At 42.6% G+C, this 113,498-nt stretch overlaps 2 protein-coding genes across 2 annotated transcripts; both read right to left on the bottom strand.

Annotated features, from left to right (window-relative positions):
- Window positions 1-33,083: 33,083 nt before the first annotated feature.
- LOC139473193 (serine-rich adhesin for platelets-like) lies at window positions 33,084-64,418 on the bottom strand. The gene is made up of 14 exons (XM_071255711.1): window positions 64,349-64,418; window positions 56,024-56,220; window positions 54,449-54,525; window positions 52,330-52,386; window positions 51,240-51,385; window positions 50,309-50,412; window positions 49,287-49,422; window positions 48,083-48,177; window positions 44,455-44,607; window positions 43,380-43,512; window positions 38,073-38,129; window positions 35,821-36,057; window positions 34,306-34,481; window positions 33,084-33,350 (listed from the first exon to the last, which is right to left on the bottom strand). The coding sequence occupies exons 1-14, from the start codon at window positions 64,416-64,418 to the stop codon at window positions 33,084-33,086; spliced, it is 1,905 nt and encodes a 634-aa protein (XP_071111812.1).
- A 6,170-nt stretch (window positions 64,419-70,588) lies between these two features.
- On the bottom strand, window positions 70,589-97,624 carry LOC139473233 (paramyosin-like). Its single transcript, XM_071255762.1, has 17 exons — window positions 97,532-97,624; window positions 94,938-95,163; window positions 94,159-94,306; window positions 89,842-89,940; window positions 89,315-89,490; window positions 86,758-86,922; window positions 85,332-85,413; window positions 84,193-84,270; window positions 82,073-82,206; window positions 80,828-80,897; window positions 79,750-79,843; window positions 78,895-78,981; window positions 78,577-78,654; window positions 76,851-77,037; window positions 76,007-76,140; window positions 73,179-73,287; window positions 70,589-71,468 (listed from the first exon to the last, which is right to left on the bottom strand). The coding sequence occupies exons 2-17, from the start codon at window positions 95,077-95,079 to the stop codon at window positions 71,209-71,211; spliced, it is 2,043 nt and encodes a 680-aa protein (XP_071111863.1). The 5' UTR covers window positions 95,080-95,163; window positions 97,532-97,624; the 3' UTR covers window positions 70,589-71,208.
- Between the last annotated feature and the right edge of the window lie 15,874 nt (window positions 97,625-113,498).

Below are 113,498 nucleotides of genomic sequence, written 5' to 3'. Positions count from 1 at the left end.
TAGATGTAGCGTGTATGTATAAGTGTGATATACTAGTGTAGATGTAGCGAGTATGTATAAGTGTGATATACAAGTGTAGATGTAGCGTGTATGTATAAGTGTGATATACAAGTGTAGATGTAGCGTGTATGTATAAGTGTGATATACTAGTGTAGATGTAGCTTGTATGTATAAGTGTGATATACAAGTGTAGATGTAGCTTGTATGTATGTGTGATATACAAGTGTAGATGTAGCGAGTATGTATAAGTGTGATATACTAGTGTAGATGTAGCGTGTATGTATAAGTGTGATATACTAGTGTAGATGTAGCGTGTATGTATAAGTGTGATATACTAGTGTAGATGTAGCGAGTATGTATAAGTGTGATATACTAGTGTAGATGTAGCGTGTATGTATAAGTGTGATATACAAGTGTAGATGTAGCGTGTATGTATAAGTGTGATATACAAGTGTAGATGGAGCGTGTATGTATAAGTGTGATATACTAGTGTAGATGTAGCGTGTATGTATAAGTGTGATATACAAGTGTAGATGGAGCGAGTATGTATAAGTGTGATATACTAGTGTAGATGTAGCGTGTATGTATAAGTGTGATATACAAGTGTAGATGTAGCGTTCATTTGTAAGTGTGATATACAAGTGTAGATGTAGCGTTCATTTGTAAGTGTGATATACAAGTGTAGATGTGGCATGCATGTATAAGTGTGATATACAAGTGTAGATGTAGCGAGTATGTATAAGTGTGATATACAAGTGTAGATGTAGCGAGTATGTATAAGTGTGACATACTAGTGTAGATGTGGCATGCATGTATAAGTCTGATATACAAGTGTAGATGGAGCGTGTATGTATAAGTGTGATATACAAGTGTAGATGTAGCGTGTATGTATAAGTGTGATATACAAGTGTAGATGGAGCGTGTATGTATAAGTGTGATATACAAGTGTAGATGTGGCATGCATGTATAAGTGTGATATACTAGTGTAGATGTAGCGAGTATGTATAAGTGTGATATACAAGTGTAGATGGAGCGAGTATGTATAAGTGTGACATACTAGTGTAGATGTGGCATGCATGTATAAGTGTGATATACAAGTGTAGATGGAGCGTGTATGTATAAGTGTGATATACAAGTGTAGATGTAGCGTGCATGTATAAGTGTGATATACAAGTGTAGATGGAGCGAGTATGTATAAGTGTGATATACAAGTGTAGATGTAGACTGTATGTATAAGTGTGATATACTAGTGTAGATGGAGCGTGTATGTATAAGTGTGATATACAAGTGTAGATGTAGCGTGTATGTATAAGTGTGATATACAAGTGTAGATGGAGCGTGTATGTATAAGTGTGATATACAAGTGTAGATGTAGAGTGTATGGTAAACGTGAGGTTTTGGGTTGAAAGGTGTTAGGGTGTCACATATAAGTGCATGTATGTGACTCACCCTGCTCTAATAAGCATTTGCCGGTAAACCCAAATACTAACTGTAGGAACATAACGATGACATGAAAATATGTGCTGTAGGTAAGCTGTACCCTGACTGACACCTGCTATACAAGCTGCCGTCATCTACTCATGACAGATTAGTGTTGCAGACTCACACCCACTGACGACACGGGGTCGGCGATGTCGCACGAGCCGTTCACGTCAGAACGAGCATATCATGTGTTACAATCAACTGCTTGTTAGATTTCCAGGCGTTCATTTTCGCAAATCAATAAATCGTTCACAGGCAGCAACTGTCGTTTTGTTCTATTCTTTTCGATATTTACTCCATTTATTATGCAATCTCTAGAACTACCCCAATGCAGTGTTTTGTCAGCCGGTTTTGTGTTTAAGATTTTCATTTCTGAATGTGCCCAAGCCCTGTTTGTACTAAAGTCAACATCGAGATCTAACCATGCATACCCAATTCCCAGGGCAGTGATTAAATATACGAGGACAAAACGTGCTGAAGAACGATATATATTGAATACACTCGATGCACCTTTTCAAACCCTTTACTACTTTAAAATGATTTGAAATATACATTTGATATTTTAACGATTTAAGGAATCACTCGACAGAAAATTACGATACGCATTTAAAAAGAGACAATATTCAGTGAGCAACACTTGATTGGTCGTCCAGGCTCGGTAGAGATCATCTCGGTACAAAGGTACTAAGGTGACCCAAAGACAATCAACTGAGTACTGAGTGAGTGAGTGAGTGAGTGAGTGAGTGAGTAAATGAGTGAGTGAGTGAGTGAGTGAGTGAGTGAGTGAGGTTTTACGCCGCATATCAACCACTAGATGCACTGTTTCATATTCGAGTAATCATTGGTCTCCGTGATATAAACTGACGTCCAAAAGAAAATTTACCAGAGTTTGAAATCATTCTTGCTCCAAAACAACAAAAACATACATGCATGAAGTAAAGTGTATTGAGAAGATCAATATATCAACATAATCAACACTGAAAATGACAATCATACCGCGACCGAGAATGATGTCAGAGCCCCCCAAAGTTGGGTGTGGTACAAAACTCGAGCTTTCAGAATCATGGACAATAGGCAGAGTACATAAACAATCTCACACGTTCAATAACAAGTCATCAGTAGCGTGTGTGACCACCAAATGCCTCAATACCCGCAAAAACTCTTCGACGCACAGAAAAAGTCAGTCGTCTGATGAGGTCACGTGGGATTTGACGCCATTCTTCTTGGAGGGCCAAGATCAGTTCTTGCCGGTTGGCTTGAGAGTGTGGTCGTTGTCGAACACGACGATCCATCAAGTTCCATAGGTGTTTTATGGGGGACATGTCGGGTGAGCGTGCAGGCCACGGCAGGACGTTGACGTTGTTGGCTGCGAGGAAGTGACCCTTCTGACTGTATGGGCTCTAGCGTGGTAAGGCTGATAAATGACACCACGTGGCTGCTCTTGGAGAAATGGTAGGACAACTGGACGAAGAATGTTATCCATGTAACGCTGAGCTGTCAAGTTTCCGTCAACGATGACCAGCGGTGTCCTCTCCTGCCCACAGATCGCTCAACACACCATGACACTCCCTCCACCATATGGTACGACCTCCTGCACGCAACACGCCGCCGTTCGTTTAGCCCTTCGGTGGTAAACACGTTGTCTTCCATCAGCCCTAAACATACAGAATCGACTTTCGTCAGTGAAGACAACCGTCTGCCAGTCACGTCGTTGCCAACGTCGTACAGTCCAGGCCCATCTCAATCGCAGACGACGATGTTGTGCTGTCAATAGCTGTCCTCTGAATGGTCTAAAAGCCCCGATTCCATGAGCCCTGAGTCTCCTGGCCACTGTCTGTCGACTAACCCTGTGACCTAAGGCATTTGTCGCCGATGACGTCACTGTCAGGAAGAGATTTCCGAGGTGCAAGGTACGCAAGTACCGGTCATCATGGTCATGGTCACCCTGGGTCTGCCTGTTCTTTGCCTGTCAGCGGTCCGCCCTGTCTGTCTGTAACATTGCATCAAGTTGGTTAACGGCAACACGGGAGCAACCGAAGGTTCGTGCAATATGGGCATGGGTAGCTCCCATCTGTACCATACCCAAGGCTCGTTCACGTTGTTCGACTGTGAGTCGTGGCATTTCTTTTGTGTTTTTGTTATCACTGTGGATGTCTGACTTGCCGTTGCAATCGTTATATACCCTTAGCCGCGCGTGCAGTTGCAGTTGTCCGTGGTGCACGTGTTTTTCACTTTTTCGCGTGTTTTCTCGCAAACATGTAACAGACGATTAACATTTTCTGCATACACTATTGTTCTATTTAGGTTATGTGTTTCAGATAGACTTCATCGAAAACAAATTTATGCTTTGTCTGAAATTTATATTTTCAGTTGGTAAAGTTTCTTTTGGACGTCAGTTTATTTGCAATATGCTGATTTCGGCTTAAAATTATATTCGCTCACTGGCAAAAGTAATTATTACAATATAATAAAAATATTAGCAGTTCTCAACACACAAGGTCCTCCTCCGAAAAAGGAAACACTTAGCTCATTACCAGTAGGGACGCGATAGGCATAACGACCACCTGGTATTCATGTCGCTGCCCTTCAGAGCAAGGGTATAAATGACTAGTGTGGATTAATTTTGCTATGAACTCAGTCACACATAGCCTAGAAACAGCCGTTCTCTGAAATACATCGGAAGTCTCATTGGCTTGCATCGGCACAGGTGGCCCATTCTTCTGAGGCGCCGCAATTCGCTGTGTAGAGTTGCGTCCCTTGGGCACTCCAAACACCTATAATTGTCGGTTCAAATCCCAGTTCGCCTCGATTATATGTCAAGGTGCGTCGGCACCATATCCGTAGCCATATAAGATGGTAAGCGTCTGAGGCCTGCGTCACTTCGGGCTTTCCTCCCACATTAAGCTGACACGCAACCGGATCCGGAAACTGGAACTGGTGTAACCGGAAAGCTGTTCAAAGCCGTTTTAAACCCAACTCACTCAGTAATTGACTTGTACGTACGTCTAAGACAACATAATGCGACCTGGGTTGGTAACTTACACACATAATGGGTGGTCCGTTACCATGCCGTCGGTGTATAGCACCATTCTTTTCTTGCCATAAAGTGCTGAAAGACATGTTAATATCAGAATTGTTACAGTTCGTAATGTAACTATAGCCGACAAATGATGGGATAGAATGGACGTCACCCGTGTGTTAATACTTCCCGCAATCAATAAGGTTTTAATCTAAAGATATTTTCTCGCATGCCTGCATGGTTAGTTGGTCGATACTATGAACAAGTGTTGTGCACTAGCAACAGTCTGTTCATGTTCGTGACTGTCCTTATAATTAATCCTACACAGTAAAAAATGACACTTATATGAGCGACATCAGTTGTTGGTGAGTCGCGTCTAGTAAAATGGCACATAAACTCATCTATATTACACTATCGTATATACAATACCCATAGTATAATGACATTGTTTTACTTCTCACCAATGGCTTTAAATAACGGTAAACATTTCCACAGTCGTTACATAATGCCAATCATATTTGCCCCATATAAAGTCCCTCACAGTAGGTTTAGAATTAGGATTGAAGGCCCAAATGGGCTTAAAGCGACACCTGTGAAATAATAACAGAGTAGTCTCCTTTCCTTTCAGAGTTACTTCCCTTTCAAAACCACTCACGAACTCTCTGGCTGAAGCTGCTGGACCAGTACTAGGAGAGCGCTCCATACTTTGGGATACAATAAACACACATTATACACAGTCGAGTAGCATAGGCACGGAGCAGACTTGATGCAGCTGTATTGATTAAATTAATAATTATTTTGAATCAACCGATCCGCATGTTGGTGGTTTGGAAGTGCAAACAGTCTCATTGCACGGGTAGCTATATAAGCAACACCAGGTAAACATTTTATTGTTGACAATAACAACCTTCGTCACTTATTCAAATATGGACCAAATATCGTGAGCAGCCTCCTACCAATTGGGATCACCACTTTGAAACCATAATGGATGCTGTTGAAGAATATGCCAATAAATAGGACAGTGGAGAGGAGGCACATGTAAATGTCTTTCAGAGTCAGTTAAGTCAGTGCGTGATGTTGTCATTGGTAAAATGCAAAAAAAACGGAAAAAGAGGAAACAAAATTGGAATAAACCCAATTCTGTCCCAGCCAGCTTTCATCCTGACTGCGCTACATAAACAGTTTGGAGCTGTTCCCACTAACAAGGCATCCAATAACATAACCTTATATATATAAGCAGAGGAAACAAGATTGGAATAAACCCATTCTGTCCCAGCCAGCTTTCATCCTGACTGCGCTACATAAACAGTTTGGAGCTGTTCCCACTAACAAGGCATCCAATAACATGACCTTATGTATGTAAGCATCACTATGTTGACTGTTTGATCAAAGAACTTGCAAAAAGTGACACATCAAATAATGGCATCTGTGAGGACAGTATGTTAACTGAGGAAGAAATCTTCCCAAACCATGCATCAGCATCAACTTTTGGCTTGGCCCTAAAACCTGAAGACTGGTCTATTGGGTCCAGCAAATGTACCACCAAAACCCTGTCTCAAAGACTGACCATAATCCTTAATACAATCAAGGAATGGCCTTATGTTCACAGAAGGTATTTTTGACAAGTGGAATTAATACGATGTGGATTCTCAAGAACTCCAAGGATTTGCTTGACTTTTTTTTTACAATTTCAGAAACAAATCAGTTTCAATTCTTTGAAAACATTTTATTTTTACAACTTTGTACACCACTATCGCACATGGCAGACTTAAGGGAAACATTCATTTCTTGATACAGTTGACTTAATTAAATATCTATGTTCAGAGGTTCGGGGCAATTTATCAAAAATGAAAGCAAATGGCATCTGAAGTTTACTGAACAAACACTATGTGAAATGCTGGATATCCGCATTGATAACATCGATGTAGACTTTGGGGTTAAACATTTTAGACAAGAAGAAGGATTTCCCATGGACACCAATTATATTCTCTCCCTGCTGATTTGTTTCTTTATGCATACGAATCGGTATTTCTCCTTTTGTTGAGCAAATCAAAACACGGAAATTTAGCCATATATAAGCTTTAGGTATATCGATGATTTGGTATCGTTCAATAATGAAGAAAAAGTCAAGTCCCTTCCACTCGTTTACTTATCTGAACTGTAATAAAAGAGACCAGTGAAACAACCTAATCTATTTCACATATACATTTATGTATACAAATTCAGATTGAAAACTTTCCGAATTTCCTTTGTGTCGAGCAATATTTCAGCAGCTCAACTTTCTGGTGCGTACAGTTTAATCATTTTGAAGTACAATCGAGCATGCTCTTGATCAAGTTTGAATATTAATAAGCCTTTGATAATGCTTTCAAAATATGTGAAGAATATTTCCAAATTGTGGGCTTCAGTGAAAAAAACGATGTCAGATGCAATTCCCTACTTTGACGTTTGGCTGATGTTTGTTCACGTGACTTTTTGCATGTGTGTGTGTGTGTGTGTGTGTGTATACCTTGTCCGGATAATTGAAATTTGATGATAAATAAACAAAACAGGTGAAAATAAAACCGATCGCCCAAACGCATCACGGCAACGGCCATGGTAACCCGATGCACGGGAGTTACGTGCAAATTTAAATGCACATGCGTTCCCCCATTTCTTGCCCTATAAAACCCACCCAGATCGGATAACATTCATTCGTTATTGAATTGCTACAGCATGATAACGCCCGTGCCCACACTACTAGAGCAACAAGAGACTTTATCCAGCAGAATGCCATCAGAACCATGCAATGGCCTGCCCTCAGTCCCGATTTAAATCCAATTGAGCATCTGCGGGACGAGATACAAAGACGGCTAAATGCGGTCCGACCAAGCCCAACAACTGCAGCTGAACTGCGTCAGACGTTCCTCAGAGTGTGGGCTCAAGTGCCTATGGACTTCACAAACCGCCTCATCCATTCCATGTATCGACGTTGCACGGCAGTCATCAATGCACATGGCGGACACACGGGATACTGACTTGTGATGACATTTCCTCAGAGACAAGTGTTGTGTTTCACTTTAAGAACATTTGACACTTTAATTTCAACCTTGATGATCAGTTCTGCCAAGTTTCATCTTTTTAATATGTCTCAAAGTATGTTTACAGTGTTTGGAAAAATAAGGTTTCTCATATATCTATCCACGGTGATGTTTCTTTTGCGGTTCAGTATATATACTTGCAATATGTAATTTTAAAGCGAAAGACAACCCTGAATACTTTCTAAATACTGAATATACAGCGATTTATGTTGGAAAATTTAATATGTATATGAATGGAAATCTGCGCGCTTGGTATGTAGTGATTACCTTGGCAAACCTTTGTAAGTTGATGTGATGTGATTTTTGTGCCTGCAAATATTCATGTCTATAGTTTGAGCTTTGTTGTCAGTTGTTTACAGAAAGAGAATATATGTTTATATTCAGGGAGACGACATTTGCGGCCCCACTTTGATGCATTCAACCACAAAACGGACGGTTCACTCACGTGTGTGTGTGTGTGTGTGTGTGTGTGTGTGTGTGTGTGTGTGTGTGTTTGTGTGTGTGTGTGTGTGTGTGTGTGTGTGTGTGTATGTGTGTGTGTGTGTGTGTGTGTGTGTGTGTGTGTGTGTGTGTGTGTGTGTGTGTGTGTGTGTGAGAGTGTGTGTCAGTGTGTGTGTCAGTGTGTGTGTCAGTGTGTATGTGTCTGTAAATGTTTTCCTTTCCAAGAACATGTTCAAATGGTGAATATTTCTTGAGAAAATGGAATGGTTTTCTGTTGTGTCCCTCTGGGTAAATATTATGCCGTCCATATTGATCTCTAAACCAGCATTGTTATGTCAGGTTTCGATTGGTTGGGTATCATGTAATGGGACTATGTCTGTCCGGTGTTTCTATCAGGGTTATGTTGTATTAGGTTTTGAACACACATCGGGGTTACTTGAATCAGGTTACTTGAGTCAGGTTACTTGAAAGTTAAATGTCAAGATTTTGAAATCGATATAGCGTTATTGAGCAATAGTTCACAATATTCTGTCCAGCATAACTTATCTCCCCTGCTTTGGCGCACAGCTTTGGTGTTGGTGAAGAAGAAGAAGAAGTCAGTGACTGCAGCGTTTTAAATTTATGCATATTTGGATTATGGCAAAACGTTGTTGGTATATACAGTTGTCTAAAATGGTTGTAATATTCCATTTCAATCACTTTCAGCCAATAGTACTAACCGTAAGCACAGATCAAAAGGACAGCAGTGAACCTCATGTTGCTTGTAGCCAGTTGTGAGGTGATCAACGCCATCTTCAAGTGGCTGAGAAAGGCAACTCCACTTACTTGTTACTTAACCAATGGCTAGGGATCAAGTTTACGCCTCTCCGGTTCATCTTATTGATTCCGTATGCTCTATCACAGAAAACATCATTGGTTAATTGTTCAGGAGCTCACCTTCCAGTAACGTACTTTGGCCTCTTCTTGTGTGTTCTGTTGTGTCGTCCTCAAATGATGGTATTTGAAGGTCGGCAGTTTAAGGACACTTACAGACTGATTTGCTTTTTCCAATATCATTTCAAATTTAGAGAGACTTCTTCAATGATTAAGTTCTCTTTCCCACAATCATTTGAATCAAATAAGAATTGTTAGATGTATTTTTTGAATACATGGTACTTCTTTATGACACTCTTATTCTTAGAGCTACTTCTTGCTCCTTCATCAGGTGAATGCTTAGTAAGTGCATAGAGTACTATATATATATATACCACGATGTTTCAAAAACACAAGATGGGATGAATATAGAAAGATAACAACATAACAACAAAGCCAATGACACAGACAAAGGATTACGAAGTACAAAGATAACAATATAATGACGAAGCCAATGAGATTAACAGGAGAGGATTACTTAAGTACACTGTCGAGTTGTGCAACGAGGAACGGTTATTGGTGGTGGGTTTCTGTCTCCATGGTGAACTTCATTCTGTGGTGTTGTAGGTTGCGGTGGTCAAGTAGGCCTTCGGGGTCCTGGTCGTTGTCTAGGATGGTGAACGTGTCATCTACTCTCCTGTACCAGCACAAAGCTTGTTTTTCTTATTGAATAATGTGACGAATCACGTGATATCAGCACTTCTAGTGCACGTGATGCCTATTTAATTGTCGTCCCTCTGGGCTCCCAGAAACACATAACTCTATTGAAGTGTTTGTGTCCTGTGAGGCCCAAGAGATGCTTAAAAAATAAACATTAAAGGCCGACGGCGGTCTAACTTTCAAACGTCCGTAGCTAGCTTCTGTTATCCGTTTAATCACGAGGCCTCCTGTTAAGATGTGTATCAGTTGGCCAACTCCTTAATGGTGTCAACTGAAGGTCTAAGTCTGAGTTCATGCTATCAGATGTGAGTTGATGTGAAATTGGGTTTAACATCGCGTCCAAGATTATTGCACTTATAAAGCGACGTGCATGTACGTGTGTGTGTTTGTGTGGCTGCTTGTACTAGTCCGGACTGATGCCGATTTATAGTGCTAGCTCACTGAGATACCATGTCGCAGTTTAACATGAATACCCCACTCAGACACAGTATAATGACAACGAGCCGACCAGTCCTTGTTTTAGCCCCTTATTGCCTAGCGCCAGACAGGGTAACAACAAGTACCATCTTTTAACGTCTTTTGGTATGACGCGGCCGGGGATCGAACCCCGAACCTTCCGCTTTCCGGGCGGCTGCTCTACTACTAGACCACGGAGGCGTTCTCATGCTATCAAAAGAAAGTTTGATGAAGATATAAAAGAACTACAACTTCAAAACAAAGCATATGGTATTTTTAACATCATATGTAATAGTCAATAAAATACATATCACATTGGCACTTCTTAAAACAAATACGTACTTCCCCCATGCATATTGATTACAGCTATACGTCGTGTTCGATACTTTTCAGGAACAAATAAGATGCAAGATGTAATTATATTAATCTTCAAGCCCTCGTCGACCCCACCTCTCCTACCGACCGCCTCCGTGGTCTAGTGGTAGAGTGTCCGCCCGGAGAGCGGAAGATTCGGGGTTCGATCCCCGGCCGCGTCATACCAAAAGACGTTAAAAGATGGTACATGTTATTGCCCTGTCTGTCCCTGTCCTACCACAAACCATTAGTGGCACTGACAGACACGCCCTGTAGGCCAGGGGACAGTGCACGAGGACAATGCTCGTGGGTCGGCTGTTGATTGGTATCAACGATTCCCGATTCTTATAATTAATGATATTAATATTTTCCCCGGACAGGTTGCAAAACACCTAACACCTACTCAACTAAGATGGAGACGTGTAAGATAGTACTTTCGCACAAGTATTCATATATTCACCCATTGATCTGGAAATCAATTATCAGCACTAAGCACATTAATTATTCAAGTGTATAATCAATGTTTTGAAATCAACAGGAGAATGTTATTTGTGTTTTAAATTCTATGCTGCTTACATGAGAACCTGTGTCCACTAAACATAGATTACTATGACAACCTATCCGTAAAACATACACACAAATACTAAAAAGAAATACGGTTATATAATACATCTGTGCGATCTGTTGGCATTTCAGATCACCAGATTATGTTTACCGTTAGAGTGTAAACATGTTTTGTTTTCTTTGTTTATTTATTCTTGCAATCGGCAATATTCCTGCCATATGACTGCGGCAGGTAAATAGTCGAGTCTGGACCAGACATTCCAGTGACTGTCGGGGGGAGATGATCATGAAACAAGTCACCGAGCCTGACCGTTCGATCCATTAAGTGGAGTCATAAGTACTGACTGGTAGGGACGGGTGTTGGGTGAGGGGTGGGTTGGTGGTGTAGGGGGGGGGGGGGGGGGGGGGGGGGGTGTGCAAGGGTTTGTTTCTCCAACCTTGAGATTGCTGTAATTTTTTACTCTTAATCTCTACTCAACGCGCCGTGCCTTCTTCAATCTCATTGAAATCAGATGTAAGTTCTCGCTGCCGCTAAACCAAGATCTGATGACATCCCGTTATGGGTCACGTCAGGACGACCTTTCGGGAACTTTGACCGACGACTGAAATGACAAACAAGAAGTCGACATCAGCCAATTAGAAAGCAGCTTTCTCGAGCTTTACGGCACTCGTTTCAACCTGGCGAATTCCATTTCTGTCTACGCTTGACAAAATATAATGACAGTTCTCGATTAATGTTTTGAAAACTGAAAAAAACGAAATTCCGGAATGTCTAATATCTGGTTGAGAATGTATGGCAGTGCTTCCTTCGGTCTGTGCAACGCCTCCGTTCAAACGTTTATCCCACGGAACCGAGAGATAGACGATCATTTTGTCGGAATCAGTCGTACGGGCCGTATCTGTCGTTCGGAAAACCCCGTGTTAACGTTTTCGAGGTTGCATGATTAGAAAATACATTCCGACTGTCACTTTCATGATCTGGTAATGCGACGCTTTGATTGGTCGGATGAAAGGTCGTTCTGACATGACCCGTAATGGGATGTCCTCAGATCTTTATTTTGCGATAGAGAGAACTAAGATCTGATTTTTATGAGATTGTGCCTCCTTTGGCAAAAGGTCTTTGGTCGAAATGTGCCCCTTTTCCCCTTGGCAAGAATGGGTACATAGTGCTATGAGAAAGTAATGAAAATGGATACATAGTGCTATGAGATACTAATGAGAATGGGTACATAGTGCTATGAGAAAGTAATGAGAATGGGTACATAGTGCTATGAGAAAGTAATGAGAATGCAAAACCTTCAGAGAGGTTTGAATAACAATTGGAATGCAAACTTATCATGTGGGTTAATAACGTCACTCGCTCTGATCATGTGTAGTACTGCTTTGATCATGTGTGGTACTGCTTTGATCATGTGTGGTACTGCTTTGATCATGTGTGGTACTGTTTTGACCATGTGTAGTACTGCTTTGACCATGTGTAGTTCTGATTTGATCATGTGTAGTACTGATTTGATCATGTGTGGTACTGTTTTGACCATGTGTAGTACTGATTTGATCATGTGTAGTACTGCTTTGATCATGTGTGGTACTGCTTTGACCATGTTCAGTATTGCTTTGATCATGTGTGGTACTGTTTTGACCATATGTAGTACTGATTTGATCATATGTAGTACTGATTTGATCATCTGTAGTAGTACTGATTTGATCATGTGTGGTACTGTTTTGACCATGTGTAGTACTGATTTGATCATGTGTAGCACTGCTTTGACCAAGTCTAGTACTGCTTTGATCATGCGTAGTACTTGTTTGATCATATGTAGTACTGATTTGACCAAGTGTAGTACTTGTTTGATCATGTGTAATACTGCTTTGACATGTGTAGTACTGCTTTTATCATGTGTAGTTCTGCTTCGCTCATGTGTAGCACTGCTTTGATCATGTGTAGTATTGCTTTGACCATGTGTAGCACTGTTTTGATCATGTGTAGTACTGCTTTGATCATGTGTGGTACTGATTTGATCATGGGTGGCACTGCTTTGATCATGTGTAATCCTGCTTTGACCATGTGTAGCACTGCTTTGATCATGTGTAGTCTTGCTTTGACCATATTTTCCACTGTTTTGAATATGTGTAGTACTTGTTTGATCATGTGTGGTACTGATTGGATTAAGTTTAGGAATGCTTTGATCATGTGTAGTGCTGCTGTACTCGCCTAACTCTGTAATACAAAGGTTTAACTGTACTTGAGAAACGGTCACATTATCTGTGTTTGTAGTGACGGATGAAAGCAGTTTAACTGAATTCCCACATGCTGATAACTGACTCCAGTTATCACGAAACTGTACTTGACATGGGTGTATCAACAAAAAGCACCTCCACGTGTAAAACTCTGCTACCGAGCTTGATGAACTTTTTTTCTGAAGCTGTTTGTTGTAGGGGAAGAGGGCAGAAGTGGCTGGACAGAAAACACCAGAATAGTAAACGTAGCAACTCAATATCAATTATGAAATAATTGTAGTTTAAAACTCCTGACTGTACATGGGTCAATAACGTCACAGTAGGAACACAACTATTGGAGGTTGCATAGACACAGCATTGATTCTAGCTGGCTGCACATGACGTCTCCCTGAGATACACACTACATAGATGTGTTTACCTCGCACATGTCTAACCCTTGTGCACATTCTGAGGGAAAGGTTTGTTTTAATTTCCTTATTACATTTTAAACTTAAGGCCGTACACTGACAGATAACACTAGTCAACCTGACCAGGTCGCAAGGTACAACAATCGCACGTCCTAGTCAACTTTTTGTTTGTTTCTTTGTTTTTTAACACCGCACTCAGCAATATTCAAGCTTTATGACGACGGTCTGTAAATAATCGAGTCTGGAACAGACAATCCAGTGATTGACATCATGAGCATCGATCCACGCAATTGCGATCGATGACAAGCAACCAAGTCAGCGAGCCTGACCTTATCTTTGCCGATCAACTGACATTGGAGGCGCATAAAACTTATAAACCCAAATTCTTCTGTGATGTCATCCCATTTTAGTACTAGGACTCAATTAAGTTAAAAGCCGAAAGCGACTTTGAATCTATACTGACGGAAACATGTAACTGCGCTTATTATTGAAAACATCAATATAATATTTTGTCATCCGTCGGATCAATGTTAATAAATAACTAATTCGTTGACAAAACCCATACATGGAAACAGATCGACACGCCCTAAAAGAGTCATGAATACTTAAGTTCACCTTTCTCAATGCTAAACAGTGGTGATCCTAAACTGGATTTGAATAGTCGACCGTCATGTAATTTCAGCCTGTCAAAGGTGCAGTGATGCGTGATGCTACATGACTATGTCGATCCCACGGTCAATTTGGAAATCTTCCGTTGACGAGTGGGTTTGTGAATTTGTTACATGCACATTGTGGAAATTTGTTTAGAATGTAAACCCATGCTAGACAAGGTTAGATCTAAACATGTTTAGGAACGGTTTCGAATAGAACACATATCTGGTGTGTTGTATCTAACCACGAATGAGCTATCGTCTCACAGCCTAAACGCCAACTAAACATCGCCTGGACTTACAACGAATTTGATACGATTACAATATTGACATAAAAATGTACAAATACCAAGCTCATGGTGACAAGGAAAATTGAATGTGTGGCCAAGAAATATGGTGGTCAGGATTTTGTCTATGCTCAAACCAAAATTACCAACATACTCCAATGACAACACTGACTTAAGTCTTCAGCAAATTGCTACATGAATCAAATTCTTCAACCTCACTTTCTTCCAATCCTTGACCGCCGGAGGGAGCTGTTTCATCAGGACAACCCCCCACCGCACACAGCTCGTGTCACGGTAGACTACCGTCATAATGCCAACATCAACGACTTGCCCTGGCCGTCGAGATCTCCTGATCTCAACCCAATCGAACACCTCTGAGATGAACTCGATCGACGTGTACGTCAACGTCAGAACACGCTGTAGACAACTGGCCAACGCGTTACAAGCAGAATGGCGCAGAATTCCTCAGGACAGAATTCGTACACTTATCCAGTCAATGCCAAAGAGATGCAGAGCCGTGATTGCTGCCAGGGGCGATCACACGAGATACTGAGCTGAGCGCAACCTTGTGGCCTCATGTGACTTGACAACGAACAGTTTTCAATGCCTTTGTACAACGACAACGTGTGGCTATCGAACTCCAAAATTTCATATTTGTATCTATGATATTAAATATATCGACTTTATTAGGTACAATAAATTCACTAAATATCTACCTGTGCGTTTCATTTTTTGAAGAGTGTATATAAAGCAGAATTCACTTGGCAACCAAGAAATGAAATGTGTTTTCTGTGACATTGGGAGAAGAGAATACTGACCGTTTCAGTGTGAAAACATTCCCTTTGTTTAATGTATGTGTATTCTGTAGGCTATTTAGGTTTGTGGTATCTTTAAACATTACAAGTATATTGATGTGGTTCCTTGTCAAACATCCGACTTTAATATTGTTTACGAAAGCCTTATCTATGATAGCTACGTCAATAGGGTCGCTCCTCATTGCGATGTGCCTAATCCCCCACTCGATATACCGAAATACCGTAAATCTTGAAATTAACGCGAGCGTCAATTAAATGCGAAAATGTGGTCTTTGCTCGCATTATTAAACGTCGCATTTATATCAACAACAAAACATTTTGGATAGAAGAAATACCAACTTAGACTTACGCTGAAAAGGAACAACTATGTTCACATCACTGTTTATTGAGCAGCGATTGTAACAAGTATATAAACAATGTAGGCATCCGTTAAATTAGCAGTTGTAATATTTTTGTCTGCGTGTTAATGGTGTGTAAACGGTAAGGTAGAAAGGGCCACCTTTATACAGAATGTGCCGCTCGGAGGTTGGTTGGTTGGTTGCTTTGTTGTTTTACGCCGCAATCAGCAATATTACAGCTATATGACGGCGGTCTGTAAATAATCGAGTCTGGACCAGACCAGTGATTGATATCATGATCATCGATCCACGCAACTTGGATCGATGACCTGCATCAACCAAGTCAGCAAGCCTGACCGCCCGATCCTGTTAGTCGCCTTTTACGGCAAGCATGGGTTGCTGAAGACCTACTCTACCACGGATCTTCACGGGTCCTGCTCGGAGGAAACGCTTGGGGAATGAGCTGGAGCTCCGCGCATCGTTGTGCTTGTGACGTCAGAGCAGTAACTCCGCTCATTGCGTATTTGTTATTTATCATTTATACCGTGTGTATTAAATATGTCGGAACAGTTATGCCGATATTGTCCCTCATTTCCCACAAGAGCTAATTCCCTCGAGATCGCATTTATTTGAATGTCTAGGAGATTTCAGGGATCAAATCCCATTCAACACGCACTCATGTTTATTTTGCAATGTGGTTGTCATGCCGATACTATATTACAGGCACTGTTGTATGTAGTCACTTGTACATTCACTCACTCACTCACCCACTCATTTACATTTGGTGTAGAGAAAGTCCTGTTATATGGAAGTGTTTTTATTGTTGAATACTGATTGTAACTGTGTTATATTATTTCTGTTGAGATTCGGTAGAAGTTCAATGCATTGTACTTGGGCAGTGATTAGTTGTCTAAACTTCCGGTCCGGTATACCGCGGACGGAAATAGCATGTTATGGAAATTTATGTAATGTTCTATGTTGTGAAGGCACTATGTGGAACCTTCCAGTATCTGGTAGGACTATATATGGGGACAATAGCGTGTTCACGTCTCTCTCACGCATTTTCATGTGAGGATCGCTCATCAACCCAGATTCCCTGCCTAGCCCATCTCGGTAGTTTGACAACTTTCGCCGCTGGGTGAAAATATATTATCATCACTTTTTCTATCACCACTGTTTTTATTTGATACTGACCACAGCGTAGTGGTTAAAGCGTCCCTCGTCGCTCCGAAGACCCGGGTTCGATTCCCGACATGGGTGCAATGTGTGGAGCCCATTTTTTCTGGTGTCCCCCGCCGGGATATTGCTGGAATATTGCTAAAAGCGGCCTAAAACCATATTCACTCACTCACTCACTCACTGATACGGACCACTGCTATCATGTTATATACTGTTATTGAATATTGTACCACCACGTTATTGTTTACAACCATTGTAATTGCTGTGCAGTAAGTTGTATTGATTTGTAAACACAGTGAAATTTGCAATACATTTTTGATTGCATAACAGCGGAGAGGCTGAGCGATCGAACTGACTGACAACAAGAACAATCGATCTGACATAGACAGAGCGAATAGTTGATCGATAGACATGCAAAATCACTAAAACAGTTATCCGGGAAACAATCATAGTAAATTACCTTATTAATATTGAATATATAGTTTTTGTTTTGCGCGAAATGAGTTACATGTTTTTGGTACGTTCGGACGTCGATGTCATATATCAAACATAATATACCACTTGAACTATGCTATAAGTACAAACAAATATCCATTATTTACAACCAACCCTATATAACAACTGCCGCGGGTCTGATATATGCACAAGTAAACTGGGAGGAAAAGAAAGTATAGGTCGAGTTAACAAGAAGTTTTGTTGTGAATTATATACTCTTCAAAAAAAGAAACTTGACATAGATGTAAAACCACATATTGCAAAAAAATATCTAAAATAATTACATTTAATGAGAACCAAATTCGTCAAACAGAAAGATAATGTGTCTATAATTCGCGAAAACACATGCAAAGCAAATAAACGTAGCTTTTGGGGATCAATATTACAGCTTCTTCCAAACGCAACCGCCTGTAAAAAACGTGCAGCACAGGATAATGCATTTAGGCATGCAGCCCCGGTTGGACCCCTCTCGTGCATGTGGCAGGTGCATTGTTAGGTGTGCGTTACAGAGACTTGGTCCTACAGCCTTACGTTCTTCCTCACGTCAACGTTCATGTCGGACATTTCCAACCGGACAACGCTCGACCGCATATTGCACGTGGTTGTCAGGACATCCAGACATTACCTTGGCCAGCCCGGTCACCAGATGTGTCCCCGATTGAGCATCTGTGGGACGAGTTGGATCAACGCGTTCGCAGAAGTAATCCACCGCCCCAAACACTTCCGGCGCTTCTTGATGCTCTTCAGCATTAATGGCAGCACATCCAACATGACGTCAGTCTTCTGATGACGTGGACTGGAATCCGTTGCCACTCGTCTCTCAATTCTTGTCTGTTGACGGGAGGTTGATGGCGTGCTCTAATCTGTCTGTCAAGATGGTCCCACAAATGTTCAATTGGATTCATATCGGGTGAGTGGGCAGGTCAGGGCAAAACGTCAACGTTCTGTTGGTTTAGAAAGTTCCGAGTCAGTCTTGCAGTATGGGGTCTGGCATTGTCGTGTTCAAACAATGTCCCCTGCTGTTGGTTTTGTAAGAACGGAAGCACAACTGGCTGCAACACTTGGTCTCTGTACTACACAGCGTTCAGGTTTCACTGTATAATCACCAAATCAGTCTTCTGATCTCCACAAATACCGCCCCACACCATGAGACCTCCCCCGCCGAATGGATGGACCTCTCGAATACACGCCGGAGCCAAACGTTCCCCTCTGCGTCGATAAACTCGTTCTCTGTCGTCATTTCGAAACAAGTTAAACTGACTTTCATCAGTAAACAGCGCTCGACGCCAATTTCTAACTTGCCAGCGTCGAACCTGCCTCGCCCATCGCAGCCTCAGGCTTCGATGTTGAGCAGTCAGTACCATTCCTCGGAAAGGACGATACGCTCAGACTGCAGCAGCACGAAGTCGTCGTAGTGCTGTACGTTGTCTAATGGGATGTCCCAACGCTGTTGCTGCCGTCGCCGTCGCCGTCGCCGATACGAATCTGTTTCGCAGGTGAATGAGCCGTATCTGACCGTCATCAAGTGGTGTTGTCACTCTGGGTCGTCCGGTTCTAGACCTGTCCTGTGTCCTCCCTGTCTGCCCGTACCGTTGAATCAGCCTGACTACTGTCATTAGTGTACAACCAAACCTTCTGGCAATTTGGACCTGTGTTGGCCCCATTTCGGCCATACCGATGGCTCTCTCTCTGCTCCTGTGACAGTCGTGGCAATTCTTTTGTGTGCTTTCATCACGTGTGGTAATACCCTGCAGATGAACGCATTTATACAGCTAACATGCACGTGCAGTTTATGCACTTGGCGGGAAACCTGTTTCACCATTTTTTTTGTCACCGCACGAGCCCCGTCAAAGGTGGCGCGTTCGGGTGAGGTGTTTTTTGGTACCTGTTCCTGGCAGTCATATTCCCAATACCAATTTTCCACTAGTTATCGCTGTTTGTAGGAAAATTACAAATTGCCAACCTATACTTTCTTTTGCCGCTTAGTTTATATCGAAAGAAGGTATGGGGTGTCCTTTGTTGGTATATATTCATCTGCGGTCATGACGTCTCGGTCTTATTTTATGTATATTTTTGACATCTTTGTACGTAATGACCCTTAAATTCAATATTCCTTTAACGAACAGTGGGTTCTAATGTTGATATTTATCAATTCGTAAATAACGATTACTTGTGTCGGTAATCAGTGAAGCAAAGAGTTCTCGTCATCTGATAATGATACATATATTAGGCAATTTTAGCGGAGCAGATCTTTATGAATAGGTACAACTTCTACAACACAACATATATCTTTCTGAACCTAAATGACCGCCTCCGTGGCCTGGTGGTAGAGCGTCCGCCTGGAGAGCGGATTGTCCGGGGTTTGATCCCCGGACGCGTCATACTAAAAGACGTTAAAATATGGTATTTGTTGTTACCCTGTCTGGTGCTCGGCATTAAGGGGCTAAAACAAGGAATGGTTGGATCGGAGTCAGTATACTGTGTCTGAGTGGGGTATTCATGTTAAACTGCGGCATGGTATCTCAGTGAGCTAGCATTATAAATCGGCATCAGTCCGGACTAGTACAAGCAGCCATACACACACACACACACACCTGCATGCACGTCGCTACATAAGTGCAACAATCTTGGAAGCGACGTTAAACCCAATTTCACCTCACCTCACCTGTAACTAAATCCTGAGAATCAGTTCGGATTGAGTTAATATCGAAATTATTTCGCCATTTTTGCGAGTTGTTAAGGAATAATCATGAAACTGTACATAACTATAGTCACTAAACTATACAAACTATACGTATCTAATATCTATGATAATATTGTAAGGCGATAATGATACGATGCGTATCACGATAATGCTGTTGCGATACGATACCTGACGATGAGTGAGTGAGTGAGTGAGTATGGTTTTACGCCGCTTTTAGCAATATTCCAGCAATATCACGGCGGGGGACACCATTGTACCTATGTGGGGAATCGAACCCGGATCTTCGGCGTGACGAGCGAACGCTTTAACCACTAGGCTACCCGTCCACCCCACCTGACGATGAAACAAGTGTCACGATAAGGGAGTTCTGTAACACTAGTTTTGGAGAATAATAAGAGATAAAATCAAAAGATATATATAATGGGCAATTCAATAAAACATACCATTCCGTAAAACATTTGTTTGTTTGTTTGTTGTTTAACGCTCAGCAATATCCTAGCTATAGATCGATAGCCCGTAAATAAAGGACTCTGGGCCAGAGAATCTAGTGATTGATAGTATGACCACCGAGCCTGACCACATAGCTCGTGACCAACTTATTCTAACCCGGGACCCAGCTGGGAAATCATATTCCGGAATGACCAAGGGGGGACAATCCTGGCTCCCGCGGGATTCATACTCAATGATGAATCTCGATGTACTATTATACTAGCCACATAAAGAAACTGTGCACGGAGAAAATATAGATATAAGGGTACACCGTCCATATATGAAATATAGGTTTAAACACAGCAATTATTGGAGACATTCAAACGCTCATGCACGTGCCATGCGATATGACGTCATTGATGGGGGCCTATGGACGTGCAATGTGTTACTTCACGTGTATCCTGTGCAGCTGTCACTTTGGAAAGCATGATCTGTGGTCATTCAAAAATTCAAAACTACTCAGGCGCAGACACAAACATATCACAAGCAAATCATGCCAAGATTGACAGCTGCACAGCGTCATGAAGCCATTGGAATGATCCGAGCGGGAATGAGGCAACAACAGGTGGCAACACATTTCCAATGCCATCGTAACACGATATCGTCATTGGTGAGGCGTTATCAGAGCACAAATGACGTTGCCGACCACCCACGTTCAGGACGTCCCCGAGTAACGACGCCAAGACAGGACAGATGGATTTGTGTTACACACCTCCGACACAGGTTCCAAACGGCAGTAACGACGTCCCAGACAATTCCTGGACTGCGCCGTATCCATCCCAACACTGTCAGGAATCGTTTACGTCAGTACGGGATTCGACCACGACGCCCTGCCATACGTCCCATCCTCACACACCCTCATCGAGTCAACCGTCTAAGATGGTATCGAAATCATGTTCGCCAACCTCGAATATGGTGGAGAAATGTTGTCTTTACAGGTTTGGGGTGGGATAACAGCACGGCACCGAACCCCTTTGGTGGTTGTTCAGGGCAATCTCACCGGTGTTGGCTACAGAGATCAGATTCTGAGGCCTGTGGTCATTCCTTTCCTGCAACGTCATGGCCCGGGATTGACACTTCAACAGGACAACGCTCGTCCTCACACGGCTAGGGTCGCAATGGATTTCCTTCACCATAACGATGTCATGTTACTGCCATGGCCTGCAAATTCTCCAGATGTCTCCCCAATAGAGCATGTGTGGGATGAAATGGAGCGCCGCCTGCGTCGTCTTCCACATCCTCCAGATAACGTCCGTGACTTGGCACAGTATTTGAGGAGGATATGGCAGGCCATTCCCCAGGCCTTCCATGCCCATTTGTCGGACGCCATGCGTCGCCGATGCACTGCTGTGATTCACGCACAGGGTGGTCATACCCGTTATTGACTTTGTGACTTTGTCGTTTGACCCCCTACTCCATTTTGATCTTCTGACGTCATCGTAACAGATGTTGTTCAGGTCCCGTTGACATTTTCTTATGGTCCGATCATTCAGCTGCTACAGCGTCTGCATCATTTTGTTCTTGCTGTGTTGTATTTCAATCCAGAATATATTTTCTCCGTGCACAGTTTCTTTATGTGGCTAGTATATTTTAGTGAATCTTTAGACCCCATAGTTAAGAATAGTGTTAAATAATGCACTTCGAAGTCAGTCATTTCTTTTTCAATAATACATTTCCACAATCCAAAAAATATATCTGCGAGACTATTGTACGATTACGACTATTTAAAAAAATATGTGTTTATGAGTCACTATCAAGAAGTGATGATATCAGAAAAAAGGGAGCGTATCCTGCCCCACCGGTGGCCTCCGTCACAAACACACGCAAAGGCAAGTCACTTGTTCTGAAAGAACACAGGAACATATGCTACAAATGAAAATAGCGAATTGCATCGTAAATTACAAATTACACAACCAGATCCTTTCAAGGAACACTTCAAGCACCACAAACTGTCTGATGGTAATACTCGCTCGGTTGTCTACACGAAGAAACTTACTGTTTCATTCGCTTTAGATATTTCATAATACAATGAGCTTCTGAAAAATCCCATCGTTTGAAGAAAAGTGTGTCGATGTTATAAATATTCTTTGCACTTACTGAATACATAACATAAATCGATAATCCATCTCCTGCTCTGTTATAATGCTTTTCTAGAGAGGTTTTTTAACGATGAAAGGGCTATTGTAGCATCAAAGAAAACTGCGGCTGCTGGATGAAATAACACGCTTTTAGAGACGGTTTGCGTGATAGGAGAAAGAACGTCATCATATCGGACAGGTTTTGTTTTCGTTACAATCCAGAGCTTTTTTCTCTTGTGATGTGGCATGATTGTGGGGAGACACGTGTCGGTTGCTGGGGACGTATTCTAACCTAGAACCCACTCGAGGAGACACACACAGGTTGTTGGGGACAGGTTATGTCTTCGTTACAATCTGGAGCTTTTTTCACTTGTGATCCTATTCTAACCCGAAATCCCAACGATGAGACAAGCATAGATTGCTGTGGACCTATTCAAGTCCACAATCCCCACGGGAAGACAAGCATAGGTTGCTGTGGACCTATTCAAGCCCACAATCCCCACGGGAAGACATAGGTTGCTGGGAACCAATTCTAACATCCAATCCCCACGAGAAGACAAGCATAGATTGCTGGGTACCAATTCTAACCCGCTATCCCCACGATGAGACAAACATAGGTTGCTGGATACCTATTCTAACTCGCTAACCCCACGGGGAGACAAACATAGATTGCCGGAGACCTATTCTAACCCGCAGTCCCCACGATGAGACAAGCATAGATTGCTTGAGACCTATTCTAAACCGCAGTTCCCACGGGGAAACAAGCATAGGTTGCTGGGGACATATTCTAAACCGCAATCCCCACGGGGAAACAAGCATAGGTTGCTGGAGACCTATTCTAACCCGCAATCCCCACGGGGAAACAAGCATAGGTTGCTGGAGACCTATTCTAACCCGCAATCCCCACGGGGAAACAAGCATAGGTTGCTGGGGACCTATTTTAAACCGCAATCCCCACGGGGAAACAAGCATAGGTTGGTGGGGACCTGTTCTAACCCGCAATCCCCACGGGGAAACAAGCATAGGTTGCTGGAGACCTATTCTAAACTGCAATCCCCACGGGGAAACAAGCATAGGTTGCTGGAGACCTATTCTAAACCGCAATCCCCACGGGGAAACAAGCATAGGTTGCTGGAGACCTATTCTAAACCGCAATCCCCACGGGGAAACAAGCATAGGTTGCTGGAGACAAACTTGGAATAAAAAGAAACATATCTACTTTTCATTTTTTTATTCAGTGTATCGTCCGCCTCTGTAGTTGTGGCTTCAAATGGCTTCAGGCACGGGTGGCCCAGTCGTCTAAGGCGCCGATATTCGCTGTGCAGAGTTGCGTCCCTTAGGCACGCCAAACACCTATGATTGTGGGTTCGAATCCCGGTTCACCCCGATTATGTTTCTAGGTTTGTCAGCACCAAACCCGTGCTCGTGGGTTTCACCGAAGAGGTATACGTCTAAGACCTGCATCACTTCGGGCTTTCCTCCCACATTAAGCTGACACGCAGTGATATGACTGGAATACTGTTAACAGCGGCGTTAAACCCAACTCACTCACTCACTCAAATGGCTTCAATAATCAGTAATATCTGTGTCAACGATTATGTGAAGATCTGCGGTAAAGCAGGTAGAGTTGTATCCATTGTGACTAATCTTGGAACATACAAAATGTAATGTATTCTTGTTGAGGTGAAATGCTGGACTTCCTCATTGATAACGTCTATGTAGAAGGAGTAAGCATCACCATGGGCATCAATTGTGCTCCCCTTCTGGATCTGTTTCTTTATGCATGTAAATCGGAATATCTGCTCGGATTGGCAATGTCACCACAAGGTAATTTGGCCAAGAAGTTAAACTTAAGCTTCAGGTGTATCGATGATCGGATATCGTTCAATAACCTGATTTAGTCACCTGAACTAGAAATAAAGGAGATCAGAGAGACCGTCTCATCTGTCTCATATAGATAAAGATTAAGAGTGGCAAAACACTCTCCACAAGACTGTATGACAAGAGGGAAGACTTCAACCTTCCCTTCGTGTCGTGCAATACTCAAACACCTCCAGCCTTTGGTGTTTACATTTCACAACCTTTGAGATACAGTCTTTTCAAAGATTTCAAAGAGCGTCATACGACTCTTGCTCAGAAATTGTTTGATCAAGGTTACAGCATTCAAGGCCTCAGTAAAGCTTTCAAACGTTTCTTGGTAGACATGTGGAGGACATTTCAGTGACAAAAATAATGTCCGATGCAATTCCCTATTAGGACATTTACCACGTTTCCGTGTTTTATCAGGTGAACAAATGAATTGCCTTTGCATGTGTTTGTGACGGGTGCTACCGGTAGGACAGTACACGCACACCATTTCGCGGACAACTGGTATCGCCACTATTTGATAGTGATCCATAAACACATGCTCATGATACAGTCGGAATCGTACAATCGAGATTTCTTGTGAATATGAAACGGGTTTTGATACTTCTATATATGAATTCTGACCAACGATAAATTTACTTTTTGTCACTTCTGACCCATAATTAAATTTCCTTTGTGAATTTTGGCCTATAATAAATCTTCCAAATTTCTTATGAATATGAAAAGGGTTTTGTCGCATTGATCCTAATACCGAGCAGATGCGGCAAAATGCTCAAGGTATCGTCTCGTCACAATACGTACGTGACACGGAAGAACGAGTGCCTATCGATGGCGGGATCAGCCGGCCAAGTGATTTGATTGATGGAGGGATGGAGTTACCTTTTCACGGACGAACATGAGTGAGTGAGTATGGTTTTACGCCGCTTCTAGCACTATTCCACCAATATCACGGCGTGGGACACCTGAAATGGCTTACACACAATACCCATGTCGGGAATCGAACCCGGGTCTTCGGCGTGACGAGCGAACGCTTTAACCAGTAGGCCACCCCACCGCTCTGTCAAGTTGAAAGATAAGTCCATCCCCAATCCTGAACAACTATATTTTCATGCCGATATTGACAAATTCATACACGACAATCAGAACCAAAACACATTACGTTAAACAACGCATAACATGAAACCTTTGCAGGATTCCAAGAGTGCAAATGTCGACACGCGTTCTATCGAATCCATCCGACCTGTATAACTTTTTTGTACATTATTTATTAATATCAAAACAGTTTATGGTAGATTGTACGAACTATCTACAGTTCGAGGCATGTTGTCAAGTTTGGACAGATATCTGAAGTCAAATATCGAAAAATCGACATGTAGTATAAACACTTACACAAGTACAGGCCCCCCAAGTGCAAAGTTTGTTTATTTGTTTGTTTGTTATGTAACGCCACACTCAGCAATATTCCAGAAGGCGGTAAATAATCGAGTCTGGACCAGACAATCCAGTGATTGACATCATGAGCATCGATCCACGCAATTGGGATGCGATGACATGCATCAACCAAGTCAGCAAGCCTGACCAACCGATCCCGTTAGTCGCCACTTACGACAAGCATAGCGTCTTTACGGCAAGCATGGGTTGCTGAGGACCTGTTCTACCCCGGATCTTTACGGGTCCCCAAGAGCAAGGAAATCGAAACAACCTTCCGCTGACGACGACTGTATTCAACCTGAAAGAGCGGTGATCCGTACTTGCACTAGTTAGAGAAACTAATAGTGACGTCACACTGGTAAGTATGTTTCACGAGCGATAAGCTGATTCGTCTGCATCTATGTTGAAACCTTATGGTTTTACAGTGTTTAATAGATGGTCTTTGAACTGTTTAAAGTGCCATCAGCACCTTGATAACCCACAATTAGGTGTCTGAACATTTTCCTGCGGTAAACATTTGAGACATCGCTTCGGGCTTTCATCACACATTAAGTGGATGAGTGGATGTGTGACTGTTTGTTTTCTTGTTGTTCAACGCTGCACTCAGCAATATTCCAGCTATATGACGGTGTTCTGTCAATAATCGAGTCTGGACCAGACAATCCAGTGTTTGGCATCATGAACATCGATCTACGCAATTGGGATACGATGACGTGCATCAAACAAGCCAGTGAGCCTGACAACCCGATCCCGTTAGTCGCCTCTTACGATAAGCATAGTTGCCAATTACGGCAAGCATGGGTTGCTGAAGACCTGTCCTCCACCCGGATCTTCACGGGTCTTTGAAACTGTAACCTGCAGGTGAGCTACAGAGCCAGGGTGTCTGATTGGTCGATGTCGTGTCGTTGTGATAAGCATACTGATATGGATGGCTGACAAATGACATTTATCCGGAGTATTTATTCAATACATGGACACCGTCCCAAAAGACATCTTAACACACACTATCTTATCTATAATAAATGCTTGGAATCTTGAAATGATGTTTGCTCGAACACTGAACTAACAAAGCACGCGAAAAAGCCATGGCTATTCCGATGGAAATAAAAACAACATTTTCTTGGCAAACAAGGATTGAGGAAGAAAACACTTAAGACGAAAGAATATACAGTAAAGTAGATTTAATATTTACGTTGTCTATTATTACTTTCATGCGTCCCTATTTTGTTTTTCGTCGTTTCTAGGCGTTTCATCAACACTCAACAGTGTGTACTGTCGAGGCGATATTTGTAGTGTGTATGTGTTTCTGTTTGCTAGATAGACATTCCCGAATCGATATGAATATATGAAACTGAACCGGGATTCGAACCCACATTTCGTCATTTCACCCCACCTCTGATTCATTGAAGGTTCAGCTTAACGTTCCCGGGTCGACGTCTCCAAATTAGAAACCTATTATGTGGGTATCGCCATTATGAAAAGATGTGTTTTCTGCCAATTGTAAAACCTGGGAAGAGGTTTTACATTTTTACCAAAACCCTGGGATGAGGTTTTTGTAAATTTATGTGTAAAGTGATGCAGGTCTCAGACGTTTACCACTTCGATGAAACCCACTAGCATGGGTATGGTGCTGACAAACCTAGAAACATTATCGTGGTGAACCGGGATTCGAACCCACAATCATAGGTTTCTGGCGTGTCCAGGGGACGCAACTCTTCACAGCGAATGGCGGCGCCTTAGACGACTGGGCCACCCGTGCCCCCTCTTCTGGGTGATGTCAGTGGCAGACGAGTACTTTAAAATCTGGAGTGATGGAGGCACTGCACTTGGTAATATTATCCACTGTCCCTGGTGCCACTGTCCTCATAGCCCTACAAAGCTAAATATGTTTAACTCTCACTCTCAAAGCAAAGTGAAGCCAGAGCAGAAGGTACCACTCGCCACCTGTCAGATAACATGATTGACCAATCAGAATGCGCGCCAATGTGTCCAACAATTACAATCCTATAAATATTTGCAGAAACAATTCTTGACCTTTTTTTCGTTTTCAAATATGCCAATATATATAGCAAAGTTACCAATCATATGTAGATTTAAAAAATAGGGGCACACCATGACATACATCCCCGCATTGACCTCTTCACTTGCGCACTCTGATGTTGGCATGGACTGTTTCATGTGTTCATACAGTCCTTTTACAAATATAAACCACCAGCAGAAAATAACCAGACCCGACCGTCCACCGAAATAGACGCTACCTGGAGCCAAAGGTAAAACAAGGGTGAAAACCACATGAATGGATCACTGAAAACAAGTGTTGTCACCAGGTGTTTAAGAAAAGGGCAAGCATTCTCATCCATGATGTCATGTGAGATTAAAATGTATTGCAAATATGCAACAGCAGGTTTTGTATGTAACTTCTGCATTGAGTATAACATTAATTTGGGAACGTCGACCCGTGAACGTTAAGCTAAACCTCCACTGCATCAGAGGTGAGGTGAGGTTTAACGTCGCGTCCAAGATTATTGCACTTATATAGTGACGTGCATGTACGTGTGTGTGTTTGTGTGGCTGCTTGTACTAGTCCGATTGACTGATGCCGATTTATAGTGCTAGCTCACTGAGATACCATGCCGCAGTTGAGGCGGTCTAAGCTGTTTAGAACGTGTTATTACAGTCACATATGACAGTCTTACGCTATATATGACATGTTCGTATGTCACTGTTAAGCTATACAGGTCATGTTGGTATGTCAGTGTAAACGATAGAGAAACTGATGTCATGTCAGTGTTAAGATAATATGGGACATGTTAGAATGGCAGTGGTAAGCTGTTTCGACGCCGGGTGTGTTGGTTTTCGACCCAAAGCAAAGAGACGTGATCGGGCCGAGACATTAAAACAATCCCCACTGGGCAAAACAAATATATTTCTTAAACGATTTCCTTTACTTTAGCAGCAGAAACTCTGCACTTTCAACAAATGCAAATAAGTGTTTATTAATATTTAAAAAGCTCTTTGTCACGTGACGATATTTGGGGCATGGGCCTACGGCGTGATGATCAGAAACCTGTTCTTCCCCGCGACCTATCCTTCCTGAACTAAAACTAAAAAAATCACAGGTTGACAATGTTGTAGAAATCAATGACGATCTCGTTGTTAGAGGTGAGGTGAAATGGGGTTTAACGTCGCGTCCAAGATTATTGCACTTATATAGCGACGTGCATGCACGTGCATGTGTGTGTGGCTGCTTGTACTAGTCCGGACTAATGCCGATTTATAGCTCATTCAGATACCATGCCGCAGTTTAACATGAATACCCCACTCCGAGCTGACCACTCCTTGTTTTAGCCCCTTAATGCCGAGCGCCAGAGAGGGTAACAACAAGTACCATCTTTTAACGTCTTTTGGAATGACGTCTTTTGGGATCGAACCCCGGACCGTCCGCTCTCCGGGTGGACGCTCTACCATTAGACCACGGAGGCTGTCCGTTGTTAGAGAGTATCCAGTCGGAATGTAGACGTTCCTCGCTCCACTGATGAGTCTTGCTACCGATAGATGACATGCTTACACCTTTCGAGAACACCTGTGTCATCACTTATTTTACACAACTATTCTGACTTCCTTTAGGTCCATAATGGAGACTGATTATTCCCCAGCGATGACGCGCCCGGCACGATCGATAACTATTCAGAGTGCGTGCGTCGATTATTTGATTTTCGTAAATTCCTCAGAGGTAGTGAGACCATTTATGTATTTCAGCAGTTGAGTTTTGAGGTCGGGTACTGACTATTGTTTGTAGTGCATGATCGTTTAATAAATATAGGGAGGAAACATACATAAATGGGACATCACACAAGAACGAGATGTGTATTTTATTTTGAGATTGTCGTTACAAGGTGGTGCTTGGGAGATGTCGCTGACAAAGAACAAACAAATCGTCAAACACAATCATTGAAATACGATAATAACACAAAGTCTTTAATAGGCATATAGAAGTTGGAATAACATGAGTGAGTGATTGAGTTTGTTTTCCAGCAACATCACGGCGGGGGACACCAGATTTGGGCTTCACACAATGTTCCCATGTGGGGATTGAACCGGGTCTTCAGCGTGACGTGCAAACGCTTTAACCACTAGGCTATCCCACCGCCCCGCATAGAACGTTTATGGACAACTTCTTTTAATCTTTGTAACGACGTTTCAGTGCAACTTGTAAATATATTCATCCAAATCAGAAACGATGCAAAATTTTCCGTCGTTGTCTCCATAAGTAATTAATGTCTTGTTTCCAATTTCTCCTCAAAACGAATCTACATAATGATAAGTGCTTCGGGTAGCACAACTCATTAGAAATCGATAATAAATATAATAATGAAAAGCAAAAAGCTAATATTTACACACTGAGACAAACATGAAACATGGGTCACACCCCCAAAGAATAAAATACAATAACATTATATACCATACCTATCTTGTAAAGTACATATTGTTTAATGTATGACCTAACTTGAACATAACTTTGCATACCCTCATGCAAAGATACTTAATAAATAAATGCGCCAAACCGTCTCCATAATCATAAAACAAAACAATCATAAAAAAGTGTCGATTTAACCATTCCGATAAAATCCTAAGCATGTGTTTACTTACGTGACACTACCCAAATTATTTCATAATCAACGAAAGTTTAGTTTGACATGGCTTTTAATTTTGATAGTGAGTGAGTGTGGATTTACGCCTCTTTTAGCAATATTCCAGCAATATCACGGCGGGGGACACCAGAAATGGTCTTCACACATTGTACCCATGTGGGGAATCGAACCCGGGTCTTCGGCGTGACGAGCGAACGCTTTGACCTCTAGCCTACCCGACCGCCCCTAATATTGATAGCTAGATAGCTAGAACTTCCTGTGACCCAATACCAACCTAACAATACCATGTATTACCCCATCACCTAGCGGCATTAGGAAAGTCAAAGTTACGATGCTAATATCTACTATCCACATCCTCAACTAACTATTGTTGAAAGAGATGTTGGTTTGGGTTCCATACTGTGTCTACCACTCGTAGTGACTCGGAAGCCATTGACCTTTTATGATAAGATCAGTTAGCTTAATCACAAATGTGCTACTGTTTACCCTAAATCTTACCTTCAGTGATCGTGTTGACCATATATAACGCTTCAGTGATTCTCTAAATAATCCATGTCAAGTACGCCCACTTTAGATTATGTCGCTATATAAGTGCAATAATCTTGGACGCGACGTTAAACCCAATTCCACCTCACCTCACTTAAGATTATGAAACCACGTGACAACGTTGCTTCTATACCCCAGAGTGTGTCTTTGGTAACTTGTGTCTTTAAGACACAGAAACACGCACAGGTGTCTTACACACTTCATTGATGCGACAATACACATGGAAATACGACTCATACCGGTGTGCACACAGTTTGGACACGAACTTTCAAAATACAACGATGCAATATATTCAAATCACAAACAAATATTTCTTCCATACAACACATTCAATGTGAAAACCTAGAAACGTTATTTTCGAAAAGAAATACTACCAGTCCAAATGCTGCTTCATATAATTGTCGCCACTATTTTATCTTTACACGTTGTGGAATCGGTTTCGGGGGATGATCGAGACCGATTCTTCCCTGGCGTTAACGTTGACGTTAATATTATACTTAAACGAGCAATATACACACATTACACCACAATATAAAATACGAAGAAATCAAAAGCACTCCATAAAAAAGTCAAGTGAAAATCGATAAAATCCAAAATAATCATGGATAAATCTTCAGAAGATCTGGAATCCATTCCGTGTTCTATACAGGCGTTCAAAGAGTTCTTATGTGAACTTAGTGTTTGTTGTTATTTTCATACGTTAATATTGATTTTCAGACACAATATTTGTTGCTGATTGTTTTCTATTTCTAAAGTAAATATGATCGACGTCATTTCCCCTACGCCTTCCAATCAACTCGCCATTATCACTCTACATTACATCTTCAATACTTCAAGGGTCGGGTTTGCAAACACTACGTTCCTACATTGTCCGTGAATACATACGTCCGCTTTGTCCGGGAGTAGAGAACCATGCCATGTTCATATATAAATAAGGCAGGCGCTTTATGACATGTACTTTCAAACCTGGAGATCTACTGTATTTTTAAAATGCAAATATGTGTAGAAAATTATTTAACTGATGTAAATATAAGAACATGCGGAATATCTTTAGCACAATTTAGATGCAGCTCACACAGGTTAATGGTTGAAGTTGGCAGGCAACAAAACATACCCAAATGTTTAAGATTATGTAGACAATGTTCAAATGACGTCAAAAATGAATTTCACTTTTATCTTGGATACATGAGTGGGTGAACGAGTATGGTTTAACGCCGCTTTTAGCAATATTCCAGAAATATCACGGTGAAGGACGCCAGAAATAGTCCTCATACATGTCGGGAATCGAACCCGGGTCTTCAGCGTGACGAGCGAACGCTTTAACCACTAGGCTACCCGACAGCCGTTGTAAATGTGACAATGTAAGGACTAAATATATTGAACAAAAATAATATGTCCATCCAAATAAATAAATTTTATCTCTTTAATATCACATGTAAGCAAAACGGCTATAAGAAATCTATCTCTATCTATTAATCAGGTTATTAAGAAATAAATCCTTGAAAGTTTTGTAACCGCTTCCACATTGTCATGTATTCTCTATATTGGTTGGATTTGTTGGTTGGTTGTTTTACGCCGCATTCAACAATATTCCTGCTATATGACGGCGGTCTGCAAATGATCGAGTTTGGACCAGACAATCCAGTGATTGATATCATGAGCATCGATCCACGCAATCGGGACCAATGAGTATTCTCTATTGTTGGCCCGTGGCCCAACAGTTATATATGAATAAACTGAATTGAATTACTCTCTATTTTTATATTACACGGCCCCAATACCTTACCTGATTAAAAATAGACACGCGACACGAGAACCATATCGGCCATAAGTATTTAGGGTGATGGAGAAACGTATCGCATGCCGCAAGCCCCCGAAATATTGTCATGTACGTCACAGTAGCCTCCATCTTAACACAACTCTGTCCTAATCGACATCTATTACTTTTTTATTTTCTTGACAGGCGGCGACGGGCCGCTGATGTTCCTCCGCAGTAGCTGTATATGTCTGGTGATGGAGGTGATGTCGGCGAGGATGAGGGAGCCAAGGGCGATGGTGAGGAGGCAGATGCCGAGGTAGCCCCCGACGGCTGCGGTCGTTCTGGAGTCAGGAGCGCTGACCTTCTTCCTCACAGATGAAGAGAGGTTCATGGTGTCGACTTTCAGCTCCTTCTGTATCTTGATCGCCTTCTCCTTAGCGGCCATCACCTGGAACAGGGAATGAGTTCTCTCCCTTTGTTAATGTTGACAGAAGCTCCTTCCGATCACGTGACACCTTGGTCAGCTTTTCCCAGTATCATTACTGCCACTAGTGACAAACGGCCACTACAAGATTCGTGAAAAGTTTCCGTTTAACCCCAAATGTAGTAATATTTATATCTGGGTAAGCCATTCTGGTCAATGTGGAGAAGGTTCAAGACTGACCGACTATTTGCCAGGTGAATGTACGTTGGCTTGTTTAAGCAGATTGGTTCGACCTTTGCGAACAAACGGAAAAGATTTCACCTTTTCTCTAACATTCCGACTGAACTAATCGTATGTTAGTTGAAATGAAATTCATAATTATCAACCAGACAAAATAAATAAGCTGGGTAAGAGTATTCGGCGCCATTGCAGTTGCATCGTGTTTGTTAACATGTTTGTTTGTTTATTTGTTTGTTGTTTAACGCCGCACACAGCAATATTACAGCTATATGACGACGGCCTGTAAATGTAGAGTCTGGTCCACACATTCCAGTGATTGACATCATGAACATCGATTAACAGCAATTGGGATATAATGACATGCATGAACCAAGTCGGCGAGACTGACCACCCGATCCCGTTAGTCGCCTCTTCCGACAAGCATGGATTGACGAAGACCAATTCTAACTCGGATCTTCACGAGTATGCAAACGTAAAACCGTGACAATAACCATGGCAAATTAGATCCTGACCACGTGATATACAGGGGTGCCTGGCACACACCCAAAACCAACAGCAGATATTCGATGAGAGTGAGTGAGTGAGTGAGTATGGTTTTACGCCGCTTTTAGCAATATTCCAGCAGTATCACGGCGGGGGACACAATGTCGGGAATCGAACCCTGGTCTTCGGCGTGACGAGCGAACGCTTTAACCACCAGGCTACCCGACCGCCCCTAGTCGATGAGAGTATAGAGTACCTTGGTCTGGTTCTTCTTGAGGGGTTTGGATTTACAGAGGCATGTGCAGGCTTTCTTCATGGCAGGAGCCGGGCTGGTCACGTTGGGGTTGAGATCAGTAGACGTTGCAGCAGAGGACGCCTGTGTAGTCGTCCGACTCGTGGAGGAGTATGCATCTGTTGATTTGGTAGGAGAATCTGCAGAATGTTCAAATTACCCTTCAAGAGTCTTATGGGTTCTAACGGTTGAGAGAAAGAGGGGAACAGAGAGAGAGAGAGGTAGAAAGAGAGAGAGACAGACAGACAGACGCAGAGAGAGGGACAGAGACAAAGACACTGAGAGGCTGGGAGAGAGACAGACAGAGAGAAACAGACAGAGAAAGACAGACAGAGAGAGGGGCAGAGACAGACACACAGAGAGGCTGAGAGAAAGACAGACAGAGAATTTAAGTTCTCAGCGCACGCGTTCCACAACTGCAAAGCTATGTCATATATGGGAATTAAGACAGTCGTAGAGCTGTACGTTCCTTCGAGAAACGAAACTGCATACAGCATTCGTGACCAACTCGTGTTATTCCGTAACAAGCCGAATAGCGACTCGTGCCCCTCGTATGGCCATTTTTGCGACCGGGTTCCGTCTTAGCGCAAACGGGCATACCCAAAACAATTGTCAACTCGTTGCGCAATGGTTCACATATATTTCCCCGATAAATTATATATATATATATCAGATGCAATTTAAAGCACATTCGAACATGCGGAATTATACAGTATGATTGAGCACATTTAACTGTGTCTTGGGTATATTTTTAGATGCAAGACATGTAAAATCAAAAAATATTTCTGAGGTATTCTTTGACGAAGAACTTGAAATCATGCGCGCATTCTGATTGGTTTGTCGTATTTTCGCACATAGCATTCATCGATGAGTCTTCTTGCAGGTTACGGAAAGGGGCGACTGGTGACGAATGCTGCATACAGGTCATGCTACAGTACCAAGCTCCTTCCCAGCGCTTGACACCTTCGTTACACTCTCGGTAACATCTCTGCCCCAGGGTGGGCGCGGTCATTACAAGAATCTTGAAATTTGCCCTCTAACCCCAAATGTAGTAACGTTGATACTTTTGTTTATGTCTTTGGGAATGCCATGATATTTTATTTTGAAAAGGTTTACGACTGACCATGTTTTCCAGATGAATTTACTTTGTTGTTTTGATAATCAGATTGGTTCGAGATTGCAGACTAACGGAAAATCAACCAACTTCTCCCTTACATTCTTACTATATCAATAACACGATAGTTTAAATGAAACAGAAATTCAAATTGACAAACGAAGAAATTAATTTAGCAGCGATATGTGTATTCGGCGTCACGAAAGTCGTCACTTGTTTGTAATCATTACGGTTATTCGGTTGCGAGTTCAACTCCCAGCATGGTTGTGGCAACCTATTCACAGTGGGGAGTTTTGACTGGTTGCAGCGATAGTATAGAGAGCTCCGGGAACGGGCTATCGCTGTGAGGAGCTTGGCTACAGTACCTTCCTGGGTTGTCTCCCCTTGATGGCTCGACGTGAGGCTGATGTGTTGTGTCGTTGTCAACATGCCTGTTAGAGATGTATTGGTGACATGTTGTGGCGAGCTAGTGCTTCTCGGAGCTGGAGTTTTATCATGTCCTCCTGTTGTTTGTGTGGTCGACGTCTCCGATGTTGTGGTGTCGATCGTAGTGACGCTTGTAGATGTTTCAGGAGTAGTTGAGGTGGTTGTCGTTGTTTGGGCTGAAACAGATTACCGTTTTACCTACGTTGCTCGCTCTTCGGCTCGCTGGACATGGTATGAGGTTCATGTTTTTTCTACCTTTCGCCCGGAGACATTTTAAGTTTTGCCTGTTTTGCCTTTCCCTATACAGTAAACTACGTTTATAACGAACACGTTTATAACGAACGCCGCTTTTAACAGTATTCCAGTTATATCACGGCGTGTCAGCTTAATGTTGGAGGAAAGCCCGAGGTGATGCAGGTCTCAGACGTTTACCACTTCGGTAAAACCCACGAGCACGGGTATGGTGCTGACAGACCTAGAAACCAATCTCATTAAAATCAGACCTCAGTTCTCGCTACCGCTTAACAAAGATCTGAGGACATCCCATTGGGTGTCACGTTAGAACGATCTTTCAACCGACTTATCAGAGCATCGCTTACTAGATTATGAAAGTGACAGTCGGAATGTGATTTCTAATCATGCAACCTCGAAAACTTTAACCAAGAACGATAGTTAAACGGGTTTAACGACTGAATCCATACAATCTAGACCATCTAATAGCCATTCCAGAATGTTCTTTTGTTTAGGTTTCAAATGTGTAATCGAGAATTTGCCAAAATATGTTTCGATGCGTAGTCGCCAATTTGAAATTAGTGCCATAAATCACGAGAAAGCTGCCTTCTGATTGGTCATTCCATTGGTCGGTCAAAGTTCGCGCAAGGTCGGTCTCACGTGACACGTAATGGGATGTCCTCAGATCTTTGTTTAGCGGTAGCGAGAACTCAGATCTGATTTTAATGAGACTGACCTAGAAACATAATCGGGGTGAGCCGTGATTCGAACCCACAAGCATAGGTTTCGGGCGTGCCCAAGGGACGCAACTCTGCACAGCGAATCGCAGCGCCCTAGACGACTGGGCTGGGCTCCGGTAGAGCAGGAAATGCTTACCCTTTTCGCGAACACCTGTTGTCATAAATGACTTTCAGTGATCCACTGATATATTTTTCATCACTATTCTGCCATTTACGCCTAATGGAATCTGTTTCCGTAGACTGATTAATTCTCTGGCGTTAACGTTTTGTTTGTTTGTGTGTTCTTAAACGCCGCACTCCGCAATATTCCAGCTATATGACGGCGATCTGTAAACAATCGAGTCTGGACCAGATAATCCAGTGATTGACTTCATGAGAATCGATCCACACAATTGGGATACGATGACACGCATCAACCAAGTCGATGCTGTTAGTCGTCTCTTACGACAAGCAAAGTCGCCTTTTACGGCACGCATGGGTTGCTGGGTTGACGTTCAGAATTAATATTGCAAGACTTCAGGGAGAAACCATTGCAGCGGTTTAAACTGCTGCGGTTATGTGATGCCTATCCTTGTTTTCTAGCCAATGTAGATCCACAGAAACTTCAGTGAACACAATTACTGTTACGACAATGTAACGCTGCGTAATACATTAAGCCTGCAAGAGGAATAACGTAACGCTGACTACAAGAACATGTCAGGACATCACACTTGATACACGGCATCCTTGGTGAATTACTGTCCACGTTTCAGGGCAAAAGAAATACCGTTTATCAAATTAAACATATCCATGTTAAAACACCTGCATGTCGCTTATATCAAGCGTCACTGTTTCACTGTGGACCCACCTCCCCTTTTTGTCATTAAACAATATATCACGTGACTAACCATGGATCCGGGTAGTCCTGTGGGTACCCTGGTCCTACTCAGAACCCACCCAACACGAGTACCCGAGTTACCCGTCCCAGCCCTACCGGTTAAGCTTTCTTCGCAAAACAAAATCGCGAAACATTCAGCAATAAGGAGGAAATGACTAAAAGTCTGCAATAGTGTGTAATTTAAAGGAATGTTAAATGTCCAACTAACCTTTGATTTGTCAGAAAAACTTGACAACAGTGCCGTAGGTATATGCTTGTTTCACTGCATAAGACACGGTCGTTTTGTAATCTTGGGACATTACCACTGAATGAAGAGATACTAGAAAACGGGAAACTAACTCACTTTCATTGGACCATCTCCCTCTGATTCCGATGTAGCCTCGACCGACGTCAAACACATCTGCGAAATACAATTTCAGGCGGTGAGGTGAGGTGAAATTGGGTTTAACGTCGCTTTCAAGATGATTGCACTTATACAGCTATGTACATACACCTCTGTGTGTATGTGTGCGTGTGTGGGTGCGTGCATTGGGCTGGTCCGAACTAATGCCGGTTTTAAAGTGCTAACCCACTGAGATACCACGCAGCAGTTAAACTTGAAATTCTCACTCTGACACGGTATACCAGTGTTTGTTTTGTCCCAGTAACGCTGAACGTGCAGGGGATAACAAATACCATCTTTTAATGTCTTTTGGTATGACACGGCAACAGTTTCGATCGACGGACTTCCGCTCTTCGGGCAAACATTCAACCCACTAGACCACGGAGGCGGTCACATAGTTACCATTGTAGTGTATATGTTGCCAGTGAAAATGCTTTATTTTCTACATTTATGGCCTTCATGCAAACAGAACAAAGTCGTTGCAACCAAAACAAATAGAGAATCTAGATCTCACGCTTGTGTCTTTTGATATCAAATATATCAATACTCGTTGCTAAACGTTTGAGATATCGAGGTTTGGCTCGGAGTTTTAAACCTTCATAAACGAGTGCCTATGTATTTTAAACTTTAGCAAGGAGTGTTCATGTGTTTGATATGAAAAGATACAAGGCTGAGATCCTATTTATCATCAAACCTCACTGTTCCAAACAGTAAAAAGCAGTGGCTTCAGTAGCTGAGAGAATTGTGATGTCATTTGATTTTGATGTCATGGTAACGGCTGATGTCGCAATGGTCTGCAAAGCATTGTGATGTAATTGTGTTGTAGCGCTATCTCATGTGAAGGCCAGTTTTGTATGATAACTAAACCTGTAATGTTGAGACACCGAACTCTTGACATCCGACTCTCGGGGTTTGATTTGGGATGCACAATTACTTTTATAAATTAATATCATATTTATATATTAATTTATTAAACCTGAATATGTGGCTGTAGAAGTAAGATACGTTCATATATTAATATATATATATTATAGTAGAGATACTATATATGTATAGTATCAGGCCAGGTGATATACTAAGCTATTCCTTACTTCAAAAGGATACGTGTTCCACTGCAGAATACTTCACGAGGTGAAACCTCTGGATAACTAAGTGCATGTCCAGTGGAATAGCTGGAATCAGTTCGATGATATCGACACGCGAGTTTCAGTATCACAAGCCGTCCCTGAAACATTCACACATTAATGGTACATTCTTCGGGTGCCTTCTTCTGGTACATTCTTCTGGTACGTTCTTCTAGTGCCTTCATCTGGTACATTCTTCTGGTACGTTCTTCTAGTGCTTTCTTCTGGTACATTCTCCTGGTACATTCTTCTGGTACATTCTTCTGATACATTCTTCTGGTACATTCTTCTGGTACATTCTGCTGGTACATTCTCCTGGTACATTCTTCTGGTACATTCTCCTGGTACATTCTTCTGATACATTCTTCTGGTTCCTTCTTCTACTACATTCTTCTGGTACATTCTTCTGGTACATTCTCCTGGTACATTCTTCTAGTGCCTTCTTCTGGTACATTCTCCTGGTACATTCTTCTGGTTCCTTCTTCTGGTACGTTTTTCTGGTACATTCTTCTGGTACATTCTCCTGGTACATTCTTCTGGTACATTCTTCTGGTACATTCTCCTGGTACATTCTTCTGGTGCCTTCTCCTGGTACATTCTTCTGGTACATTCTCCTGGTACATTCTCCTGGTAAATTCTTCTGGTACATTCTTCTGGTACATTCTTCTGGTACATTCTCCTGGTACATTCTCCTGGTGCATTCTTCTGGTACATTCTTCTGGTACATTCTTCTGGTACATTCTTCTGGTACATTCTCCTGGTACATTCTTCTACTACATTCTTCTGATACATTCTTCTGGTACATTCTTCTGGTACATTCTTCTGGTACATTCTTCTGACACATTCTCCTGGTACATTCTTCTGGTACATTCTTCTGGTACATTCTCCTGGTATATTCTTCTGATACATTCTTCTGACACATTCTCCTGGTACATTCTTCTGGTACATTCTTCTGGTACATTCTCCTAGTATATTCTTCTGATACATTCTTCTGACACATTCTCCTGGTACATTCTTCTGATACATTCTTCTGGTGCCTTCTCCTGGTATATTCTTCTGATACATTCTTCTGGTGCTTTCTCCTGGTATATTCTTCTGGTACATTCTTCTGGTGCCTTCTCCTGGTACATTCTTCTGATACATGCTTCTGGTGCATCCTTCCGACGTTGTGAGAAATGTTAAACTCACTTGACAGCACTGAAATGTCGAGATGCTAATGATGCCGGTGTGACATTGTAAAGGGACCCGCGTTGAAAAGTGACCCAGAAGTCAGTATTCAACGTTGAAAACATACCCGGTCTCACTTTTCAACAGAGCAGGGTCAAATTTCAACAGTTGAAAAGTGACCCTGTCAGCTTACCAAGTCGTTGAATAGTGACCCGGGCCTCGCGTTGAAAAGTGACTCCGTTGAATTATGACTTGTGGTTTATTCTGCCTACCAGAAGACTCTTTATAGCATGTCTAAATTGGTGCAAATATGTATCAGTGTGTTCGGGATGAGGGTTGGAGGTGACACGCATTTATAGGCATGTGTTAACGTATACATATACAAATTGCCATGGATCCTGGCTTTAGAAATGGTCGTCACTCACTCACTTTAGAAATGTCCAAAAATGTGTGTGCATGTACAGCTGTCCAGTGACTGCCTGTGCGTACGCTTGCACGTGTGTTATGTTTGTTTCATTGCGTTTTACGTGGCTTTGGGTAGTATTTCAACCCTAACGCCACGCTGGTTACAATGAGGCTCCAGTCTTCGGGCTGAACGAAAATGGCCCGTTGGGTGCATGTGTGTTAGAGCAAGTATGTAGGTGCTGGGTAGTATTATATATGTATGTATGTATGTGTGTGTGAGAGAGAGAGACACCTACAATCTGGAAGCCGTAAATAGAAAGAGGCACACCGAAAGCGTTCTCAACCTAAAACGTCCCCATGTTCATGGTGGTGTTAGTAATATCATTTAATGATTATATTTTCGAAGTGTTAACATGATGTCAAGTATATTTCAGTACAAGAATATATAAATGTTGTAATTTGAGGTCATTCTGATATAATTATATTGATGCAAATATATATTGCGTTGGCACGCAAGTTGGTATATTTATATACAATCTTCAACCCCGTTATATTTCAAAATATAAAATCCCACTTCACAAACGAATAAACAATTCTGTGAGAAGTTAGTATCAATGAGATTAGTTAAAAAACACTAACATCTAAAGCACCATTCGCATTCGATGCATGGGGACGTTTTCGGTCGAACTCAAAAGAAACCATTAAACTAATGCATGACAAAGGTCTGAAAGGACAGACTGCAAGTGTTACCAGCTACGAAAAGGACGTGCCCACAACGTTGTAAGAACATTACTTTGTTTAAGCAAAGTGGCATCCAACGTTACCCTCAACGTGACGTTGTCGTAATATTGCTACAGCGTATTAAAGCAGCCAATAAATCGAACGTCGCACAGACGTTGCATGGTTCCAGGGGAACGTTCTCGTGACATTACTGGGAGTCTACATAGTAACCAAATAGTAACCTACAAATGCAACGTTGCCTGGACCCCCTGTGTTAACTGGGTAATTAGCATCTCTGTTGGAAGGGTGGATCACATAATCATCAGGATTAGGAATAACAACGGTTTATGCAAGGCGGGTGAAGCAAATAAGAAATGCATAGTTTTCTATTATAAACCCTAGAAGTTTCTGATCACATATGTTACATTGACCACTACCATCATTTGCAACGTGAAACAAAAGTGCAGACCGAGCGATGGCGGCACCAGACTCGCCAACAGCAAAATACCAAGTTTGGTTTTAAAAGATTAAACTTTTTTACTATTTCTGAAAAGGTCAAACACTTGATAGATCAGACAAAGGTAAAGATCAAAGACACATCTACACATCTGCATACTATAAGCATTTCAAGATAAGAAAGCGGAAAACCTGACCAAAAGGGCAATGTTCTATTAGGTCAGTGAACTGTTTCCGTATGGGTGTGGCAATGAAGGCAACTCTTCGAAAAAACACAAAATCAAAGCGATTGAACTCGTTTAAAAAATTGACAATGATGTTACACTTTACACAATTCCTATAAAATACTGTTTTAATTGTGGAAAGTGGTGTGCGCAATTAAATGAAAAGAAACAAAACCAGCACTATTTCAAAAACTTCAGTAAATTGTAGTAACATCCGTGAATTTTGCCGAATTTCAAAAATGCACAATGAATTTTGGAAATGTGGACGTTATCAAATGCTTTGAGCCTAAAACACTTGTAATAAGTAAATAACGAAGAACATTCTCTACCACATTAAGCGACTCTATACAATACAATGGAGGATACCCAAATACTAGTACCTGTTCTAGATTGTCTAACAAGAAAACGCACCAGTACACGCCAGCTGGGTTGTGATGGATGCTTTTCGAGAACGTGGGTTCGACCTGTGACCTACAGATCTAACCCCCAGTGATTTCCACTTGTCCCCTCAATTGAAAAAGCACATGCGGGGTTGAAGATTTGAGGACGGCAACAATTGACTTCTTGACTTCTCTGTATCGGACATTAATGATTGGAAAACCATATGGAACATGTCTGTGAAACTGGAAGGGGACTATGTTGAAATATAATTGTAAGTTTAACTAGAATTTCAACATTAAGTGAGTGAGGCTCAAAACGTTTCGATATCCGCTCGTAAAAGTACTTTGTTTATTACTTAAATCTTAACAAAAATGAAGATTGAAATGTAGCTTGGTTTTTGGTTGTATAGTTTTGGCCAGTAAATCTTGAATCTGGATTTTTCCCGTTTTAATAAAACATTAAACGCCCCCACCCTTCCCTCTACCGCACTCAAAAAGACATACATGTACGTAAAAAAACTGATGCAAGCTGACATACGCATTCAGAAACACCCGGATAAAGACACTAAAAAGATTTCATCGATTGTAACATTAGATCTTTTTATTTACACTAGAAGTCACAATTCAACGGAGTCACTTTTCAATGCGAGGCCCGGGTCACTCTTCAACGACTTGGTAAGCTGACAGGGTCAATTTTCAACTGTTGAAAACCGGGTATGTTTTCAATGTTGAATACTGACTTCTAGGTCACTTTTCAACGCGGGTCCATTTTCAATGTTACACCGGCCTTACCTGAAGTGGCTGAAGTGCCGTAGAAGGTGAACGCAGACTTATGGAAAGTGCAGTTGTGAGGGATTGGCTCGATCATCACACGGCAAGCCAGGACGGGACCGGCCTGCCACATCTCCTCTCTTCCGTGTACGGTCTAAATAGAACATAGATCATAGTTGGTGTCGTGGTGGCATCTGGAAACACTAGTTGTTGGTTCTGTAGGCATAATACGAAGGATATAGTGTTTCAGTCCTGGTTTTGTTTCAAGAGTAGAATGGGTACAATGTCCATCTTGACATAATTGTGGACTTAACGTCAGTGAGTGAACGAGTATGGTTTAACGCCGCTTTTAGCAATATTCCAGCAACATCACGGCAGGGGACACCAGAAATAGGCTTCACCAATTGTACTCATGTGGGCCATTGAACCCGGGTCTTCGGCGTAACGAGCGAACGCTTTAACCACTAGGCTACCCCACCGCCGCTGGACTTAAAGACACCCATGTAGTTGCAATGAATGATCTGACCGGTGCGATCATAATGTAGGCCACCCATCATCAACCCACTCACTCATCCACTCTTACCGCCTTCATCTAGCTAGTATATTGATGGGTGCGGCGTAAACCAACACACAAATAAACACAGCATTCACTCAGCGATAGGTCCAATCAGAAAGCACCGATATATGCACTAGCTCACTCCTTAAGCCTCTCACTCGCTCCCTGTCCCTTGTATAGGGTCTGGTTCGATATCCTCATCCTCCTCATGGGCCGGCTCAGTGGGCATCGGGTGGGCATCGGGTGGTCAGGCCCAGTGTATTAGTTTTTGACGTTCCGTTGACCCCAAAGCCGTGGATCGCTGTTCATGCTCACAGTCGTCAGTCTGGTCTAGACACGATTATTTACAAGCCTCCGTTACATGGTTGGAAGATTGCGGTTTAAAACAACTTTCACTCCCTCACACTGCTGCTTCCGTCCTCAGGCGATTCGCTTCCAGCTGAAGCTTCCTGTGGCTACCCCCCCCCCCCCCTCGCGCAGCGCTCCATCTGATGATGTTTCCGTATCACCTACCTGCAACCCTGTTGCTGTATTACGTACCCGCGATGTGTTGCGCAAGCCTTTACAATCCTCATCGAAGATGACGTTGTACTTGGGGCCGGAGACGTTGAAGTAGATGTTGGTGAAACTGCATTCCGTGTCTTCCTCAACCTTGAAGCGTGTGACGTACGTTTTAGACGAAAATGGTGGAACCTTGAATAGAAAAAAAAATGGTTTAATTTTGTCAATGACAACTGCTGGTATGTTTACAATATTGAAAAGGATTACAGCAGTCGCTTTAAATCCTAAACGGTGGTTAGCTCCCTAGTATCTCCGGTCCCTTGAGAACACACACTCACACAGACACACACATACACACAGGCGCACACAAACATAGACAGACACACACAGAGACACACACACATACACACACACAGCCACCAATTGCAACACACTGACAAATGCACTAACGTGCGCGCGCGAACAGACACACATACACACGTACATACACAAACACTACATACTTACACAGACACACAAACATATACACATATACGCATACACAAACACACATACACACACACAGAGTGAGTGAGTGAGTATAGTTTTACGCGCTTTCAGCAATATTCCAGCAATATCATGGCGGGGGACACCAGACATGGGCTTCACACATTGTACCCACCACAGACACATAGAGTCACACACAGACACACACATACATACACGCAGAGATACACACAGATATACACAGACACACGTAGTCACAAACACAGACACAAACAAGCACACAAACAGATACATTCAGACACAGACATGCACCCATGCACACACACACGAGCACGTACACATACGCGAACACACACACCCCCCCACACACACTATTATTATCTATCTATCTGTTATACGGTATTTGCAGTCCGAGGAAACTTCAAGTTTAAAGCAAGTAACAGAAAAGAAAGTTGTCCAAATGTGATATGTGAATAAATAAAAATCAATAAGCTAACAAAAACATATTCTACAGTGGCATTTAACACAGAATGAGTGTATTACTCTTTCAGAGATGCAGTATAGTTCATGAACGCTGAATGTGTGCATTACTCAATACGATATCCATATAGTTCATGAACAGAATGTGTGTATTACTCATTATGATATACGTATAGTTCATGAACAGGAATGTGTGTATTACTCATTAAGATATACGACAAGTTCATGAACGCTGAGTGTGTGTATTACTCGTTAAGATATAGATATAGTTCATGAACAGGAATGTGTGTTTACTCATTAACATATACGTATAGTTCATGAACACTGAATGCGTGTATTACTCATTAAGATATAAGTATAGTTCATGAACACTGAATGTGTGTATTACCCAGTACGATATACATATAGTTCATGAACAGGAATGTGTGTATTACTCATTAAGATATACGTATCGTTCATTAACAGTTATGTGTGAATTACTCATTACGATATACTTATACATGTAGTTCATGAACACTGAATGTGTGTATTACTACGATATAAATATATTTCATGAAGAGGAATGTGTGTATTACTCGTTAAGATATACATATAGTTCATGAACAGTAATGTGTGTATTACTCGTTAAGATATACATATAGTTCATGAACAGTAATGTGTGTATTACTTATTAAAATATACGTATAGTTCATGAACAGGAATGTGTGTATTACTTCTTAAGATATAGATATAGTTCATGAACACTGAATGTATGTATTACTCAGTATGATATATAGATATATTTCATGAACAGGAATGTGTTTATTACTCATTAAGATATACATATAGTTCATGAACAGGAATGTGTGTTTACTCATTAACATATACGTATAGTTCATGAACACTGAATGCGTGTATTACTCATTAAGATATAAGTATAGTTCATGAATAGGAATGTGTGTATTACTCATTAAGATATACGTATAGTTCATGAACAGGAATGTGTGTATTACTCATTAAGATATACGTATAGTTCATGAACAGGAATGTGTGTATTACTCATTAAGATATACGTATAGTTCATGAACGCTGAGTGTGTGTATTACTCATTATGACATACATATAGTTCATGAACAGGAATATGTGTATTACTCGTTAAGATATACGACAAGTTCATGAACATGAATATGTGTATTACTCATTAAAATATACGTATATTTCATGAACTGGAATGTGTGTATTACTCATTAAGATATAGATATAGTTCATGAACACTGAATGTGTGTATTACTCAGTACGATATATACATATTGTTCATGAACAGGAATGTGTGGATTACTCATTAAGATATAGATATAGTTCATGAACAGGAATGTGTGTATTACTCATTAAGATACTAGTATACATAAAGTTCATGAAAATGAATATGTGTTACTCATGAAGGGATACAGATAGTTCGTGAACGCTGAGTGTGTGTATTACTCATTAAGATATAGATATAGTCCATGAACAGGAATGTGTGTATTACTCATTAAGATACTAGTATACATAAAGTTCATGAAAATGAATATATGTTACTCATGAAGGGATACAGATAGTTTATGAACAGGAATGTGTGTATTACTCATTAAGATATAGATATAGTTCATGAACAGGAATGTGTGTATTACTCATTAAGATACTAGTATACATAAAGTTCATGAAAATGAATATGTGTTACTCATGAAGGGATACAGATAGTCCATGAACGCTGAGTGTGTGTATTACTCATTAAGATATAGATATAGTCCATGAACAGGAATGTGTGTATTACTCATTAAGATACTAGTATACATAAAGTTCATGAAAATGAATATGTGTTACTCATGAAGGGATACAGATAGTTCATGAACAGGAATGTGTATATTACTCATTAAGATACTAGTATACATAAAGTTCATGAAAATGAATATATGTTACTCATGAAGGGATACAGATAGTTTATGAACAGGAATGTGTGTATTACTCATTAAGATATAGATATAGTTCATGAACAGGAATGTGTGTATTACTCATTAAGATACTAATATACATAAAGTTCATGAAAATGAATATGTGTTACTCATGAAGGGATACAGATAGTTCATGAACGCTGAGTGTGTGTATTACTCATTAAGATATAGATATAGTCCATGAACAGGAATGTGTGTATTACTCATTAAGATACTAGTATACATAAAGTTCATGAAAATGAATATATGTTACTCATGAAGGGATACAGATAGTCCATGAACAGGAATGTGTATATTACTCATTAAGATACTAGTATACATAAAGTTCATGAAAATGAATATATGTTACTCATGAAGGGATACAGATAGTTCATGAACATTAATGTGTGCATTACTCATTAAGATATAGATATAGTCCATGAACAGGAATGTGTATATTACTCATTAAGATACTAGTAAACATAAAGTTCATGAAAATGAATATATGTTACTCATGAAGGGATACAGATAGTTCATGAACATTAATGTGTGCATTACTCATTAAGATATAGATATAGTCCATGAACAGGAATGTGTATATTACTCATTAAGATACTATTATACATAAAGTTCATGAAAATGAATATGTGTTACTCATGAAGGGATACAGATAGTTCATGAACAATGACTGTGTGTATTACTCATAACGGGATACATATAGGTGAGGACCACGATACACACAACTCACTCACCACGATGGTGCTGTTGCTGTCTGTGACTTGTGCCGAGGCTAGTTTCGTCTCCCCGGTATCCACATTCTCCGTGAATTTCTTGAACTTCATGTAACCTTGACACGGATTCAGAAGGTCATAAGAAAGGTAGCATACACACCTGGACCAGATAAATCATATCATTGTGCAATGCTACGGATATCTCATATTAATGCGGATCCGATAAATATGCAAATGAGGTAATCGTTCAGGAACTACTTTGAACAAGCTTCCACGCCTCGTTGCATGTCAACGTACTCAATAAACTAAGTTCAGATAGATGTTTTTTCGTATCCTCAACTATCCAGAGTATTATTATACATTCCATTATGATATACACACCCTTGACCCATGCGCTATCAAACCTTTGTTGTGGAAGTGACGTCACGACCTCCATCTTGAACTCAGCAACCAATCAAACTTACCCTTCTTCACAAGCTATCGGCATTGATCTACATTCAAAATAGCGGTATCGTTCGAGCGAGCCCAGACGATCCCATTTGTATTTGAGACGGTATGTAATAACAACAGTCGGGTACGAGTGACAGCGTTTAATACCCTAACCGATACCGTATCGTTTCGATAGCTCTTTAATTTAGTGCTGTGTCGAACTCGACTCAAAACCAAGCGTTGGTGGCGGATGAGTGAGTGAGTTGGGTTTAACGCCGCTTTTAACATTATTCCAGTCATATCACGGCGTGTCAGCTTAATGTGGGAGGAAAGCCCGAAGTGATGCAGGTCTCAGACGTTTACCACTTCGGTGAAACCCACGAGCACGGGTATGGTGCTGACAAACCTAGAAACATAATCCAAGCGAACCGCGATTCGAACCCACAATCATAGGTTTCTGGCGTGCCCAAGGGACGCAATTCTGCACAGCGAATTGCGGCGCCTTAGACGACTGGGCCACCCCTGCCCCCTTGGTGGCGGGTGGGTCCCGGGCTTTGATTATAGTGGAAGGGAGATATGATACGTTGGATAATCAAGCATCTCATGTATTGTATTCCTGTCGGATTTCTAAGGTTAAATCAATGAGAACATTTACGTCTCAAAACTGATTTTTTAATGACATTATATATAGAGAGATCATTACTCATGTATGTTTCCGCGTCGTAAACGACCAGCATCATATAATATCTATTCCATATATATGATATTTACATCACGGAAACATGACGTCACTTACTTGTGACGTCATACACGCTTGTGGCATTGTCCCCGCCACACGTCTGGTTGTTGTTGCCTAAGCATAGAAAACTGCACTTCCGGTCATCGAGTTGATGCTTCCCTTCAAATGTCTCCAGACACCCGCAAAATGGGTTCTGAATGTAATACAAATGCCAAAGGGATTAAATATTGTCTTTGATAGGCATTTAGAAGTTGGGAGAACATGAATACATGACACTTTATATGGATAGCATCTTGCTTTATTCTTTGTCACGACGTTTCAGAGCTACTTCATGCTCCTTCATCAGGGGAATGCTTAATAACTGTATAGAGTTAATAAATATAAATAAACAAAATCGGCCTGAAATACTTTAGTCATAGGTTAATTCTAGATAATGGTATTTATAAATATTTCTTGGAAAATATTACAGGCGGCAGGCGTTTCGTGCTGTTTCCCTACTATTCTATGTGCCACCATGTGTACCAACCTGTACCATCTTGTACCAACTTGTACCAACCTAGCACTACGGCCATTTTAGATCTAAGAAGAGGCCACATACGGTACATGGGCTTCAGTCCTAGAAATTCTTTGGAGTCATACTGCCGAACACAGCCACCCATTCACCTACTCTCCGCCTTCGCCTGATATGTGACCTGCACGCTGTGCCTAGGACCACATGCCACCGCAATAACCGCCCCTGTGATACCACGTTATCAAACCTGTACCAACCGAAGGCCCGGGTTCTATTAAGCCCATTTCTGGTGTACCCTGCCTTGATATTGCTACAATATTGTCTAAAGCGGCGTAAAATCATACTCGCTCACTCGCTTTCAATGATACAGTGACTGAGTGAGTGAGTATTGTTTTACGCCGCTTTTAGCAATATTCCAGCAATATCACGGCGGGTGACACCAGAATGGGCTTTACACTTTGTACCCATGTCGGGAATCGAACCCGGGTCTTCGGCGTGGCGAGCGAATGCTTTATCCACTAGGCTACCCGACCGCCCCCAATGATACAGAAGATTAGTGTCATATTACCTTAATTGTGGCAAATTTGGTGCAATTCTTCAAACATGTCTCCAGTGACATATGATCCATACGGAACACTTTGTCCTGTACCACGTCATGACAACCCTCGTAACCTGTGTAAAACAGTACCACTGTCAGCATTGCAACTATCAACAATCGTTGTCGTAAACGTCGCCTCCTTTGTCGCTACCATCGCCTCCACCTTTCTAGAATTTATCAAGTATAAGTTTCACATGGCTGGACAATAAGGTTTGCATCTCTCTAAAAATGAAGCGTTTCAACTATTTAAATACGACAAAAAAAACCTACGCAACAATATTTCCACCAGAAATGTGTCAGAAATCGGGTGTGGTCATTAAACACAAAGTAAAATGAATTGTTGCTATGTTTTTATAAAGAGAATTGAGAATTAATTACATGTCAAAAGAAATAATGTTGCTAGTTTAATCTATTACATTGTAGATCCATACGCGTTTCACCTGTCAAATTCTCTCTAAGCAAAGACCTTTTAGTTTGGGAATTTACAATTTGGTGGTCTCTATCATAATAATGTGACCGCCTCCGTGGTCTAGTGGTAGAGCGTCTGCCTGAAGAGCATATGGGATTCGATCCCCGGTCGCGTCATACCAAAAGACGTTAAAAGATCGTACTTGTTACCCTTAAGGGACAAAAACAAGGACTGGTCGGCTCGAAGTCAGTATACTGTGTCTGAGTGGGGTATTCATGTTAAACTGCGGCATGGTATCCCAGTGGGCTAGCACTATAAAATCAGCTTGTACAAGCAGTCACACACTCATGCTTGAGGGCAACAATCTTGAACGCGACGTTAAACCCCATTTCACCCCACACCCTACATGTGAATATTTAACCTATCGGCTATGTCAGTGGACCAGTGGGTGAGCTGGAGATCAATGATGCCTCATGTTTGTTCAAAATGTACCTGTGTTTGGTGGTTTAGTTATGCGATTTGAGGAAGATAGCAGTAGACACTCTCTGGTGGTGGCGTTGTTGAAGTAGTATGTGCTGTCGTACATCATCGTCAACATCTTGTCCCCAGTCTCTGTCTTCAATACAAACCCCCCCATTCTGATGAAAAAAATGCAGAATTTATTTCTTCAAAAGTTATGAACAAAGTGCATTACCAATCGTACAACCCTGTGTCAATCATCGATTGGAAACACATTTACATATCCAGAGGCTGTGAACTAGTGCATTATCAATCATACAACCATTGGTCAATCATCGATAAAAAATACATTTACATATCCAGAGGCTGTGGACTAGTGCATTATTAATCATACAACCATGGGTCAATCATCGATAACAAATACATTTACATATCCAGAGGCTGTGGACTAGTGCATTATCAATCATACAACCATGGGTCAATCATCGGTAACAGATACATTTACATATCCAGAGGCTGTGGACTAGTGCATAATCAATCATACAACCATGGGTCAATCATCGATAACAAATACATTTACATATCCAGAGGCTGTGGACTAGTGCATTACAATCATACAACCCTGGGTCAATCATCGTTAAAATATACAAATTTTACATATCCAGAGGCTGTGGACATAGGGCATTACCAATCATATGCAACCCGGCGTCAATCATCGATAGCAAATACATTTACATATCCAGAGGCTGTGGACATAGTGCATTACCAATCATACAACCATGGGCCAATCATCGTTAACAAATACAAATTTTACATATCCAGAGGCTGTGGACATAGGGCATTAACAATCATATGCAACCCTGCGTCAATCATCGATAGCAAATACATGTACATATCCAGAAGCTGTGGACATAGTGCATTACCAATCATACAACCATGGGCCAATCATCGATAACAAAATTAATACATTTACATATCCAGAGGCTGTGGACATAGGGCATTACCAATAATACAACCATGGGCCAATCATCGATTACGAATTCATGACCTCCTCAATGAGTGTTCAGACAAAGTGCTGATTTTGGCTAATCCAGTCTAATTCAGCACCTACAGAGTAGCGCACCTGTCTAATTCGGCACCAATCACCTTGCCAAATATTTTGTCATCACATTGCAGTGTCCTGTAAACAAAGTAATGTCCAAGGTAAATTTGCGATTATTTACACACAAAAATAATGACAGAAATAAAACTAAATTCCAAGTACTGCCACTACCACTACAAACTACAAACAATATCAATAATGTTAATTTGACCTTATAGAAATATGTGTATATATAATTTAACTTCAAAGGCTATAGCCTCATCACTGTTTTACTGTTTTTCAATTGCCTTCAATTGTTCATTGCCCCTGTGAACAGCCACGTGTGGTTGCGGATGTTTGACAGGCTGATTGATGACACTTGAGTGAGTGAGTGAGTATGGTTTTACGCCGCTTTTAGCAATATTCCAGCAATATCACGGTGGAGACACCATAAATGGGCTTCACACATTGTACCCATGTCGGGAATCGAACCCGGGTCTTCTGCGTGACGAGCGAACGCTTTAACCACTAGGCTACCCGACCGTCCCGATGACACTTAAGCAGCTCAGAGATTAACGATTCGTCATAAATATAAACATTGTCGTAAGCAGAGTGCACATGGGACCACAAAGTTCGCTCTATCGGTTACTTCGTGAAGAGCGTGTTCGTTATTAACGTACTGTAAACTACGGTTATAACGAACACGCTTATAACGAACTGACAGATATAACGAACTTACTTTTTGGTCCCGACTATTTTCTTTAGTTATGATGTATATATGCTTAAAACGAACTACGGTTATAACGAACTAAAATTAGTAGTCCCTTTGAGTTCGTTATAACCGTACTTTACTTTAGTTTACTGTATATCTTATTCTTCCAGTCGCCATGAACTTTCCTGACTATCACGTCCCTTTATCGCGTTCCTTCACATTTTCACACAGTATATATACACATGAGCATTGATTAAGCACCTCCCATGTTTTCTGATATGTGTTACATGAAGAAATGACTTGTGATTCATTGTTGAAACAGGACGAAAGAGTAGTAAATTGACAAACAGAACGCCTGGCTCTATCAACACACAAATACTTAACACTAGCCATTGTCACCGATTTAGCAGAACTCTAAAAATGTTCATTTTAGCAACGCTGAAAAGTATTAACACCCAGCCCACACCACGAAACAGACTGTCACATTATGCAGTGAAAAACTATTACTGTCAACCCAGGAATGAGTGTGTGAGTGAGTATGGTTTTCCGCCGCTTTTAGCAATATTCAAGCAATATCACGGTGGGGGACACCAGAAATGAGCTTCACACATTGTACCCATGTCGGGAATCGAACCCGGGTCTTCTGCGTGACGAGCGAACGCTTTATCCACTAGGCTACCCGACCGCCCCTCATCCAGGATTAAGATGAGGCCAAAGTTATTTGAACTGATTGGTGAAGGGGATATAGAAGTGGGTGCTGTCCGTCCGTCACGTTTCGTTTCCAGAGAGATATCTTAACCAAACTTGGCACATAGATAGGTCTAGTGGTGAACTGTTGCCTTTTGATAGTTTTGGATTTTGTTTAAAAAAAATCGTTCGGGTTTCCATAGCAACGCCTTTGACTTTGACTGAAAATGCTCGTTTTCGGAGCAGATCTTGAAAACCGTACAATATTTCTTGCCTTCCACACAAACCGGACACATCGTATTGGAGGAGGATATGAGCATCTCATGCTTGTTCAAAATAGCGTTTATTCCATCTTCACACTCACTCCGACCGCCTCCGTGGTCTAGTGGTAGAGCGTCCGCCCGGAGAGCGGAAGGTCCGGGGTTCGATCCCGGACCGCGACATACCAAAAGACGTTAAAAGATGGTACTTGTTGTTACCCTGTCTGGCGCTCGGCATTAAGGGGCTAAAACAAGGACTGGTCGGCTCGGAATTAGTATACTGTGTCTGAGTGGGGTATTCATGTTAAACTGCGGCATTGTATCTCAGTGAGCTAGCACTATAAATCGGCATGAGTCCGCCCAAGTACAAGCAGCCACACAAACACACACACGTACATGCACGTCGCTATCTATATAAGTGCAATAATCTTGGTCGCGACGTTAAACCCGATTTCACCTCACCTCACTCCATCACCTGAGAAATGAGCTGCATCACACCTACCTATTCTCGTCCATCATCTCACATCCCTTGACGTTCAGCAGCTCATCTCCGAATCCACTGTACACAACCAGTTCCAGCTAGGCATGGGCACGTCAGGGAGGCAGGGACAAGACAAGATTATTTCAACCTAACTCGGCTGTTTATTGTCTTACTTGTATTTTGTAACTTTAAAGTCTATTAACGCCAATAGATTTATTACGCTAGCTCCAAGGATGTATATCTCGTAGGGCAAGGGCGGACACATTTGACCTCAGAGCTGTCACTCTGAAAATCTCCGATAAAGATATTTGTAATTTGATTCACAAATTACTTATATACTTTCATAAGAAAAGCAGACAGGCAAAACAGGGCAACGTTTGTTTTCATTTGCTGTTTAACGCCGCAACCAGCAATATTCCAGCTACATGACGGCGGTCTGTAAAAATATCGAGTCTGGACCAGAAAATCCAATGATTGACATCACCAGCATCCATCCACGCAATTGAGATCGATGACATGCATCAACCAAGTCAGCGAGTCTGACCCACCGATCCCGTTAGTCGCCTCTTACGACAAGCATTGCCATCTTTTACGGCAAGCATGGGTTGCTGTAGACCTATCCTACCCAGGATCTTCCCACGTCTTGGGCACTACGGACAGAAGAGGTCATGATTTAGATAATAACATATAAGCTACGTGCCCTTGGAATTGTGAATACAGTTCCGATTCTTGTCAGGGAACTTTTAACATAGATTCACGAGGAACAAATTGCATCAAACATCTTATCAATACATCAATGTATTCGTAACACAAAGTTTTGATATTCTTAAAGTAATATTCGGAATACTTACACTGTTTTAGATCTTTTATATATTTCTGGCTTAAAAACGAAACGGTCGTGACACCCGCGTTTGTACGCTCCGATCACACGCACTTATGGACTACATTTGAAAACTGGTGCCATTTTGGTTATACTTTCCATATACAGAGCCTACTCGATTGATCAAAAAGATACTTTTTAAAAACAAATCTTGAATAAAGTAGACACAATTTTTGGATAGCAACTTCTTCATTTTACTGTAATTCCGATGTTCCGGTATAGATCCTTTTAAGTTTTAAAGTATCAATTCGGTATAGTGAGTGAGTGAGTGAGTGAGTATGGTTTTACGCCGCTTTTAGCAATAGTACAGTGACTGTCATATTACGGCGGGGGACACCAGAAATGGGCTTCACCCATTGTACCCATGTGGAGAATCGAACCCGGGTCTTCAGCGTGACGAGCGAACGCTTTAACCACTAGGCTACCCCACCGCCCCAGTTCGGTATAGTTTTAAGGATCTATACTGAAACGTCGCAATTACAGTAACATAAAGAAGCTGTTTATGTATAATAATTGTATCTACTTTAAATCTTAAGTAGAACATTTTGCATCCTTGGGATTAAGCTCCCCGTGGCCAAGATTCGGGTTCTCGGGATGAGTTGACTGCATGTCATTGTACCCCAAGGGCGCTGGGCGCTGCTCATGACATCAACCACTGGTTTGTCCGGACTATTTCTGACTGCGGCCTAAAACAACATGCACACACGTGTCCTCACCTCCACTGTGTTGTACGATGTCAGGTTGTCTATGGTAGGACTGCGGAAGTTGCCTTTGATGCTGTGGTTCCTGAAACTGTCTGTCTCGTCTTTGGCGCACTGGTTGACCGCCCACAGGCTCCGGGGGGAGCTGAACCACAGCTGGAGCGGGTCGTAGCGTCCCCCTGCCCTCGCCAGCATCAGCAGCCCCTCGTCAGCTGAAACTAAACACATTTAGTCCTCAACACGGGCTAGTGTTCAATATGACCGCCTCCGTGGCCTAATGGTAGAGCGTCCGCCCGGAGAGAGGAAGGTCCTTTGTTCAATCCCCAGCCGCGCCATACCAAAAGACGTTAAAAGATGGTACTTGTCATTACCCTGTCTGGCGCTCGGCATTAAGGGGCTAAAACAAGGACTGGTCGGCTCGGAGTCAGTATACTGTGTCTGAGTGGGGTATTCAAGTTAAACTGCGGTATGGTATCTCAGTGTGCTAGCACTATAAATCGGCATCAGTCCGGACTAGTACAAGCAGCCACACACACATACATATAAGTGCAATAATCTTGGACGCGACGTTAAACCCCATTTCACCTCACCTCACCTAGTGTTCAATATACAGAGTTTTTGTTATTATAGATAGGATTAGTGTTCAATAAAATAGCTCATGATATGACGGGTAGGAATTGTATTCAATACAACAGCTGTCGAGATGACATATCTGAATTGTGCTCAGGGCAACAGCTATCGATATGGGAGATTGAAATAGTAATCAGTTCAATAGCTGCCTGTACGACAAATCGGAATTGAGTTCAATACAATATCTGTAGATATGGCAGATTGGAATTTTATCCATTACAAAGAATCGACAAAATCGATTTCTTCCTATTTTTTCTGTGTTTTCTGTTCTTAGTGATTTCCGATCAAAATAAGTTACCGCCTTCGACGGAAGTTTGTTTGTTTCTTTGTTTGTTGTTTACCGCCGCAACAAGGAATATTCCACCTGTATGGCAGCAGTCTGTAAATAATCGAGTCTGGACAAGACAATCCTGTGACACCATGAACATCGATCCACGCATTTGGGATAAGATGACATGCATCAACTAAGTCAGCAAGCCTGACCACCATTAGTCGCCTCTTACGACAAGCATGGGTTGCTGAAGACCAATTCTAACCCGGATCTTCACGGGTACCCTGGCCTGACACTGGCTGACAAAACCGCATTGACTCAGAACACGTGCACGGCACAAATTATTGTAAACACAAGACGTCAACGCCAAAGAATCACCAGTCTCGATTATCTGCTGGAACAGATTCAATTGGGCGTAATGGTCAAAACATAAGGGGCGGTCGGGTAGCCTAGTGGTTCGATTCCCGACATGGGTACAATGTGTGAAGCCCATTTCTGGTGTCCCCGCCGTGATATTGCTGCAATATTGCTAAAAGCGGCGTAAAACCATACTCACCCACTCACTCACTCACTCAAAACATGGATGAAAACACATACATCTTATTGATAGTATGCAACCATTATTGGAGAAGAATGTGGACCAGATAACGCATGCAAGAACAACTTTTTGTCTCTTTCATTCTTCAACCCCATACAAAATTATATTAAAGTTGTCTTTATCATTTCGTTCCCTTCACGCTTGGCATGACATATTATACAAAATAGCCCAACTAACCCATTTCAATATACAGTATAGTGATGAACAGGCATCACGATCAATTGCCCACATATATATTAGGACAGACAGACAGATTTATTTCACATATGTAGCCATAAGGCCAATAAATACAATGCCATTTTGTCACAAAACAAATCGTCGTGGAGCACGGGTCTGAATAGATGTGACCCGTGACCCGTAATAGGTGACTATGCTTGTCGTAAAAGGCGACTAACGGGATCGGGTGGTCAGGCTCGCTGACTCGGTTGATGCATGTCATCGTATCCCAATTGTGTGGATCGATGCTCATGATATTAATCACTTGATTGTCTGGTCCAGACTCGATTATTTACAGACCGCCGTCATATAGCTGAAATATTGCTGAGTGCGGCGTTAAACAACAAACCACCCAACCAACCAACTGAATAGATTTACACATCTGAGTTGTATTAATATTCAGTGTTTCGTCTACTTTCAAAAAATGCAAATTAGAAAGGAATGTGGCTATTTCACTGTTCATTAACTGTACCGATTTTCTTGGGATTCGATACGTATAATTAGGAGATTAACGTACAGTGTTTGGAAATTAGATTAATGCTAACGTTCGGGTTAAAATGAAAGTTAGAGACTATCAATTCGGTCTAACATCAATCTAATCTTCAAACATTGTATGCTTATCTCCCTTATACCATGACCGATTTTAAATCGAACTCCGTTCCGCGGAAGACAGTGCGTAATCTGGCATGGCAGGAGAGGCGAATTGAACTCGCCAGTGAGATGGGTGGTAGATGTCTTTTGCTGTGTTTTTTAACAATGTAAAGTAAACTAAATATTCGTCAAAAGAAAAACAACAACATTTTGTTCAAGGAGTAAAACTAGCAATAGTCTGGTATTTACAGAATAACAATATAAAACATTGTGCTAAAGTTTGCCAAAGACCTGTACTGCCATAAAATGTATAAAAAAATAAACAATAAAAAGGGAAGCAAGGTATTTTATGAAGCCCTATTAAACCCTAAATTTATAAAACATGAGTGTTTCAGCAAATGGGAAGATTTTCTTGAAAAACAGTATACAGATACAGAGTGGACAAACTTTAACCTTATGGCAAAAAGATGTACACAAAGTTCTGAATTAAGATGGTTCCAGATTAAAGTTATGCATACTATTTTAAGTACCAACTGTTATTTATTTAAAATTGGATATGTTGAATCGCCAGTTTGTCCATTATGTAATGAACCATCTGAAACAATAACTCATGTATTATTTAATTGTCACTATGCTGCTGATATATGGACGAAATTTTCAGATTGGCTTGAAAACTATACAGAAGACAGAGTCAATTTTTGTAATGAACACATACTGTTTCGGTTTAAAGAGAAGAAAAACAATTCGCTTAATGCAGTCATTATGGTAAGAAAATCTATGCTGTACACATTTCATGGAAAACAAGTAAAACCAATCTTTTTATTAATTTAAAAAGAAATACTTCGATATCATGATATTACAAAATGTATTGCATATTCAAATTGTAATTATGCAAGTTTCCATGCCTTCTGGTCTTAATATTTAGAGACTCTGTATAGCTATGATATATGATCTGTCCATGCTACAAACATGCCAATATTGTCACAATAATTCCATGCACACTCTATGTATGATATTGAAATGGAAAATATGAACAGATGGAAAATGGAATAAATAAATTTAAAAAAAAATAAAAAATGCTCAATGCAAGAATTGACGCTAGAAGCCAGCTTACTGTTTGGTGTGCCGTAGTACTATATACTATACCCCCTGCCAACACTACATGGAGTGGCATGGCCTACTTATTTTCTTGGAATTAGTTGTTGACAGTTACGCAACAATTTGAAATTTGGAAATAGGAGAAGCTGCCTGTTTTTACATTTTGTGCAAGATTGAAATTTGAAATGACAGTGGGGAGGATTATTGACTGACTGTCGAATCTGAACCCTGCAGAATCGACGAATAGTTCTGTTTCTGATCGGCCCACGAGTCAGTGTTGTAACTTATCAAGGACTCTTGATTTTTATGTCTAGTGAGTTTGATGATTCCACGTGCCTCTACCCCGGGTTGCGACAAAAGAGTGACAGAAGTGGCCCTAACACAATGATTTGTGTAAATGTCACAAACTTGGGATTCCTTGGACATTGTTTTCATCATCTGGGACAACATCTTCCCGAGGCAAGAGAGTTAACTGACTTAAAAAGTCCAGTTTCCACCCTTGCCGAACTAGGCTGGAATTACTAGGCTCGATCGTAGCGCCACCAGTGGCTATTACCGGTTATGTCCCATTTAAGCCTCTCCTATTGACCAATAAGATTCCATCACTTGCGTTTGCTTCACAAAAAATGGTGGCGCCCAGTCAGGATGATCTGATCGATAATCAAGATCTATATTGTGATAAAACACATCTTACATCACAAAATGCATCAAATCACGTAAGCACCTTGATTAAAAACATGAAAATATCTGCTGACAACGAGTTGGCGGTGCACATGCTTTGTAAATCATGCAATCGATCGAAATCTGCACGACAGTTTACGAACTGGATTTCGATTTCGGTGCGCGATTTTTATTAGACTATGCATAGACTCGTTAGTCCAGCCGAAATGTAACTCCATAATACCAGCCTAGTTTGGCAAGGGTGGAAACTGGACTTTTACAGTCAGTTAACTCTCATGCCACGGGAAGATGCTGGGACAGAGGATTGTGGCCAAACAGTTTTAAAGTGGATCACCAGTTGACAGTTTGGCGGGGAAGTCGGTAGAAAGCGGGTGGTTCAATTTTGACATGTAGGCACGAGGGAGCATTCGGGGTTTTGCTTGACCCTTATCTCCCCAGCCCCCTGTGTGACCTTTGGTGGATTCCGAATGGGTCCTGGTGATCTATCCCAACATCGTCTGATTCCATTCGTGACCCACTCGTGTTATTCCGGGGCAAGCCGAATAGCGACTCGTGCCCATCTCATGGCCATTTTTGTGACCGGGTTCTGTCTTAGCGCAAACGGGCATACCTAAAACAATTGTCAGCTCGTTGCGTAATGGTTCACATATTATTTCCCCATTTATTATATATACTGCAAATACAATTTGAAGCACATTGGGACGTGCGGAATTATACAGTATGATCGAACACATTTAACTGTTTCTTGGGTATATTTTTAGATGCAAGACATATGTAGAATCAAACATTATTTCTGAGGGATTCTTTGACGATGAGCTTGAAATAATACTCGCATTCTGATTGGTTTGTCGTATTTTCTCACATAACATTCATCGATAGGGGGACGAGTCTTCTTGCAGGTTACGGAAAGGGGCGAGTGGTGACGAATGTGCTTGCAGGTTACGGAAAGGGGCGAGTGGTGACGAATGTGCTTGCAGGTTACGGAAAGGGGCGAGTGGTGACGAATGTTCTTGCAGGTTACGGAAAGGGGCGAGTCGAGATGAAACGAAACAAATGTGTTTTGAAACAACGATTTTTATAAATGGTCTATGACAGACACGTATGCAGTGATTTGTTTCTTACACACCTTAAAATCGCCCAAATGTAGCTTCGAATCGATACATATTGTGTCTATGCTCGTGTTTGCAGAGGCGCATTGATACATGACAGGACAGTCATGACAGACCTCATCATTCGTGACCAACTCGTGTTATTCCGGGACAAGCCGAATAGCGACTCGTGCCCCTCTCATGGCCATTTTTGCGACCGGGTTCTGTCTTAGCGCAAACGGGCATACCTAAAACAATTGTCAATTGTTGCGTAATGGTTCACATATTATTTCCCCATTTATTATATATACTGCAAATACAATTTGAAGCACATTGGGACGTGCGGAATTATACAGTATGATCGAACACATTTAACTGTTTCTTGGGTATATTTTTAGATGCAAGACATATGTAGAATCAAACATTATTTCTGAGGGATTCTTTGACGAAGAACTTGAAATCATACGCGCATTCTGATTGGTTTGTCGTATTTTCTCACATAACATTAATCGATAGGGGGACGGGTCATCTTGCAGGTTGCGGAAAGGGGCGAGTGGTGACGAATGTGACCTCATCCGTCTTAATGCTTACTACTCATACCTAGTGTGACTCTCCATGGCAATCGTTTGTGCCATATCTGTGGACTGTCAAGGGAATATCAACTCGATAAGATCAAATTTCATCGAGGCTGAATTCGACTGATTGACGAGAAGCGTATCAATGAACTACGATCAGGAAGTAGTCCGTCATAATCTGACCTTTGGTCGTTACCATGGAGTAGCCAATGACAGACCTGGATTTGAATCTCACACATGTTTGTTACCACATGTTCTCTCCAACAGGTGTGTAAGATGATACGATTCAACCTCTTTCATGAAGTCGTCGTGTTTGTTGATGACTGTTTCCTATTTATATTACAACTCTGTTTAAAACATTTATTTCAGAACATATATCATTTTTATATAATTACAATATTTTATATTAATATTTGTAATCGTTGAATTCTATTTCTTCCACGATACACTGTTGTTTTTATGTAAATATCGCTCACATTAAAACACACACACACACACACACACACACACACACACACACACACACAGCGCTCACACCGACTGCATTGCAGAAAATCACGGAATTCATCAAAGCATTCCAAGACCGAGCTTACAACAGGAGAGAAAAAATGCCAAGAATTGTAGCGCGGCTAAGACGCGAGCAGTAGCACGGGTAGGATGTACACCTGTACACCACGCCAGTAGACTATTGATTCTTCTTTCTAGAGTTGCTTATGAAAGAATTATCAACAGACCAGGATATAAATTCTCCGTTTCCATAGCAACACATCAATAATTTAAATACAGTGAGTTTTAACGTCTGGGTGCGATATCAGTTTCCATACATACGTTCGCCGTTAGAATGCCTGGGTCGACGCGTGAGCTGAAGATGGGCATCGGGTATGTTAGCATTGAAGTAAAAACAATTATTACAAAATAGGCACTTTGTTGTCATGGTTACACACAGAATAAGCATAAGCATGTAAGACAACGCGGGGGGTGGGGTGGGGGGGTCTCAGTCACTCCGTGAAAACGCATATAGTGGTCTCTCTGAACTGCTTCTTCTATTTAGAGATTGAAATTGTACTAGTGTTTTATGGGCTGAAGCTAAAACTTTCAAGTTTCAGTATTGTTATCCATTGCAAAAGAAGCGCAACATTTTGACCGCAATACGCATAAAAATGGCATGAAGCTATCCTGCTCTGTCCTGGCGAGTGATTGTTGTGAAGGCAGACGCCATACGGGATGAAATTGAATTCATGTGGGAAATCCAACCCGGGATTTCGGTATAACCCACTAGGCTACACCACCGCCCCTGATTGGTTGGTTTGTTGTTTAACGCCGCACTCAGCAATATTCCAGCTATACGACGGCGGTCTGTAAATAATCGAGTCTGGACCAGACAATCCAGTGATTAATATCATGAGCATCGAGCCACGCAATTGGGACCGATGACATGCATCAACAAAGTCAGCAAGCCTGACCACCAGATCCCGTTAGCCGCCTCTTACGACAAGCATAGTCACCTTTAACGGCAAGCATGGGTTGCTGAAGACCTATTCTATATTCTACCCCGGATGGTAAAGCGCGTGCTCGCAGATCATGCAAACGAGACACATTTAACATATGGGCTACCTCTTGCTGAGTTCTACCAGTTTGAATCATGAAAATAGCCCTGAGGCGTTCATCACGTTGTAGACGGCCAATCTGATCACATATAATGCATTAAAGCATGGGTAGAGAGCTTACGTGTTGCTATGAAAAATGAAAATCAACAATACTTATGGTTCAGAGCTATTGTGACCACATTTCACTGGTGTCAAAATCAAGACTAAACCCCTACCCACGTGCACGGGGGAATTGCATGGCCCACGTACAACGTTTCGGATGGGTTGTGGCTTCACCTTTTGGTTCCGAATCCGGTTTATATGTGGCGGTTATTTTTCAAAGGTGATCATAATTGTGCCGAGCGATCATATCCTTTTTATTTCATTACCTCTATTTGGGGGAGAGTATATAAGACAGTTAGACCATAGACGTGGGCAGTCTTACTTATGCAGACCGCTTCCGTGGCCTAGTAGTAGAGCATCCGCCCGGAGAGCGGAAGGTCCGGGGTCATACCAAACGACGTTAAAAGATGGTACTTGTTGTTACTCTGTCTTCCGCTCGGCATTAAGGGGATAAAACAAGGACTGGTCGGCTCGGAGTCAGTATGCTGTGTCTGAGTGGGGTATTCATGTAAAACTGCAGCATGGTATCTCAGTGTGCTAGCACTATAAACCGGCATCAGTCCGAACTAGTACAGGCAGCCACACACACACACACACACACACACACACACACACACACACACGTGCATGCACGTCGCTTTGTAAGTGCAATAATCCTGGACGCAACGTTAAACCCCATTTCACCTCACCTCTAAAATATGGAACATATATTGTTCTTTTATTGTGATCTGATCTATCAAGATAAATTTGTTGCAGCAGTAAACGTACATCATAACAAGGAGAAGCATATTATTGAAAATTAATGTTCTATTGTTGTGAATCATATTTGACGTGAGAAAAATAATTAAATAACCGGTTCTCAAGGACAATGAAACACACTTACCATTAGAGGTCGTCCATACAAGGAGAATACAGATGCAACTGACCAAGTCCACCTTTGAGTGGATCTCCATGGTGATGAGGAAACAGCGAACTAGCTCTCACAGCTACCCAGATTAAGCCATGGTAACTTGAGCAGACATGGCCGATTGCAAAATGGCGGCCCCAAACCAGAAAGATTGTAGGATGAAGACAAAGATGAATATTTAATTTCAAAGGATAGTGTTTCATTCGAAAGGTTAATATATTGTGAGGGTGGGGAGCTAATGTGAATCTTAATGTTGTCCTGCGTTCATGGTTTACAAAACATTCATTATAGAAACATCCGCTTATCATTGTACTGGTGTTTTTTTGTGCAGATAACAGATTACAGGGTGTGACACTCCATCGTCACCAAATATCAATCAGTCAATCTTTATTCATGGTACCGATGAGGCCGAAGGCCTATGGTATATTGTCTTGGGCGTGTTAAAATTTTATACATTTTCTTAGTTTCACGGCATGAGAAATGAACATAGATTAATTTCACATAGTTTCTGTACAATCGCATGTCATTAAGTTACAAAATTTTAACCATTTTGGTTGTGGTAGAAATAGTTATTTAGATATTTTGCTCTTTGGGCATAATACACTGGACATACACATAAAAAGTTATATTCATCTTCAATACAATCAGTTTTACAAATCCTACAAAGCCTCTGTTCTCTTGCAATACCTACATATCTACCTGTTTCAATAAATTAAACGTAAGCATTATTATGGAGATAAAATTGGTATTGCAGAAATATTTTTTTTTACAGCGAAAGGATTATTGCCAACGGGCTATCAGCTTTGACCAACCCAGTCGACAAGTATGCTCTCGCAACGAACACACACGGTGTAATTTTAAACTCCACACTTTTTCGTTAAAAATGTGTTGTGGTGTTCAATTGGGTTGAAAATAGACCTCCACCCCAAATACCACGCTGCAATTCAACATGAATACCCCAGACACAGGGTGTACTGACTTTGTGCCGACCAGTCCTATTTTAGCCCCTTAATGGGGACCAATAGGCAGGGTAACAACAAGTACCATCTTTTGACGTCACTTTGTGTGACGTGGCCTGTGATAGAAACACCAGCCTTCCACAAACCGGGCAGACACTCCATCCAATATTATGTTTGTGAAGAGAGGCGACTTGTTGGATGGAGAGCTCACGTTCTGGAAGCTGATTAAATGCATTTGATATCGGTGTTGCTCTTGATACAGTCACTGGTTTGCATTGGCCAATATTGCTTATTTTCATGTCGTTGTGATACAGCTCGAATGTCCATCTGTTGCATTAAACAACTTATCTATCAGGCAGGTTTTTGTTTGTCATCTGTTTAACGCCACCCACCAATATTCCAGCTACATGATGGCGGTCTGCGAATAATCCAATCTGGACCAGGCTATCCAGTGATTGACATCATGAGCATCTATCTTCACTATTGGGATACAATGACATGCATCAACCAAGTCAGCGAGCCTGACCACCCAATCCCGTTAGTCGCCTCTGACGACAAGTATGGGTTGCTGAAGGCCCATTCTAAGCCGGGTCTTCACGAGGGGAGACAAGCATGGGTTGCTGAAGGCCCATTCTAACCCTGATCTTCACGAGGGGAGACAAGCATGGGTTGCTGAAGGCCCATTCTAACCCGGGTCTTCACGGGGGGAGACAAGCATGGGTTGCTGAAGGCCCATTCTAACCCGGGTCTTCACGAGGGGAGACAAGCATGGGTTGCTGAAGGCCCATTCTAACCCGGGTCTTCACAAGGGGAGACAAGCATGGGTTGCTGAAGGCCCATTCTAACCCGGGTCTTCACGGGGGGAGACAAGCATTGGTTGATGAAGGCCCATTCTAACCCGGGTCTTCACGGGGGGAGACAAGCATGGGTTGCTGAAGGCCCATTCTAACCCGGGTCTTCACGAGGGGAGACAAGCATGGGTTGCTGAAGGCCCATTCTAACCCGGGTCTTCACGAGGGGAGACAAGCATGGGTTGCTGAAGGCCCATTCTAACCCGGGTCTTCACGAGGGGAGACAAGCATGGGTTGCTGAAGGCCCATTCTAACCCGAGTCTTCACGAGGGGAGACATGCATGGGTTGCTGGAGGCACATTCTAACCCGGGTCTTCACGAGGGGAGACATGCATGGGTTGCTGAAGGCCCATTCTAACCCGGGTCTTCACGTGGGGAGACATGCATGGGTTGCTGAAGGCCCATTCTAACCCGGGTCTTCATGAGGGGAGACATGCATGGGTTGCTGAAGGCCCATTCTAACCCGGGTCTTCACGAGGGGAGACAAGCATGGGTTGCTGAAGGCCCATTCTAACCCGGGTCTTCACGAGGGGAGACATGCATGGGTTGCTGAAGGCCCATTCTAACCCGGGTCTTCACGAGGGGAGACATGCATGGGTTGCTGAAGGCCCATTCTAACCCTGATCTTCACGAGGGGAGACAAGCATGGGTTGCTGAAGGCCCATTCTAACCCGGGTCTTCACGGGGGAGACAAGCATGGGTTGCTGAAGGCCCAATATAACCCGGGTCTTCACAGGGGGAGACAAGCATGGGTTGCTGAAGGCCCATTCTAACCCGGGTCTTCACGGGGGGAGACAAGCATGGGTTGCTGAAGGCCCATTATAAACCGGGTCTTCACAAGGGGAGACAAGCATGGGTTGCTGAAGGCCCATTCTAACCCGGGTCTTCACGGGGGGAGACAAGCATGGGTTGCTGAAGGCCCATTCTAACCCGGGTCTTCATGAGCCATCAGGCATGTAGGTATAACTCTATAGTACCTGGGCCCACTTGCACAAAGTGATGTTAGCACTGAGATGATCGTAACTCCCAAACTTTAACATAGGTTTACAGTAGTGGTCGCGCTAAGATCGCTTTGTGCAAGTGGGCCCTGGTCGGCTTTGCTGAGAAAGAAAATAAGGAATATGGGTAAACATAAGATGAAATACTAGTCAACAAGCTTGCCATGTCACTGAGATGCTGACTACTTTGGTTTTGGTGCAGCCCGTGAGAAGCCTCCCAAACAAGCCACCCCTAAGTGATGCTACCCTTCCAAAGTGGCGGATCACAACTCTGTGCCTGGTTCATGGTTAAGGACGGGTTCTTGAATATTGGTGTGGGTGGGCGGCAACAACGAGAGATTGGTCTTAGGTGTATTACAGTATTATATTTGGCCAACATGAAACATTTTTTCATTCTTCTCCCCCCACCCCTTCCTCTGAAATACATTTTTCTTACCCTCACGGGCCTTTCACATATTTTTGCCCCCTTGGTTGAAGGTGCCCGATTCTATTCACTCCACACTTAGCTGTCAATATATAATAGTGAGTGAATATGAGTGAGTTGGGTTTAACGTCACTTTTAACAGTATTCCAGCCATATCACGGTGTGTCAGCTCAATGTGGGAGAAAAGCCCAAATTGATGCAGGTCTCAGACGTTTACCACTTCGGTGAAACCCACGAGCAAGGGTATGGAGCTGACAAACCTAGAAACACAATCGGACCGAACCAGGATTCGAACCCACTATCATAGGTTTCTGACATGCCCAAGGGATGCAACTCTGTACAGGGAATCGCGGCGCCACCCGTGCCCCCTATATATAATAAAGTAGGGAACCAACCTTGAATTTTCAAAATAATCACAAAACCATTCTGTATTTAATAACTTTTATAGGTTTTATTTTTGTACCATTTTTTTTCATATTTATGAGTAAACAGTGATACGACAACAGGAAGTAGATTAACAATCTGAACATTTTCGGTTTGCCGGGTAACATGTCAAAGATATAAAATCTGTATCCAACAAAATAAATATTCATGATTTATAGTAAGGGAATGCTGGAAGGAAATGAATTCTGTAAAAGAACATCATGTAGGGAAGATCTTAACATCACACTTGCAACCCCTAGTTTAGGGTAAGATACATTTTGGCAATAACAGAAATGCTCATGGTGTTTTTATTCTTGCCACTTTGATGCTGGTACCTCACTCATTGAACTGGCAATAAACTTGGAGCTGAAGGGAAAGTCAATGTGATGATAGGCGTTTGACTTGTGGGATATGTGAATAGTTTGACTTCTTTAACAAACACTTGGAATTAACGCAATGCAGATGCTTAATTCCTAGTGATGTCATGATTCAACAATACATCGGTAACATTCACAGACTATACGATACCTGAAACAGAACTAACAGTATTGATCCTGAAATGATTCATCTTTTATTTAATTCTGTATCACACATCATTTGACTCATATTTCATGTGTTTATTTTCGGGGGCATTTTCAAAACAGGAACTTTCCCATTTTGTTTAATAATAGAAAATATTTATGATGCTCCAGTATTATCTGAAATAATGTATTGATTGAATGCGATATTTCAATTTTCAAATATGACACCAGATATTCAGGGAGTTTCAAGCCTTTTTAAAATAGTGTTTATGCCCCATGAAATATTCAAATTCATGCAAAATTGCAGTGAATTAAGTAACGCGATATGTATCACATCGTGAACAAAGTATGGTATTGGGAGATAGTCGAATCATGACAATTCCCTAACAAATAATTCATAATAAATATATAATATCACAAGCTCTATGATATTTAACAAATGCCAAACATTTGGGTGTAAAATGCTGGTCTTTATCGGAAAAAGACAAATACTGGAAAATATCCTTGTCACTATCAATACAACAACATGGGCGTGAACAATTAACACAGCATTTACTGTGAACCCCTTTAATACACAAACCTGCCTTCTGGGCAACTAATATCTATATATCGTACATACACACAAAAGACATTACTCCATAATCATGATTTGCTAATCCACTACTGTAGTGAGTCAGTGAGCGAGAGAGTGAGTGAATGAGTGAAAGGGTGAGTGAGGGAGTGTAGAGTGAGTGAGAGGTTGACTGAGTGAGTGAGTGAGAGGGTGGGTGAGAGGGTGAGTTAGTGAGTGAGAGGGTGAGTGAGTGAGTGAGAGGGTGAGTGAGAGGGTGAGTGAGTGAGTGAGTGCGTATGGTTTTACGCCGCTTTTAGCAAGATTCCAGCAATATCACTGCGGGGGACACCAGAAATGGGCTTCACACATTGTACCCATGTCGGGAATTTAACCCGGGTCTTCGGTGTGACGAGCGAACGCTTTAACCACTAGGCTACCCGACCGCCCCGAGTGAGAGGGTGAGTTAGTGAGTGAGAGGGTGAGTGAGTGTAGAGTGAGTGAGAGGGTGAGTGAGTGAGTGGGAGGGTGAGTGAGTGAGTGAGTGAGTGTAGAGTGAGTGAGTGAGAGGGTGAGTGAGTGAGTGAGTGTAGAGTGAGTGAGAGGGTGAGTGAGTGAGTGAGTGAGTGAGTGAGAGGGTGAGTGAGTGAGTGAGAGGGTGGGTGAGTGAGTGAGAGGGTTGGTTGGTTGGTTAGTGAGTGAGTGAGTGAGTGAGTGAGTGAGTGAGTGAGTGAGTGAGTGAGTGAGTGAGGAACATCTACACCAGGAGGGGTTGTAGATGTAAGAATGTAAGACGCTAACAGGTATAAAAATATAACAATGAAACATTTGTCATTGGTTTGATACATCACCAAGTGATCCATCTATTGGACGGTGTATGACATGTGTGGGTATACATTGATTAAACATATGTGATGAAAATTACACATTTGTCTAATAAAGACAAGATGAATATGAGATAAGGGCAATGAAATATAAAATGCAAAATATTCAAGTTTGACGTCTCACCTGTTGGTTTCGATTGAGGTGATACTGAATTCCCTCAACCAGAAAGTGGACAGCTAAATACTTCTCTTATAGTGCTACACCTTTATCTGTCTTGGTATCAAACATGTCTTGCAAAAGAAATATTATGTGTTTAGTTTAGGCTGAAAGTCCAGTTCAGTGTGGACTAAAACAAAGTCCAGCTTAGTGTGGACTCAGACAAAGTCCTGTTCAGTGTGGACTAAAACAAAGTCCAGCTTAGTGTGGACTAAAACAAAGTCCAGTTCAGTGTGGACTCAAACAAAGTCCAGCTTAGTGTGGACTAAAACAAAGTCCAGTTCAGTGTGGACTAAAACAAAGTCCAGCTTAGTGTGGACTCAGACAAAGTCCAGTTCAGTGTGGACTAAAACAAAGTCCAGTTCAGTGTGGACTCAAACAAAGTCCAGTTCAGTGTGGACTCAAACAAAGTCCAGTTCAGTGTGGACTAAAACAAAGTCCGCCTTAGTGTTGACTGAGACAAAGTCCTGTTCAGTGTGGACTAAAACAAAGTCCGCCTTAGTGTGGACTCAGTCAAAGTCAAGTTCAGTGTGGTCTCAAAGTCCAGCTTAGTGTGGAATGACAATCAGAGTGTGGGTTAGTGAGAAACGTTACATCAAACATTATCTGCTTAGACACAGATATATGACAGATACTGTTTGAAGCAACATTGCATTTTCTCTCTTTGTCCGTCTGAATGGTAAATCTGTGATGTCCCAACTTGTGAACCACCACAATTCTGTGGGCAAATATATGATGCCATGTCACTGACTTCTCTAAAGCAGGAACATCCGAAGTCTCCAAGACAAATTTGAATTGCAAACCACTTCTATTAATGTTATTTCAACAAGGGGACATTATCACAGTCATATCATCACTCCCAAATATGGATACCAACTTTGCAGATCTTCAAATTGAGCAAAATATCTGAACCGATAATTCAGAATACTGGAAAATGGGATCCATCTCAAAGAGCTAGGAGATTCATTCCTGGAGTATGCCAGCCTACATAACACATGGCAGACCATGGCAGTTCAAATAAACCTGCCTCCGCAACCACAGTGCTGTCTTCCTCCCTCTCTGGCTGGCATCATCTCTTCCCAAGAATATTAGCAATTCTCCTCCTGTTCTCAGCAACACTCCCGCCCCGTATCTTACCGGGGGGCTTAGCAGACTCGCCATGGTAACCAATGTTGTTTGCAGCTGGTGGGTCACTAGGTGGCGTTGTGTTGGTGCGGGCAGACACCGGCTGACTGGGGACGGATGAGAGACTGATGACACTGCCAGTCTTTCGAGGGATGCTGCCATGGTAACCACTGCGTTGCGATCCTGCTGATGAGTGGTATCCACCTTGAGAACAGAAAGGTTTGTCTGATATCGCAACCCTAGAACGACAATTACTGCAAATGTACAGTAATTCTGGATGTATATCAACTGATCAGCCCCAAACAGCCACTTTTCAGGATAAACAGTTACTTTTCCACAATATTCAAACAGACATTCTGTTTGTTACATTACACAAAGTCAATACTTTCAAGCATCTATGTTGGTTGGTTTGTTGTTAAACGCCACACTAAGCAATATTCCACCTATATGATGGCGGTCTGTCAATAATCGAGTCTGGACCAGACAACCCAGTGATTGACATCATGAGCATCAATCCACACAATTGGGACCAATGACATGCATAAACCAAGTCAGCGAGCCTGACCACCAGATCCCGTTAGTAGCCTCTTACGATAAGCATAGTCGCCATTTACGGCAAGCATGGGTTGCTGAAGACCTGTTCTAACCCGGATCTTCACGGGCCTAAAGCATCTATGTAATGGGCTCTGGGGAAAAGAAATTAAAAGTTACGTTTGCAAACCACGATGACATGAAAAAGCAGAACTTCCTTTCCCCAAGATCTGTGCATTCTGAATAGGCATGGAGCATCCTCTATAGCATTACTTGACTTTTCAAGAAGTATTCTGTAAGATTGTCCACTAGTAGATCAATAATCAGCCTACATCAAATTAAGGTGTTTATATATAGTTTCCAATGATACATAACATATCGAGGTCGGCGAATAACACATCAGATGACAAGCCAAATCCTGAGCATACATCAAAGCATTGTTCCGATGTAGCTAGGCCGAAAAAGCAATATTGGGCATCATACTCTGATATTATAAGAGTAAATCTGTTCCAAATTTTGCAAATGATTTGCACCTGGTAACATCACATGTTAAGAAGTACTTCAAGAGATGTACAGGAACATGTGTTAGAAGATTATAGAGGAAAGAGGAATCAGGTGCCTAGAACATATACCGGCTTTAAGGTTTCCACGTGAACAATTTGGTTTTATCGGGAAATATGATGTTAGATTTGCCATAGGTTGCCCCATTTCAATTATTGATACCTCATTGGAGAGGTACTTATATATGGCTTCCAGTGGTATATCACACTTGAAGATAAGTGGATCACTAGCCAGATGACAACCCAAAACGTCATCATACCCCCAAGTGATATACGGCAAAACCGTGATATAGGGTACCATACTTTGAAAGGCTGTAGCAATGTTTTTCTTGTTAACATTCAAAATCATGTTAAGTATGTTTATGGGCTTTAAAAAAAATTGGTGGGGTTTGGATGTGGGGGCGGCCTATAGTAATGATATGTACGTAAGCTGACTACAACTGCAATGAACAAGATGATCTTATCCAGTGGCAAATGTTCCCCCCAAAATGTGTTTCTTTTCGGTCTATACTACTCAACATTCGTTAAGGACCAAAATAGTCATCTTTCATCCAATGTGTGCTCCTTGGCTAATGTTGAGTGGTATATGATTATGACAAATGTTATGGCATAAATGTATCTTAAACTGGTTCTGTCTTATGAAATTAGGTGCATTTATTAATTATGCATATACATCAGTAAAGGTGAATATTTTCCATAGACTATACCAACAATAGGTCTATGTACATAAGGAACCAAAATGATGTGGATGTTTATTCTAATTTCTTGTTCATGCATCAATGACAGACTGTTTGAGTTTTAGAGAATTATGACCTCATGTTACCTGCCGGCCTTTTCAGTTCAAGCAGCTCGCGCTTGGCGTCACTGAGAGCCTCCGTCAGCTCGAACCTCTCCTCACACTCCTTCCTCACTGTCTCCTGTAGGAACAGGTTCTGAAGCAGGCAACACAAGGTACAGGTTTAGTCACAGACACATCATGGAGGTCACAGAGACCGGTGTAGGTCACAGAGGCTACTGTAGGTCACAGAGACTGCGGTAGGTCACAGAGACTGCTGTAGGTCACAGAGACTGCTGTAGGTCACAGAGACTGCGGTAGGTCAAAGAGACTGTGGTAGGTCACAGAGACTATGTAGGTCACAGTGACTACTGTAGGTCACAGAGACTGCGGTAGGTCACAGAGACTATGTAGGTCACAGGGACTGCTGTAGGTCACAGAGACTGCTGTAGGTCACAGTGGCTACTGTAGGTCGCAGAGGCTACTGTAGGTCAAAGTGACTATGTAGGTCACAGAGACTACTGTAGGTCACAGAGACTGCTGTAGGTCACAGAGACTGCTGTAGGTCACAGTGGCTACTGTAGGTCACACAGACTGCTGTAGGTCAAAGAGACTGCTGTAGGTCACAGTGGCTACTGTAGGTCACAGAGACTGCTGTAGGTCACAGAGACTGCGGTAGGTCACAGAGACTATGTAGGTCACAGGGACTGCTGTAGGTCACAGAGACTGCTGTAGGTCACAGAGACTGCCGTAGGTCACAGAGACTATGTAGGTCACAGAGACTGCTGTAGGTCACAGAGACTGCTGTAGGTCACAGAGACTGCGGTAGGTCACAGAGACTATGTAGGGTCACAGACACTGCTGTAGGTCACAGAGACTGCGGTAGGTCACAGAGACTATGTAGGTCACAGAGACTGCTGTAGGTCACAGAGACTGCGGAAGGTCACAGAGACTATGTAGGTCACAGAGACTGCTGTAGGTCACAGAGACTGCTGTAGGTCACAGAGACTGCGGTAGGTCACAGAGACTATGTAGGGTCACAGAGACTGCTGTAGGTCACAGAGACTGTGGTAGGTCACAGAGACTATGTAGGTCACAGAGACTATGTAGGTCACAGAGACTGCTGTAGGCCACAGTGGCTACTGTAGGTCACAGAGACTGCTGTAGGTCACAGAGACTGCTGTAGGTCACAGAGACTGCTGTAGGTCACAGTGGCTACTGTAGGTCACAGAGACTGCTGTAGGTCACAGAGACAGCTGTAGGTCACAGAGACTGCTGTAGGTCACAGAGACTACGTAGGTCACAGAGACTGCTGTAGGTCACAGAGACAGCTGTAGGTCACAGGGACTGCTGTAGGTCACAGAGACTGCTGTAGGTCACAGGGACTGCTGTAGGTCACAGAGACTGCTGTAGGTCACAGGGACTGCTGTAGGTCACAGAGACTGCTGTAGGTCACAGAGACTACGTAGGTCACAGAGACTACGTAGGTCACAGAGACTGCTGTAGGTCACAGGGTCTACTGTAGGTCACAGAGACTGCTGTATGTCAGAGTCTACTGTAGGTCACAGTCATCCACCAACACTCACACCCCTAGTGTTCTACCTCCTCCTTCCATGCCCCACTCACACCCGACCCTAGTGTGCTACCTCCTCTGTTCAGTCCCCCACCCCCCGACACTCATATCCCATCCCTAGTGTTCTACCCTCTCCCTTCCATCCCACACCACTCACACACCTAGTGTTCTACCACCTCCCTCCGATCACCCACACCCCTTCCACTCACACCCCACCCGGAGTGTTCTACCTCCTCCCTCACACCCCAACCCGAGTGTTCTACCTCCTCCCTCACACCCCACCCGGAGTGTTCTACCTCCTCCCTCACACCCCAACCCGAGTGTTCTACCTCCTCCCTCACACCCCACCCGGAGTGTTCTACCTCCTCCCTCACACCCCACCCGGAGTGTTCTACCTCCTCCCTCACACCCCAACCCGAGTGTTCTACCTCCTCCCTCACACCCCACCCCGAGTGTTCTACCTCCTCCCTCACACCCCAACCCGAGTGTTCTACCTCCTCCCTCACACCCCACCCGGAGTGTTCTACCTCCTCCCTCACACCCCAACCCGAGTGTTCTACCTCCTCCCTCACACCCCAACCCGAGTGTTCTACCTCCTCCCTCACACCCCACCCGGAGTGTTCTACCTCCTCCCTCACACCCCAACCCGAGTGTTCTACCTCCTCCCTCACACCCCACCCCGAGTGTTCTACCTCCTCCCTCACACCCCATCCCCCAGAGTGTTCTACCTCCTCCCTCACACCCCATCCCCCAGAGTGTTCTACCTCCTCCCTCACACCCCACCCCGAGTGCTCTACCTCATCCCTCACACCCCAACCTGAGTGTTCTACCTCATCCCTCACACCCCCCCCCACCCCCAGAGTGTTCTACCTCCTCCCTCACACCCCATCCCCCAGAGTGTTCTACCTCCTCCCTCACACCCCACCCCCGAGTGTTCTACCTCCTCCCTCACACCCCACCCCGAGTGTTCTACCTCCTCCCTCACACCCCACCCGGAGTGTTCTACCTCCTCCCTCACACCCCACCCCGAGTGTTCTACCTCCTCCCTCACACCCCACCCTGAGTGTTCTACCTCCTCCCTCACACCCCACCCTGAGTGTTCTACCTCCTCCCTCACACCCCACCCTGAGTGTTCTACCTCCTCCCTCACACCCCACCCCGAGTGTTCTACCTCCTCCCTCACACCCCACCCTGAGTGTTCTACCTCCTCCCTCACACCCCACCCTGAGTGTTCTACCTCCTCCCTCACACCCCACCCTGAGTGTTCTACCTCCTCCCTCACACCCCACCCCGAGTGTTCTACCTCCTCCATGGCCTCGGCCAGTCTGGCTTCTGTGCCCCGGACTTGGTCCTTCTGTTGGTCCAGGTCCAGACGCATCTGTGACAGCGTCTCCTTCAGCGTCTGCATCTCCTCCACACTGCCCTCACTCAGCAAGCCTGGCACAACATCCACAACCTCCATCAGTCAATGTTCAGTTACATGAACAGATAACGCTTGGCCTTCAAAATCTTGTGGTAATTTCTGTCACTTCTTTCATAAAGTTTAAACAATCAACTGTGCGACTTAAAATTCAAAATCGTATCAACAATGTTACAGCCATACAGTGACAAGAGTTAACACTGAACATAATATAACATGAGACCTAATATTAAGCTGCTTTTCCATGAACGAAATTTGGCTGCAATCTTTGTGTCAGTAAATAATGTAGTCTGGACAAGAAATCCAGTGATTGACATCATGAGCATAGATCCTTGTAATTAACCAAGTCACCGAGCATCAAAACCTGACACATTTAGTCATAGCCTGGAATCCCTAAGGGGGTCATTTGCAAAAGAAAAAGAACTAATAATGCATTTTCGCATCCATATCTGGATTAGATCACAGGAACGTAAAGTTCTGATTAAAACATAAGTAAGATGTTGTTGATAATAGTTGCCTGCACAGATGTTTGTTAAAAAAAGGCATACAATATCATTGTTTTTGTCTGAACTTCAGTTCCTGTGATTAGGTCTGATAGGCAGCAAAGTGATTAGAATGTCTGTCTGTTAGACCTGAAGCTGGTTCAAATACCATATGTGTCAAGGCAATATTTGGTGTATCCAATCACGACATAGCTGTAATATTGCTGAAATCCTATGTCCCTCACCGAGTCTGTTCTCAAGGTTTGCTATGATGGCCTTGAGACTGGCCACCTCCTTCCTCAGATCCTGCTCCGTCTCCACGGCACGGGCCAGTTCCTCCCGGAGAACTTTCAGCTCCGAGTCCATCTTGATCCTCATGTTGGTCATGTCTCGCTCATGCTGGTTCTGCTGCTCCACCAGACGCTGCTCAACCTGGCAGACGATTCATCACCATTTATCACATTGCACCAACCTCACAGACCATTCATCAACCTCACAGACCATTCATCAACCTCACAGACCATTCACCAACATTGTACCAACCTCACAGACCATTCATCAACCTCACAGACCATTCATCAACCTCACAGACCATTCACCAACATTGTACCAACCTCACAGACCATTCAGCAACCTCACAGACCATTCAGCAACCTCACAGACCATTTATCACATTGCACCAACCTCACACACCATTCATCAACACTGCATCAACGTCACAGACCATTTATCACATTGCACCAACCTCACAGACCATTCATCAACCTCACAGACCATTTATCACATTGCACCAACCTCACACACCATTCATCAACACTGCATCAACGTCACAGACCATTTATCACATTGCACCAACCTCACAGACCATTCATCAACCTCACAGACCATTTATTACATTGCACCAACCTCACAGACCATTCATCAACGTCACAGACCATTTATCACATTGCACCAACCTCACACACCATTCATCAACACTGCATCAACGTCACAGACCATTTATCACATTGCACCAAACTCAGACCATTTATCACATTGCACCAACCTCACACACCATTCATCAACATTGCAACAACCTGACAGATCATTCATCAACATTGCACCAACCTCACAGACCATTCATTAACACTGCATAAACCTTACAGACCATTCATCAACACTCCATCAACCTCACAGACCATTCATCAACATTGCATAAACCTCACAGACCATTCATCAACATTGCATAAACCTCACAGACCATTCATCAACACTCCATCAACCTCATAGACCATTCATCAATACTGCATGAACCTCACAGACCAATCATCAACATTGCATAAAAATCACGGACCATTCATCAACACTGCACCAACCTGACAGACCATTCATGAATTTCCGATTTCAATAGAACGTAGCCAAATACAATCTGGTAGATAGCGAGGGACAAAGTTCCATCAAGGTTAGAACAACTCTCTCAGTCTGTGGCAAAAACTGTTTAATCAACCAACTTGACTCTTGGCATCATTGTCAGTAGGTTTCAGTGTCATAATGTGGAGTGTGATTAGCTGAGCTGATTAGATGGAACAGAATTTTACTAGACTTGGGCTCCGAACTAGAGGCTAAAGTTGCAGACTGCAATCAGAGTCAATATCATACAGGTTTCTCGTACTTGCTCTGGAGACAAGACACCAGGCGCTGTGAGTGTTCAAACCTGGGGCCCTAACGACTTACACCATCAATCTTCCATCATTCTCTAGGGGGCGGTCAGGGTTGCCTAGTGGTTAAAGCATTCGCCCATCACACTGAAGACCCAGGTTTGATTCCCGATATGGGTACAATGTGTGAAGCCCATTTCTGGTGTCCCCCGCCCTGATGTTGCTGAAATATTGCTAAAAGCGGAGTTAAAGAATACTCACTCACTCACTTCATCAGTCTATTATTTACTTAACAATCAAACCCAATGCCTGTCTGTATGGCGCATCAGCTCACCTCTGAGTTCTTGCCTCGATGCTCAGATTGATATTTCTCCACCAGCTTATCATACTTGTCTTTCTCTACTTGAAGTTCCTGAAAATAAATAAGATATTAAAAACCAAAATCAAACTGAAGGTAAGATGATTCAGGGTTTAACTTTAACGTTCATGATTATTTCACAAAACAATCTTTGGGCTTAGACAGTTGTAAGTCTATGCTTGAAGCACGAGTTATGACAGTGGCAGCTCCACGGGGCACTGGATGCTGGGAGAGGTATGTCTCTGTATTTACTCATCAGTCAGTCACACTGAGTTACATCTGTAGTGGTCTTACCGACACGAAGTCATCCTTGAGGTTCTGTGAGAAGACGGTCATCTCCACCTGGTGCTTCTCACGCTCCGACTTCAGGGCTTCTTCCAGCTGTCAACACACGCAGCAAGCATCAGACACCCACGACAAGGGTCCGAACACACAACCACGACAAATCTCAAACACACACAAGCACATTGACCCCACAATGGTCAGAACAAACAACCACGACAAATCTCAGACACACACAAGCACACTGACCCCTCGACAAGGGTCAGAACACACAACCACGACAAGGGTCAGAACACACAACCACGACAGATCTCAAACACACACAAGCACATTGACCCCACAAGGGTCAGAACACACAACCACGACAAATCTCAGACACACACAAGCACATTGACCCCACGACAAGGGTCAGAACACACAACCACGACAAATCTCAAACACACACAAGCACATTGACCCCACAAGGGTCAGAACACAGAACCACGATAAATCTCAGACACACACAAGCACACTGACCCCTCGACAAGGGTCAAAACACACAACCACAATAAATCCATATCCATACATGACATTACGAATGGAATGAATGGATGAGGATATACTTTTCATACTTAACAAAACATGTTCAGCATCGGGAATCTTTTTAGGGCTATTAGTATGAAAGAGTGTGTTGTGTGTCATGTCTTCACTGCAAACATATATCCAAAAAAAAGATTCATAATCCCTAACTTGTTTTGCTCTGCATAGTTGATACAAGCCTTATTTTCTGATCATTCAGCATTTGAACTTTTAATAACCCAGGATCACTTCAGTAAAATTACACCCAAGTGTGTCACCCATATTTCGCAAAATGATGAAAAGTCTCACTCTCTCTGGCCAGTGTTCTGCTTCTGCCAGCTTGTTCTTGAAGCTCTCCCTCAGTTGTTCAATACGGTTGTGGTGGGCTGTGATCATCAACTCCCTGTACAGCAAAAACAACAACAACATTAACAACAACATCAGCTTCTTACCACAAAATGTTGCATTTTACGCCAGTGTCAAATGTAAGGCAACAGCCCTCAACATGTTCAGTTTCATATGCTGTGTACATATAGAGAATGAAAAATGATGTATTTACACAGCTTTTATCAATATTCCACGGCGGGTGACACCAGACATGGGCTTCACACTTTGTACCCATGTGGGGAATCGAACCCGGGTCTTAGGCGTGACGAATGAACGCTTTAACCGCTGGGCTACCCCACTGTCCTTTCAGCTTGATGTGTTACACATGTCAGTAGTGGGGTTTGTGGGATTATACCAGCTGAAAGTCTTTCACACAGTGAGTCTACATCCTGCAAGTGACATCCCACTAAACATGATGCTGTCTGTACACAGTACACACCGGCCATCAGACCTGTTTCGGTCTTCCAACACACTGAGGGGCATGGGTGGACTAGTAATCTAAGGCGCCGCGATTCGCTGTGCAGAGTTGTGTCCCTTGGGCACGCCAGAAACCTATGAGTGTGGGTTCGAATCTTGGTTCGCCTGATTATGTTTTTAGGTTTGTCAGCACCATACCCCTGCTTGTAGGTTTCACCGAAGTGGTAAACCTCTGATACCGGCATCACTTTAGGCTTTCCTCCCATATAAAGCTGACACGCCGCGATATAACTGTAATACTGTTAAAAGTGGCATTAAACCCAACTCACAAGACTTGTATTTTTTTAGCCTTATAGGTCTCTATAGTTTATATTCACTACTATACGAACAAACAAAATTCTGATGTGCCCCATGGTGGGGGATAATGATAACGCTGTTTTCTTGTTTAACGGAGTGTACAGGTTTTAAAGCAGCACCTCATTTTCAAAATTGTAAATACATTCATAAATAAAATAGGTCACAAGACTATTTTTTACTTCAATATCATAACAAATGAGCCTGTTTAGTGTGTGATGTTACTGACCTCTCATCTTTAAGCGCCTCCATATCCCCGCGTAGTCGAGTCAATGCCTCCTTCAGTTCCTTACTCTCATCTGACACAGATAAACACATGAGATGTATTTCTTGACTCAGTGTATTAGGGCTCGGACAGGTAAAAAGGGAACATAGGTCGGATGTGTACTAAGAAGGACCTGGGTACCCACAGGACAACCCGGACCTGTGGTTATTCACATAATTTTTAATGACAAGACGTATAAAAAAATCTATGGCCACACAACAAGTCACTAATGTTCGCATTCCTTCGGACGTTTACATGTTTGAAAAAAAGATAAAACTTCATGCAGTAAACATCAGTGCATATGCATGACCAGATCGTTTTATACGTGTATCTAAATACATTTTGCCAGGGCTGCAGTTAAACTTCTCCTAATCTCCTAATCGGGCAGTTAGTACTATCTCTTGAGACCTACAGCAAGTACCAAGGTAGGTTCAGGTAATAGGGGGTTGTGTACCCGGAAAGTAAATTTGGACTCGTCCCAGCCCTACAATGTATATTATGTATATATTCATTGTCGAACACGTGGCAAGTGGGGGACTGGACTTGTTACGTGTTACGTATTTGGTACTAGCTATTTCATTTGGAAACAATGGCGCTAAAACTTCCATCTATCAAATACTCAACTACCGCAGATCTGAAAATACATAATGTTTATCTCTTAATGAATACAGTGCAGACAAGTCATGGAAACAGATAAATTGATGCATCTTCCCGAGGCAAGGGAGTTAACTGACTCCAAAAGTCCAGTTTCCACTCTTGCCAAACTCGGCTGGAATTCCGGTGTCAAATTGCAGCTAGTCCAATCAAAATTACATAAACAAAACAAATTAGACATCAGTTTCGTTAACAACATGGATTTCAATGTGCAGATTTCGGTAGACTGAAGGATTTGCATAGCATGCGTACTGGGCATTGACATATTTTGTAAATATTTTCATGTTTTTAATCATAGTGATTCGATGCACTTCGCAAGATAAGGCCCATTTTAATAAAATATAGATTTTGATTATCGGATTATGACCGACATCTTGTGAGCATCAAGGCAATTGGAATATGATGACATGCATCAACACAGTCAGTGAGCCTGATCAACCGATTGCGTTAGTTGACTCTTACGACAAGCATAGTCGCCTCTTACAACAAGCATGGGTTGTATTCTAGCCCGGATCTTCAGTGTGGGGAGAGTGACACACAATGAACAGGACATACTGATGGTTGCAGCGGTCCGGGAGTTGAACTCTTCCTCCTTGCGATGATGCTCCACAAATCTGTTCTCCATGTCCTTCAGCTTCTTCTTGCAGGCCGCCAGGTCCGCGATCTTCTCCTGCAGCTCCTGGGTCGCTCTGGAACATGGGGGACTGGGTAAAGAAACATGGGGGACTAGGTAGTGAAACATGGGGGACTGGGTAGTGAAACATGGGGGACTAGGTAGTGAAACATGGGGGACTGGGTAGTGAAACATGGGGACTCGGTAGTGAAACATGGGGGACTGGGTAGTGAAACATGGGGGACTAGGTAGTGAAACATGGGGGACTGGGTAGTGAAACATGGGGGACTAGGTAGTGACACATGGGGTACTGGGTAGTGAAACATGAGGGACTGGGTAGTGAAACATGGGAGACTGGGTATTGAAACATGGGGGACCAGGAAGTGAAACATGGGGGACTGGGTAGTAAAACATGGGGGACTGGGTAGTGAAACATGGGAGACTGGGTAGTGAAACATGGGACACTGGGTAGTGAAACATGAGGGACTGGGTAGTGAAACATGAGGGACTAGGTAGTGAAACATGGGGGACTGGGTAGTGAAACATGGGAGACTGGGTAGTGAAACATGGGACACTGGGTAGTGAAACATGAGGCACTGGGTAGTGAAACATGGGGGACTGGGTAGTGAAACATGAGGGACTGGGTAGTGAAACATGGGGGACTGGGTAGTGAAACATGAGGGACTGGGTAGTGAAACATGGGGGACTGGGTAGTGAAACATGGGACACTGGGTAGTGAAACATGAGGGACTGGGTAGTGAAACATGGGGGACTGGGTAGTGAAACATGAGGGACTGGGTAGTTAAACATGGGGGACTGGGTAGTGAAACATGGCGGATTGGGTAGTGAAACATGGGGGATTGGGTAGTGAAACATGGGGGACTGGGTAGTGAAACATGGGGGACTGGGTAGTGAAACATGGGGGACTGGGTAGTGAAACATGGGGGACTGGGTAGTGAAACATGGGGGCCTGGGTAGTGAAACATGAGGGACTGGGTAGTGAAACATGGGGTACTGGGTAGTGAAACATGGGGGACTGGGTACTGAAACATGGGGGACTGGGTAGTGAAACATGGGGGACTGGGTAGTGAAACATGGGGGACTGGGTAGTGAAACATGGGGTACTGGGTACTGAAACATGGGGCACTGGGTAGTGAAACATGGGGGACTGGGCAGTTAAACATGGGGGACCGGGCAGTGAAACATGGGGGACTGGGTAGTGAAACATGGGGGCCTGGGTAGTGAAACATGGGGTACTGGGTAGTGAAACATGGGGCACTGGGTAGTGAAACATGGGGGACCGGGCAGTGAAACATGGGGGACCGGGCAGTGAAACATGGGGGACCGGGCAGTGAAACATGGGGACTGGGTAGTGAAACATGGGGGACTGGGTAGTGAAACATGGGGGCTGGATGTGAAACAAGATCCATGTGAATCATGGGGAACACGATGTGAAACATGGGAGAACAAGATGTGATGAGTACGGTTTTACGCCGCTTTTAGCAATATTCCAGCAGTATCATGACGTGGGACACCAGAAATGGGCTTCACACATTGAACCCCTGTTGGAGATCGAACCCAGGTCTTACCCGTGACGGGCAAACGATTTAACCACTAGGCTACCCGACCCCCCCTGTGATACATGAAGGCTGGGTCATGAAACAAGGGGGATAAAGATATGATACACATGGGTTTTGGATTTGAAACATCTGTGAGTAGGACCGAAAACTTAAACTGTGTGTGTGTGTGAGACAGACATGTGACAGGCAGAACTCAGTGTGTGACAGATGGGAAATCATGACATATGTCTGACAGATAAGTAAATCTCAATAGTGAAAGTACAAAATAAACATGCATATGTGACAGAAAGTCTAAAACATGTGACAGTTATGTGACAATCTGAAAAATATGTGTCTGGACGGAATGAGTCAATCTTTCTGAATGATTCATTAAAATACTAGATATGTGATAGACGTGTGACGTGTGACAGCTGTCTCATGGGAAACACTGTATAAATAAGTGATATGGGTGACCGGTGCCATGCTTGGCGTGTTGGACTCACTGACTGAGAGCTGTCTCCAGATGCTGGTCGCGCCTCCGACTCTGAGTCAGATGGTCTTCTGACTCCTTCGTCTTCAGTCTGGAACATGGCAACACAGACTCAAATACTGTTTCTTGTCTTGTTTGTTGTTTTAACGCCGCACTCAGCAATATTCCAGCTATATGACGGCGGTCTGTAAATAATCGAGTCTGGATCAGACAATCCAGTGATTGACATCATGAGCAACGACCCACTCAATTGGGATCGATGTCATGCATGACTCAAATAGTGAGATCATTAAGTCATTTCACCATGTTCAATTGGCTTGTATAAGTTCATGGTATATGTTGTTTGTTTGTTTTTTTGTTTGTTGTTTAACGCCGCACTCAGCAATATAACAGCTATATGACAGCGGTCTGTAAATAATCGAGTCTGGATCAGACAATCCAGTGATTGACATCATGAGCATCGAACCACTCAATTGGGATCGATGACATGCATGACTCAAATACTGAGATCATTAAGTGAAATAACCATGTTAAATTAGCTTGTATAAGTTCATGGTATTATGCTGTTTGTTTGTTTTTTTGCTTGCTTTTTAACACCACACTCAGCAATATTCCAGCTATATGATGGCAGTCTGTAAATAATCAAGTCTGGACCAGACAATCCTGTGATTGTTATCATGAGCATCGATCCACCCAATAAAAGGTAAGTCATTCAAATTTAGATTAGTTTTCACTTAAGTTAAACCACACTCAAAAATATTTAGTTCCACTGCGCAACAATGCCAGAGTTACCTCCCTTATACAGGCAGATGTTGAAACATTGACAGACAGGACAGAACAGTTTCTCAACGAATATCCATACTGGTATAAAATCAAATAAGCAATGTGTACAATCGACCTGGGAAAGGGCCTCTTTACATAAATGTATTCCTTGATGAGTAAAATTCTAGAATACAGTATTTGACTACTGTTGGACTTGGAATATTAAAGGATTTTTAAATATTTTTTATCAAAATGGAAATAAAAACAAAACGTGGGGTGAACTTTATGATGATGTGGCCTGTGCCTGAGAACCGAGACTATTATTTTGTTTTAGCCTAAGTGATGCATGCCTTGATTTGAGTGTAAGTTCTGGGGTTCTGAGCGACTCACCTGAGCTGCTCCTGGAACTGATGAGCCTCCATACTGAGCTGCCTGTTGGTGGACGTCAGACTGGACACCTCACTGGTCAACTCTGCAGGACACAGTGACTACATGACACACAGGCCAGAGTGAGTGAGTGAGTGTGTGAGTGAGTGAGTGAGTGAGTGCGTGCGTGCGTGCGTGCGTGCGTGCGTGAGTGTGTGAGTGAGTGAGTGAGTGAGTGTGTGAGTGTGTGAGTGAGTGAGTGTGTGAGTGAGTGAGTGAGTGTGTGAGTGTGTGAGTGAGTGTGTGAGTGTGTGAGTGAGTGAGTGAGTGTTTGAGTGTGTGAGTGTGTGAGTGTGTGAGTGAGTGAGTGAGTGTGTGAGTGAGTGAGTGAGTGTGTGAGTGAGTGAGTGAGTGAGTGAGTGCGTGCGTGCGTGCGTGCGTGCGTGAGTGAATGAGTGAGTGAGTGCGTGACTGAGTGAGTGAGTGAGTGAGTGAGTTGGGTTTAACGCCGCTTTTAACAGTATTCCAGTTATATCGCGGCGTGTCAGCTTAATGTGGGAGGAAAGCCTCAAGTGATGCAAGTCTCAGACGTTTACCACTTCGGTGAAACCCACAAGCACGGGTATGGTGCTGACAAACCTAGAAACATAATTGGGGCAAACCGCACAGACCTGAGACACATTCCACAAATCGATCATACAGCTACGATTATTGTAAGTCCATGTTAAAGTATGGGAGTTACGATCGTCTCAGCGCTAATATGGCTTTGTGGAACGGGGCCCTGATGAGTACATCAGCTTTTTGCCCTGTGAAAAAAACATTCGAGTCAAGAAAAGGAGAAACAGTAGTGACTTGGGCCCAGCGCCGCTTTTAACAGTTTTCCAGTTATATCACGGAGTGTCAGCTTAATGTGGGTGGAAAGTCCGAAGTGATGCAGGTCTCAGACGTTTACCACTTCGGTGAAACCCACGAGCACGGGTTTGGTGCTGACAAACCTAGAAACATAATCCGGGTGAACCGGGATTCGAACCCACGATCACAGGTTTCTGGTGCACCCAAGGGACGCAACTCTGCATAGCAAATTACGGCGCCTTAGATGACAGGGCCACCCGTGCGGGATGTTACGAATACTACAGATTAATAATGTTTGTTTGTCATTTAAAGAGGCACTTAGCAATATTCCAGCTATATGACGGCGGTCTGTAAATAATCGGATCTGGACCAGACAATCCAGTGATTCATATCATGAGCATCGATCCACGCAGTTGGGATACAATGACATGCATCAACCAAATCAGTCAGCCTGACCCCCCGATCCCATTAGTCACGACTTACGACAAGCATAGTTGCCTTTTAAGGCAAGCATGGGTTGCTGAAGACCTGTTCTACCCCGGACAGATTGATAATGAATCAGACAAGCTGTCCTAGTGATTCCATGAGGACTACGTACTTGACACCGAATCTGTCAGCTGGTCACACTGAGCCTGGACTGTGTTCAGTCTGTCGACCTTGACCTTGTGTTCGGCCAGCTCTGTCTTCAGTGTCTTGGAGGACTGGGTGAGCATATTGTTCTCCATCTGCAGGACCCCCAGCCGAGACTCCATCTCCTCCCCACCTGCTCACACACATTCAACACTATACATGCTCAACACATTAGGATTTAAAGTCAACAAAATATTCACAGATTCCACAAATATCAAGCTACAACAAAGAACCTACAAGCCATCAGAGCAAGTTGAAGCTGTGGAATACAAATCAGAAGTCAGATGTTTAATATCTATGACATGCTGGTAGTGTGTAAATCAGAGATCCGGAAATATTGTTTGGCCAATCGGACATTTGCATTATGGTCACGCCCACTTCATATCTGAGGTGCTGTCTGTACGAACAAAAAGAATAAACTCAAGTGTTACTTTCATAACATATATAGTATTACCTCGCTATTCCGCCCTTCAATCACTTGGTTATAGTGCCCGGTAACAATTGGCTCCCAAAATTTACTTACATTTTTAATAAACTGTAAATACACTGTAAATAATCTTCAACAATATGAGACAACCTGGCTAGCTAGATTATCTTTTACTAGCCTGTTTAATATTTTGTGTAGCCAGGTTTTTTGCACACTACAAGTACAAGGAGAAACCTGGTAGCAGAAAGAGGAAATATACTGTAAATCTGGAATTAATGCGTCTCCAAATTAATACGACTGCTGACCCCTAGCCAAAAATGCGACTCGCCTACCCCATCCCAAGTGGAATATCATATCCATACATATCCTACCTTAATCCAATGAAACAGCAAATAGTGTCGCTTATTAGCGCTGAGTAGGGCACTTCCGTAAAAAATAATCAGTGTATTCCAAAAAACAACACACAGTTTATATGTTTACTCAGTTGACAGGCATTAAGGAAGTTCAAAGGTAACAAAATAATTGAACCAACAACAGTTCACTGATTGGTATGCAGAGAAGGTGTCAACAAGCTTGACACAAGTGGGCAGAACTCTTGACCCCAGCATTGATAACTCACCGGATGCCTATTGTGTAATTCCTATTCTTTGAATGACATTGTTATATACTTGTTACAACTGCTGCTAAATAAACAGTGTTTGTGGTTACGTAGAAGTTGGTATTTCCGCTATCCTTATTGTGCAGTGAGGCCGTCTTATTGTTGATAGTCATTTGGAGACATAAATGTGAAGTTAAATAATGCGACCAAAGACCACTCGCATTTTTCGCATTTAATTCACACTCGTGTTAATTTCAAGATTTACGGTATTTCAAGATTCAACAAGGTAACAACTTCCCACTAATTCATGTCAATGTCAAACAAGCTAATGAATCTGTCATCTGAAGAACTATAACAAGCATGACCTACATTACGAGCACTGGGCTATCCTTGACAAGTCCATATCTGTGTAGCGTATGTTCCAATAGTGTGACTACTCCATCTCAAGGGTCTGTGATGTAGCGATCATTCTCTTGACACATGTTTATTTACCTACTAAAAGGGACAGGGCTCTCTCTACACCTGTGATGCAATCCCTGGGCAATATAACGCTTAAAAGAATAAAAGAATTAGTTCTCAGGCAATGATTTTGGAAAATATAGTGTGGGCGGTGTCTTTTTTTTTTTTGCTTGTTCCATCAATCTGGGAAAGGGCCAAACAAGCTCCTGTTCCTGCCATGACCATAACATGAGATGCTCAGTAAAGTCGTCCATTGTATTGGGATGTTTTAATTTTTTTGAAAATGGAAATAAAAACGAAATGTGCGGCACACTTTATGATGATGCGGGCGGTGCCTGAGAACCAAGACTATTATTTTTTTTTAGCCTAAAGTTGTTCGTTCACTTGTCTTGCTTAGGCCACAATAAATTTAAATGATGTCTTAGATTTCCAGCCAATTTTTTCAAAGACATGAGGTGGACTACCCCTGGAAAGCATGAATGCAAGTGTTGGTCCAGCATTGTTAAAAAGGACTGGTCCAAAATATCAAAACCCTCTCTCAGTGGGAGTGGGTGGGGTGGTGGTTGTTGTTGGGGAGTGAGTGAGTTGGGTTTAACGCCACTTTTAACAGTATTCCAGTTATATCGCAGAGTGTCAGCTTAATGTGGGAGGAAAGCCCGAAGTCATGCAGGTCTCAGACGTTTACCACTTCGGTGAAACCCACAAGCATGGGTATGGTGCTGACAAAACTTGAAACATAATCGGGGCGAACCGGGATTCGAACCCACAATCATAGGTTTCTGGCGTGCCCAAGGGACGCAAGTCTGCACAGCGAATCATGGCGCCTTAGATGACTGGGCCACCTGTGCCCCCATGTTGTTGGAGAAATCTACAACATACTACATTAGGTTTTCAAAAGGGGGGGTCCAGACCCCTTGGACGTGAAGTGGGAGGAATCAATAATCAACTTATAATGGCCTCAGAACAAATATATTTGAAACAAAATGTGGCAGCTATATAGACAATGACAGGACTGGCCGACGCCTGGCTTGCGGGACCTACTTTTAGCATAGGCTTGCCATGCCTGCAGGATCTGCGTGGATATTGTCTTGATGAGTTCGCTGCTGTCAGTCTTCTGTTTGTTCATCTGTTCCTTGAGAGATGTTATCTCTGTTCGATGCTGTTTTAGGGATGAGGATGTTTTCCGCAGCTGATCACACAGATCTATGTTATGCTTCCTGAGGATAATTATCAAAGGTGACATTCAATAGTGAAGTCATGTGGTTTGTTCTATGACGTTTCTATTTGTAAAAGTGAGTGAGTGAAATTTGTGTTGATTGCAGTAAATGTTTCAAAACCGATATTGTTGTTTATTTTAATTGAAAAAAAAATCTATCCATTTTAGCTATAATAACACTAACGCTATTTTTCAGGGCATTATCATTTGCAGAAGCCCAAGGTCTTTTCAACTGCCCTCTTTCGTCGGGCAGTTAATGGAAGACCTCAGGCGCCTGCAAATGATCGATGATAATGCCCTGAAAAGGAGCGTTACCCGTATAGTAGCGTACATACAGAGTGACACAACATACCTGAGTTTCTCCGCAGTCTGACTAATGTCATTCTGACCCTGCTGGATGGCATTGAGCTTCTCCTCACTCGACTGAATCACATTCTGTAGACCTGAGATGCTACAAGACAGAAACTGAGTGTGATTAACACCATTATATCACATGGTGAGTGAGTGAGTGAGTGAGTGAGTGAGTGAGTGAGAGGTTGGTTGGTTTGTTGTTTAGCACGGCACTCAGCAATATTCCAGCTATATGACGGCAGTCTGTATATAATCGAGTCTGGACCAGACAATCCAGTGATTGACATCATGAGCATCGATCCATGCAAATTCGATGACATGCATCAACCAAGTCAGCGAGCCTGACCACCCGATCCCGTTAGTCGCCTTTTACGACAAGCATAGTCGCCTTTTACTGCAAGCATGGGTTGCTGAAGACCTATTCTACCCTAGATCGAGTGAGTGAGTGTGTGAGTGAGTGAGTGTGAGAGTGAGTGAGTGAGCATGGTTTTATGCTGCTGTTAGCAATATTCCAGCAATATTACGGTGGGTGACACCAGAAATGGGCTTAACACATTGTACCCATGTGGGGAATTGAACCCGGGCCTTCAGTGTGATGAGCGAACGCTTTAACCAATAGGCTACCCCATTACCCCGCCAGCTTGTTGTGGTAGGAGGTGACACCCACAAGAATACAGGACAAACCTAGATACATATCAGGGCAAATTTGGGATTCGAACTTATGATCATAGGTTTCTGGCACATCTAAGGGACACAACTCTGCACGGACACAATGCTACCTGAACCCGCAAGACAGGATCACAATGTGCGGTGAAAGTCCTAATTTGTCAACAGTGCCCCATGGCAAATAAACATTTTCTGTAAATGAAGGTCATTCAGCTACTACGGCCGTGTGGTTCTGACATTTAAAACCTAAAAACCTTCTAACTGACGTGCTGGATTTTCTGAGGAATTAGTCTGCAAAGAGCCAAAGTTACAAGAAACTAATTACAATTGTATTCACAAGAACAGAATGAACAGTATCTTAAATATAGCTGAGGGTGCCACAGAGAGTCAGTACAACCCTCTGGGCTGTGGGTGAGAGCCATCCTTGTTTAGTGAGTCAAACCCCGACTGTCTCACATCTTCATTCTCTGTCTATTCATCTAAAGTGTTTGTTTGTTTGTTGTTTAACGAGGCACTCAGCAATATTCCAGCTATATGACGGCGGTCTGTAAATAATCGAGTCTGGACCAGAAAATCCAGTGATTGACATCATGAGCATCGATCCACACAATTGGGATCGATGACATGCATCAACCATGTCAGCGAGCCTGACCACCCGATCCCGATAGTCGCCTCTTATGACAAGCATAGTCGCCCAGAGCTCAAGATAAGCTGCATATCTGCGTGAAATACGCATCAGAAATGCAGAAATACGCAGTAAAATATAATCAAAGTGTATCAAATACGCAACGTACATTACAGATCAGTACAAAATAAAACTTGTGCTTATCATCAAAATATTGTGAAGTACCCCTGCGTATTTGATTAGCAAATCAGCAACTTATTTTGAAATTATAAACAGGCATTCCGTCAACCTTGCCAATCTCCACGATGACAGTTACATCATGATCATTTGCCATCACACTTTCTTGTGGAAGTATCGTGGTATTTTGAGTCCTATAAAGCTCTCGAACCCAGACGAAACCAGTTTGCAGGGACTAGATGAATAGCGTTTTTAATTATTTAACTTAAATACCCACATGTGTAAAAACTAGTGCGTAACAGAAATTTGAATACCCAGATAGAATTACTGATACCCAATGATTTTTAAATGCATGGGTAAAATAATCACAACACCAAAATCTTATCTGGATCTTCACAGCTCACAAAGAATATGACTCGCTATTGATATATAATGTGGTGTGCCCTACAGTTAACAAATGGCTAGACTGAGGGGAATATAAATCTTGTTATTTGGACTGGCGCAAATCTGGTTGACATATTTAATGGATGCTTGGACAAAGAATACAACATCACATTAGATGAAGGCATAGACATAGGGCTAAACCTTAACAAGTCTAAATGGAAGTATTGCCAGACTGTTATTCAAATATAGGTGATGACAGGTTTACTTATATAAAATAGTTCAAGTCCAAAATCAACATATTAAACAATGGGGACGCAACGCTTGTCTGATTGAATAGTTTGTCGGGGAGATGGGTTCAAGTTATCTCAAGCTTATGTTAACTTTGGGCAAGTATTTGTCTTTAAGCTGTTCCTGAAACTAGTATTTTATATCTGCATTTTCCCTGAATCCCAATATATCACTTGCTTTGGATCTATAATTGTTTGAAAATTTGTACAAATGTTACACCATGATAACTTTTATGATCACTTGCTGTGTATCTAATTAAATATTATATGTAAACTTAGTCTTGTATATTATATATAAAATTGTATATTTAAATATATTTATCCTATCTCACACTATGCATTTGTTCTTTCTTCTTTCGATCCTTATGTGGAAACATGCTTGAACAAAGTTTCCAGCTTCTAAAAACATTTTGCCCGAACACATCCCAGCATCAGGATGGTTGCTACCCAATCAATTGGATTGAGACATGCAAAAACGAGAAGAGTAACGATAGACAACATCTACAAGAGGATCATCGAACTAATACCAAGACATCACGTGCCTAAAGCAGAGGTGAGGAGGGAAGGGATCGAGACAACGCCAAAACAGCCGCACCTTGCAGCGACTTTGATATCGAAGACCGGAGTCTCTACAGACAAGGTAGCTCACCCTCCACTGGGAACCCGAATTATAAAGATAATAACCACAGGAGTGACAATTCAAATATTTATTCTGAATATAGAGGATAAGGAGCACCTTAGAGCAGTCGCTGGTGCGGAGATGTCAATTGTTGTGCCAGGACCAAGGGGCCAAACTGGTGAAGACCCTGAACATCGGTGATGGAGATGTCACCAAGATAGTGGAAAGTGAAGACAGTATCAGACTTCCCCAAACAGCCCGCATCATACCAAAAGACGTTAAAAGATGGTACTTGTTGTTACCCTGTCTGGCGCTCAGCATTAAGGGGCTAAAACAAGGACTGGTCGGCTCGGAGTCAGTATACTGTGTCTGAGTGGGGTATTCATGTGAAACTGCGGCATGGTATCTCAGTGAGCTAGCAGTATAAATCGACATCAGTCCGGACTAGTACAAGCAGCCACACACACACACACACACACACACACACACACACACACACACACACACACACACACACACACACACACACACACACACACACACACACACATGTGCATGCACGTCGCTATATAAGTGCAATAATCTTGGACGCGACGTTAAACCCATTTCACCTCACCTCTCCATGGTAGAGGCAATGGCTCTAGTCTCATGTGAATTGGATGGCAAAGGCAGAGACAATCCAGCAAAGGTGTAGGTCTGGGGGATAGTCGTACAAAGCCAAAAGGAGACTGTAGTACAGGAGACTTCTTGGTGGCCCGTGAAATGGGGAGGAAGAGTCTCTTGCAGACGCATCTGGCTGTCCTGGAAGCTGAGTCTTAGCGATGAAGTCCCAGCAAAGGCCAAGAAAGACCTTCCCATTCTGTAATCTCTCAAACTAAACCCTGTGGACATCAAGAGCATGGATCTCACTCTAGCAGCAGTGGCATGGGCCAGGAGAAAGACCGTTTTAAGGGTGATAAGTTCAGTTCTTCTCAGCAAGTGGTTCATACTCTGCAGAGGACAGAGATCAGATGGCAGAGGATGACGTTAAAACCCAAGTGGGAATCAAGACGACTAGTCAGCCAGCTTGGAGGATCGAAGGAGGGATCCGGACTGCAGCTCAGCGATCGTAGTGGCAATGACGGAGTTGAGATAGGTGGCAAAAGTAGGACCTTTAAGATTCCAAGTAGATACTCAACAACCTGTTGAGGAGAAGCAGTGGTCGACCTGGTGATGTCACAAGTGCGACAGAAGGCTTCGAAAATCGTACTAATAGATACTAAGATGAAATTTCAAGATACTATCTTGAAATTTCAAGAAAAAAAGAAATGGCCCTAAAAGGCTTCCGTAAAACACACTGAATATCTAAAAGTAGCCTATATTTTCATACTTTGAAAAAAAAGAGACACAGTAACAATTTTGATGACTGAAAAAGGCTACAAAACCTGTCACCTCCATGCAGTAGGCAGATCTAGAAAGGTTCAACTTCCTAAAATGAAGATGATGATTCCCCACATCAGGTCACATGGACCTTCTGACCAGATAAAATGTAAAGAAACCCTGTGTATGCAGTAGACGTACCATTCATCCTTATGAGCTGCCTCAGCCTTGAGCAGCGTGATGATGTCGCGTTGTTGATTCAGCTGACTCGTCAATTCCTCCTCCCGCTTTGGCCCCCCACGGAGATGCTGTAGCTCTTCCTCTGCAGCTGCCAACTTTTCTTCCAGGGCTGGATCAGAGGAAGAACCAATTTAACACCATTCAGTAGTGAGTGAGTGAGTGAGTTGGGTTTAATGCTGTTTTGAACAGAAATCCAGTTTTTAAAAGGTGAGGTGAGGTGCAATTGGGTTTAACATCGCGTCCGAGATTATTGCACTTATATAGCGACGTGCATGTACGTGTGTGTGTTTGCCTGGCTGCTTGTACTAGTCTGGACCGATGCCGATTTATAGTACTAGCTCACTGAGATACCATGCCGCAGTTAAACATGAATACCTTACTCAGACACAGTATACTGACTGCGAGCCAACCAGTCCTTGTTTTAGCCCCTTTTATGCCGAGCGCCAGACAGGGTAACAACAAGTACCATCTTTTAACGTCTTTTGGTATGACGCGGCCAGGGATCAAACCCCGGACCTTCTGCTCTCCGGGCAGACGCTCTACCACAAGACCACGGAGGCGGCCCAGTTTATAAAATACCACATGTGTCCACATAATGTGGGAGGAACGTTCCCCACTTTGGTGAAACCCAAGAGCACGGGTATGGTGCTGACAAACCTTGGAACATAATCGGGGCGAACCCAGGATCATATTGTTCAACATGTTCAAAGTGGCATCTCTCTGTTAATTTCTCCGATTACCTTTGATTTCATTGTGTATGAGATAGCTGACCCCACAGTACTGGCACACCGTCTCCCCCCGGGGCATCTCCTGTATGGGTCCAGGAAGGGGATGTTGTGGGGTGTAGTGGTGGAAATCTTTCGGCATTCCATTCTGTGACATCTTAATTATCCTCAGGATTTAACTTGATTACCTATCACACTGATGTGCCTCTATGGCTGGGTACTGCCTCCACGTAACCACACCCTGAAACAATAACAGCCACGTTTTCATTTTTAAGAAAAATATTAGAAAATGTTTCAGTATCAGAAAAAATTGTTCAACGTCAAAAATATGAAAACTCTTTGCGTACCAATTTACACACTGAAAATGAATGATTTTGGATGATAAACAGAATATCACCCTCATGTCTTTTGATATCAAATTTATCAACACTCAATGACATATGATGTTTCTGTTAGGGCTGGGACGAGTCCAAATTGACTACCCGGTTACCCCCCTCCCTATTACCCGACCCTACCCGGGTACCCACTGTAGGTCTCAGACGTCTCAAAATGCCTTATTGGGAACATTTTTAGCATAGCCCTGGCAAAACGTATTTAGATACATATATTAAACAATCTGATCATTCATACGCTGAAGTTGACTTAAGTTGTATCTTTATTCAACCAAATGAAAAATCAGAAGGAACGGGAGCACAGTCAGAAAGAAATGCGAACATTATTGACGTGTAGTGTTACCATAGTGTTCTAGATATTTTTGTGATTAAACAATATATCACGTGGCTAACCACGGGTCCGAGTAGTCCTGTGTGTACCCGGGTCCTACTCAGTACCAACCCGACCCTGGTACCCGAGTTACCCGTCCCAGCCCTAGTTGCTGTGTTTCATTAGCACAGAGTAATGCCAGTTTTATAGTGCTAGCACCTCGAGATACTATTTTGCAGTTTTAACACGGATACCCCACTCAGCACAGCATCCCGATGGAGCTGATCAGTCCTTGTGTTACCTCCGTAATGCTGAGCAGGGGTAACAACAAGTAGGTACCATCTTTTAATGTCTTTCATGACGATTGAACCTCCAACCTTCCGCTCGTTGGGAAGACACCTGATCCACTAGACCATACTGGCTGCCTATTAAGCCGGCATCACCACAGGAACACAGGAATATATAATCAGTCAATCATCACTTATCAGTCAATCATCACTTATCAGCCAATCATCACTTATCAGTCAATCAACACTTATCAATCACTATCAGTCAATCATCACTTATCAGTCAATAATCACTTGTCAGTCAATCATCACTTATCAGTCAATCATCACTTATCAGCCAATCATCACTTATCAGCCACTGCCACACATCCTAGAACGGGTACTTCTGCTATTTCATGTAGAAGTACTATTAACAAACATAATTTATAATGAATACATGATTATGAAGTAAACTGTCTATCATTCACAGCAGTTTTTCTATATGCTTTCCTTATTTCTACGGATCATCCTGTAAAAATAAGTTACAAATGAGGGCATATAGTAAACCAATCTCATTAAAATCAGATCTTAGTTCTCCCTATCGCTAAACAAAGATCTGAGGACATCCCATTACGGGTCACGTCAGAACGACCTTTCATCCGACCAATCAGAGAGTCGCTTACCAGATCATGAAAATGACAGTCGGAATGTGTTTTCTAACCATTCAACCACGATATATTTAACAAGGGGTATTCCGAACGACAGTTACAGGTTTTATGATTATATCCATACAAAATAGGCCATCTATAAGCCATTCCAGAATGTTCTTTTTATCAGTTTTAAAAAATTTAATCGAGAATACGTCAAAATATGTTTCGAAGCGTAGTTGCCAGGTTGTCGTAAAGCTCGAAAAAGCTGCCTTCTGATTGGCTAATGTCGATTTCTTGTCAGTCATTTCATTGATTGGTCAAAGTTCACGAAAGGTCGTTCTAACGTGAACCCTATTGGGATGTTCTCAGGTCTTTGTTTAGCGGTAGCAAAAACTAAGATCTGATTTTAATGAGATTGTACAGTAAACACACCTACAAGCAGTGTTCAAAACAGCTTCCTGCCTGCTAACCAGTACGACTTCCACCCATATTCTCCCCTCAAAAAATATATTATTAAAAGGAGTGAGCAGCAACAATTGGACACTGTGTGAAACATTATATTCACCAAATTTGGTGAGAAAATCAAAATATATAAATATTCCACCAATGCAGTTAAAGGGGGGATACAGGTGGAAGTCTTTTTGAAGGTATCAATTGCCAAAGTTTACTGGCAAGGAAAAATGAGTTTCAAATTCATTTTTCCTTGCCAGTGGATTTGGCAATCATTTCCTACACTGCCTACAAGTGCTAATACCTACTTCAAAAAGTTATTAATCGCAAATGGTAATAAATCCACTGTACTCACCGCCATTTAGATGCCAAATATAGGGTACGAACACTCATGTATAATGAGCATGATGAGGTAGAGGACGATATTGGGTGATCGAAAACGGAACAGTTTTATCAATCATATTTTTCGTGAGTTTTCAGTTCATCTCTGATGTTAGCCAAAACACAAGAGAAGACAATTACATAATAAACAGATACCTACCTTTCCACATGACACTGACTTCGAATACATTCATCCCGGTAAATACAGATCCATTCAATCGTATTTCAACTTGTGTTCCTTGGCGTCCATCTTGGAAACTAACCAAAACAATTTAGTGACTGGTTTCCTCTCAATGAACATTTTTGTTTATGGAAATACTATATTTACATTCAATCTTCTGAGAAGTATTGTATTTCAATGATAGAAAGGTTCTAAGTGGCCTGGTCTGAAAAATGTATCTATATTCGAAAAAATACCACGGAGCAATACTTTGCGACATAATACAAAACGTCAATATCCGTGGCAAGGATTCGGTAGAACTGGTTCCCTGTTTTATAAGCGCGTCATAAATTCCCGCTTACTATTTCATGAGATACAGAGACGGATCCCAGCCTAGACTTATAAGTTCGAAAATGTTCAGATGAGACACATGCATACACTTCACGTCTGTAGCAATGTGAACTGTGAAGTGTGTTAATTTGCGCTCAGAGACTTATTACGGTAGTGGAAAAGGTATTGTTCTGACCGCGTTGCGCTCTGGGGCTGTGTGGCGGTTAGGGTGTTTGTGTGTTGGCGGGGGGGATTTGTAACATCTGATGACATTTGCGCTCAGACCATCACTGTAAGATACTTACTTACTTTCTGTCTGGTAAACGAATCAAAATCTATTATGTATTTCGATGTGTCAGTAATGATTAAACGCCGCATTATACAAAGAAATCATGCCTTGTTTTACACACACTGCACAAATTACAAACCTTGTTTTGTTTGTTGTTTAACGCAGAGCTCAGCAATGTTCCAACGCTCTGTAAATATTGAGTCTGGACATTATAAAATATGAACACGTACAACTATAACAAACGACTATTAAAAAAATAACCAAGATCTAAATATTCTTTGATTTCCTAGGGAAGCTTATAATTCTTTAAGTGATTTCAGCACAGACGCTATTGGTCACGTGGCACTGTAGTTATTTACCAAGCTACAATAACAAAAAGGCTATCATTATGGTGTTAATACCATCAAACTGGCTGTTTAAACTGTTACAATCGAAACACTTTGTGGCCAAAGGCGTGGCAAGTTGTTGTCCCAGTCAGCAGTTGCTTGCGGGTACAAAGACCAGAATGTGCGACCATTGGTTTCTGAGACCCTATTATACTACATCATGGGTCTCACCAAAGTGGAAATATCTTCGGGTTAAAAAGCAGCTTTGAACTGTTCCACCAACACAAACGGATTAAACAAGATCGATACAAAATACGAAATCGCAATCCAGATATTCCTTATCATTAATTATATTGCGTCAAGTAAGGGACTAGTCATTTATTAGGGGAGGGTGGGGCGGTGAGATTGCTCTTAGGAATGTAGCATATTTTGTAAACCCCCCCCCCCCCCCCTTGTCACTTGGCCTTCCTAAAATAACTTACCAGTCCGCGAAATAATGTTTAAATTTAGAAGAAAAAAATATTTGGCAAAATAGAACTGTCATTTGTTTGTGATACCCGCCATGTAGACTGTAGTTGTGATAGAACAACACTCCACACACCCCTTCCGTTATGGCGAACATTAAACTCGTAAGCAAGCCGACGCAAAGCCGGAAATGATACTTCAACATGTCAGCATGCGACGTACACACAGATTCAAGGTAAATCGGGCCCATTCCCGTTTAGCGGTAAAGTAAAAATCGAGTCCTGCTGGTTATTGGAAGTCTATTCAGGAGAACAATTATTTCATACGCGTCAGCCGCTGTGTGCCCGTAATTTCGGATCCACCCATCCGATCCGAAAAATCAACGGCACATTCACGGATAGCCGCAGTAGACGCTGCAAGCCTCGGATTTTGTTCCCCACGTGTGTTGAGGAGTTAATTTATATGTAGCGGGTTATATACATCAGTTACGGGATATCGTAATACGTTCCGGCGCTCGTTAGCTTCCCGCGAGAGCAACAAACAATGATTGAATCCGAAAATTTCAATAGATCCGAAGATAAATGTCTTCGCGGCTAGAAATCCGTAGGATCCGAAGCTATCCGAAATCCGAAAAGTTAGATTTCACTGGTATCCTAAAATCCGAAAAGTATGAAGCAGGTCCCCGTTATGCAGTTGTACTGAACTCAAGCTGCACAAAACAACCCATATTAGTTTATACGCTCGTCCGCGTTAGTTTAAGGTCGGCGAGGTAGCGTGACTTGAAACTCCGTGCCTAGGACGAGACCTCAAGCAACCACAGCGCTGGCTCGTCGTATGCAGTAAACAGTTTCAGATTTTGTGCTGCAGCCATGAACGGAGAGGAGCAGTGCATTCGTTTATCTGTCAACAGACACGACATTCCAGATCGGAGTTTCTTAATTAATAATTTGACTTAGACTTCTTCTTTTTTAAACACGCAAGTTATAATAACTGTTGTTACAAACTAAGTATTTATCATCTTGTCACGTAGCATCCAAAGTCTGGCGAAACTAATACTTTATTTTTTTAACCATATCAAGGAGATACACACACACACGTTTCATTGATTTTTTTAAAGGTGGTACTTTTGCAAAATATTTACACCGAATGCAGATTTGGGGATACACGTGAAAGAAATACAAAGAAGCCTACAAATCCACCTGCTATTGCGACTTCACTTCTTTATCGACCACCCCGATCATGTTTCCAGGTTCGTTAGCACAAAACCCGTGCTCGTGGGTTTCGCCGAAGTGGTAAACGTCTGAGACCTGCATCACTTCGGGCTTTCCTCCCACATTAAGCAGACACGCCGCGATATAACTGGACTACTGTTAACAGCTCACTCACTCACTCACTATCGACCAGTGTTTGAAAAGTGGGTTCCTTTTCAGGGGCTTGTAACGAATACGTAAGGAAGCTTACAAGCTATGGTCACTGACAGCGTCAAAATTTGTAGCATACCTATTGATGCAAGTACCTGCTCTGTCTTAAAGCGCACATTTGTAATCCAGAAGGTAAAAACAATTTGTAATTTGCATGTGGTACCGTCGGAATCAGGAATGAGAATACGACACATTTCAGTATTTATTTATTATAGAAGTAAAAAACAAACCTATTTTAAAACAAAACCAGTAATATATTTTCACAACAATGACTTCTTGAAACATTTGTTATTGTTTTTCAAGGAACAATAGGGTATTATATTGACACAATCATAGTGCTATATATACTGCTGACATCGATATATCTATAGTGGTAACGTTATTAATATCTTTTCCATAATTCATCTTTTCAAAGTACGAGTTACATTCTTGTAATATAATTTTAAAATGAACGAGATCAGTGGAGACATGCATAAATAGGTTAAATTGAAACCCACAACGTTGTGATTGCGTATTTTTTGTTTATCATGAACCATACATCTTAATGGGTGTTACCTCCCTAATGTTTACTCCTGTAGACTGACACGGCAATTATTCACACTGTCCAAAAGTGCTAATACCTCGTCGTTTCTCAGCAGCAAAATGCAGTATGGGGAAATAGGTCTCATTGTCTCTTGATTGCAGGGCTTCAACCCTCTCGTAACCTTTCATGTGGCCAGAAAAATTCAAATAAATCTTTGATGTAATTTCCTTAATAGCCTCTGAATAAAATAAAATTATCTCTTGCTAATTTCCGCGACAAAGTGTCTCCATATCTCGATCTTCTATCCATTCTTCTCTTTAAGGAGCCTGTGGGGTGAGGTTAAGGAGCATGTGGGGTGAGGTTAAGGAGCATGTGGGGTGAGGTTAAGGAGCCTGTGGGGCGAGGTTAAGGAGCATGTGGGGAGGGGTTAAGGAGCCTGTGGGACGAGGTTAAGGAGCATGTGGGGAGGGGTTAAGGAGCCTGTGGGACGAGGTTAAGGAGCATGTGGGGAGAGGTTAAGGAGCATGTGGGGAGGGGTTAAGGAGCCTGTGGGACGAGGTTAAGGAGCATGTGGGGAGGGGTTAAGGAGCCTGTGGGGAGGGGTTAAGGAGCCTGTGGGGAGGGGTTAAGGAGCCTGTGGGGAGGGGTTAAGGAGCCTGTGGGGAGAGGTTAAGGAGCATGTTGGGCGAGGGAAATCTTCACGCTATTAACACATTCTGTAAGACATGGCGTAGAACATCTAACTCAATTGTGCTATTGTTTACCCTTTCTACCAGTTTTAACACAAAATCTTCTCATGGAACAGGAGAAGTCTGAAGAAGTTCTGTTAATCCTCTGGTTGTACATGTGTAACTCCGGTGTGACAACATATTCACTCAACATAAATGACTGCCCCGTCAACCGAGGGAGGAAACCCAGTATTGTTAATTTCTTCATAAACGCGTGTCAAAAGTTTGCGACGTATTCTCAAACACTTCCCCGTCATGTAACAGACCTTTTGAAAATTTTGTGAACTTTCTTCACGTAAATCGCCTTTCAACACACGATTTGAATCAAAGAGCAGCGAGCGTAGGTCTACATCCGACGCCATCTTGTATTGGCCACATCGTGGCTCCCTCTCTGCCCGACTAACGCAAACGTGTTTGGTGTTATAATTTACAGATAGGAATGTTTAGAATATTTTCATAATTGATGTATTTCGTATACATATATGATACAGATAAACAGTTTCTTTCAAATGTTTGTGTTCATCTTTCCAACTAATACTCATCGATATTTCCTTGTAACTCTCTCATAAGAAAAGTAAATAAAGCAAGTCGCCGTGCAATAAATCAGACTGCAAAAGCGTTCCTTGTGAATGCCTAACCGCATTTTAATGAAACTAAGTACATATAAAAACAGCTTACATCTTTTTCACCACACGTGTAATTTATTGCTATTTATCCGTTTTACAAGAAACTATTAAGATAAAGTAGGCAATGAATTTATGGATAACACCTTTATTTGATTTATCCATATATTACGTATGTCAACTTCTTAGAAATGCCTTTCAAACAATTCAATTAAGATATGTTGCAGTACCTAGGATACCTAATGTTGACTTGATCAACTTGAAAATTTCCATCAGGATACTTTGTTTGCACTTGGTATAGTGATTTTACGTGCGCAGCATTGAACTGAAGAAACCTGAGCATTCCCTTTTCAAGATGCAACATTCGGTTTGTGTCCGCATCAAAGTGAGTGAGTGAGTATGGTTTTACGCCGCTTTAAGCAATATTCCAGCAATATCACGACGGGGAACACCAAAAATGGACTTCACACATTGTACCCATGTCGGGAATCGAACCCGGGTCTTAGGCGTTACGAGCTAACGCTTTAACCACTAGGCTACCCGACCGCCCCGTCCGCATTAAAGAATTGAATTCATAAGAGTATTGATTACGCATAAACGTAATTTTATGGATAAAAAATAAAATAAATTGTCCCAGAATATTCTTGAAAATAATAATTATGCTTCAGACTGTTGGAAAATAGTCTGCCACAAAAGATTACATTGTTGCAAGGTCTTTTTATTCAGCCCCATATTTTAATTATTAAAACTATCTGGTTTTGCAGCTGTAGCTGTAAAAAATATCGAAACTCCAGATGCTATCCCAATCGTATCCAAATGGCGCAGATCGATGCTCGATGTCAGTAACTGGATTGTCTGGTCCAGACTCGATTATTTACAGACCGCCGTCGTATAGCTGGAATATTGCTGAGTGCGACGTTAAACAAACATTACATGTATACTCTCCGACGAAAGAAATGCGAATACCATACATAATATATGAACAATTACTTATTCAAGAGATACTGGGATGTTTTGTGAATCGAAGCTCCTGAACGTATCACATGTGACGTCAGATCCATGACTCGAGATGCGCCATTTGTCTCGTGCAGGATTAGCGTGTGAAGTTTGGAAACCACGTGCAGCATATCGTGATAAGAATAAAGACTCTGGTAACACCCAACTGGTTGTTTTGTGACTAATTGGTTTTGTTTCTTTGTTGTTTTACGCCGCACTCAGCAATATTCCAGCTATATGACGGCGGTCTGTAAATAATCGAGTCTGGACCAGACAATCCAGTGATAGATATCATGAACTCTGCACAGCGTATCACGGCGCCTTAGACGACTGGGCCACACGTGCCCCCTTGGGCGGTGAGAAAACATTCATTGTATCAATTATTCTTATTCCACATTTTTTCATATAAAATGATTGGAAACAAATCGTTCATAATATACTACTCAAAATAATTGATTCTCTCTCATTGCCATGGTTAATTGGTCATAGCATGACAGATTAACTACAAATAGTAATATAAAAGACTGTTCTTTAACTTTTTTTGAGTAGTATATAATTATTAATCTCTACGTTCATAAATATTATTATTAAACCCTAACGTATAAAATGGATTTACTTTTTAATAGCCGCAGACTAGGAATATTGAGAAAACGAAGTTCTGTACAATAATCATGATAAAGTTCCAACCTAGAAATTATATTTCAATAATGTTGTACATTTTAGTCGTGTTCTGTGGCTGATCCGACTGGCAAAGATATTTGTTTATTACATTTTGTATAATCAATACTGTAATAGTACTCCAATATCGCTGCTAGCGACCAGAGTAACAAAGTTCAGTAAAGACGGGGGCATGTATATACTTCTTCCAAACCAGTGATTGATGAATAATAACTCGAATGCAAGCGGATCCACTTCTAGGGGAATAAATAAAAAAAGAATAAAACAAACTTTTAAAAAAGTTTGTAAAAAACGCATTTGAGCAGTTACTAAAAGTACTCACGGAAATGAAAAAAACCCTGTTTTTCCCAATTTAAAAATCGACACAAAGTGTTACATAGCTGTAAATACGAAATACCAAAACAACTCGAAAAGTACTAGTCTGGATTTGCTAGTTTGATTTAGTGAACAATACAAAATGTACTTTACAGGAGGTAATTTGTCGGCACTTTCAACGTTCAAAAATATAACTAAGTCCAAATTGACATAGCAGAAACAGACTATAGGCATTATGCACCTGTTCTCACCTGTCGTCAAGGTGTCATAGGTCACCTTGATCTACTTACACCTGGTTATGTTCTGTTTCACAATAGTCTGTTTTATTCACATTTACACACACTTTTACGTGTAAAAAGGCATAAAAACATTTGATACGCTGAATTTGTGCTACGGCCCAATTAGTACTAATTTAGTTGTTTGAATATTTACATATTTTGTATATTAACTGCATTTATTTAAGATCTGAGGTCGAAAAATCAGTTTTTTTTCATTTCCGTGAGTACTTTAGTACCTGGATACCTGCGGTATACTAGTAATAATAATGAGCCCACATCGTCGGCGTTCGATTACAAGCAATTAAGCCAGTCAGCGAACTCGACACCCCTATTCATTTACTCGCCTCGTACAAACATGCTCCCGAGACCAGTCTTCACCTGAGTGAGTGAGCTTTTACGCCGCTTTTAGCAATATTCCAGCAATATCACGGCGGGGGGACACCACAAATGGGCTTCACACATTGTACCCATGTCGGGAATCGAACCCGGGTCTTCGGCGTGACGAGCGAACGCTTTAACCACTAGGCTACCCGACCGCCCTCACAGGGGAACGAAATAACAAAATTAACCAAGTCGCCGATTTTGACCACCCATCCAATTTATTCGCCATTTACAAGCATTGGTTACTGGTGTGCTAACCCTGAATCTCCACTGCTTGTAAGTGAAGGAATGTTTAAGTCTCGTAGGCCATCGGGTCTGGATCAGATAATCATGAGCCGACAACTGATGATCAGATGGTCACCTGGCGTATTGCCGGTTACCATAGCCAGATAGCCATGCTTCCAATCCAGTGATCTGGGCCCTGTTCCACAAAGCGATCGTTATGCTAAGATGATCGTAGCCCCCATACTTTAACATAGACTTACGACAGCCGTAGCGCTACGATCTCTGTGGAACGGGGCCCTACGTATACTGGCTCAGGCTCGATCACTTACTGCTCAACGTTTGATAGGGATAATCGTATGTCCTTATTAAATACTTGTATACACTTGACATGAGACATCAGTTGTGTCGTGGAAACATATCCCTATCAAATTGGAGCAGCATTGTAAGTATGGCTTTACCCCGTTTTCAGCAATATTCCAGCAATATCAGGCGGGGGAAACCAGAAATGGGGTGTGGGGGAATCGCAGTGATGAAGCTGTTGCTGGTAGCAACGAAAAGTAAACCATTCTCACTCGCTATTAAACATTTGTTTGTTGTTTAACGCCGCACTGGGCAACATTGCAGCTATATGACGGCGGTCTGTAAATAATCGGATCTGGACCAGACAATCCAGTGATTGGTGTCATGAGCATCGATCCACGCAACTGGAATACGATGACATGCATCAACCAAGTCAGCGAGCCTGACCACCCGATCCCATTAGTCGCCTCTTACGACAAGCATAGTCGCCGTTATCGGCAAGCATGGGTTGCTGAAGACCTATTTTAACCCGGGTCTTCACGGGTGCGCTTTTAAACAAACAAAAGAAATAAATACCATGGACCATTTTATTGCGTAAAAAACGAGCAACCGACACCAGGGTGAGAGAAGTTCAGTACACAAACCAGTCTATACTGACGACACCCGTCTTGACTTCATGTTTGCCTATATTGCCCAGGGTGTACTCGTACACTTTGTACTTCCCTTCTGTAGTAATAATAGCTGCCCATGTGCGACAGTTAGAATACAAACTGAATCTTGAATCCTTGCCTAGCTCCAGACCCGGGAGCTGTATCACCTCTGCAGCGACTTCGCCTGAATCCCGCCAAACCACGGTGTCGACACTCATGTAGTGAAGCAGACCGTTGTCGTGACGGATGCCGAGTCGAAGTTCCTTGCTAGATTTGATGCCGACAATGAGATCCGATTTGCAGCCAGAAATGACCGTTCCTTTAGAATCAATGGATAGAATCATTCTCCATGACCGACTGTCGAGGAACCACCTACTTGGGAGATACTCTCTCGTGTAGGATGTAACTGTTGACGATTCCGGTTTGTGTTTGCATGAGGTTACCTCCCCTTGGGACGAAACGGACTGCCACACTTGTTCCGAATGTTCTGAGAATGATGATTGGTCAGACGGGGACCAATGCTCCCTGAGGGTTGCAGTCACCTGACCTTCGTACACTACGATGTCTCGGGCAGCAGCCAATATATTGCCAGATTTTATGAGAATATTGTGTCCAGCTTCGATTCCTTTGATCAGTTGAGCCGTATTCTTGGTTAAGGATACTTCGTGCCAACACGTGTCCAGGCACCATTGAGGTCTCTCGTCATCATTGCTTGCAGTCACCATTGCTTTGTTCGGGTGCCAACGGATTATTTTTTTAACACCGTTTGATAACTCTTTGTTGGTATGCCAACCTGTTTCTCGATTATTAAAATCGGACACACTTTTACTTTGTTGAGTGGCAAATAGTTGGCCCTCAAAGTGAGTTACGTCCCTTTGGTGAAGACTACTTCCATCGAGAAGTCCTGCCAGAACAGCATCCGAATCAGAGCCCACATGCACCAGGCAGGAATCATTCTTGTACGACCAACCGAGGTTCGACCGCCGGGTCTTCCTTTCATAAACTCCGTCATCGCCAACGACAAGGATGTTCCAGTCCGAGTTGGTCAGGAACGTGTTGAACTCACGCTTTGGTCTTAACGAGAACGTATCCCAGTCTTGTTTGGTCAGCCTTAGAACAGACTGTCCCCAGATGTCAGACCCGTCCCATCCGACGTTGTGGAGATAGAACAACAACTTGTCTGGTCCCATGGTCACCGACACCGACATGGTTGGGGAACACGACTCCCAGAAGAGATTATGCACGATTGAGTAGAACTGGGGATTGTGTGATTGCAACGCTTCCCCCATCTGTATCCAAGAGCTCGATCGTGCTGCAAGTACAAAAAACGAATGTGACATACAGCTATGCATTTCTACAACGAATAATTTAAATTATTACTTAGTTGTTCGAAGTGAAATGTTGACTTTAAACCCATTGTTTGTATAGATTCCTTCACAAAAGTATTATCGCGTCACATTCGCCATTTGCTATTTATGGCTCAAAATATTGACTGCTGATTGTCTTCGAAACGTGTTTGAATTAGTCTGAAAATCAGTTGTGGGTGGAGTTAATTGTTTCAGGCAGTGGCCAACAGGGCCAATTTGCACAAAGCGATCTTAACTCACATACTTTAACATAGGCTTACAATAGTCTTAGCACTATGATCGTTTTGTGCAAGTGGCTCAGCTCTTAGCTACCCTTAGAATTGTTGAAAAGAAAGTGAAGGACAAAATATTTTCTAAGACATAAAACATTGCCCTAAAAGGAGCAGGCATACAGTATTGTTTGAACCCTCAGATTACTTTTTAATCTGGAACAAATTATGTTCGTTAATTCACTCGCCCATAATCACGCACTAATGATTCTGATCTGGGTTAAATTTTTTTATAGTGACCTGACCTGAGCATGTGAGTGTGGGCCGTGTCCACTGCTGGTAACGCGTGCACTCTGACAGACCAAACCCAGATCCGGTGTATCCCTTTAAGCACTGGTACATCGCAGTTGCCCCTTCCGTGGTGGTGTTGTAGTAGGAGACAGTCATTCCATTCAGGTCAGGAGGGGGCCCACATCCACCAATACTCCTCTTGGGCTTGGCTGCTGCATAACAAAGTAAAGATTTTCCGACGTTGTAGGCGAGAAGGGTTTTACGAATACGAAAAGAACGAATAAATTCAGTTTTCAAAATCAATGGCGTTTCACATAAAAACCAAAGGGATTTATTACGAGCTAAAAGTAGAACAGGATGCGTTACGAAAACATGATATTATACATTCTGCGGCAATGGCGTTTTATGCTATTGCAAAACTGGAACTACGACCCTTATGCTACTATTACATATGTCGTCACCCTGCACACAGTGAGTGGAGTTATATCACGGTGTGTCAGCTTAATGTGGGAGGAAAGCCCGAAGTGATGCAGGTCTCAGACGTTTACCACTTCGGTGAAACCCACGAGCACGGGTCTGGTGCTGACAAACCTAGAAACAATCGGGGCGAACCGGGATTCGAAACCACAATCATAGGTTTCTGGCGCGACATCCATTCCCACTTCTGGTAGAGGTATGACTACACTTACCTGTACAGGTGAACTCGAATTCCGACCAGGTGCCGTCCTCCTGGCACTGACTGATGCCTGACCCGGCCTTAGTGAAGCCGGGGAGACAAGCGAAGATGAGGACAGTCATCACGGACCCGTCACCGTACTGGGTGTAGTTGGCATTGGCCACATCCGGCTTCTTGCCACACCCACTTGCTGCAAGTGATAACAGATAGGGGCGTCACGATAAATTGAAATATCGATCTATTGCTATTGGTAAGCACTTAAAGTCAATAAATCGAATGTTAAATCAGTTTCTGATCAGTAGTATCGATTTCAGTTAGGAATATCGGAAGTTTCAATTGTATTTACCATATCAATAAAATACATGCAATGCTTTTCGAATTTGTTTTTCTTTTGATCATGAGTAAGAGTAATTCACACATGATAATGTGGAGGTGTCTTTTTCTTAAATTATTAGGGTAAAGAAAAAACAGTCATATCTCAAACTTTACTCATTTGTTGCTATGGTTATCACATTCACTTCAGTTCCAAGGTTTAATTTAACTCTAAAATCCATCTAAAATGATACACTGAAAACTATCGATATTTATCGCGATAGTTGCTTGCAATATCTATCAATAGTTATTGCAATAGTGATTTCCAGACCAATAGTCACCCCTAATAACAACACATAAAGTTATGGGTTTACTTAGTATTGTATTCATGTTTCATTTTCAAGCTACATGACGGATGCCTACAAAGTGAGTATGGACCAGACAATCCAGTGTTTGGTTTTTTTTAGCAACGATCCGCGCCGTTGGGATACGGTGACAAGTATTGGCGCCTAAAGAAAAAATCCTTTCCTGGTTACAACTCGGCGATGTTTCACAGAGTGGCCATAGTGGTTTGTTTGTTTCACGCTGCACCCAACAGTATTCCAGCTGCATGCATATGACGGCAGTCTGTAAATAATCGAGTCTGCACCAGACAATCCGATGTTCATGATCTACGTACTTGGAATACGATGACGTGCATCATACAAGTCAGCGAGCCCGATCCCGTAAGTCGCCTCTTACAAGCATAGTCGCCTCTTACGGGAAGCATGGGTTTCTGAAGACCTATTCTAACTGGGATTTTCAGGGTCGGTCGTAGCAGTATTGTAGTGGTTGCATGACTTGCTACCGCCCACAACGCTGCCATCACTTTGTGAAATGTTTATATGGCAGCGCCTTAGGTAACGTGAAGCCGATTCAGACATTTACCTATTTGGTGGAAATCGCAGGTGTAGGGCTCCTGGTTGAGCCAAGGGGAAGTATCTCCGCATGACAAGCAATGAGTGAGTTTGGTTTAACGCCGCTTTTAACAGTATTCCAGTTATATCGCGGCGTGTCAGCTTAATGTGGGAAGAAAGCCCGAAGTCATGCAGGTCTCAGACGTTTACCACTTCGATGAAAACCACGAGCACGGGTATGGGGCCGACAAACCTAGAAACAATCGGGGCGAACAGGGATTCGAACCCACAATCATGGGTTTCTGGCGTACCTAAGGGACGCAACTCTGCATAGCGAATCGCTGCACCTTAGACTGGGCCCCCTGGGCCCCCGGCAAGCAATGACCATCGAACACGACGGAGCAATGTCTTAAGGATGTCTTGGTATTACTTACCGAAAGGATTTTCCTCCTCATCGTCAATGTGTGCCTTGGGTTTGTCATCCTTTGGCGGCGGAGTGAAGTCATTCTCTGAACAAAAACATTATGGATTATTCTCTACTCAAACGCTCAAATGACAAGTGTTCAGGAATGTGGTTAGCGCCGCCAACAATATTCCAGTTAAATGACGACGGCATGTAATTAACCTGAGAATCCAGTGATTGTGTGACACAGTACCACAAATTGTTCACAATGTCAAACAAACAAGATCAGATTTCAGTTGTGTTTCACAAGCATGGTTACCGGGATGAATGTCACTCGGAATCACACGGATTGTATACAGCTGAGGGTGACGAGGAGGAGGAGGTGGGGGTGGGGGCGAGGATGTGGGGGTGGGGGCGATGATGTGGGGGTGGGGATGGGGACGAGGATGTGAGGGTGGGGACGAGGAGGTGGGGGTGGGGACGAGGAGGTGGGGGTGGGGACGAGGACGTGGGGGTGGGGACGAGGACGTGGGGGTGGGGACGAGGACGTGGGGGTGGGGACGAGGACGTGGGGGTGGGGACGAGGACGTGGGGGTGGGAACGAGGACGTGGGGGTGGGGACGAGGACGTGGGGGTGGGGGTGGGGACGAGGACGTGGGGGTGGGGGTGGGGACGAGGACGTGGGGGTGGTGGTGGGGACGAGGATGTGGGGGTGGGGGTGCGGGTGTCACACAAGGGACAACTGTCTACAGTGAGTTTTGGACTATACCGTCTGTCCGCAAAAAAAATTGGCGAAACCTTTTCCAAAATCATAAATTGACAAACAGTTGATTGTAAGCTCCGACTATAATCACAAGCATGTGTTTATAAAGTACTATCAAATAGTAGGGGTACCAGGTGAACGTGTTCTGCTACCATGCACCTATCACAAACACATGCAAAGGCTAGTCAATGCACATGAAACATGAGAGTGAGTGAGTTGGGTTTAACGCCGCTTGTAACAGTATTACAGTTATAACGCGGCGTGTCTGCTTAATGTGGGAGGAAAGCCCGAAGTGATGCAGGTCTCAGACGTTTACCACTTCGGTGAAACCTACGAGCACGGGTATGGTGCTGACAAACCTAGAAACAATTGGGGCGAACAGGGATTCGAACCCACAATCATGGGTTTCTGGCGTACCCAAGGGACGCAACTCTGCATAGCGAATCGCGGCGACTGGGCTCCCTGGGCCCCTGGCAAGCAATGACCATCGAACACGACGGAACTCTTACAGCAAGCAAGGGTTGCTGAAGATGAAGACCTATTTTAACCCGGATTGGGTTGATACCAGTGTAAGGGATGTGACAATATAATCCCAGGATACCATGATTGGACGATGTCAGAGCAGGCTGTAAATCGAGTTCGACAAACCAGTAGTTGATATAATGGACAACGTCCCACGTCGTCGGGGTACGCAACCACACAATTAACCAAGCCGTGACCACCATGCGATTTATTTGCCTTCTACAAGCATAGTTTACTGCTAGTGTAGTGTCTGTACTCACCACAGAGTCCGCATCCTTGAGGACAATCGGCATTAGAGGCAGGTGTTCCACAGAAGTTGCCGTCGACTACCTTCTTACACTTGGCGCCGTCAAACTGGGCGCAGTTCACTGAACAGGGCAACACACGTTGTGAATGTTTTACAGGACAGTGAGCAGTATTAAAGCTTTATCACGGCTGCCTTAACTAAAGTTTGAGCCAGGCTACGCAGTTGTTGATCAACGCAGTCGGGAACAGGCATTGCCAGGTCACACCGAAAACGTTTAATGGGTATCGTTGGTTGGTTTGTTGTTTAACGCCCACTCAGGAATATTCTAGCTATAAGACGGCGGTCTGTAAATAATCGAGTCTGGACCAGACAATCCAGTGATTTACGACAAGCATAGGCGCCTTTTACGACAGGCATAGGCGCCTTTTACGACAGGCATAGGCGCCTTTTACGACAAGCATAGGCGCCTTTTACGAAAAGCATAGGCGCCTTTTACGAAAAGCATTCGTTGCTGAAGACCTATTCTACCCTGGGTCTTACATGACAGTGAGCAGTATTGAAGCTTTTTCACGGCTGCCTTTGAATGGAGTTTGAGCCACGCTATGCAGTCGGGAACAGGCACTGCCAGGTCACACCGAAAGGGTTTTATGGGCATCGACAAGTATGTCCCGTTACTGTGGATCTACGGAACAGGCGTTACCCATGCAACCTTAAACGTTAGTATGAAAGTAATAAACAAGTGTTGCATCAGCAGGCCCATTACGACACGAAGGTGTTTTAGTAAACGTTCACATATTTAGGATTACGCAAACAAATGTGAATAATTGGAAAGGCATATGAATGTTTACAAGCCGTACGAGAGAGGTGGGTTTCCACTTTATGACAGTGTCCATCCAATTACTGACGACCGCAGAACTCGGCAGTGTGCGATGTGAGGTGAAATGGGGTTTAACGTCGCGTCCAAGATTATTGCACTTATATAGCAACGTGCATGCACACGTGTGTGTGGCTGCGTGTACTAGTCAAGACTAATGCCGATTTATAGTGCTAGCCCACTGAGATACCACGTCCCAGTTTAACATGAATACACTACTCGGACACAGTATACTGACTACGAGCCGACCAGTCCTTGTTTGAGCCCTATATGCCGAGCGACAGGCAGGGTAAAAACAAATACCATCTTTTAACGTTTTTTGTTATGACCCGACCATGCTGGAGTACATATCCCCGTCATCAGCACACGGTGACACTAAGTCGGGCAGATCACGGAGCCTCAGCACACGATCGATATTATCGACTCTTGGGGTAAGCCAGAGGTATTAATGATATAAGTCCTGATACAACTCAAGCAGACATATCACATACCAGTGTTCGGCACACAGGAGCAGGTTCGCTTGTAGAGGACCGTTGGACCAGAACAGGTTTTAGTGCAGGGCGGCAAGTCTGGAAACAGAGGACGTTATGTAGGATCTGTTAAGTAATTTGAGCGCCCGGATGACAGATGGATCAGACTGAGAAAGACTGAGTAAAGAAGCAGAGGACCGGCAACATGTCCGAGGACAAAATGAAAAGACTTCACATGATCTGAACGAAAGCCCTGTCCAGCAAGCTATGCAAGATGGTTCTGAGGGGAGAAATTGACAGACTATAGGACGATGGACCATTGTGTCAAGGTCAGACAAAGGACAAAAATTGAAATATCATTAAATTCGGTACTTACTAAATGTCATATTCTTTAATACATTAATCAAAA

Source organism: Haliotis cracherodii, unplaced genomic scaffold (assembly GCF_022045235.1).
Source record: "Haliotis cracherodii isolate W230 unplaced genomic scaffold, xgHalCrac1.p SCAF_27, whole genome shotgun sequence".
In the NCBI taxonomy this organism is placed as follows: Eukaryota; Metazoa; Mollusca; class Gastropoda; order Lepetellida; family Haliotidae; genus Haliotis; species Haliotis cracherodii.
This window is presented reverse-complemented; position numbering and strand designations above follow the sequence as displayed.

Excerpts from the sequence above, each read along its gene's own strand:
- LOC139473193 (XM_071255711.1), bottom strand. The coding sequence starts at position 64,418 with ATGGAGATCCACTCAAAGGTGGACTTGGTCAGTTGCATCTGTATTCTC. Across the intron at positions 48,178-49,286 it reads AAGCGTGTATGACGTCACAA|GTTACATGAAGTTCAAGAAA; the intron begins GTAAGTGACGTC and ends ATCCGTGTCAAG. Across the intron at positions 43,513-44,454 it reads GCTTGCGCAACACATCGCGG|ACCGTACACGGAAGAGAGGA; the intron begins GTACGTAATACA and ends TGTTCTATTTAG.
- LOC139473233 (XM_071255762.1), bottom strand. The coding sequence starts at position 95,079 with ATGTCACAGAATGGAATGCCGAAAGATTTCCACCACTACACCCCACAA. Across the intron at positions 89,491-89,841 it reads CAGACTGCGGAGAAACTCAG|GAAGCATAACATAGATCTGT; the intron begins GTATGTTGTGTC and ends AATTATCCTCAG. Across the intron at positions 86,923-89,314 it reads ATGGCAAGCCTATGCTAAAA|GTGGGGAGGAGATGGAGTCT; the intron begins GTAGGTCCCGCA and ends GTGTGTGAGCAG.